The sequence below is a fragment of the Macrobrachium rosenbergii genome, chromosome 16 (genome assembly GCF_040412425.1).
Source record: "Macrobrachium rosenbergii isolate ZJJX-2024 chromosome 16, ASM4041242v1, whole genome shotgun sequence".
NCBI lineage: Eukaryota > Metazoa > Arthropoda > Malacostraca > Decapoda > Palaemonidae > Macrobrachium > Macrobrachium rosenbergii.
Window position 1 is genome coordinate 16,288,005 of NC_089756.1, and position 114,073 is coordinate 16,402,077.

Below are 114,073 nucleotides of genomic sequence, written 5' to 3' on the forward strand. Positions count from 1 at the left end.
AGGAAAGAAGTGAAGATTTTGATGTATTTTCCGATCCCAACAGCCTCTCAGGTAAAACTGTAGTGGCCTCATGTGCAGTCTCACCAGTCTTACAAACTGCTCCAATAAGGCCAGTGTGCCTAAAAGACTCATCCACTAAGTTGCTGTGCATGAATTAAGGGCGAGAAATAGGTCGACCTTCCTTAAAGAGTCCTCCACTCTCTTGGGGGATGGCGAAAACTCCGAGTGTCTATCAGAATCCCCAAATAGAGAATTCTCTGGGTGGGAATTAGTTGATACTCCTGGAGATTCAATAAAAGTCCTAAATCTTGAGTCATGCAAATCGTTTTCTGTAAGTCCTCCACGCATCGTTCCTTTGTGGTACAGCGAAGTAGCCAGTCGTCTAAATGAAGCAAGATCTTTACCCCTGCTAGATGAAGCCAACCCGCCAGGGGAGTGAGTACCCTCATAAAAACTTGTGGGGCAGTCAAGAGGCCGAAACAAAGTGCTCTGAACTGATAAACTTGGACCATGAAGACAAACCTGAGGTATTTCATTGAATCCTCGTGAATAGGGATATGAAAATATGCGTCCTGCATGTCTAGGGAGATCATCCAATCCCCCTGACAGATGGAAGCAAGATCCGACTATGTTGTCTCCATACTGAATTTTGTCTTCTCTATGATGGCATTCAAGGCACTCACGTCTAGCACCGGTCTCCACCCCCCAAAAGACTTGGGCACTCTGAAGAGTCGATTGTAAAACCCCTTCGACTCAGGGTTCCTGACTCGTTTTATGGCCACCTTGCTCATGAGAGAGGAAACCTCCTCTGAGAGGGCCGAAAACCTCTACGGTCCTTCAGAGTAAGCTGTCAAGGCGACGGGAGTGTTGGTCAAGGGAGGCCTCTCCCTGAAGGGGATAGAACAACCCTCAAGTACTTTGACTACCCACTGGTCTGCCCCTATCGAACTCAATCTCTCCCAAAAGAGAAAGAGCCTCGCAACCCCCTGGGGCATGGAGGACTGGGGTCTCACTTGCGGGCTGAAGGTTTAGTTGACGACTTCTTGATGGTTCGGGCACGAACCTGACAGATCCTCTGGACCTAGATTGAGATCTCTGCCTGCCCCCCCGAAAGGGTCTTGACTGCAGAGGAGTAGTCCTGGTGGGTACTGTGGTCAAATCTCTCTGTCGCTTTGTCGACTGTGTCAGAAGATCCTGGGTAGACTTCTTATGCAGGCTGGAAACAATATCACTAACGGTTGTCTGTGGGGAAAGATGATGCTTGTCCAGCAGAGAAAATAAAAGCGTTCATTTTTTAGACAATGTCACACCTTTAAAAGTAATGGAAACCCAAAGTTCCCTCTTCTTGAGTATGCCCATTGCGCATAGCAAAGCAATCTCCTGCGAACTGTCTCTGACTGCTTTGTCAGCACAAGAGAGAAAACCCAGAAGTTCCGAAGCGCAATCAGGAGGGAGCAATGGCTCTTGAACTTTCTTGGCAAGCGTGTCTAAACACCAGTCCATAAATCTTAAAACTTTAAAAGTCTTAAAAAGACTCATCAGGTGGTGGTACGTCTCTTGCGCTGAAAAGAATACCTTTGCTGATGCAAGAGCGGATCAAGCGGATCTAGGGCCTGCGTCAATGAGACCAGAGAAGTCCGTCCGGGAGGAGAAAGCCACTCCCAAGGAAGGAGCTTCTCCAGTAGCATAAGATAAGTAGCGAGACCTAGAAAGACGAGAAGGAAGGACAGCAAGCTTTCTGCTACTCCCTCTTCCCGGAAAGCCAGTTCTCCACTTCACTACGGGCCTTCTTGGATGAGGACAAGAGAACCAACTTGGGGAGTCCGGCAGTGTCTGAAGGCTGACTACTCATCATAAAAGACAAAGCCGGGGAAGAAGGAGTCGCAGGAGAGAAGAACTCTGAGAAATTATGAAATAAAAACTTCAGAAGGGATGCGTAAGGAGTCACTGGAGAATCTTGATCAAAATCCTCCTCTTCCGACGAAACAGGAGACAAGGGAGCATCCAAAGGAGGTGCCTCAGCAGTGGGTGGTCCGTGAAGAAGCTGTAGAATGCTATCCAACCTGCGTTGAAGAGGAGCCAAAGCTGGATCCAAACTTGAGGCTGACTGACAATTCGTCGCTGAACTGGACGAAGCTGGCGCTTGAAGCTTAGAAGCCAACGTCAAAATACTGGTTGGTTCCCCCGAGGCACTGGCAGCAGGCGGAGGAGTAGACACATGTTGACGTGTCAGAGCTCTAGATCAGGCAGATGTCAGGGAACTCAGACGGTACAGGGTGCTCGGTAGCTTCAGGAAGCTTGGCTATGTCAGGAAGTTTAGCAGAAGGCAGGCATTCAGATAATATACGGCGCTTGGCCGCTACTGAGCGCTCATCATACAAAAAACACTCATCAAGAACAGGGCACTCGGCCAAATTCGGGCCCTTAGACGAAGAACTTCGTTGCACACTAGAAGCAGGGCACTTGGAGTCAGAAAGAAGACACTTCTTAGACGAAGTGGAGTGACTAAATACTTGTTTCTGGCATCCAGGAGAGGAGATGCGTTCAGGGCTGTCCCACTTACTGCAAGAGGGCTGAGGATTGAGAGGAGGCTCCCTCAACCTTTTCCTTGGTAGTCGAGGTCGAGGAGCTAGATACTTGGAAGAAGAACATCTCTTCAAGGGGCATGACTCGTCAGGAAAACACCACTGGCACTTTCTGTACGGCGAAGAATCTCCCGAACTAGACGAGAGCTGATGCACGTCCGAGACGCCTCTCCAGCGGCTGTCTCTTGACACAACCTGGGGTGCAACAGGCCGGTCTGAGGGGGCGACTGCTCGTGGGCAGACCCCACTGACCTCCCTTGGGCTAACGGTATGCCTACTCCATGGTTCAGGGGAGTATGGCAGTGACCAATGCCTAAGAGAATCAGCGGGACGAACAGCCACCTGCTCCACTATTACTTCACTTTCACTTTTCATATCGAACTTATCCATGAGGACATGCATCAATGCCCCTAATTGGGCCACTATACCTACCACCATATTGATTCTCTGATCAAATTTATTTTCCATGCTGGCGAAGCAATCGGGCTCGGAAGTGTGAAGTCAGGAGCAGGAGTGGGTGGTCTAAGAGTATGTACTGATACAGGGGAAACAGGAACAATGGGAGGAGATACAGTAGGAATATCTACATCATTAGACTAGCTAATTTCTCGCCAGCTTTAGCAGCTGCTTCCCTCTTGCAATCTCTCTCTAATTCATTTAAATGAGAAGTCAAGGTCTTCCATTTATGTTCATCTCAATCCCTGCATTCCTTGCATGTCAAATCAGTGGTAGAAGCTTGCTCTCTGCAATTTGTACACAGGGTATGAGATTCATAAGTTATTTTCGTTGACCGGGTATTGCAGCCTTTGCTGCAATACCGGAAACTAGAAGAGCTAGTGTCTGACACACTAACTAGCTAAAAGTCAGAATCAGTAACAAAGTCAAATCAGGAAAAAACAATGCTGAAAGGCTACCATACAAAGAATACTTTACCTGATGGGAAGAAACAATTGTCAAAACCAAGCTGCTTAGTCAACATGGTGTGCGGACGATACAAGCGGCAGAAACAAATTGATCTATTGGTTTAGTTGTTCCTCTATCTTAAGCTGCCATTCAAGTAGAAACTCTTAGCTAAGTAATTACTGGGTAAGTTACTTATATAAAACCAGAGTTCACATTCCTGTTGATTTTCCTAAGATAACAAGTCATGGTTGGCTCAAAATTGCTCAAAATCATGAACCACAAGCCCATAAACTTTTATATCACAAGTCAAAACCAATTTATTAGCAGTTATGGGTCCACATTCAAGTACATGATGGTCACATTCACATCACAAGTTTTTGACAAACCAGGAAAACCTCAGGTGTCTGTACAATCAAGTGCACAAGGCTCGCCATGATACTCATGGGTATCATGATGCAGTGACCTTGCATGCATGTATCCTTGGTTGCATGCACACCATCTGGAGATCATGAACTACGTGTAAACTAGGAGTTCTAGGAAATCAAGGCACCACCCAAGTGTTCACATGATCACATGCATACAGACTGCCATGATACTCAGTGGTATCATACACCTGCAGTCATGTGAACCTTCTGTCTGCACATGCACGATCCTGGGATCATACAAACAGTGTGTGAGAAGGTAGTGTCACTTTGCATACCTCTGCAAAGTACAAACAGGAAAGGATGAGCATATTAAGGAAACCCATTATCAACCCTACCTAAGCAAGACCTCAAACCCCTAGGTGAGCAAATGCCATTATCATTCTCAAGAAGGACGGTGCTCACTTGAAGCCAAGAAACTTTTCATAGGAGGGCCAAGACCACTTTCTTTTTCTTCTTTCCCCTGGAAGGAAGAAGAGGCAGAAGACAAAGAGGAAGGGGAGAATGAGCTTGAGCTGACAGGGAGGAAGAAGACATTACAGTATTCCATCCACAAGTCTTACTCTCCTTAGCTACAGCAGATGATGAGTCAAAGCAGGAAGCAGCACTGGAGAAGTACTGCCTGTACTCAATACTGCAGAAATATACCAACAGGCAAGACACTAAATTAACAACAAACCTCAGCACGAACAGTATCAAACAACAGGTCAATCACAATGCCAAGCCAAAATGCCTGTCAGTACTTAAGCGAAGCAGCTAACAAATCCTTGGTAGAAGGTGGTGAACCATAAAAACACTCCTCTTTCTCACCTTGGGAAAGCTCGGGCTGGTTGCCTACACTCACAAACATAACCCCCTTGTGAACTAGAGAAGGACAAGCATCAAGTAGGGAAACAAGAGAGTCCAGGGTAAAAAAGCCAAAAAGATTTGGTGGTACGGAAGGAGTAATTCCCTTAAAAGAAAACGGAAAACGTCTTTTAGCCCTCCTCCATAGGTATCAAACCTCTCCAATTTAAAGGAGACAAGCCAACACACTCCTAGAGCCAATGCAGAACAATACTGGTTACACTAACACCAAAGATATACAGTAAGCGCCCCCTTATTCACGGTCTCAATATTCGCAGACTCACGTATTCGCAGATTTCTCTGTGAAACGTATCTACCCATTATTCGCAGAAAATTCGCCCATTCGCAGTATTTTTCACTGCAAAATATTCACTAATTACTGCATTTTCATATCATTTTCATGACTAAATGCACTTTTTGTGATAAAACTATTAAAATACTCAAGTATAAGCATTGTTAGAGGGTTTTTTTTGTGTTTAAACTATCAAAATAGGCAGTTGTAAGTGTTTTTAGAGGGGTTTTAAGTATTCGCAGGTTTTTGCTATTCGCAGGAGGGAGGTTCCAGCGCACATCCCCTGCGAATACGGGAGGTTTACTGTACAGTAAAGCAGACAGACCACAGCTTATGTTCTTCAAGCCTCTTGTTCACTTTTCTAGTTCAAATCCAAGTTGAACAAAAAAAACATACATACAATAAGAACGATGAAAGAAGTTTGTGGTCTGTCAGAGCACAACAAGACATCTTGACTCATGCAGCTAAAGAAAAAATGCTTGATGACAGCATGTGATTTGGCAGAACCCTCAACTCGCCCATCACCAATTAACTACTTCCTTGCCTAGATTCACTGACTGAATCCAGCTCCCACAGAACCAAGCACTGTAAATATAGACAATTTTGTGAAATTTTAGTCTATTACTACACCACTGCTGTTATCACCACTTTTTGTGGTTATCACCAAGAAGCCTTATTTCCTAACCTACACCAAGTTTAATAACAAAAACTGAGGAATGATGGCCATTTTGGCACCTTCTTCATAAAGATTTTAAGAGACCGGAGAACAATAAGTTGTGCATTTCCTGTTAAAAGTGTAAAGATTTGCATCATTTTCTAAATGCAGTGGTACTCTTTGAAGGTGTTCTTTTCCAAGCTGTTGGACATTAAGTGGCGACAGGCACCTGTAGTGCATGCGCTACTCACTAACGGTTATAGGGCCATTTTTTTTTAATAATAGTTAAATGCCTTTTTCAACTAATTAAAACTTCATTCATCCTTATACTAAAATACCCATATGCCATGCATGTTGTTGAATATCTCAGGTGATATATTTTTTATCACAGGCACAAACCCTCTGTTCACATGAAAGTGAGGTAATCCCTTCCATTGATAAATGCCTCCACACTGGAGATCTTGGCTGAAAGAGTCAATTCCCACGAGTTGCTGCCCAAGTAAGGTCCCTGCACCCTTGGTTAGGTTAAGGAGAGTTAAGTTAGGCTACATTCCTGTAACTGCCAATGCTATATCTTCATGCTTTGAAAATTTTTTATTTTTAGTTACTCCTGATACATAGGCTATGAAATATTGTTTATGCTATTATGCTATACTTTACACATTTTCTATCTTACAGACTGGTGCACTTCACTCATTTACACTTTCCACCTACCCAAAATCCATGGTTTCCCAATGGCAATGGCTAGGAAAATACGAAAACGAGTAATTTATATCACAAGCCAGGAGCTAAAATTTGTGAAAATTACCATTTTCTTCCTCTCCCCTTATTAAGGAAAATATAGGGCAAATACCAGACCATTACCAGATTCCATCATGTGCGAGAGTCAAAATTATGTTTCTCGTGTGAAATTACATTGCAATACTACTGAACTGGGCAATTCTATGAAAGAGCTCCACACTAGAGATATTGTTTAATAAAATTTTTTGACTGAACTCTAAAGAAAACGGCATATATAATGCAGTACAAACGAGATAATTTGAGAAATTTACCGCCTTTCGTTTGTCTTTATTTATCCCTGAAAGGCTTTCCCGTAGAACTGCCCCTAAAACCACTGATGACCTGGCAAAAAAGTAACCTGCATTAGTCTACCACAAACATAATACTATTCCCATACATAACCAGGGCCCAAAATATACTACATAGGGTACTTGTGGATTACCTAATTTTGCCATGCTCCGAAATATCGTAGGCTTGGTGGCTAGGTTATCTTAGGCCTAACCTAATCTAAACCTGGGCTAGTGAAGTTCATGCGAACATAAAAGAAAATGTGCTTAAATATCATTGATGCTTTGCATAATTCATTTCGGATAGGCTACATCACAGGAACATGGCAAATGAAAATGACCAAATCATATTTGGTTTAAGCCTAGCCTATGTCTATGTCAAAGTTTCGCTATGCAAATAACTTCCTAGCCTAACCCATTCATCTTGTTTGGACAAAGAATCCATACCTATCTCTCAGGAGCCAAGATGTGAAGACAATCTCGGATTAAAGATGGCAAATTTCAAGTGCGAACTCGATTTCACTTGGAAATAGAAAACACGTATAGGATAGGTTATTCTTGTAAAAGCATTCGCTAATAAGACAGTGGCACTTATTTCGAAGTTTAATGCGCATGCGCTATGTTTGGTCTAATTGCCATAGTCATTTCTTAAATTCCACGAAGCAATTTACTTTGAAATTATCACAAACGAAAAGAGACGATTTCATGTTTAATTTGAAATAAATTTTTTCATCGTTGAACCTTTGAAAAGAAATGGGTGTGATCTGCTAGTTGCTTATTAAAACTAAGGAAACTGTAAAACGAGAGAAGCAGACAAAATAGCAATATCGAAGATAAAAAAAAAATGCAAAGGATTTTCAGTAACTGCAAGTGAGGTATAATCTTTAAATTGAACTGATATAGGCAACAGTAGAAAAATGGGAAAGTACCGGAATAAAATTAGGAGCTATTTAAATATGCTTATCCATTAAAACCAGCAGCGGACCACACAAACGCGCATATATATATATATATATATATATATATATATATATATATATATATATATATATATATATATATATATATATATATATATATATATATATATATATATATATATATATATATATATATATATATATATATATATATATAATATTTCTGGGGCACAGTTTCTCTCTAGTACAGATATTACTGGATAGCATTGAATACCTGATGTATCCTCAGTTGCATTGTAGCAAAGACTTCCTAGTATATAGAATAATCCCTAGAAGAGTGATTATATAGGAAAATATAAGGTCATCACGATAAAGGGACAAGGAACACAGATTGACTGACAGCATCCTATCTCTTAAAGAAAGATGGTATGTCAGTATGCTAATATGCATTTATACAAGCGCGTACAAAAAAAAATAATAATACAACATACCTACCGCGATATTTGTACAGCATGCTTGACATTCAACAACTGTCACACAGAGGCATAAGCCATCCATAACGTTACTAAGACTAGATGAAACGTTTTCGGCTGTATGTTGTAATTTGTTCTGCCTTCTAGAAAAAACTGGGTTTCCTACAACCCGCTGACGTCAGCAAGCAGGTAGCGGTGAGTGTGTCTAATCGGTAGATTTCACGCACGTGACTTAGGAATCAGTTATTATTACCAATACATTATCAAAAATATTTATTTTTATGTTATAACAGTTTTACTTTAAGGTAAGTAGAGAGAGAAGGAGAGGTGGTTACGTGTTGGGGTAGGGGGCGTTTCTCTCTAAGGAAATGTTAATAATTTCACATATATAAATAAATAGTGATCCTTTATGAAGTCTGATTGGGCATGCTTTTATTGCTGCAACGCTACTACGTATTTCCTCTTTTTAATTATCAATGAAACTGCTGTTCGTACTGTGATGGGTACCTTTTTTCCGGTGAATTTGCATGCATCATTCATTGTCAGATATATATGTATATATACATTATGTATACATGTGTGTATTCACACACATATATATATATGTATTATATATATATATATATATATATATATATATATATATATATATATATATAAACGTGTGTTGTGTGTTGTTTTTGTGAATCAAACTGGTTGCTCAGGAGCAAGAGCCTGTGTAGCACAAGCCTGGCCTTATCTAGGACGTGTCGACAGACAAACCGACAGACAGGACAGACATCAGTATAGGAATTCTGTTTTATTATTTATTTTTCATTTATTTATTATTGCGTGGGGAGCGAGAGGAAGGGAGTCCGCTGTCGGTATCCAAATTGCGTTATAAATCATTTTATTTTTAGGCGACTGCGCTATTAGTTCCGGAATTATTTCATGGAAACTTTCTTTTATGAGTCAGCTACCAAGTTATAAATACTATAACATATATCATTTTCTTCCGAGAATTATTTGAAATAGAATAAAGTTGTCTAAGGAAACATAGACGAAAAATACTCATTAAACCTTTATTTTCGGTTGTAAAAGATACCAATTAAATAAAATGCTATCAACTTTTATATGCAGTGCTTTGTAAATGGACGAAAATTTTCGTTGTAATGTTCAGTCTTGTATTAAATGTAATAATAAGAAAATGTGTACAATATAATCACTCGACTGATGAACATTTAGTTCCTATACTCAAAAGCATCTTAAAAAAAAAGGTGAAAATAATCACTTACACGATTATCATACCACTTCTGTGTGAAACATAAAAATATGAATAAATTTGAAACAAAATCATTGAAAAGCACGGCTGAAAGAATACGAATTTTTTAAGTGCTGGTTTTCATTAAGATAAAATTAATTTAGTTTTGTTAATTCATTTATTTTCCTTACTTTAAATTTCCAAATGAAAATCGTAAAGAGGACGATGGTCTTCATTCTATATAAATCATCGAATTTGTGTTATGTTTATGAAATATAAAAAAAGTTATTAGTCGTAACACAGAGGCGTTACCATACCATGCAAACAAGATGCAAAAAAAAAAAAAATTGTAAGCCAGGTATACCTTTCAAATCACCTTCAGAGAGAGAGAGAGAGAATATGAGGTTGTTACGCCGCACGCGATATTCGTGTTCGTAAGCAAAGTCCGTAAGTACATGCAGATCTCGGATAAGGTACGTAATATGCACGGGCACGAAAGACTGCGATACATTCGTGTTAAAATAGAAACCTCTTGACGTCATGAAGTTCATTCAGCTATGCATGGGAATATTTATGAACATGAGGATTCATTTGCATACCTCTTTTTTTTTATTTCTACAAAGATAAATTACGTGCCAGGCTTTACCTTGATTTTGTAAATCATCGGATAATCAACTCTCTCTCTCTCTCTCTCTCTCTCTCTCTCTCTCTCTCTCTCTCTCTCTCTCTCTCTCTCTCTCTCTCTCTCTCTCAACTTCGTCTTTTTTCAAACTGATAGGTAAAAAGAAACAAGGAACTTTTCGATGCAAATCAAGGATGTAACTTTTTCATAAGCCTACAATTATTTATTTTGTTATTTATTTAATTTTTAATTTCTTGTCATTTCCCGCCAGTTCCGCCTTTTAATCTTTAGCACCGTGACGCTTCCCTTCGCCTGTCAGATGCATGATAATTTGCGTCTGTTAGTTTCGCAATAGCTGTTATTACAAACGAATGATTTCCGTTTTATACACCACAGAACATCCTTTGAGTCACTGTGTGGTCTTGCGTGACCAATGAGCTACGGAATTTGGCTTCAGAATTTTACTTTATATTTTGTTGATGGAAAAGAGGCATATTGAAATTGAAACTCCAATGGTTCCATCGAGCACTCCTGCAAACGGTGTGCGTACAATGTGGGACGCCTCACACTCATCCCCCTTCTCCTCTTCATCATACCTCCACCTCTGGTCACCAACGCCGCAACCTTCTTTAACCTTCCGTCACCAGCGACTTCGGGCCTGGGCAGCTGCATCTTAATCACATACGTTACTTGATCTTGACAGAGAGGCACGTCGAATTATTTAGGGAATACAGATAAAAAAAAAATCCACATCATGGGAGTAAGGGGAACGAAGCTGTTTGACTCGCAGCTGCATGACTTGTCACGTGATATACTGTAATTAGCACAGATTTGCGAAGCAGTCTGTTCAGTGTCACTGTTCCAATAAAAAGAAGCAAAATGAAACTGACTATCCTTTGTCATAGAAACAGCATGAGCATTTGATCAAACCAATTTCTGGCTTTTGTTCTCTAAGAGAAAGAGAGATTTCAGGTGAAGGGTTGCTCTTGCTGAGAAATTAAGCTGGCCTCCCGCCAGCCCCGCCTTTTTCCTGCAGTCATGTGCCGCCTAAAGGGAACTTGCCAAATGTATATTCATAAGGAACCAACAATAAAACTCTAATCTGTATATAATAACAACATTCACGACTTAACAACATCAGAATTAATTAAAATATTGATAAAATACATGCATAAAAAATTGAGAAAAATATGACATATATAAGAATACGTTTATTTGTACTGTTTACATCGGCCTTTTGTAATTTTATTTCTTCCCACCCAAATGAAAAGAAAGTTAGAGAGAGAGAGAGAGAGATTTTAAAATGTCTCATCATTAGAAGCCAGCAAAAGATACATTTTCTTATACAACTACTGAACCAAGGAACGTTTTGTAGTACAGAGAGAGAGAGAGAGAGAGAGAGAGAGAGAGAGAGAGATTTTAAAATGTCTCATCATTAGAAGCCAGCAAAAGATACATTTTCTTACACATACAACTACTGAACCAAGGAACGTTATGTAGTACAGAGAAAGAGAGAGAGAGAGAGAGAGAGAGAGAGAGAGAGAGAGAGAGAGAGAGAGAGAGAGAGAGAGAGAGAGAGATTTTAAAATGTGTCATCATTAGAAGCCCGCAAAAGATACATTTTCTTATACAACTACTGAACCAAGGAACGTTTTGTAGTACAGAGAGAGAGAGAGAGAGAGAGAGAGAGAGAGAGAGAGAGAGAGAGAGAGAGAGAGAGAGAGAGATTTTAAAATGTCTCATCATTAGAAGCCAGCAAAAGATATAATTTCTTACACATACAACTACTGAACCAAGGAACGTTATGTAGTACAGAGAGAGAGAGAGAGAGAGAGAGAGAGAGAGAGAGAGAGAGAGAGAGAGAGAGAGAGAGAGAGAGAGAGAGAGAGAGAGATTTTAAAATGTCTCATCATTAGAAGCCAGCAAAAGATACATTTTCTTATACAACTACTGAACCAAGGAACGTTTTGTAGTACAGAGAGAGAGAGAGAGAGAGAGAGAGAGAGAGAGAGAGAGAGAGAGAGAGAGCGAGAGAGAGAGAGAGAGAGAGAGAGAGAGAGAGAGAGAGAGAGAGAGAGAGAGAGAGAGAGAGAGAGAGATTTTAAAATGTCTCATCATTAGAAGCCAGCAAAAGATACATTTTCTTACACATACAACTACTGAACCAAGGAACGTTATGTAGTACAGAAAGAGAGAGAGAGAGAGAGAGAGAGAGAGAGAGAGAGAGAGAGAGAGAGAGAGAGAGAGAGAGAGAGAGAGATTTTAAAATGTGTCATCATTAGAAGCCCGCAAAGATACATTTTCTTATACAACTACTGAACCAAGGAACGTTTTGTAGTACAGAGAGAGAGAGAGAGAGAGAGAGAGAGAGAGAGAGAGAGAGAGAGAGAGAGAGAGAGAGAGAGATTTTAAAATGTCTCATCATTAGAAGCCAGCAAAGATACATTTTCTTATACAACTACTGAACCAAGGAACGTTTTGTAGTACAGAGAGAGAGAGAGAGAGAGAGAGAGAGAGAGAGAGAGAGCGAGAGAGCTAGAGAGAGAGAGAGAGAGAGAGAGAGAGAGAGAGAGAGAGAGAGAGAGAGAGAGAGAGAGAGAGAGATTTTAAAATGTCTCATCATTAGAAGCCAGCAAAAGATACATTTTCTTACACATTCAACTACTGAACCAAGGAACGTTATGTAGTACAGAGAGAGAGAGAGAGAGAGAGAGAGAGAGAGAGAGAGAGAGAGAGAGAGAGAGAGAGAGAGAGAGAGAGATTTTAAAATGTCTCATCATTAGAAGCCAGCAAAAGATACATTTTCTTATACAACTACTGAACCAAGGAACGTTATGTAGTACAGAGAGAGAGAGAGAGAGAGAGAGAGAGAGAGAGAGAGAGAGAGAGAGAGAGAGAGAGAAACACTTCCGAATGTTGAGCTTCCGGTCTGTAAAACCCGTGACTATAACAGAGGCGAGTACAATAGGTTCGATAAATATATATCATCGGCTAAACGGCCAATTATCCGGTGTGGTGCAAGCGGGACTACTGAAGGATATCGGTAAGGATGTGAATCCAGTTTGCGTGAGCTCAAGGTATATAAAGTCCTCCATACCCTATTTCGGAGGCATTCCCGCGTCGATCTGCAATTGCGTCGTCGTCTTAGCTGTCTTTTTTTTTTTTTTTTTACTTTCTTTCGAGTTTCTTGTGTTTTTTTTTTTTCTGCAATCGAAGGTGAGTCACAATATGCAGTTTAATTGTTTTATGCCTTGTATGATACATACTTTTTCTCTCCCTAATCAAACACATACACACGCATATATATATATATATATATATATATATATATATATATATATATATATATATATATATATATATATATATATATATGTATTTGTGTAAGTATACATAGATATATCTGTGCATATTTATTTATACTGTATATATATATATATATATATATATATATATATATATATATATATATATATATATATATATTATATATATATATATATATATATATATATATATATATATATATATAAGTTTCTGTGTGTGTGTCTTTAAGCACTAGTCATTATAATAAAGTAATACAATAATTATGAAATACATACTTTTACGCACCAAATTCAATATAAGTCAGTAAAGTGTGCAAACAATTTTTCTTTCTTTTCCCGCGGGTACTAAAATTTTAAAAAATACGAACCGTGTCATATCATTATTTAATATGATGTCTTTTTTTTCTTTTTAGGGAGTTTGTGAGTATACAGATGTTAATGAAATACGAACACAAAAGTATTTATAAATTTTTAAATCTCTTTCTTGTGCTGATGCTGTATCACATCATGCTAATGCAGTTTTACTCTTATCTGCACCATTCTGTATGCCGCTTTTCAACCTTTATTTAGATTTATTGTTTTTAGTACTATTAACAGGAATCACAAACAACAGCAGTTATCGGTATCATAAAAGCATTAATATATTAATTCCTCTTTCCTGACCTAGATGTGGACAACCAAGATACCTCTTGTTTTAGTGGTCTTTTACTTCGGCTGGTGCCTTCAGGAGGGAGCAGCCTTTCTACAGTTGCTGCAGCTGGGCACAGGCACCGCTGCTACTTACGTCGCGAGTATTACCAATCCGGGCGCGGCCCTTGCGGCTGGGCTGGGCGGGGCTTTCGCCCTCGGAACCTTATCAGGGGCTTTGTAAGTTACTGTTATTTTCTGTAATCTGCGTCGAGGTTTTGTAATGAAAGCAATGTAATATTCTTATTTTATTATCCAAAGACTGACTGGACAGGCTATAGGCCTAGTGTCCCAACACGGTCTAGACTTCTACATCCGCTTCTTGAAAGACCACGGGGTGGAGGACTATGTGATGGGGGGTGGGGGTGGAAGAGGGAGGATTTGTCACCGTAAAATGTAGTGTGCATTCACTCAACTTCTTGCAGTTTGTTTTAGGCACAAAATTGGAACGGGAATATATAATTTAGGTCAAAGGCCAAGCGATGGGGCCTATAAGGTTATTCAGCGCTGAAAATGATGCTTAAACAATTGTTAGGAGAGGGTTAAAAGCAAGATCGAAGAAAAAGAATACGAACAAAGGTACGGTAAGAGGATTGAGAGGGGTTGCAGCTAGGGACCGAATGGACGCTGCAAAGAACCATAAGTAATGCAACAGCGCACCGCATGAGGTACACTGGCAGCTTCAATCCCCACAGTGTTTGGGCATCGACACGGTCTAGGTATGCTGTATACCTAGACCGTGGGCACAATATGGCCGTCTTTCTCACTTCGTTATTCGCAGGGGCTCGACAAGAGGTTCCTGGAGATGGCCGAGGTACGGTCGCAGCGTTGGTGCTGAGTCTCCTGCAGGCGCTGAAGTACACAAGGACTTCGCCATCGATTTGGTGGAATCCCTGGACAGAAGTGGCTGTGCTAAGAAGCTTCTGTGCGAGCAGGCCTTCCTAGAGGCTCAAGAAGAACAAGAAGGCAAGAATACCTTCGTAGGGGCTCTAGGGCAAGAGGAACAACAAGGCGGCGGAGCTCCTGGAGGCGGGGGTATTAGTGATAGCGAGAATGCAGGGGAAAAAGGTACTCTTTCGGCTGACGAAGTTGGGGAAATGATGCTTCTGTTCGTGAGGTAAGTTTATAGCAGTCCGTATTTGTATTCGAAATGCCATGTCATGTCTAATTTACGCTCAAATTCTTAATACACAGACACACACATATATATAAACACTATATATAATATATATATAATATATATATATATATATATATATATATATATATATATATATATATATATATATATATATATATATATATATATATATATATATATATGAATGATACCACCGTTCATTGCAACGATAATTCTCGTCCTCTTTTTCGATCGCAAGTAATCTACTTTCAGGAAATCATGACATCGTTTTCTGTGTTCGATTTCATGTTTCAGAAACAAGTCTAAATTATTCTTGTCTTTGCGAACGAATTAATTATCTTCTTTGATGTTAGTATACAGTGTTAAATCAACTAACCTTTCATATTGAACAAAGACTTTCCTAGAATAATCTAGATAATTCAACCGTTCCATTTTCGTCTTTCCAGAGAAGTCCCTTCGACAGACGTCTCAGCTGGGGGCTCAAGGGAGATGCTGCTTAAGGCAGCCGCCCTTGGGGAAGGAGGAGGCAACTGCTCAGAAGCGTTTCAAGGATGCCCTTACACTAGGACCGAAATGCTGAGCCTCATAATGAAGGGGGAGATCCTTTAGGCCTACTGATTAGGATTAGGGATTGCCATCCTTAAATCTACGAGATTTTCTCTCTTATTTTTTTCATTATTTTATCCCGGTAATGGCTGAAACATAATCTTACTCAGAGTGGTTATTGTTGGTGATTATCGTTCTTACATTAGTGATCATTTCATTTTATTTTTGCCTTTTATTTGTTGGAAGACTGAAAAATGACCACTTAGGCCTAAGTGCCTTTGATGGCTGACTGCAAACTTTTATATATACACATATTTTTTATTTTCATTTTTATTTAATTTTAATTTACTTCAAGAAAATTGAACTAGACCACTAACAATTTGCAAGATAATATATTTAGTTTTTTATTCTGTCAGAGAAAATACTAGGTAATAGATCAGCATTATGATAGAAATATTTTGTTTTAATTCTCATTTATATTTTTGTAGATCCAGGAGTGTCTAGTCGTTTACTTAATGCGTTATTAGTGTTCAGTTGAAAACAATACTGTTACCTTTATAGTGTTTTCAAATTAAAGATCTAGCAAATTTTATCAATTTGATAAAAGGTATTTTGTCTCTTTTTAACATAATTTTATTTATTTATTTATCCTATTTATTTTTATTATTTTTTTAAATTAAGAGAGTAGGCAGGCAGACTACTGTGATATTGCGTTACTAAAGAAGAGGATATTATCAACTATAATGCAAATATTATACTAATAGATGTTATATAAATACAAGAATAAGGTTTACTAATTATGGGAAGAATTGGTTTTCATTATTTTAGCCTGAATAAAAGAATATCTAAATCACTTGTTTTACTTCCCTGATTCAAATGAATTATATATATATATATATATACAGTATATATATATATATATATATATATATATATATATATATATATATATATATATATATATATATATATATATATATATATATACGTGATACCTTTAGTTCTGGTTTTAAACTGCTTAACTGTTGATGAGTTTAATATTTATAATTCTTCTAAATTTGTCAAGGAATTATTTTCTTTCGATTTTAACCGGAATTATTTTGCTAGAAACCTCCTAACCCATACTCGCATTTTACAAAATTCTGAAAAAATTCTTCATGAGAAGTTTTGTCCCAGACCCGTAGACCGGTGTACATTAATGCTAGTTAAAATGTAAAGTGCATTAACCTACCTTACATCGGTCGTAGTAGCTAAATGGTCCGAAAAGTTACAAGAAATACTTAAACGCAGTTTGCCTCAAATCAGGTATCAATTTAGTTTTACTAACCAATTTACCGTAAGATCACTATTGAGGGAGACAGGTGCTCTTCCTGTAGACCTAAAGTCATGTGTCGCTACTTGTTTACTCGTCCGCAAGGTGGTCTGCGTTACGCGGGACAGATCTCTTGCTAGCTCAGACACAGAATATTGGAACAGAGGTCTTTCTGTTAGAGCAAAGTTTCCTCTTTCAAAACCTCCCTTTTCGGTCATGTGAGAGCACAATTCAGCACGAGACCATCCGCTCACTGACCTGGATTTTAAAGTACTGTCTTTTAGTTCAAACAGACTGGACCTCCTAATTTCAGAGTCGTTGTTTATAGGGAAGATGAAACCTGTACTAAACAACATGGCCGGTATATGCGGCCGGTATACTATTAGCCATATGATTTTTTAAAAGGTACACAACAGGTTAACAGCCATTTTACTTTGTGTTTGCTAGTTTTAGTTTCCAGTTTCTCTTCTTTTTATGTCTGCCGTTTTTCATATTTGTATTTTTAGTCTGTACTTTCTGTTCTATTTGTTTTATCAACTTTTTTAACTTTGGGTTCTTTTTGCATTCTAAGTTCTGTATCTTTTTATTTGTTTTATCCCCTAAGGTTCTAGTCTAGTAAGACAATTTATTTTATTGTAATTTCAACCATTTTTTAAGTTTTGTCAATATTTTTCAGCCCGATGTTGAGTTGTATGCCTCGAAAGCTCGCAAAATAAAATATTCTACCTGGACTTGGTAGCCACACACACACACACACACACACATATATATATATATATATATATATATATATATATATATATATATATATATATATATATATATATATATATATATATATATATATATATATATATATATATATATATATATATATATATATATATATATATATATATATATTGTATATACATATATATATATGTGTGTAAATATATATATATGTAATATATATATATATATATATATATATATATATATATATATATATATATATATATATAATATATATATATATATATATATATATATATATATATATATATATCTTGCAGCAACGCTTAGCGGTCAGTTGCCAGCGGAACCTGGTCATAGTGGGGTCCCTTGAGCAGGCAAGGAACGATTGAACGGTAATCCCATAAAAATACATTTTTAACACGTAAATCACTTCCTCTACTGGATATTACTAGGATAATTAAACACCGGAGACAAACGAACTACTTTATTGAGAAAATACACCTAAAATTCATAAAGCTTACGAAGAAAATATTATTTAATTGCATTTTTTAATCTATTCCACACCTGTAAGTTTATATGGCAGTATTTACATGGCACACTAATGAATTTGACGGTGCGGTCCTCCTGTCGACCGCAAAAGGTTATAAAAAAATATTAAATAGATCCAGAAGACAAATGCTTTAATGAAGATATTTTTTTTAGTAAATAAAAATGAAACTTAATTCCTATGCTGGATCGCTCGATGTTCGTGGCTTCCCTTACGACACTCATCTCTCTCTCTCTCTCTCTCTTTACGGGCTGCTCTAGAAGCAAGAGCCTGTGCCGGCATGTTGCGAGCTTAATCTAAAACAACAACAACTCTCTCTCTCTCTCTCTCTCTCTACATATATACACATATATGTGTATGTACACACACACACATATATATATATATATATATATATATATATATATATATATATATATATATATAATATATAATACATATATATACATATATATATATATATATATATATATATATATATATATATATATATATATATATATATATATATATATCAATTGAGATGTATAGTACCACGACAGGTTAACTATATGCTTTAGTGGTCGTTTTTCAAGGGACTTGACCAACATTTGTGAAACTTTTTCCATAAAAAAGTGATATGCTGAAGCTATGATAACCTAAAAAAAATAGGAAAAAGTGAATGAGAAAATACAAAAAAAGTCAATAACAGGAAATAATAATGATATAAAACTCCCTTTCAGACGGGTTTACTAAATGGCACCAAAAGACTAAAAAAATAAACGTGTTAGAGACTTGCTGGCATTACTTTACTCTGCGTTTGTTTAGAGGTTAAAGAAAAGAATGCGAAAAAAAGTTTCTTTTAAAAGCAAGAAGCGCCGCTTTGAATGTAAAATAAAAGAACATAAATAAAAGCCTCTTTTGTACGATGCAATTGCAAATAAAGGTATAAGTATTGATTTGAAGGTTAGACATTTTTAAAAAGTGAAGATTATTTCGTTGTTTAGAACGTTATGAATAAAAATTAAGAAAGATATGTTCTATATGACAAAACACCAAAAACAAGAAAGAAGTGTTTATTTGAAAGTTAGAAAATGACAGATAAAACAAATGGTTCCTTGTATGGCAAAATCAGGACCCACTTACAAGTCCTGGGCAAAAAGAAAAAAAAATAGACCTCTTGATTTGAAAGTTACAAAAAAGAACATTAATAAAAGCCTCTTCTATATGGCACTATTTTTAGGAAGAAGAAGAAGACACTTCCGGTCCTAAATAGCCGGATCCCCGTCCACCATGATGTCCCCCTGCAGTGCTGACTCGTCCAGCATGTTGCTGGGGACAGCTGCCAAGTGCTGATCCGTCAGGTCGTCGTCGAAGTCGTCCTCCTCGCTCACGACCGGGCACTCGATGCATCTGGTGGAATGAGGGCGGGAGTTGAGTTGAATTGAGAGACAGACAGATAGAGAGAATCTTTTATTATTTTAAATTTTATTATGGTTATGGTTTAAGTCATTTCTGTGGCTTCATTAAATCTTGGAAAGGAGAAACATTTCCTGCTTTAGTCTTGGAAGAGAGAACTTTACCTGCTTTCGTCTTAGAAGGAAAACATTGTCATCCCTTAATCTCGAAAGGGAAAAACATTACCTGCCCTATTTTGGAAGGGGAAAATATTACCAACCTCTATCTCATAAGGAAGAAACATTACTTGCCTTGATCTCGGAAGGGAGAAACATTGCCTGTCCTATCTTGGAAGGGTAAAATATTTCCATCCTTAATTTCACAAGGAAGAAACATTACCTGCCTTAATCTTAGATGGGAGAAACATCACCTGCCCTATCTTGGAAGGGAAAAATATTACCAGTCTTAATCTCATAAGGAAGAAATATTACCTGCCTTAACTCTGGAAGAAAAAAACATCACCAGCCTTAATCTCTACAGGGAGAAACATTACCTGCCCTATCTCGTAAAGGAGAAATATTACCATTCTTAATCTCTTAAGGGAGAAACACCTACAGTAAGAATCTTGGAAGGGGGAGAGAAGAGACATGTCCTGCATTAATCTCGTAACTGAGAAACATTACCTGCATTAACCTCAGAAACTGAGAAACATTACCTGCTTTCGTTGACTCCGTAATTGATGCAGGAACCGCCCACGCATTCGCAGCATCCGTCGAAGAACCAGCGGTAGGCGGTCGCGCCCGTGGATGCGCAGTTGGCTTTGCACTTGCTACTGCTCATGCACTGAGACATGTACAGCACTGTGCAGTTCACGGTGATCTGCTCAACAGCCGGGGCTGCGTCCTGCGGATGCGCCACTGGGAGAGAGGAAAGAAACTGTGCGTCAAAAGGAAATCGATGAACAAGATCATTCGTTCTCTCGAGAGAGGCTTTCGATTTGTGAAATTGTATTTCATTGATCTGTTTTTATCTGCAGTCAAGATATTTGTGTTTTCTGTTATCAAGTCTAATGTCTTACTTTTTATTTTAAAATTATTATTATTATTATTATTATTATTATTATTATTATTATTATTATTATTATTATTATTATTATTATTATTATTATTATTATCCATTCCGAAAACTGGTTAGAAATAATCAACTACATGTATATATATATATATATATATATATATATATATATATATATATATATATATATATATATATATATATATATGCAGAATCTACTGGTCACTTTTACCAGACACATATGTAATTCTAATAGCCACAATTCATTGAAGATATGAGGGCATTGTGGCTATTAGAATTACATATATATATATATATATATATATATATATATATATATATATATATATATATATATATATATATATATATATATATATATATATATATAAATATATATATATATATATATATATATATATATATATTTATATATATATATATATATATATATATATATATATATTATACATATATTATATATATACATATATATGTATATAATCAAGAAAGCTTGAATGAAAGAAACTTAGAAATTATACATCTATGTCTTATAATGGACTATTTTTTACCTTTATTACTGCTATATTCATGGGCACAGCTTAGGATGGAAGGAGCCAAAAAAGCCCATTAATTTTCTCATAGATCTTTCAAATGACATCATCTTAACTTCAAAATGAAAGAACAGTACAAGGCTAACGATAGAGAGTCGCTAAGCATTGTGAAGTGCGTTTAATTCAAGGTTAATAGTAACTGTAGTACCGTGCGGAGAGCCAGGGTATAAAAGCATTGTGAACATAACAACAACAATCTCAACAATAATATTAAAGTAGCACCTCAACTTAACAAACACTTTGCGTTTCTGGCCTCTCTGATAAGTAACAAAGTTCATTAAGTAACAACGATCTTATACTATAGCCTGAGCTTGAATATTTTCTAGATAATTTATATTTAAAAGCTATTCCACATAGTTCCTATTACCTGTACTTTACACTTAACAAATCAATATAAGAGATATATTTACAAATTTATCACATCCAAAATGGTGGCATAGGGAGAAATAATCAAAATGTGGTAGCTGATAAGTACAGAAGTCCGCTAAGTTGTGGTGTTACTGTAATAGTTAAGAGCAGATGGTCATTAGCAGCCCTCGTTTACTGAACTGGTTGGAAAAAGTCGTGACTTCTGAAGGGATATTAGACCAACCTTTCTTGTATTTGACCTCGTCATGTCTAAAATGGTGGCATAATCAAAATATGGCAGCCGATACATACAGAAGTCCTCTAAGTTGAGGTCCGCTAAGTTGTGGTGTTACTGCAATTATTAAGAGCAGTAGCAACCTTCATTTACTGTTGAAAAATATCACGACTTCTGACGGGATGTTGAAACAACCTGTCTTGTACTTGATCCTGTAACATCTAAAATGGTGGAAGAGGAGGAAATAATCAAAATATGGTAGCCGAAAAGTACAGAAGTCCGCAAAGATGAGGTCCGTTAAGTTGAGGTGTTACTGTAACTGCTAGATTATATTTATTGGCCTTCATTTACTGTTGAAAAAAGCTAAGTATACCTTAGTTTAACCAGACCACTGAGCTGATTAACAGCTCTCCTAGGGAGGGCTGGCCCGAGGGATTAGATTTATTTTACGTGGCTAAGAACCAATTGGTTACCTAGCAACGGGACCTACAGCTTATTGTGGAATCCGAACCACATTATACCGAGAAATGAATTTCTATCACCAGAAATAAATTCCTCTAATTCTTCATTGGCCGGCCGGAGACTCGAACTCTGGCCTAGCAGGGTGCTAGCCGACAACTCTACCGACTCGTCCAACGAGGAACTCATTTACTGTTGAAAATCTTGTCACATCTAAAATGGTGGCACAGGAAGAAATAATCAAAACATGGTAGCCGATAAGTACAGAAGTCCGCTAAGTTGAGGTCCGTTAAGTTGAGGTGTCACCGTAATTATTAAGAGCAGATTACTATCAGCAGCCTTCACTGACTGAAATGACTGAAAAAATCGCAACTTCTGACGGGATGTTTAACCAACCTGTCTTGTACTTGATCTTGTCGAGGCTGCTGCCCTCCAGATCGGACAGGTTGACGTCGATGGGGAACGTCATGGACGTCCATCGAAGCTGGGGCTCCTTCTCGCTCGTCAGCGCCGTGAAGAGTTGGGGGAAAGGCTCCGGGAGGTCGCCGACTTGAGAGTCCCTCTTGCCGAAGTCGTGGGTCTTGGGCTCACACATACCTGGAATTATTATTATTATTATTATTATTATTATTATTATTATTATTATTATTATTATTATTATTCAGATGTTGAACCCTATTCATATGAAACAAGCTCACCAAAGGGGCCATTAACCTGAAATTCAAACTTCCAAAGAATATATTATTATTATTATTATTATTATTATTATTATTATTATTATTATTATTATTATTATTCAGATGATGAACCCCACTCCTATGGAAAAAGTCCACCAAAGGGGCCATTGACTTAAAATTCAAACTTCCAAAGAATATAATATTATTATTATTATTATTATTATTATTATTATTATTATTATTATTATTATTATTATTATTATTCAGATGTTGAACCCTATTCATATGAAACAAGCTCACCAAAGGGACCATTGACTTGAAATTCAAACTTGCAAAGAATATATTATTATTATTATTATTATTATTATTATTATTATTATTATTATTATTATTATTATTAAGATGCTGAACCCCATTCGTATGGAAGAAGCCCACCAAAGGGGCCATTGACTTGAAATCCAAAATTCCAAAGAATATATTATTATTATTATTATTATTATTATTATAATTATTATTATTATTATTATTATATTTATTATTATTATTATTATTATTCAGAAGATGAACCCTATTCATATGGAACAAGCCCACCAAAGGGGCCATTAACCTGAAATTCAACCTTCCAAAGAATATATTATCGGAAGATGAAGATGAACCCTATTCACACGGGACAAGCGCACCAAAGGGGGCCAATGACTTGAAATTCAAGCTTTTAAAGAATATATTATTATTATTATTATTATTATTATTATTATTATTATTATTATTATTATTATTATTATTATTAGAAGAAGAAGAAGAAGAAGAAGAAGAAGAAGAAGAAGAAGAAGAAGAAGAAGAAGAAGAAGAAGAAGAAGAAGAAGAAACTTCGAATGAAAGCCATAACATTATGGAGAAAGTAATGCTTGTGAATCTATTAGATATTGTTTCTCTCTCTCTCTCTCTCTGTCTTGACCATATCTATCCCGCACCCCCGAAGCGGATTCTGGAATTCCTTACTTGTAATTTTATTCCTATAAGTGCCCTTCACAGAGAGAGAGAGAGAGAGAGAGAGAGAGAGAGAGAGAGAGAGAGAGAGAGAGAGAGAGAGAGAGAGAGAGAGAGAATATTTTTGCTAAGTAATTAAGTTCTTTACAATAATTATGTTTGTGTACATAAATACCGTAAAAACAAAATTGCTTAATGTGCCACCTAAAAAGTATGCAACTATCACAAATACCCTTCCTGTAATAAAAAAGAAAAGGAAACATCAAACTTTAATATAATTCTCTAGATAAGAAATCGAGCAACGTATTATGTTGGCACAGGTGAATCTTTTGCTCTCGGTAATACAGGTACACAAGCGGATACACAAAAATTTCATGGGGGGGGGGCACAAATTTTCATGTTATACATACATACACACATATATATAAACATATATATATATATATATATATTATTTCTATAATAGATTTTTTCTTTTTTTCCGATTTTTATATTTCTCATTTATGTTATTTTATTATCTAAATCTTCAATATTATTATTTTGTCACCATTTTTCATGGGGGGGCCACGTGCCCAGGAGGCCCCCCGCCCTGGATCCGCTAGTATACAGGTATATAGATGGACAGACATAAAAAAAATTTTAATCAAATTCGTTTACCATTATAAAAAATATGCAACCAACAGAGGAAAATGTATTATTATTATTATTATTATTATTATTATTATTATTATTATTATTATTATTATTATTATTATTATTATTATCCACGCACATTAAAAAGAGTGCTAGCAAAAAAGAATGTCAATATGTGATAGAAAAATGGCAGAAGAAGATAGTACAGTAGAACATGAACAAAAATAACGAGAGAAATTACATAAAATGTGGATAAATAAACAAGTGTTTTGTGTTTATGCGGGGCATCATTATACTGTGACCGAAAATAATCAGTGAAAATCCAGTTATATATATCAGTAAAAGCTGCATTTTGGAACAATACAGTTCAAAAGATTTTTTTTTAATCTAGTGACTTGTATTGTTTCAAAATACAGTTCTACTAATAAACGCAATTTTGGCTTTTCACTATATATATATATATATATATATATATATATATATATATATATATATATATATATATATATATATATATATATATATATATATATATATATATATATATTTTTTTTTTTTTTTTTTTTTTTTTTTTTTTTTTTTTTTTTTTTACTTACCTAAGCACGAACAGCACTCCGTGTAGAGGTAACCTAAACACTTGGCGCAGTCGAGGCAGCAGACGCAGTCGTTTAGAGGCGAATTCTTTAAGTCGCACTTACAAGCCTGCGTCAGCATGCATTTGCTGACCATACTCGCGCAGACGACTTCGTTGCAGCCGTCAGCACGGAGAACCAGGCCGCTGAGGAAGATCGTCAGCAGGTAGATCAGTGCTAACATCTGCGGGAAAGATGGAAGAGATGAAATGGTAAATAGCTGGTGAATAATTTCCATATATTTATGTTTCTCAAAAGATTAAAGGAGCTTTCCGAATACGGTAGTTTCTCTCTCTCTCTCTCTCTCTCTAGATAAATAGGTGAGATAGTTCCTAATTGGTAAATAAATTCAGAACTAAACCGGAGAAAATATCAGAGATTTACTGATACATTATTTGTGTACACACGATTATGTCTACATGTACACAGACATGTGTAAATGCAGTACAGGTATTCAAAAAAACTAACTAATTTTGCATTTCGTTTTAAAAGATCATTGATGAGAAAGTTATTTCGCTTGATATAATTTGGTAATGACTTTAGTCTAATGAATTTTTCATATAAAGAGAAGGAAAGAGAAAAAAAGGGTAGCATTGACGCCTTAAGGAAGTTTTGACCAAAAGATGTTAATTTACAGTACTACACTCGGTAAGAACACGATGAGAAATAAATTATTGAAATAACAAGGATTTTGTTATATAATAATTCATTTGTTAGAAAAAAATATACGTATCTTTGAGTAGTGTTAATGAAAGTATACCAGGGTGAAAATTTGGCAAGTAAAATGGATTCTGAAATTGACGACTGGATTCAGTCAATACAAGTAAAGGTAACAGGTATTTTGATAAGTCGTGCCCAAAGGATTTCCTAGATTATTAACAAGGCTAAATAATCTATGTGCTGAAGCCGAGTCATTATTAAAAGACAAATAATCGGGTGTGTGTTCGCTGACACAATTTACTTTCATTTGCAATGCTCGAAATTATTTCTTTATTATTATTAAAACAGTTTTACCAGACCACTGCTTATCAGCTCCCACAGGGCTGGCTCGGAGGGTTTGTTTGCATTTATATATATATATATATATATATATATATATATATATATATATATATATATATATATATATATATATATATATATATATATATATATATATATATATATATTTTTATTTTTTTTTCTAACTTGGTGGAAAAAGAAGCCATGTTGCTTTCTGTCCAGCAGTAGAATCTTTCCTTTGAATGAGCATTTGAACGTGTCATGAATCTTCACCAAATTTTCTCATGGACTTTCTTGGTTACTTGGGCCTCATTGTGATCCATCATCGCTAATACCAGGCTCCTGAGGTCTGTTGCAAGTTTCACTAAACGCTACGAGAAATTTTTTTAACCATTGTGAACGGAGAATTTTATATTATTTTATTTTCATGTGGACGCAGACATCTATCCAGTCCCTGAGATCAGTACCAAATTTTGGCGAAGGTAATATAAGAGTGATTTGACAAAGAAGAAATTGATGATAATAATAATAATAATAATAATAATAATAATAATAATAATAATAATAATAATAATAATAATAATAATAATAATAATATTATTATTATTATTATTATTATTATTATTATTATTATTATTATTCAGAAAAGGAACTCTATTCATATGGAATAAGCCCACAGTGGCCACTGACTTGAAATTCAAGCTTCCAAAGAATATTAAGGTGTTCATTGGAAAGAAGTATAAGATGAGTTAAAGGGAAATACAGAAAGAAGTGATCACACTTATCAACAAAAGAAAAAATAAGTTAACAAATTAACAATAACCTTCACTTGATTTCATTTTAATAAAGTTGTCCGATTATTTATAGAACCTCCACAGCTAGCATCTGTGATTTCCAAAAGAAATTGCTAACAAGAACTATAATTGTGGCAGTCACTCATGTTGCCATAATTTCATTACCAAAACTATCAAAGTGTCCATTACACTACACTCATTATAACTTCATTAATATCGCCATTTCCATAATCCCATCTTTAATACCATAACAGCAATGACTCAAACTGCCAGATTATATTTAGTTTGTATCTACCACCGTAAACTTCACTTCTTAATCGGCTGATTTCTAAAAACAATGTAAATAAAGTCACGTGACATCCGGGAAATTCACGAAGGATGGGCAAGTCAGCTTCCTGTAATGGGTTTGTTGGATACAAAGGAGATTAAGAGCTTGATGAAGTATTGGAGTTTTCGTCTTCTTTGCATGCAAATCCGTATATTCCGAATAATGACAAACACGGACAAAATGCATGTACACACTCACGTGCGTAAGTATATAAATGAATAAATACCCGCACACATATATACATATATGTATATGTATATATATATATATATATATATATATATATATATATATATATATATATATATACATATATATATATATATATATATATATATATATATATATATATATTAATAAGCCTTTTCCCTTACATGATAGCATCAAGCGGTGCAACTCTTCCGGTTATCAGGAAGCACTCTCAGATGTTGTTGCGACGACCCACAACAGTCGATTGACCATCAGCTATACACACACACACACACACACACACACACACACACATATATATATATATATATATATATATATATATATATATATATATATATATATATATATATATATATATATATATTTTCTCTACCCATAAACTTTGACTGGCTTATTTTCACAGCCTTAAAATAGTGGGATAGATTTTTTTACTTTTTCTTTGTCTTCCCCTGCATTCACTTACCTTCAATATTATAAGTACTCTAATCTGAAATTCTTTTTATGCCACTTCTGTTGAATTAAATTTGACAGCAGCTTAACACACTAGTTCATTAAAATGGTCATTTTTTTTTATTCTTTGAAATTATGGTATCTCTCTCTCTCTCTCGTCAGGTGACAGGTTACCCGTTTTGCAACACGTGTTAAAAACACTGATGGTCTAATGATAAGGACTTTTAAGACGTCCTTTCATATCCGTTCAAAGGAGAGTCTGTGAGTCGGATGTTATTGGATTAAACAGGCCTTATGCCAGCAAGGGCTTGTGGTCTTATGAGCACCTGTAGCTTAAGAATCGGTGTCATTGCCCCCAGAACAATAAAATAATTCAATAGGCCTAGCCTACTGGATAAGCCTAAATGGAGGCCGCTGTTAGTGTCTGTTATTTCCAGACATGAGCTGGGAAATCAGATGTTAAATTTGCTCATTAGGTTTTAAAGCGAATTCTTTTACCATCAGGAAAGAAGTCTGGCTACACTTATACTTAAATGAAGTAGTTTTCTCTCGTCTTTAAGAAAATTATCAAAAAATAATCATTGAATAAATATTCCAACCCATTTTTCCATAGAAAATAACAACACACCTTCAAGGGACATTAACCTTGGCCTAAAATAGTACTCTTTTTGTAACAATTCTGATTAAATTAGGTTTTCTTTATTGAAACAAGTACCATAATACACTATCCGGTAGTTCAAGGAAAATGCGTTGTCTTCATTTGCAAAATCGGAGACTTTCACACGAAGTTCATATGACATCATATCCTTATCCTGGATTTCCAGAGCCCGATATTAGCCTCCAGAATCTTGTGATTATGTGTAACATAATAGTAACTAGTACATTCAGCCCTTTTAGAGAAAGATAATTAGTACTTTCACAACGCAATCAATTCCCGATTATCGTGACGGTCGCGTAACTTCTTACCTCTGTCGTAAGGCTAAACTAGTACCAAGCTCAGCACTGGAGCTGCGTCACATACCTTGTTTGTTGAAGAGTTGTGGTTTTCCAGCGATGGACCACTTCCTTAGACTGGAATCTGGAAACACCTGCCTCGCCAAATGGACGAGATTCAGATCTCCCAGGACGATTGTGCAAGATACGGCGAGTGCACGATTTCTGCCACTTTCCAAGTAACTCCACGGCGAGAGGGACACTAAGGAGTAAGGAGTGAGGAGTGAGGAAGCTGCCCACTGCCTTGCTTCTCTAGACCACAGGTGAGACTAGTAGAGGCCCCGAGGGGTACTGGAGAGGTTCCAAGTTTCGCTATTCGGGGAAAAATGGCGACACTTTTTATTCTGTTTTCTCGGGTTGCATTTCACTTACGAAACTTGTTGTTTTCTTGCCCTCAAGCGAGCGAATATGGAGATGAAATAACCTAAAAGACTGGGTAAAATATCACTGGAATTTCAAAAATCGCCTCTGCCTGGCATCTTCGCACGGCGAGCGAAGACGGGCAGGTGGAGAGCTTCTGTGACGTCAGAGCCCGCAAATGAATGAGAGGCATGAGTAAACAGACCCATCCGGGTACTTTGGGCACGGTGTTCGTCTGAGGTTGTACACATCGAACTGCACAAGAATTGATGAACGCCAAGTTAGCCCATCCTCACTGATTTCTTGGTAACTGTAACTGACTATGCCTACTGGGAAATAATGTTCTCATTACTGCGCTGATTTCCATTCATTTTATATCTGTGTGCGTGTGTATATCCGTACATGTTTCTCTGTCTGTCTAAGAGAGAGAGAGAGAGAGAGAGAGAGAGGTAAACACGCACAAATGCGTATGTAGACATATGTATATACATGAACACACAAGCATACTATCTTTTCACACAAAATCAGTGTACATAGAGTGTGACGTTTGTGAGCCTAAATATAATTAAAAAAAAAAAAAAATCCAAAACGGTTTTCAGTGTTCACAAACAATTTCCTTAAAAGTCGAAAAATTACGGAACGCCTGAGACGCAAGACTGACATCTGTCATATTAATGACCCCATTAAGATCTTCCTTAAATTTACAATTGGACGATGAATACGAAGCGGAGAATTAAACGCGGACATTTCAAGGCAGATGGATTGCCTCACAAGACTGAATTAATCCACAGGATTCAATGAATCCCTCTAAAAGGATTGTTGGACACGAGACTGAACAGAGGTAGAATCTTTCGTAGTCTACCGGTTATAAAAATTTCATAGGCACAGATTTTCTTTTACACTCACCTGCATATATATATATATATATATATATATATATATATATATAGAGAGAGAGAGAGAGAGAGAGAGAGAGAGAGAGAGAGAGAGAGAGAGAGAGAGAGCTGTGAGCATGTGTGTGCGCTTTAGCGGTGCCTTTACAACGCATTTAAGATTTCATACGTACACTTTTTATCCTCGTCTTTCTCTAATACGCAGTATCTTTTAAACTTCATGTCCTTTCTCTCCTTTTTGGGCGTATTTAGCTAAAAATACCTCCGATGACTTATACGTAAAAAGACCTTTAATTTTTGAAGAATATTCTACAGCAGATGACAATGTAGAGTTGGAATGTCAAGTAAAACATCGTTGGCCTAACTCGAAGAGAAGAATGGGGGTTATTATTTACGAAAAAAAATTAATTTACATATTCTCATTACATTAACAACAAGAGCAGTTTATTTAAAATTAGTTACATTAGAGAAATTGCATCACATTTGCATCACACAGTGTTGCATAAGCAATGAAGAATATTATTATTGTATATTATTCAGATGATAAACCCCTTTTCATATGGAACAACCCCATAGGAACCATTGGCTTTAATTCAAACTTTCAAAGAATATGGTGTTCATTCGAAGGAAGTAAGAGAAGGTAAAGAGAAATACAGAAAAAGGAGATCAGTTATTAGAAAAACAGGTAAATTAACAAATAAATAAGTAAATAAATAAATAAAAATGTAAGTAAATCATTAAAATACAAGGAGAATAGTATTAGGGTAATAATGCAATGCATCTTCGCTTGAACTTCTGAAGTTCCAGTTGCACGACATCGTCAGGGAGGCTGAATATTCATATACCGATACCGGGATAGCACTTGGGAAGGAGCGATGAAACTGTACTATAAAACATTTGTCACAGCGAGGATCATTATGCATATCAAATGAGCGAATCGCGGTGACGGTGGAGTTGTAATGAAAATAACGGCTCTAGTACCATTGCAAAGACGTCAGTGGATTACTATATGCACTTGCACTTGTTAGGATTAGGCATATAATAAGGTAAATAGAATTCGTGCGTTGGCGGGAAACTTTGTTTACATTCAAGATTGCTTCTATTATTTCATAAGTCAGGGCAGGGAGAAGAGTTACCGGTGTGTTCTTTTACGGTCATTTTCGTCAGGGAGCAAAAAGAAAGGCGGAAGAGCAGATCGAATCTGTTCCTTTGTGGCTCTAGCGCATCGAATTTCGAAATTAGCGAAGTCGAACTAATTTCAGAACTTGCGTCAATAGTTAAAGAATAAAAAACATATTCTTAGTTTTATTCCTGGTTTTCTCTTTGTCCAGTGTGAGAGATAAATGTGATTGTTCATTTTCAGTGTTCATTCAAACAAATGGCCTAGAAAACTCATTTTTTTTAATACATCAAACACCCTGTTGGGCTCAGCTATACTTGAATGATAATATAAGAGCAGTGACTCTGACACAGATACGAGGTTTCACATGCTGACAGTAGACGTAAACATCGTAGGATTACATCTGTCAAATTACAGTTTAACGTATTTAAATCTCAAAGTCTTCAACCGTATTAGCCTTTTTAAGTGAAAACATCTTGTTGGTTAATTGGCCTCCAAGTTGAGCAGGGGCTCATTTTCTGAACAAGAAATTAGGAAAATGTTTTACCAATTTCTAAAACGAGGCCAGAATCCTATTCTTATTTTTCTTTCACTTAAATGAAGACACTAGAATTTCAGAGGCAAATCTGACAACCTCACACTTCACATATCTTAAAGACATTTACTCGTATAAACTCGACTAAGATATCTACCAAGGTTTTAAAAAGATTTTTAACTTCATTTCATATCACACAACAACAAAAACAATAATAATAAAATAGAAACTACTTTTCCTGAGAAACGGTTTCTTACATAAAGTACAGACTTGCAGAGTTCGGACCTAGATTGAATTTCATGCCTCTTTAACTTGAACTTAATCTGAGAGCCTAGCCACTTGCACCAGATTCTTCCAAGCCAGGTGTTCATTCTATAAATCTTTTCACTAGATTAGCCTTTACTTCATAAGGTCAAGGGGTTGCTTTTTACTGGAAATAAAACTGTTGGCCTGAGCGTTGCTCCTCCAGTCACTAAGATTCCCGAGACCTAGATCTACGCCTTTGCTAGAATTCTCTAGCGCTAAAAGGCCAATAGGACTATGGGCTCTGCAAGCTGGCTTAGCTCTCTTTCCCTCACGTTATGGTATATCCATATTCACGCATTGGAAGGAGTGGCAGGAAATTTATCTTACCGGAGCAGCAGTGCTTCTGCCCCGTTGAAGTCTTTTTTGGGTGCTAATACCCTCCGTTCTGAGGCCGACGGTAACAGATATGGTTGATTATCCTTCCAATATTAATATAGCATTATAGTCATAGCCTACAAGATTGATTCGGCAGTTATAAATGCTGTATAAGAACCCATTAAACTCGTATCGATTATAACGTTCATCCAGTTTAAAAGCAAAATTCCTTTCCCTCCCTCTCTCTCTCTCCCTTCGACAAGAACCTAGATGCGGACAGATATATGACTAGGGTTTTGTCTAAGCTCTATCCCTGATCGTATTCACAATAATAATCACTTATTGATGACCATAACAATAATAATCCTTACCATTATTATTATCACCATGATACTTAAACCCTCACAGTCCGGGCTAAAGTATATATTAAGCCCGAGAGAGAGAGAGAGAGAGAGAGAGAGAGAGAGAGAGAGAGAGAGAATGTATGTGAAAACCATCGGAGCTTTGAAAATCAAAAATAAGTTTGAACTCAAACTTTCTGATGTGATTAAATTTTTCACCTTTTCCAAACCATGGCTTGAATCACCAACAACGGTTCCTAATTTATATATCACTTATCTTCGCTAACCCAACAGGTAAAGAGGAAATTTCCCAGAAATTTTTTAATTCCATGGGGGAAATAGCCTATAAATTACGAGAGCCATCAATTTTCTTCCAGAAATTCGACTTTCCAATGTCCTCGAAGCAGCCAGTGAACTGTTACTAAGTCAGAGAGATCTCCGTTACTGCCTTGTCATTGTGGCAGAGCCTAGCGACCAGGTGTCTTCGAGCGAGAAGGATCGGCTTTGGCTCCGGCGTAGTTTCAATAAAAGAAGTATTCCAGTTGTTGCGTCTGGTCCCGGCAGTGAGTCCACTAATGGGACAGGTAAGTTCGTCTTATCGAATGCAAATACTTTTACTTTCAGATCTAAAGCCAACGACTATCAGCATTTTCCACTTCTTTAGAATGAATTGTGGAAACGTACAGAATGGCGACTTTTAGCTGATATGGCCCAGCTAATTCACTTATAAGGAAAAAATGCATTGATATGTAAATTGCGAATATGCTTCGTTATGAAATTCATCTGTACGAACATGCCATTCAGCCTTGAATTATGATGCTAGGTATTGCATGTGGTTTTAAAGATGCTGTTCCGTTATGATCTTGCTCTGAATTCAAACCAGCGGTCGACATTCAGGCTGGCAACAATGTGGATTTTTGGCAGTTTATCGTGTCTTAAAAATATTTTCTCTATATCATTAAGAATAACGCCTGACAATATACATATACTAAGTTAACAGTGATAAGTTTTCAATAATGCAATTAGGATTTAGAGAATCAGAGTAATGAATAACAGTACATAATTCTGATAACCAGATAAATGAATAGTCGTCAAAAAATAAATGTAATGAGTCAGTATAGATGAAATAAAGAAAAAAATGTAAAAAAATGTGTCCCATGTAAAAAGTAGAGAGATTAGTTTTGTCTGGAAAAATTGGGTTTTGATGGGCATTCGTAGCAATTTAGTTTAGTAGTTGAAAATTTAGAACTTTCACTCCATTTCTAACTGGAAAATCGCTGTCAATATACTGCCTTGCTGTCGAACTTCTGAGTTTCAGAGGTCCTTTATTCCTCACAGCGTTGGACTATGAAACCGTCTCCCTGAAGAGGTTGTGCAATTGAAATACCCAACGTTCAAGCATAGATGCAACGCATTACAACCCTAAAACAGTTCTCCTTGTCTTTTAAAAATTTACTTACATTTTTACATATTTATTCATTTATTTGTTAATTTATCTTTTATTTTTTTTTAATAACTGATCTCTTCTTTCTGTTTCCTGTTACTTCTTTCAAATGAACACCATGTCCTTTGGAAGCTTGAATTTCAATTAACGGCCCCTGTGGGCTTGTTCCATATGAATAGGATTCATTTGCTGAATAACGATAAAAATAATAATGACATGTGAGTCTGAAGTCAATTTTACCATTTTCCTGTCTAGTGCCGACGAATTACCGCCAATTTACTCACTACTGTGACTGTTATAATACTGAGTCCGTTTAAATAGTCAAGTTTTGTTCAGTTTCCCGTCTATATATACATCAAATATTCATAGTCCGCTGACTAAATATTCTCATACAAGCAAGTGACTTTTACTCATTTTTCTGTCTGTACACGGAATAATAAACAACAATTTACATTCTTGTTATTAGCATCAACACAAGGAAAGATCTCAGTTGGGTGCGCCGTGAGGGTCATGTTTGCAAGCGATAATTGGCAATCTGGCACCTCGATCATCCCTGGCCAACTCCTCGGAAATTCTCGCCTCCATGTCCTGTTTTTGGATGTTCCACCAAAACAGTCAGGTAAGCCTTCGTTTCCCGTGGGTATCTAGGTATGTACGTGTGTGTGATTCTATTAGAGGAATTTAGAAGTAATTATTGCCAAAACTAACGTAAAGATATTTTGGTTTTAATACACTGTGTTTGCAAATAAAAGCTGCACATCAAGACTACTGTAGTACTAATAAACTATTATAGTTTTTCTTACTGGTTTAAGTACTTACAAAAGTTTTTAGTATTTTGTTCTGAAAGTATTTTTCGTTTAGGCCTAAGTATTTGCAACTCTTATCGTCAGTCCATAGATATATACATCTACAAATTTTTCATTTGGGCGGGGAGCGGAAGGCGCTATTCTACGGGACACGTTGGCCGCTGTATTGTCGATTCCCGTCCTTTACATAGCCCATGACTACCTTTAACAGCTCAAAAATGCTTTTCTTTGCCTTTATGATATACTGACTTGAACACTTTCTCCAGTTGTCAATAGGGACTAACCAACTGAATCGACTTTAAATTTTGTACTCTGCCCGTGAGAGGCGTGTATGTTGGACAACGTCCCTCGTTAAGGGAATATCATTAGCATAAAACGACCAATGCCTGAAATAGATGCGTTCTTTTTTGTAGGCCGAGGCAGAATTCATGAACTGCTGACGTCTCAAAAACTGAAAAAAGCTCATCAAGTTCTCTTACTAACAACGACAGTTAAGGCCTCAGGTACGTATTATATTGATCACTTTATTGTCTGAAAAGGTTATATGTGAGTTAAGGAAGAAATAATCTTGCAAAGTACTGCCTTCTAAAGAATTGTTACAGATTGCAAATAGCAATAGGAACGATGTTTGATTCTGGAACGTTATTTAACATTGACTGATAGATAATTTCATTTTCAAGAGTTGTTTTATTTATGACTTATAGCTAAACAAGCGAAAACAAATTATTTATTGGGTTTCTTTCATTCCACGTCAGATATAGGTTATAAATAAATTTACTATTATTATTATTATTATTATTATTATTATTATTATTATTATTATTATTATTATTATTATATATCTTACAAAAACTGGATGAATATAGAAACAGTAAAATGCAAATAGCTTCTATGTACTCTGATTTCTAATCACTTTCATTAAGATATTTTACATAGACAACAAAACCACATTTCCGCATAATACTGTCGATGTCAGGTGAGGTTGCCATGTACGGCAGGTGTCTCCACTGTGCAGCGAGGAAGGTAGGAATACTGTACCTAGATTCCTGGACTCCCGAGAAAGGATTCCTGAGACGGGTGGACATTCTACGCGAACTGTTCAGGTAGCATTTTTTTTTTTTTATCAAATAAATCAAAACATAAAACTTAAAACATGTTTGACACGGAAAACAATAGCACTAGAATGGCGTTGTATGATTTTCTTTGGTTTCTTTCAAAATAACATAATTATGAATCCAATTTAAATGAGAACATGACTAAATGTAATCTCGAACTCCACTTTAAACAAGAAACATGACTAATTCCTGTCATGAACTGTGTGCTTGTGTGCCTATTAGCACGATATATCGAGTACTAATGAAAAAAACTGGATAAAAGTGAGTTGAAAAATGACAGGACACTGATGGAGAAATGACAACGTATTGCCATTATAATCTCTCATTTTTAAGTGTTCCAGTTATTTTTAAAAGAATAAATCCTGAAAACCCGAAGCGTAGATTCAGAAATAAAGTTCAATTTTTATATATTTCGACAGTGAGTCTAATGATGCTCATGTGCTTTCGTATAATGTAAGGTTTCTTATCGTTTCCACCAACTAACCGCAATGGCATATAGGTGCGCTGCCTACAGAATGTTATTATTATTATTATTATTATTATTATTATTATTATTATTATTATTATTATTATTATTATTATTATTATTATACTGGAAATGCTTTCAGTAATTTCCACGGCCATGTCTTCGAGACGGTTACAATGGACTTTGCCCCTTTCATCGACTACACGCGAACTATCGATGAACCTGGCGGAGTAACAATCCCAAAGGACTCCATGGACGTTCGCATCCTAAAGGAGGCGGCGAGGCTGTTCAACTTCTCTTTCATCATGCGTGAGCCTAAGGATAATCAGTGGGGGTTAGTACGAACGGATGACTCTTTTGTTTTTTTTTTTTTTTTCTATTATTACTTAGCGGAAGCCATGGGTGTCGATAGCGATCACGTAAATGTTGCCGCTCAGTTCCAGCTTTTTTCCTCAGCTCACGGCCTAGATCGTGGCTTAGCTTAGCTTTGGTTAGCTCAGCTTCGTTTGGCTTTACTTAACTTAGTTCGCATTCTTTTACTCTCCTCGAATATCTTCGTTTAGCTCGGCTTATTTTTGCTAAGCAACCCCATACTTTCCTTTCAAGGTACCTCCTCGAAAACGGTTCCTGGACCGGCACCGTGGGTACCATTCAGCGCTCCGAGGCCGATTTCTCCATGATGCTGTCCGTGACTTGGGAACGAACTTACGCCGTCACTTTCACGAGGGCCTATTACGTGGAACCAATGACATTCGTCATGAGAAAGCCGGGACCTCTACCCCAATGGCAAGCCCCTATCAAGCCCTTTACCTGTGAGTTTTAAGTGCACAATAGTGCTGGTGAAGTGACTGATACCAATTCTTCCTGATTCATTCAACTCTGACTAACATTTTGTGTCAACTTCTCTTAAGTATGGTCGTGGCTTTTTCCAGAGGTATAAAAAGTCTTCTTCTTCTTCTTCTTCTTCTTCTTCTTCTTCTTCTTCTTCTTCTTCTTCTTCTTCTTCTTCTTCTTCTTCCTTCATTCATAACATCACTGACACCAGATTTAGGGAAATGTATTTGCTGCTGGTGTCAAATAATTTCTGATAGAAAAAGCTCCATTTATTTGTAAAGTGAACACGTGAAGTGAAAATCACTAAGTAAAAGATACTGAAAATTTACTAATTTCATATATTTCGCCAAAAAAAAAATCTTTTCAAAGAGATTTTGCAGAGACTAGTTACTGGCAGAAAAGGTATTCATCATACGGAATACTTTGTTATAATATCCCAAACTAGCAAAAAATTTTATTAAGAAGCTCAAAGCTAATTAAAATGGTAGTATTTAATTTAGTAGAACTTCCAAATTACACTGTTATAGTTGTGATAAAGTTATGAATTAATGAAAAAAGGGGACGTATAATTTACCGGTCGCTTTTTCCAGATATATACGTATTTGTAATAACCATAACCACCTCTTAACTTCTCGATGTCTTCGCACTTTTTGCATACGCTTGTCACTACAAAGCCCTCATCATCATTTCGAATTCAAGGCTTTGTGGTGACGAGCGTATCATAAAAATGTGACGATGATGATGTTAAAAGAGATGTTAAAACAAAATTATATTAAGAGAGCAATTCTTTTCAATCGCTTTAACCAGGGGATACGTGGATCTACCTGCTCGTAGTGACTGTTTTCTCCGGACCACTGTTGTGGGTCATCTTCAAACTAACGCCGGCAAGACACTTCCTGGAGGAGGAGGCAAAAAAGCCAAAAAGTAAGGCTTTAAATTCTGGGATCGCCATAGAAGAGCAGGATTTGAGTTTTGGCGAAGTCTGTTTGTATATGATAGCTCCATTGCTGGGTCAGCCTTCTCCGTTTTTACTGAGGTAGGTAACCGTATTCATTTAATTCGTGAAGAATATATATAGTGCAAAATAACAAGAGCGTAAATTTGCATGTCTGGTTTTCCCCTCTACCTTATTCAAATAGAAAAGTTACTCAACTAGCCAGTTTGATTTTATAAAGTTATATATAATTTTTCTATAGACCATTACCATTATATATATGGTTTGCTTAAACCCTCTTGTGAGCTTCCCTAGCTATAACCTCTCTTCCCATGCCCCACCAAGAAGTGCTAAAAATTAGATTACTGCACCTACAGTACACACCACTCGACTTCTCAGAAGTTCGCCCAATTGTCTGTTAAGCATTGTGCTCCAGTGAAAAGAAGACAAGAACACAGAGAAAATATTGCAAAGTTTTTCACTATCGTAGAAAGAAAACACAAGTGACTGTATTTGTCAAAAACAGGTCCTCCAGCGGCAAAACCTTCTGCTGCCTGTGGTGGTTCTTCTGCTTTCTGGCGACGACCCTGTACAGAGGGAGTCTCATCGCCTGTCTCACCGTCCCAGAAGTCAGCCCAACTTTGGATACGCTTGAGGAACTGGCTGACAGCAATATTAAGTGGGGGATGCTTAACACTTACGGATCAGATTACCAGCTCTTCAGAGCATCAACTGTTAGTCTCATAGATTTGTCTTTTACGTTGATTTTTTTTTTTTTAAGTTAAGTATATCTTAGTTTAACCAGACAACTGAGCTGGATTAGATTTATTTTTACGTGGCTAAGAACCGACTGGTTGCCTAGCAACGGGACCTACTTTTGTTGTAGGGATGTGTACTTGGAAAACAGATTGGAACACTTATAGGCCATAAGCTGTCAAGTTTTATGTCTATGTTTCTCAGAAATTTCCCCTTAGTGGTCTCAACGAACTGGAATTTATCCCAGATGTTTAATCGATTTGGGCTGATTTTACCACCTCCGATTCCGTGTGTATGAGTGTATGTTTGTGTGTGTGAGTGTATTATTGTCTCAGATCAGCTAAAGAAGAATGAGGCACAGACATCAATGTCTGGAAAGTATTATGCGTTATAAGAAAGGAAATAATCGGCAAAAGATGTTAAAAGAACCACCTTCCAACAGGTTCCGGTGTACATGAAGCTATTTAAGAAGATGCACTTCCACGGCGAGCGCGATTCCATGGAACTAGTCCTGCGTGGCGGATACGCGTTCATTTCCTGGAAGACCTACTTCAGAAACATTATAGTGAGGGATTACTCCGACAAGAATAGACAGACGAAGGTCAGTTTAGTTAACTGGTTCATAGGAATGTGGCGCCACACAAAAGAGAAAGGCAGAAAAAAGAAAAGAAAGGTCGGCTGGTCCTTCCTGGAACAATATCAAGGAAATGACTGGCAGTTAGATTATGTATATAACCTCTTCAGCATCTTTATCGTATTTTGTCTATTTCTTTGAAATATCTTGTATTCAAGTTTTATTTATTTATTAGTCCTTAGTTTTTCTAGGTAGCGTTGCCTTTAATCACATTTAAAGTTATTTTCCAGATTTTGCTTGACAAGATATTTGGTCAGAGGTTGCAATCAGACAGCGAGTAAAATAGGTAAATCTGTCTTATAGATCTGTTTCTTCTACAGCCGTCATTAGCTTCCGAAATGGCAGTTTTCTATGTCCCTTGCTGATACTCTTGTCCCTTACGTCTGTCCAATTCTCTCCCAGATTCGAATCGCTCGCGAAGAATTCTTTCCCGGAGGTTTCGGGTGGTCCTTTCCAAAGGGATCCCCCTACACGGAGAGTTTCGACCGCCTCTTCCAGCGCATCATAGAGGCCGGTCTGATCAAACAGTGGATGAAGGACCTGATTAGCCTCTCGGCCTCGGGATCTACTGCGTCTACATCGTCGTCGTCCTCCTCCTCCAGCGCCGCCGAGGGAGAAGAGAATAGCCTTCAGGCTTTCACAGTGTACCATCTGCAGGGCACCTTCTACTTGCTAGTGGGAGGCTATTCCCTTGCTGGGCTCGTTTTGATTGCAGAGATATTCTTCGGAAACAACAAATGAAAGGCTGGGAATCTTCCCCTTTGTGACAATGAAAGCGATGGAGAAAACAATAATTATGTGTAAATAATATATATATATATATATATATATATATATATATATATATATATATATATATATATATATATATATAAAATTATATGTATATACTAAGAAATGAAATCAAGAACATGCTTTCCACAACAGACAAGCATGGCTAATGGGTAACTATCATAAACTGCAATGAATACTGAATGTGTCTAATACTTCATTTCATCCCTGTTCTAAAACTTTATACTACTGTATATACGCATTTCCCAAAAGCCTATAAGATTCCAAAGGCTAATGACCTCTCGAACAACAACCTTTAATAGCCAACAAAATAGGAGCTTTTAGTGGACATCTAAACCAAGTAACCTTGCCATTCTCTTGTGGCAAAGGAATGGCCCTTCCAGCTCTTTTACCTCTATTCAAAGTCACCTCCTCTGTTTCCCTTCCCTACTTTGATACGCTGGCTCCTCCCTCTCAATTAATGGTGTAAGTGCCCCGTTCTGTCCTACTGGCAGAAACAATTTAACATTAATATTGCACAATAAAATTATAAAAACGCCTTCTGTTGCATTATGCTTGGAGCTCACCAAAGCAGCTTCTGAACTCAAACTAAGTTTGATTACCGTAAGCTTATATATCCAACTTTCAATTGATAACCGTAGGCCTATATACAGTACATCCAAGCTTCAATAGATTGCGGTAGGCCTATTATATCCAAGCGTCCATGAAAATTATAGCAACGATGATGAAGATAATTATGATGATTACCAAGGCCTTGATTAAGTCTAGTTACAATCGGTTGGTTTGTTGGTTGGTGTTATGGGGGATAAGAAATAAGAGGACTTATGTAGACCTCTGGACTCTAATTAAACAACAGAAACCAAATAGCAGTCTCCTTGCTGACGTATTAAAGGCTGGAAAGAAGAAATGAATGTATCTAAAAGGTATTCTTGTGGAAACGAATGTATGAAGATAGTTTTATGGAGACAAATGTATTTAAAATATTTTATAGACAAATGTCTATAAATAAGCATGATTCTGTAGAGAAGATTATATTAAAAAAAAACATATTTTTAGAAATTAGAGTATCTAAAACAGTGATTCTTAAACTGGGGGGCGCGCCCCCTAGGGGGGCGCCAGAAGCTTCCAAGGGGGGCGCAAGCAGAGTTGCCAGATGGTGCCTATTATTTTTTAATTTGTGATGTTAATTACAACATTGCCAAAAACGTTATCACTGCTTCCATATATTTTCTAATTATTATCTCAAAACATGCCAAAAATTCAAAATATAAATCAATTTTAATTTCAAATCTTGTTTATGAATTGCCTTTTATTGTTATAAGTATAATAGCATACAAATAGACAACATATTGTTTATAGATTATAGCTGGCAGAAATTTCAGGGGCAGGGGGGCGTGGGATTTATACATAATGGAGAGGGGGGGCGCAAGACAAAAAAGTTTAAGAACCACTGATCTGAAAGATAGGTTTATGGAAACGAACGTTTTATGTTATTTCTACGAAAGTTAGGATACAACATATTATTTCTATGGGAATGTATCCAAAATGATTTCTAGAGAAGAGACAAATACGTACAGTACATGACACCCCAATTCACACTCGATCGTCGAAATTTTACCTGGTGTAATAATTCTCCATGAAAGATAGGTAAAAATGAAAGAAATTTCAGACGAGCACACGAAATTGAGGCACTGACGTCTTTATGACTATTTGAGACAATATACCTATTCTTTTCTTTTTACCAAGAATCATTGCTGGAAGTCTGAATAATTAAGTGCTCCCATGAACAAAAAAATAGTGATGAAATATATGTATGTTGAGAGAGAGATAGAGAGAGATTAAACAAATACAGTATGTATAAGATAACATGTGATAACACACGTGACCAACTTACCATCATGATAAGACTGACAAACCACGCCACACTGATCGTTACGCTCTTTGAGGGAGAGCTTATGAGCACAAATTAAACAAAAGATTGAGGAAAATGGAAGAAACAAATATTAAAATGTATGAAAATTAATATTTTTATAAACCATCTTGAGTCAGATAACGCAATAAGGGTAATTTCTGGTAAGAACAGGGTTGAATACAGACTGCTGGAAGATGATAAAATATGTCAGATTTTTCGTGTCAGGTAGAAATCAATAGAAATCAACTTAATGTGCTTAAAATTAACGGTCCGTTCAATCACTGATATTTTTTAAAAAGCTGCAGTGGAAAGGTATAATATATAATGCATACGAGGTGCCTATGCAGTGTCCCAGCATTTTACGTAGCTATGAGTCTTTAATAGTTTGAATAATGTGAATGTTTCATTGAAATGAGTTGGATTAATATTAAAACATTATTTTGAGTCTGAAGTTATGGAGCAAATTTACGATCTGACGTATTAAGTAATTTAACCACGCATGGGGAATTAATGGGATTATAGAAAGAACTAGATACGTGCTTGCTAAGGATTTGACATATTAGGACACATACCTTTGGTAAAATCTTATTTTTAGCTTTTGATGCTATGTAGAGTGTTATACTGATTTTCCAATCGTACAAAAATATTTTACCTGAGTTTTGAATTAAATTTCCCCAATTGTTTATTTTTCGTCATCCACAGAGTGGCCTCAGTATACTATAAAGATCTAGACAGAAGAAAAGTGTAAACATTCAAAATGGCCGAGTATTTGGCATCGATTTTTGGCACTGAGAAAGATAAGTATGTATATTATAGCTTTTCTCTGTTTAAAAATTGTTTCCGAGTGTATTAAATCAGTCATGAATATATGCATGGTGTCCTTGTCCAGGTATTTTAAACAGAATTGATCGCAGTGCTACAAAATTTTGTTAAATGAAAAGGCTCCCCGTAGGGTTTTCTTCATCCTACCGGTAGCTTAGGATGATCTTGACATTTCATCTCCTTTTTTAATTGTAGCATCCACTCTCGACAACTATGTCGTAACTGGCTATAAGCTTTATGGTTTTGCTTTTGGTTACTATTTTAGAGTAGTGGAGATAAGCTAGTGTAAGTTGCTTATTAATTAATACCAACTTCGCCAACATGTCGAGTTAATCCCTTGTTTATGGCTTTGCCTGACTTGAGACCTGTCATGTACTCTAGCAATTTTAATCCGTCGTTTATGGTTTTGTCTGAGGCCTTGCATTTACTCTAGTAATTTTAATCCCTCGTTTATGGCTTTGCTTGAGATATGCCATTTAGTAATTTTAATCTATCGTTTATAGTTTTGCCTGAGACCTGTCATTACCCTTTTAACTTGAATCCGTCGTCTGTTTTGCCTGAGACCTATCTTTTACTCTAGTAATTTCAATCCCTCGTTTATGGCTTTGCCGGGGACCTGTCATTTAGTCATTTTAATCCCTCATTTATGGTTTTGTCTGAGACCTGTCATTTACTGTAGTTTCTGCTCTGGCTTTCCCTACTTTCCTGTCACACTGACAGCTTGAGCGCAACAATAGTTCTTTAAATAGATGGTTTGTTTAACATTAAGCCAGTTGAGTGACCTAAATGCCCTGTGCTGCCCACTTGTCACAGAACCTGAGGTTAGGTAGCGAAGGTTAAAAATTTTGCTGGTAATTCTAAGTATCAGCTCCACGCCTGTTTTTACCTTGGAAACTGGTTTTTTCTACACTTTTAGGGCTTCTGATACTGGCGGTGCATTTGTTTGTTGTCGGCCAAATGGAATGTCCCTTCGCCGTATTTAGAACTGGCGGGGGCGCGGTACCCCTACATTAACAAGTTATTGCACTTGCCGGACGGGATATGAACCGTCCCAAACAGACGTAACCGCGCTCCTCTGTCTGGTGAAGATCACGTATGAAAACCCCTTGTTGGGTGGGCTTCTGGGGTTAATTACAGGTTAATTACATTCCACACCCCAAAAATAACATTAAATTGTAAATAAGCAACCACAATACTATAAGAAACTGCCATTTCTCGCTAAATACCTGCCGTGTATCTATTACTTAGATCTACCATTTTGCCACATTTCTGTTTTTTTATGAAAAAAATTAGGTTTACAATAAAAATATCTCAAGTCAGATCTGTTTTTACTGTCAGTTTGAAGCTCATGACAATTATTTGGGAAACTTTCACTTGAGTAGACCCTTACTTTTATTGGCTAGGGTAATATGAAGTTTTCTTGCCTGCGTGAAACTTGGTATAAAAAAAATAGTTGCTTGACAATCATTTTCCACAGAGGTGTAGGCTGTGAGGGGTCAAGGAAATGATTGGTCAGAGGCTTATTTATCAATAAAAATAGGAAGATTGCATTGTTTTTTTAGGTCTCTTTTTATTGTCTTGAAAGTGTTCTGTACATTATGAACATTTTTTGAGAGGTATGAGGTGTTTGTAGCACAGGCGAAAGGCTAGGCCTAGGCTAGGCTACACAAATGCTTATGCAATCTTTTTCTTTCCGTTACATAGTAGTTGGCCTAGGTACTGGTAACTTTTTAGTCAATAAAACTTCACAACTTTACCCAATGTATTGAACAAGTGTTTCTAAATTCTGTCAGCTTTCACCAGTTATCACACAATGCATTGTTTAACACTGGCTACCTTGTATGTAAGGCACAAAAGGCAGTGATGGCCATTAAAAGATGATGGTGTTTACATGCGAAATGAAGAGTAAAATGACTCTATCCATCTTGAAATAATCCTATCTGCTGGTAAAGGCATCACTACAGAAAACAAATTTGCTGTCAGTTAGTTACTCAGATTTAGACAAGATTAACGAATGTGCACCTTCTGGCTACATTAAGTGCTTAGGTTGGGATGTGGGATGCTCCCGTGCTAGTTAGGCTATAATCCAGTGTGCAAGTTTAGGTTGGGATAAACTTATTTTATGCTTATGATTCATGATTCTCTAGGGCAAATTAGGTGGGGCTGTTCAAGAGGGACCATAGGTAGGATTGCCAAACATCTCTTTATCTGAAACATGTCCCTTATTTGATGATGATATCCTGTCTCCCAAACTGTTCCATGGTGTGGAAGAAATTATTGGTAAGGAAACAATGCTTAGGAGACCTGCAGGCCTGCCTAATCTAGCTTAGGCAGTACAGAGAGACTTGGGGTAGACCAGTCTATCATAGTTATGCTTTTCAGGCTGAACTGTGTAAATTGCCATCAGTGTATTCAGTAGAATATTCCAGCTTCTTGGTAGGCCTTTTTGTTTAAGCCTAAGTATGGCCTAACACAAAAAATTTTTCTCCCCATCTTAGAGTTGAAAAACAAAGTTTCTTCTCTGTTGTTGGTAGAGTCAATAAGATTATTTTCCTCCTCTCTTTCTGGGTTAAGGAAGAGATTTTTTCTCTCTGTTGTAGGTGAGTACAAAGATGATTTTCTGCCTCTTGTAAGGTTGAACTACAAATTTTCTCTTCTCTGGTATAGTAGAGAGCATGGATTCTAACTAAATGTCCTTTTGAAGTGTCCTTTGGATTACAGCTCTGTTGTTGAAAAATTGTTTAACAGACAGCACCCATGGCAATATACTTTGACATCAAGGAGAGGCTTACAAACACATGGTGACTACCATCTGATTTTCCTTGGGTAATCATAGGGTGGCAGGATCTAGCTATAAGTTTATTGTTAACTGAATGTTACTTACAGCTCTTAATATAAGAAATTTTGTAATTATGGTATACACTTATGTGCTGTGATAGTGAAACATTTAACTTTTGATCACTGTAGAAGCAGTTTTATTAGTAATACACTGTGCTTGGTCATCTTAATTGAATAATTTCATGCAGCCAGTTCAACTCATTTAGGAAGACTGTTTTCATCTAAGAGGTTTACAATTATGGTACAGAAAAACTGAATTGTGGATGTCGAAGGAAACTATAGTTATTTCAACATTTTTCTTGTTTATCACCAGACTGTATTCTAGCGCTGATTTTGTTTTTTTCCTGTTTTTATAGGGTTAACTGCAGCTTTTACTTCAAAATTGGAGCTTGTCGACATGGAGACCGCTGCTCCAGAATCCACAATAAACCTACATTTAGTCAGGTAGGTCTGTTATGTCACCTTTTTAGAAGTTTTTTAATGGCAGCTTGGAATTGACTCTTTTGTCTTTGTATAATGAGCTCAATTTACAAGTGTCTACTGATACTTCATGGACTTCTATCTCATAACTCCAAGTTAGGTGTTTGCGTATATATTGGCTATTTTGGAGTTTGTAGCCTGTATCATTGTATCCTTATTACCTCTTCATAGAGAAGATAATTCCCTGTTTGTTCTCAGATACTTGTTAAGCACTTTTGTTGATTATCTTAATGTGTTGATTGACACTTGTGATTTTTTTAGATTTTTAAAAGTTATCATTGTCAATTTAGCCTTGTTTTTTTAATAGTTATATGAATTTGTGGTGATGCAGATCATTTCTGAATTTTAATAATCAAATGTTTGTATAGCATACATTCTTAACTGTTAAAGCACTTACTGTATGAAGTGTGGCTTCACAAGCTGTAGATGGCTTTGGTCACACACATCATTGATATTATCTACTTTGCAGTAGTGATTGTTTGGTCATGTGAAAATATCTTTTGATTTGCTTTCACCTGAAAGATACTGTCTTTTTAAAGTATACGAAGTTGAGGTAGTGTTTGGCCGATGGTACCGTAAATTAGTCCTCCTGTCTGGAGGTGGGTTGATTGGTTGGTGTGGTGGGTATTGGGGAACAAGTGGCCTCTTGTGTGTGTGACCCACTCAGTTGTATCTTTGTCTTTTTATCTAGCCAAGTATGATCACTCTGAGCCCAGGTTATCATACCAAACCAGCAAAGAACTACAATTACGCACATTCACTGGGTAGAACGTGAGATGGGTTAGTATGACTTTGTTATTACCATTCATCCTACATCCTGGATATTCATCATATTGTTCATCTTATAGTTTTTTTTCTGTTTATTTGTTATATACAGCTTAAATATACCAAAGTGTGCTGCTGTATCATAGATCAGTACATGAAGTAGTTTTCTGTCAAGAAATAAAATTCAATGCCCCTGTAAACCTATTTAGCATCTGAGATCTGGAATGGGCACAAAGGGGTGTTCCCTTGAATATAGTTATCTCTAATTTGTTAAGTTTCATTTGAATGTGAACATTATGGTTTCTCATTATACTATCCCTCATGCTTTGTTTTTTCTTCTTACTCCAGGCAAACCTATGGTTCTGTCATGTTTTCTGATAAATAGATATATGATTACTTGCTAAGATAAAAAGAATACGTTATTGCTGTATGCAAATTTTACATAACATGTTTGTTTACAGTGTGTTCCGGGTATTATATTCAACCCCTCTTCCAGCTAATAGGCAAAAGGTAAAAAAAAAGGTAGTTTTCCATCACATTTCCTCAAGTTTGTGTTGCTTCTTTGGATGGAGATGGAAGCCAGAGTACATGTCTTCACTTCTGCCATGTTAATTAGGTTCAAGGCATGATGTAATGCATCACACACATTAATAGCAACTTGTGACAGTTTAATGGTTATGAAAGTACAAATGTACTTGCCTGTAAGAGGAACTACATTGCTGTACTATTGTGCAGTAGTAGAGTATCAGCTTGGTTACTAAATTGTTTCAGGAAATTTGGTCTCTTAAGGTATCTTGTCCTTCTCACTGTGAGATGTCTTCTGAGAGTAAGTTTTTGTTTGTACCTTTTCGACAAAAGAATAAGTTATAACTCGGTGTTTGAAGATTTATTAGCCCAAAGAAGGTAGGTTGTGTTCTGTAGAAGGTAAGTGATGTCAGTTTATTCTTTTAACACTTTAAACACTTGTGAAATTTTTTTAATATAGCACCACTTATAGGTGATGGTGATGTAATACTGGTTGTTTTGTCTTTTGATGCATTTTTAGGAAAGATGTATGTTACTGTAGTTCCAGAAGTAACATTTTATAAGATGAGGCTATGCAAAAACAACTTGATTTATGCTGTATCAGTTTTCTTGGCTTCCCATGAGACAGTTTCTACAGGTAATTCCAAAAAGAATATCAAAATACCATCATTGTCTAAAGAGTTGGTAAGCTATAATTTTTATTTATTTATCAGAACCTAAAATAGCCATACAATGCAAAGTCAGTTTTCCTGGCATCCCATGAAACAGTTTCTACAGGTAATTCTGAAAATGAATATCAAAATACCATATTGTCTAAAGAGGTGATAAGCTATAATTTTTATTTTTTATCTGAACCTAAAATAGCCATACAATGCAAAACCATGTCCATTTATTTTACAAACAAATTATTTTGCTGATACTATACTGCTCTGTTTGGTGCAATGTTTGATGAGAATAGTGTCCTCAATATGCAATAGAAATCTTGTGGTTTAATAGAAAAAGTTGTGGTGCTAGTTTATGAAAGTTGAGGGTGCTATCATTGTTTGAATTCTGTAACTTCATCCATTGGGCATGTTATACAATTACAGAGAACAGCAAGTTTTCTTTTGCACCTTGCAATTAATGACACACCATATAATGAATCTTTTAGTTTTTGTGTACATGGAATGAAATACAAGTTCTTTTGTTTATTGAAATTGTTGGGCAGTTTGTCACCCTGATTTTTTTTCTTTTTCACAACTTTATTTTCATTTGGCTATGATTGTTACTGTATTTTCTTAATATACGGTTTGGTTTTTTGTGTGCTTTATGCTCGTTGTTTTACAAAGGGAAGGTGTTGCAAATTATCCCTGTTAGTGCCTCCATATTTCTTATAACAGGTGATTGGTAAATATTCTACCTTCTAAGCTGGCCGTCCTCTATTACAAGGGAATGTAAGTCCTTTTGGATAGAGTGAGGTCACAATAAGCTACACTTACGTGTAGGACCCCTGTCATCCTGGACATTGTGCATGCTGAGATGAACAGGAAGTTACAGGGGTTAAACTTCCTCTGATTGCTAACATGACAGGGAAGGAGACATGTATGGGCATGAGATCAACATCAGTTGTGATATCTAGATAATTCCTCCCACCTAAAGGCTAAATTTTCTTATAAAAGGAGGAAAAAAGGCAGAATTTCGAGATTATTTGCATTTTTCCTAGATACACAAACCTGGAAGTTGCCAAAGTTAATTATAATAAATAATAATATAATAAGAATAACACTATCAAGCATGCCCACCCAAGGTCCTTTAATAGATATAGGTAGCTATGAAAGGAACTTAACAATTTTGTCCTAGAATGGAGAATCTCCCCAAATGGCATAGTATTCGATGTGAACAAACATAGTTGCAGTGAGCATGAGCAGTACTTTTTACTCATAAAATTATGTCTGTACAGTATATAATTTTTGTGAATTTCTGATAACCATCCCCCATCAACACAGCTGACACCGTGTTACGTTTGCTTGATCCTTAAAATGCCAACAAAAAGTAAGTTCCAGTGCTATGAGAACCTGTAGGCTTGTTTCTTCTGAACCGTCTAGACATCAGTGTTTGACATGGTATGATCCTTCAGTTACATCACCACTTATTTAACTGTCCATCACAACAGGAGCTGCCCCCAAGTGTTGATGATTCCTTTGACAGACAGTGTATTGCATTCTTCATTCCTTATCACAGAGTCTTTGTGGACTTCAGTCATTTTTAGACAGCAAACTATACCAGGGATGCAAGGCCTTTTTGTTGACACTCAAGGTTATAATGCAATTTTATCATGGATCACAAAAACAAAAGTATTAATCTGACAGTTGATTGAATTTTAGGACCAGATCATAGTCTTCCAGCTTCAGTCTTGAACTTTTGATTCTTCCAGCAGTGGCTGCAACATCCTTGCCCTGGTAGCTGAAATTAATCTTTTCAAATATTTGTTATCGGTCTTTGCCCTACTCATGTTGGTCTTGAAAGCAAGAAGCCATTTACTGTTTAGTCTCTCAAGGAAGTGGGACCCATTGCCATTTCAACCTTACCTGGTTTCAGTTTTGAGGGCTGCGCATCACTTTGCTTTACTTTAGACTGACCTTGAGAATACACTGCCTGTTGACCAGGTGATCAAGCTTTCTTCATATCAATAAGTATGTCATAAAAAGAATTGCTAGACGCTTCAGTTCTTGGTGGGTAGAAATTGTTTCAGTCACTGATAACTGGAATTCATTTGACAAAGGTCAGGACATTATCTTGAGTTTCTGTTAGCCTCTTCTGTGATTTGGTGTAGAGTGCCATTCTCCTGTATTATATCTCATTGCTGTTATCAGTACTTCATTATCATTATTTATTTTTGGAGTTAGGACTAGATGAGAGAACAATTTTTAACAGTTTCCATATCACCCTGTCACTTTCTTCCTTCCATTTTACCTGGTATCAGTGATGATAAAGTGCAAAAATATTGCCTCCTATCAAAATTGCAAGTCAGCATGGGTGAAATGCATATGGAGCATTTTACCTTGTATTGATACACAATATGTAAAATAATAGTTAAGTTTTATAGATACAATCTTGTTAGTTTGTTGGTAGTTCTCTCTTGTCAGCTCCTTTGTTGGAGACCAGTGTTTTGATTAATGAGTAAAAGGCCACACTAATGTAAATGAGAGACTGTACGAAGAGGACCGTTGTGCAAACAGTCGAAAGCTCCCCTGTTTTATCCTTTTTGTATTTTGGAAAAGTACAGTCTCTCATTTACATTAGTGTGGCCTTTTACTCATTATTTCCGATCACAATATAGTGATGCACCACAGATAATGTTTTGATTGTCTAATTGTGACTTGATGATTTAGTGAAAATACTTCATGATGATGATAATAAAGCATTGTTACTGTTTTCCCACATCTGCATCAGCTTAGAGCTTGCAGTGTTGTTGTGAGTAGCCTTCCTTTAATGAGGTTACCCTTCAGAGAGGAAGACTAGAGATGACTTTTGCCTGTTGATTATAAATCTGTACTGAACAGTTCAGTAAAGTATTAGTAAAGTAAGAGTTTTGTGTTTACGTAAGTTTCAGATTATTTAGAATTTCGCATTCTATTTTATATATCTTAAGGTTACTGAAATATATGATAATGGCAAAATTGTAAACCAGGTTCAGAGTAACTAGAAATGGTCAGTACATTGCCCATGTTGCTATGGTTTCAATAGGAAATTAATCTCTCTCTCTGCTAAAATAATTTTATTAAGTAAAAATTGAGAATACTGTGCCTTTTTCTTGAGCTGTTCTCTTATATAAGTGAATAGTTTCATTTTGTTATTAATTGCATGAAAAAATAAGTGAGAAAACCACTTAATAAGGAATTTTGGTGTTCTTATCCAGTGAACCTATTTGTAGTACCTGTCTCCTCGTTCCAGTGCAAGCAGACCAGTCTCACAATGCCTTTGCTTAGCCTCTCATGATGATGAATATGGATTCAGTGGTTTCATCTTAGTTGATGTAATGAACACATCTAATACATTACCATGTTGAGAGTGAATAATGAACCTCTCTAATGCATTATCATGTTTAGAGAGAATGGATGGTGATTTGGGTGCTTTTTTTAAATCTTTATATGTCAAGAATTTCATGGTCCTTTCAGTAAAGAAAATTATAACACATATATAGCACAGGAGTTTTGAAAGAGCAGCTGTCATTGTGCAGTTGCAGGTGTTGATAGAACTGTAACTTATTGTTTGGTTATTGTTGATTAGAAATGGAAGTAATTTAAGCAGTTTGGCATGCATTTTCCTTTCATAGGATATATTGTGTCTTGTACTTCATAGATGATGGTGTTTAGGTCATAGACCCATCATGTGTTTCTTGCTTTTATAAATTGACTTTCCATTTGTTTTCTTAAATGACATCTTTTTCCCTTTTTTTTTTACAATGAATTACTTGTGTTAACTATCCATTATATGTGTTGCAGTGCAACTTAGAATTTATATCCAGTATGTTTCTTATAGGTAATTAATAATCAGTACAGACTTCAAATCCTCTCATGCCAGCTATTGAATCTTTTATTTAATTAATGGTGAAATAGATTGTCTGGCTGAGGTTCAAATTATATATGTACAGTATAACCCTTTCACATTTAGCTTAGACTGCTTGTTATAGGTGTAACCTTTACAAAAATAGCTTTGCATTTTTGTGATTGATACAACCTTTATCAGGTAGATCCTTCTCTGAAAGTTGGTCCCTTTTTTTTGTGACTCTGTGAATCTATACTGTGCCTTCTTGGAATGCAACTTCTGCTTACCTGGCTGTCCACTTTCCTTTTAGTTTTTTACCACTAAGAACAAATCCATCAGGTCAACCTATAAGAGTTTGGACAATCTGACTTGATGATGTGGTTAAACTGTTGTTTAATAACAGTAGCAGTAATAATTTCCATGTTTTTATAACTTATTGGGAAACACTGAGTTGGCATTTCATTTTTCAGAATTCTGTTTGCTTAGTGTGAACATCTGCAGGGCTACTCAGCAAGTTCTCAGAAATTTTAGTTTTACCTTACACAGATTTGAAACTAACAAGAATTAGCTGTCTACAGTGGTCTCCCTTTTCTTTGGTTTTTTAGTCATTTTGCTTACTCATTACTTTATTCTAATGCATTACTCTTTCTTTGTAATATATGTTATATGTCATTCTTTGTCATTGTTCACTATTTTCTTCTGATGGAAATTAATTACATTTTCCATTCTCAAGCCTTAACTCTTCAACATGCTATTAAGGTGATGGCTGGGATTGAGGCTTCAATTCTTCCTAACATGACTTTTCCCTATTAGTTAAAGTACAACTGTTTTTTTCATTAACACAAACTTTAGATTAGGTTTAATGTCTTTTGCAACATTATGTTTGCTAATGCAAAGTATTCTTATGTATTCACGTATACATTATTGTAGAGCATATATCTTTTTTTACTACTGCTTTAAAGCTATCACACTTGACTGTTTTACAGCTTACTTCAAACTTGTCAACCTCCTATACTCTTAAACTTTAGTCATTTCAAAGGTATTGTTGTAGTTATAAATGTGTCCTTTTTTTTTTACCTAAACAAATAATTTCTTAATCCTATTAAGCATACAATTTAATTATGAAACATTTTTTCCTGCAAACCCATCACCCGTCTCAACATGTTTGTGGTCTTTGAATCTCCCAGACAATGCTTTTTTTTTTTTCCTGACAAAAAGAAGAGTGGTTCAGCACTTGCACCCTCTTTATCCACAAGTGCACAGCAGGCGACACTCTTACCTTTCATGTCGTCTTCTGGTTAAACTACTTAATAATGATAATAGTAATGTGATCTTGAAAAAATCAGAGGGGCTGGGAGGAGGATATTTTTTATTTAAGTTATGGGTAAGTTTGAGAAAATTACCTTTTTATCTAGGAAGATAAAGTTGTTTGTTGTACCACAAACCCATCAATTATATAGCAATAAAGAATGGGAGGTTCGATGTGGTGAATACCCCAGAATTAACAGATTGTGACCTGTTGGAGCATGGAATTCAGAACTCTCAGAGAAGCACGGAGTTGTATAAAACAAGGTGTGCATGAATCTGGAAAGCATGAAGCACTATTTTTCGCAAGATGAGGTCCTAGTGGCAAATAACCTAGACAGTCTACATCTCTGTGGATGCTTTAGTTTTTACTTATCAACTGGATGAAATAAGGTGAAAGTGATGATGAAAAGAAGTTAAATGGTATAATTCATTGGTTTAATTATGTGTTATTTTTTTTTAGATAGCTTTGTTGGATATCCAAGTTTATGGAATTTTGAGAAGCTGTTGATACTACTGCAGACACATGAAAAGTGAGGCATTTGACTGCTTTGGACCTGTGGATCTAGGGGGTCACATATGCTGGACTATTTGCACTCTTTCTGTGTTAAACAAAAGACTGCAATGTGTGTGTGTGTGTGTGTATGTGTGTGTGTGTGTATGGGACATTCAAAGATCATAAATGTGGCAATATGTGAGTGATGAGCTTGTTGCAAAACAACAACAGTATCTGTGAAGTGCCTTGCATAATAAGTCTATATACTATATTCATGTAGTTAATACCCTGTAAATATTCATACTTACAGTTCACTCACAGCTTGCATATTTTTTCTTGTACAGAGTTGTATGTACACAGTTTGGTGTGAGGTATCAATATTTTAAAGTATTATATTATTTCTCATAGCATTCGCTTATTATGTGCTTACAGTTTTTGTTATTTGGTAATTTTTCTCAGAAAAAATGTTTAATAAAAAAAAAATACCCTATTCAAGTAACTTACCAAGTAATTACATAGCTATTGGTTCCCTAACCTATGGCAGCTTAAAAATTAAAAATTTGTGCTGGGCCACTACTATCATCAGTGTGTAGGTGACAAGGTCCCGCCCACTATCCGGGACTTGAGACAACCCAGCGGAGGGCTCAATTCGTTTCCTGCCGGCTTCCGGTCAACATCGGAAGTTTTCATGCAGCTGCTTCTTCGCTTTTTGGCTTTTTCTATGCACGAATTTGGTGAAGTATTCAGAATTTATTGCTTTGTGGCTTACTATCATTGTTGAATTGTTGTTCAAGACTTTACTTAACGATGTCGGATTCCACTTCATCCATTATTCACTTTTGTTCTGAGGGTTGTAGAACTAGGCTAACTAAGCTTTCGTACTATTCTAATACAAAATGCATTAAATTTAGGGAGCAAGAATGTAGTAAGGATAATACTAGCATAGGGTGTCAGGGTTGGGAGGATAAGAAATGGAAAACCTTGAAATCTCAGCTAGAGAAATTAGAAAGAGATAGGAAGAGGAAAGCAGCCATTAGAGCTGAAAATGGGGCCAATGCAGATTCCATTCCTTTGGGTAATGTAGGGGATGATAGAAATACCACTCCTCCAACTCCTCCTCCTTCTCCTATCCTAGTCCTCGTACTTTACCATCCACTCCTGTTCCAGGTTCCCATGATTCCACTTTTAGTGCCATTGCCAGCCTCGAATGAAGGTTCGATCAGAAATTTAGTATACTATCTAATACATCTAATATGGAAATGGGATCAGCTATTAAGTCTCTAATGGGAAAAAAATGTGAATTTTGACAATGCAGTGAGAAGTGAGAGTGGTATGAATGTTGAGGAGGTGGCTGTCTCTCCCACCAATGCTCCTAGACGAAGGTCACTGTCCCTCTCCCCCGCACCGGGGAGAAGACATACTGGAGGTCCAAGGGAGGCTGGTGGGGTTTGCCCACGGGCAGTGGCCTCTCCTCTGTTGAGCCTGTCGTTTGCTCCCAGGCTTCAACTAAACGCCATTGGAAAGGAATTCCTTTGCATCTACTTTCTTCAGATTCGGAATCTTCCAGTCCGCGCAAGAAGCTCCCATATTGCTACTCTACTTCTTCATGCCGGCTCAAGAGATATACGGATCTTGGCGACACTTCTCCCCTGGCTGTCAAGAGGTACAGGGAGACTAGCTCACAGCCTTCCTGCAGTTTTCAAGTCCAGCCTGATTCTCCGGCTCATCGTCGTCATTTGTTCAGAGACAGTCCTGAGCGCTATAAGCATTCTAAGCGCCTGACTTCTTCTGAGCGCCTAGCCCCCACCGACTCGCGCCAGACTTCTGCTGATGAGCGCCTGGCACCCACCATCTTGTGCCAGACTTCCGCTGATGAGTGCCTGGTGCCCGCCGTCTCGTGCAGACTTCGGCTCTAGAGCACCCAGCGCCAACTCCCGAACTTCCAACGCCAACAGCTGAACTCCCAGCTTCTGCTTCTGGAGCCCACGCTCCTTCTTCTGTTAATCCTTCTTCCTCATCAGTTCAGGAAGATTCTTTAGCCCCACTCAAGTGCCAATTGACTGAGCTTATGGGTTTTTTGAAGAAATCCTCTTCTGCTCAAAATTCCAAGGATAAATCATTGCCTCCTATCTCTTCAGAGGAGGAAGAGATTGTTCAGGATACAGTTCCCTCTTCTGCTTACTCATCTCTTCTGCATTTCCTCCTGGATAATTTCCCTGATTTCTTCGTGCCTGCTTTGCCTACTTCTCCAGCTTCTACCTTCCTCATGAAAAAGCATTTGTCAGAAGGTACCAGATTACCCAAGCTAGTTCTTTCCTCCTCCTCGAAGAAGGCTCTCAAAGAAGTTCATGTCTGGCCGGCCGCTAAGAGAGAACAGGGCAAAGCAACATTCGCTTTTCCGCCCAGCAAATTTTTTAAGATAAGGTACTCTTACTATGCCACCAGGGAAGCTTGCTCCTTGGGAGTTTCTGCCTCCTCCCAAGGGAACTTCTCTGTTCTGGTGGATTCGACTCGTAGAATGGCCTTTTCGTTGGCCAAGGTAATGTTTTCCTCAGCTGAACTAGATCACCTTATCAAGAATATTTTTTAGGTGTTTGAGATATTTAGTTTCCTTGATTGGGCCAGCGGGGTGCTAGCGAGGAAGATTGAAGACTGTCCTGAGCTAGCTGAAGATTTTGCCTCCAATTGGCTAGGAGCCCTTTCATGCTCAGACAGAGCAATTAGAGATGGCTCTTTAGAACTCGCCTCCCTATTTTCTATAGGTGTCCTTAAGAAGAGGGAGCTCTGGTGTTCGTTCACCTCGAAAGGAGTCTCGCCAACTCAGAAGTCAGTTCTACTATTCGCTCCTTTAGACAGGTCTCGCCTCTTTCCTCAAAACACAGTGAAGGAGATTCTTTCGGACTTGCAGAGTAAGTCTACCACTGACTTGTTGGCACAGTCCACTAGACATCTGAAGGAGCCTGTGCCTTCCACATCAAGATCACTCTCCCCTCTACAGTCTCAGCCCTTTCTTGGAGGGAAAGCTAAGACCCAGCCACGACCTAGATCAAACTTGTGACCTCTTACGAAGTCCATTAAGAGGTCTTCCTTCAAATCCAACCCCAAGAAGTGAGAAGTTAGTCCTCCACACCCAGGTAAGAGCCAGACTTCTACTTTATTGGAAAGAATGGGAGAGCAGAGGAGCAGATCCCTGGGTGATCAAGGTTCTCCAGGAGGGCTACTCCATTCCTTTCGTAAAAACTACTCCTTTAGTTACATCTCCAATCGTCTTAACAGCACATTCAAAAGGTTCCATGAAGTTTTTGGCCCTATCTCAGGAAGTTGAATCCCTGCTTTCCAAAGGAGCAGTGGAAGAAGTGCTAGATCCCCTCTCAGAATGTTTGTACAATCGCCTTTTCGTGATTCTGAAGGCCTCGGGGGGGCTGGAGGCCAGTTCTGGATGTCAGCGCCTTGAATGTGTTCGTACTGAAGACGAAGTTCTATATGGAGACCGTTCGCTCAGTCATTTCCTCAGTACAACAGGGGGACTGGATGGTCACCCTGGATATGCAGGATGCATATTTATTTTCATGTCCCAGTTCATCCAGACTCACGAAAATTTCTATGCTTCGTTTTTCAGGACAGGATACTACAGTTCCGGGCCCTATACTTCGGCTTATTGAAGGCTCCTCAAGTTTCACACGAATCCTTGTCTCTCCGGGGAATTGGCTTCACCTTCTGGGAATCAACATCAGCTTATATCTAGACGATTGGCTTTTCCACTCGTTGTCGGAGGAAAAGTGCGCGGAGGACTTGAGAGGAACTCTTTGCCTGACACAGGAGTTAGGCATTCTCATAAACAAAAAGAAATCCCTTCTGACGCCAACACGGTAGATTCCCTGTTTAGGGATGATACTGAACTCTCGGACTTTTCGGGCTTTTCTGTCACCCTGAAGAGTCGAGAACTGCCTTCAGACTGTCAGTCAGTTCTTTGCTCTTCCTTCCTGCTCAGCAGTGCATTAGATGAGTCCTCTGGGGACCCTCGCTTCAGTAGAGCAGTTTGTAAAGTTAGGCAGACTGCACATGAGACCCCTTCAGTTTTTCCTCAAAGCGAACTGGTGCGGAAAGACCCAACCAGATTCTTTCATCTTCCCAATTACGTCGAAAATCAAAGAGGATCTTCAGGAAGGGAAATCCCTTCTCCCAGTGCACCCAGACCTTCTATTTTATTCAGATGCCTCCGACCTAGGCTGGGGTGCCTTTCTGGACGGCCAGGAAGTCTCCGGGACATGGACTATGGTACAAAAGAATTATCACATCAACGTAAGGGAACTGAGAGGTATTTGCATGGGCCTTCAGTCCTTCTCGGATCTGGTCCGCAGCAAGAAGATTGTAGTACACACGGACAACACCACGGCACTTGCTTACCTTGGCAAACGGGGCCACTCATTCCTTCTCTCTGTACAAGACGGCAAGGGATCTCCTTCTGTGGGCGGAGGAGAACCAAGTCACTCTTGTCACCCGGTTCATTCAAGGGAGAGTGAACGTGATTGCGGACGAATTAAGCCGCCTCAAACAGGTCCTTCCAACAGAATGGACCTTAGATCTGATAGTCTGCAACAACTTGTGGAAATTGTGGGGCAAGCCCACAGTGGATCTTTTCGCAATGTCGAGAAACCACCGTCTTCCCCTCTTTGCTCTCCAGTCCCGGATCCTCAAGCATGGAGCACGGACGCCATGCTTTTGGACTGGACAGACTTAGATGTGTACGCCTTCCCTCCCTTAGGAATGATCAGGGAAGTAATCAACAAGCTGTCGACGCATCAGAACACCTCCAGGACCATAGTAGCCCCATTTTGGCCAAACGAGGAATGGTTTCCAGACTTGATTCGACTCCTGGTAGATTACCCAAGACTCCTTCCACAAAAACGGTCTCTGCTCAGACAACCCCACTTTCTCAGATTCCACCAAGGGTTATGCGCTCTGGCCCTGACAGGCTTCAGACTATCAAGCGCCTCGTCAGAGCAAAAGGTTTTTTAAGACAGGCTGCAGAGGCATTTGTGAGATGCAGATGAGCTTCTTCTATAAAGCTCTACCAATCAAAATGGGCAGTCTTCAGAAGGTGGTGCAGCTGCCATAATGTCTCTTCTTCTGAGACATCTATAAGTCAAATAGCCGACTTTTTGATATTCCTAAAGTCCGTCAGGAAGCGATCGACCTCTACCATCAAAGGATATAGGTCGATGCTCAGCTCAGTCTTTAAGCACAGAGGAATGGATCTGTCTTGTAATCAAGATATCAGCGACTTGATCAAATCATTCGATACGTCCAAGAAAGAAAGTGCTTTCCAGCGTCTCTTGGAACTTAGACGTTGTACTGAAGTGGCTTTCAGGTTCTCAGTTCGAACCTTTTTATTCTGTTTCTCTCAGGAATCTCACAAAAAAGACTCTCTTTTTAGTGGCTCTCGCTACTACCAAACATATTAGCGAGTTACAGTCAATAGACAAGAGAATAGATTTTCCACAAGAGGACGCAGTCTGCTCTCTTTCTCTTGGCTTCCTCACAAAGAACAAGGACCCTTCTAAACCCTAGCCTAGATCCTTCGTCATCGAGAACCTTATGGATATCTTAGGACATGAGGAAGAAGAAAGACTCCTCTGTCCAGTGAGATGTCTCAGGTACTATCTTCAGAGGACAGAAAAGATTAGAGGACCTTCAAGCAACCTCTGGTGCTCTGTAAGAAACCCCAGTTTGCCCACTTTCCAAAAATGCCATATCCTTTTCTCTGAGAGAGTTAATATTAGAAGCCCACTCTCAGATCCAGGAAGAAGCCTTTCCATTACTTAAGGTTAAGGCTCACGAAATTAGGGCGGTCACAACTTCCCTTGCTTTTAAACACAACTTGTCTCTTTCCACGATCCTACAGTCGACATTCTGGAGATGCAGGTCCATTTTCACCTCACACTACCTCAAGGACGTAGAAACCGTGTATGAAAATTGTAACACTTTAGGACCTTTATCCGTGGCTGGCATGGTGCTGGGAGAGGAAGCATAGGGAAACTCTCCGTTCCTTTGCTATCACTCGCCTTGACTTAAGGTTTTGAGTCAAGGGAAGCCCCGGGGGTACACTGTACCTGGAGTACCCACCAGTTTCGTTTGTTTTATTGGTAATGGTTGGGTTATGGTTTCATTCTGTGGTGTAGGTGATAGTGTTGTCATTTTGTATTCTGGTCTTCACCCAGGGCAAGGGCACCTTTTAAAACTATGTCAGCATATAGTGTACTTCCTCTGCTGCAAAGTTCCCACTAATGTAGAGGCGACCCTTGGCTACACTGCCACGTCCAATATAAGTTGAGAGAAGCGCCAACCAGAGTCAGTACCTACCTGCAGCAGCTCTCTCAACAGGTAAGGAAACAACAAACATTTATTCAATGTTAGCAACCTTTCTATTTCAAATTCCTTACTTACTTAATGCTTTGGAGTAGAATATGTCCATGCTCTTTCCCACCTCCTAATAATGTGGAATCAGCTATGTAATTACTTGGTAAGTTACTTATATAAAAATGACATTTTTATGATAAAATAAAATTTTATATATGCTTACTAAGCAATTACATGATCAGAGCCCGCCCTCCTCCCCTTGCATGGACATTAGAGCATGAAACAAATTGAGCTCTCCGCTGGGTTGTTTCCTCGAGTCCTGGATGGTGGGCGGGACCTTGTCACCTACACACTAATGATAGTAGCGCCACAGCGCGAATTTTGAATTTTTAAGCTGCCATAGGTTAGGGAACCAATAGCTATGTAATTACTTGGTAAGTATATATATACAGTATATAGCTTTACAGTATTTTATCATAAAAATGTCATTTTTAGTAAAAGGCTTCATAATAAAAAGTGAACATATAACAAAATGTTTAATGCATTAACAAGGCCTAAAATGGTTACAGATAATACACAGTACATTGCTTATGAATTTTACAGTATTCCTTACACTAAAATTTACTTCTTAAAGTAAATTTCATTTGCATTTTTGTCCATACATATTTTTAATAGTATGTGTTGCCTAAGAATCACAACCACGTCAGCATTGTAAGTTTTATGCTTATATATACAGTATTTGCCTGTGAGTGCCAAAACATTCTTTATTAATATGAAAAGTGGCAGCCTGTCAGAGTATTTTGCCCCACACAGATGAGTTTTTGTGGCAGTTCTCAAGCTTTACCCAAATGTGCATTGTTGGAAAAAACACAGCTATCTTATAACTCATATAGGATCTTTATTTCCTGTATTTTTTATGTGGGTATCTGCTAATTTGTTTTAGTGGTTAATCAGGCAGTAGGGATGATTACTAATAGTTTTTATTAGTCTGTTGTACCTTGTACAGTATTAGCCAAGGACTGAAACACTGGTGTTTAATAAATATAAGTCTATAGCACTAGTTAGTGAAAAAATGCAAAAGAAATTTTACAGCTAGTAGACTTTGTGAAACTCCTTCTTTATTATTATTATTAGCATGGTGAGTTGTGAAAGTATTCAGTTAAAAGGTTATTTTCTGTTCAGAGGGATTAAAGTATACTGTAGTGTTTGCGTGTGACATTAGATCTTTAATGATAGCCCAGTTTGAATAGCTGTAAGGTGAGGCAGAGTTAAATTGGATAATACTTTTTTAGTTGTAGGGTTATTTATTGAATGTAAGTACAATAATTAGTAAAACTATTGATATTTATTTTTATGCAAACTGTGACTCTTCTTTGCAGTTTGAAGATTGTTGCTGATTTTTTTTTCACAAAACAGAACAATATCATGTAGTATTAGGTGTGTTCATGCAATGGCAAATCCCCTTATTTTACTTACACATTTTATTTTGCACCATAACTAGTAACTTAGAACTGTAGAGCCCTTCTTGAAGGGAGGATAGCTTCCAACATTCCTCCAGGTGAGTATTCTCAGAGTTAGGCTAGCCCACATTTAACTACATCATCATCTTTGATGAAGCAGATATGAATTTGAACTACTGGATCCATGCTTGTGTAGTATTTAAAAGGAACTGAAGCAGCAGATAAAGTAGCCCAGTCTGCAACTGCAGTGAGTAGGAAAAATAAAAGCCGCATAAATAGTATGACATTGCTGAAGCCAAAATGAAGAATAAATGGCAGGATATGTGGAAGAATTAAATGAAAACAACATTAAAGTAGATTAAACCCACAGTAGAGTAATAACAACCATCAATACAAAAAGGGACATATAGAAGTGATATCCTCTCTAAGAATTGGGCACACCTGATAAACTTATCATTGCTTTCTCAACCCCTGAAATATGCAGGTTTTCTGTAGGAAGGTCTGAAAGAGGGACCATCAGTCAAACCTAGTTCTCTGGTTCCCAGCAAAGCCCAGGAAGAGATACTTTCAGTGGTCTCCTGGCTCCCCTGGGAGGTACTTAAAAGAACCCATTGCCAGACCAAGAACCAATGCTTCCTCTGGATTCCCCATAGGATTGCCCTCAAATAGCAATATTAATTTACTTTAATACTGAAAAAAAGGAACATGACCCAGCTGTTTTCAGTGATTCTTGAATGGCCTTGGATTCATAGGACAATGTGTTTTGAGGCCATTTTGGATCGATTTGGCTCCTTGGATGTGAAATTAATTCCAATGCCAGCCTCAAATAGAACAACTGGCATAATGGATCCAGTGTTTTCAAGGAATCTTAAGAAACAGGAACCAAGTTGTGGGTTTTTTAAATTTTTATCCAAATTAAAATCATTATTATAAACACTAAACAGTATTCTCTCTCAACACCGTTGAACTCTCCTTTAGGGTATTCTGTAAGGAATCCAGTGTCCTTGGTTTGGCAGAGAGGCCCCTGTCATATTACCCTGGGGAGCTTGGGAGCCGTTACTCTATAGATTGGGCTTCTTCCCAGGCTTTTTTGAGGAATCCAAGGACCTTGGTTTGACTGAGGGCCCCTCCTCTGAAGCTTCCAGTAGAAGCCAGGACATATCTGAGGTCTGGGAAAGGATGATGTTTCGAGTCTGAAAGGGCTGATGTCTACCCCACATAATCCATTTTCTGTCATGAACACATTACAATAATTAACATCAAAACATGTTTTGTATGAATGCTAAAATTTCAGCAAATAACAAGTCTTGGACAAAATTCCCCCAAAGAAATTATGTCTGAAATTTCAACGTACAGTATTCAGATTATCCTATTATAAAGCTTTTAGCAAAGCTATCATCAGTGATGCAAGACAGATTTTATTCTCTGAGAAGAAACCCTCTGGGCCAGCTCTGTTAGGGTTTAAGAATTTTAGTTTGATTGTTTAGACCATCATCTGCAACTAACTTTAAACTCCTTTTTTTATTCTTTGAACACTTGGTGGCTGAGTCCAAAACAATACAGGTATTTTTTGTTCATGGTGAGTATTTGTGAAGTATACCGTGACTCCCAAAAGTCTGATATTGCTACCGTAGCTGAGTATACAATATCCTAGATGGTTAGTTTACAAGGTGTAGCTCTTAAAATATTTAAAGTTCTTGCAACCAGTTTTTTGGGTTTCCAATCAGTCAGAAACATTTAAAGCTGTTACATTGTAAGTAGGTTAGAAAAATAAAAGACTTACCCATTGAAAGAACGCAGTAAATTTATAGTTTTAATATTATGAATACAAACCTTTTATTGAATGGGAGTGTCATCCTAGCCCATCAGATTTGGCCATGTGTAGCTTCATCACTCGAGGCTGGGAATGATGTAAAAAGACATTTAAAGTAGATAGACAGTGCCCCTTGTTGATGGGATAGGCACTCAGGAGAATGAGGGGTGTGGTTATCTGCTCAGTCACCATGTGTACATTTCTCAGTCAGGCAAGCCACATGGACTTATAACTCTCCTTGTAAGGCTTCCTGAGAAAAATTAAAATGTGGACGAGATGTAACTTTTGAATTGCCATTGTCACATGCTTGGGTAATGGTTTTTTTACATAATACATTATATTTTCTGAATTATTTGCGTGTGTTTGGAGCCTACCTCACCACTGTTTATGGCACTACTTATCCACTGTATTTCCTCTTCCTTAAAAGCCTGATTTCCCACTGTCCATGCAAATAGCCCTGGGTGAAAAGTCTGCACATTGACCATGTTGATACCCTCAGCCAAGATTTCTTGATCTAAGCTAACTAATTTTGCTATAAGTGATTATGTTTTAAGTGAAGTAAGAGGTTTGTATTGGTAAAACATACAGATTATTTTAAATATAGTATTCATAATTGTCCTTTCTCTTCCCTTCATTGTGAATCCCACTTAAAAAGTCACTCATAACATGCTTTAGCTAAGTGTTAACATGTTAATTCTGACTGCTCAGGGATCATGGAGCTTACAGTAATAGTTCTGTATGTATGCAAAAAAATATTCTCTGGTAAATCATAATGTGTAGGGATTTCTCTGTGCATTATAGACTTTATAGGTAATAGAACTTATAGTGGGTTATTTTAATTTTTTCATATAATGTAATTTAATATAGGTTTTATTTTACCTTTCTCATATTGCTCGCTATAATATGTAACTTCAAACTTGCTGATTTACCTTAGGTATGACTTCTCGGGGTAAGTTTTCTTACTACAGTAATATGATCAATGTAAAGGAATGATAAGCACATGATGGCAAAATAGTGTACTCATTGGAAATCATTTCATTTGATATATAGTACTGTACCACGCTTTATTATTTATACTTGTGATTTCATATTTTACCACGCTTTATTATTTATACTTGTGATTTCATATTTTACTTCTTTACAATTTATCAGACTTTTGGGTAAACTTGTGGAATTTAGTGTCAGAACAAGAAAGCAGAAATTATTACCATGCTTGGTGGCACCATGTGCATTGTTTTTTCAGGTTTTCATCAGCATGAAATTCTTGTATTGGAAATGTTCTCAGACTATCTGATAATGGGTTGTTCAGGGTTGTTTTCTTCCAAATAAACCTTGAGAATTCATGTTCCTTTCAAGCTGTGCTTGTAGGAAGAGAGGAAGAAAAAATATCATTTCCAGATATGAAAATGTTATTAGTGGAATTGCAGTTTCTATGGTTTTTTGTGCATTTCTGATAATTACTATTTAATTGCAAATTTTCCCTTGAGGACTTGGAATGGTTATTGATTGGGAAGTCTGCAATTGCTTGCTGTGGTCCAGCCATCCCTGTGGGAAAGGAGTTTGAGGGATATTTAGGAATTGTGTGTGGCTAAGGAATATCTTCGGCTTACTTTAGTCTGTGCAACAGCTGTAGTTGTAAGGTTTGGAAATGTAGGCCTTGGTAAACATTGTGTAGGGCATCCCTAATTGTATCCTAACTTTGCAGACTGTGCTGATACTGAACCTGTACTGTAATCCCCAGAATTCAGCAAAATCTGCAGATGGGTCTCACTGTAAGTATTGTATTGTATGCAACCAGTTAATAGACATTTGTGAGTAGTGTGGCTTAAAAATGTTTCTTAAAAATGCACTTTGTGACAAATATTGCCTACCTTTATATGTCTTAGTGTTTATTTTATACCATATATTTCTCTTCCTGACTATTTAAGGTTTATATTGATATCAAATGAGCATTTAACTGTTGATTTAATGAAGAATAAATCGTTTACATATAGGCTTACATTGTATGTTTTGTTATTGATAAGAGAATAAGAACTGCGTAAACAGAGAATAAAGTTAACAAGCATTTTAGTTCTTTAATTTGAACATGCAAATGAACTTATTGTTCATCAAGTTCGTTCGTTCTCTCTCTCTCTCTCTCTCTCTCTCTCTCTCTCTCTCTCTCTCTCTCTCTCTCTCTCTCTCTCTCTCTCTCTCTCTCATGGAGTGAAGTAACATTGCTTTATTGTTTACCGTAAATATATGGGATGTTTATTGACAATATGTTAGCAAAACATACCATTCATTGTCAGATGCAACAATTTGGAGTATCATTTGGAATCTAAAATAGATAAAGTAAAACTGGTAAGTGCATTATGAGTTTTCCTTTGTCCAGAATCCTAATGTGTTTGATCATAGTTGTGGTGCATGTAAGTAGTCCTTGCTTTTAAAAGAATGAAGAATGGTCTCCAAAAGTTATACTTAGTCATGAAAGCCGGAATTAAGAAGAATGGTAAAAATAAACCAAAACCTCTGCCAAGGCAATTGATGTATGAATGAGCAGAAAAGCTTAATAGTTTTATGTTATTTTAGTTTGATAGTTGACATGACACTGTCCTTACAGCTACTGTGAGTGATGAAGAAATGCAAGAGCATTATGACAACTTCTTTGAAGAAGTGTTCGTAGAATGCGAAGATCGCTATGGGGAGATAGAAGAGATGAATGTGTGTGACAACCTCGGTGATCACCTTGTAGGAAATGTTTATATAAAGGTTAGATTATTTTGTAGATGTACACACATTACAGTAGTTGAAAATAAGCTGTTTTAGATGGGCAGTAGTTGAGAGTAAGTTGATATTGTATAAAATTGAACGAAACAGGTTGTTTAATTCTTGTATCAGGTTTATCATTTTCAGTGTACTGTATCCATTTTATAAGATTTAATTATGTCAAGTTCATCATCATCATCATCATTATAAAGAATTATAAGTTATTAGATAAGATTTAAATTTTATTATTGAAGGCAAACCCATATGGCCACCCTACAAGAGTCAAGTACTTTAGCTCAGTGGTTTAGTTACACTACCTAATAACAATAGGTAAGGTTCACTTTTTGTTAGCTATCTTAGGTGTTGTGATCTTAATAGTTATAGTATGCAGTTACTTAGTTGATTAGTTAGTTATAAAAATAGTTTAACCAGGCCACTTAGCTAAAAATCTTTGCTCTCCATGGGCTGGCTTGTGAGCTTCATAGTTAGTTGATATTTTTTATTCTTTTAGTTCAAGTATGAAGAGGATGCAGAAAAAGCAGTTGTGGATTTAAATAACCGGTGGTTTGGTGGCCGTGCCATCCATGCTGAACTTAGCCCTGTGACTGATTTTCGTGAAGCTTGTTGTCGACAGTATGAAATGGGGTAAGTTTTTTAATTTTTGCAGTTGTCAGTATTTTTGTTTTGAAAAGCACTAAAGCTGATAGATGTTCAGATATCATTTAAAGTTATTACAGTATAGGAATGCAGTACTATTGCTCAAGTATGCTTAAGAGATGAGCCATTGCCTTGCTAACCTTAAACTTTGGCACAAATTTGGAAACCATATGCATATTATGAATAGTCATCTTGCTTAGGTGGATACGAACACATGCCTATTACTTTCCCACAGAGAAGTTCACTCTAGTAGTACTTGATGGATGGATTTGCTCCTCCTTGTAATAATTTTCTTTTTTTAATTTTGATGTTCTCTTTTCATGTAAAACTGTCACTATATATATATATATATATATATATATATATATATATATATATATATATATATATATATATATATATATATATATATATATATATATATATATATATATATATATATATATATATATATATATATATATATATATATATATATATATATATATATATATATATTATATATGAGAATGTATATACACACATTATTAAATGGAAAATTCAGCCCATTCATGGTATTTTTCACTGAGAAATATTCAGTAATTACTGTATTTTCATATCATTTTCATGACTAAATGCACCTTTTGTGATAAAACTATTAAAATACTCAGGTATAAGCATTTTTAGAGGGTTTTTTGTGTTTAAACTCTGAAAATAGGCAGTTGTAAGTGTTTTTAAGAGGGGTTTTAAGTATTCACGGATTTTAGCTATTCGCGGGGGGTGCAGTACACATCCCCCAAGAATATGGGGGGTTTACTGTAATATATATGTTACACGGAACAGATCAACACTTGTTTTGGAAGTGTACGTAGCGTGATCTTAGCGATCTAACTTCAGGAAAAAGACGTAAAAAGGTTCGACCCTGATCTCACTAGCACTTTTTCCCCCTCTCTCTCTCTCTCCCTGACCTCACTCATTCTCACAAGTAATTAAATGGACTATTTAAAGAAACACAATCTTTCCTACAAAAATAGGTTTATTATTCAAATAACCCAACAAGAAATGAATAAAACAAAGCAAAGATTAAAATGCATAATAAATGAATTATCGAGTCAGATAACTAAACTCTAAATTGCAAAAGCACTTCTGACTAAAGAAGTCTCATTATGGCTAATAGCCTGAAATACACAAAATCTCACATACTCCCAAATCAACAACTAAACGTCATGTCAAAAAAAAGGTCTACCACATAGAGACTGACATTGCAAATGACTTGCATATGTCCTCTTTATCAAACCACCCAGCTATTTCCACAAGTCCACAGACATCTGTCGAAAGAATTAAATATGATAGAAAACTCCCAAAAATATATGAAATACAAAACACAATACAGTAATGGAAAATGTAAAATGCATAACCAAGATATGGCAAACGTAACATAACAAAATAATAATATAAAAGAGGTATGAATATTCATATTAAATTTCCCACACCAGTTCATAAGTTCATAATGATTAGAAAGTCATGGTAAAAATCACAAGTTCAATTTTCTCCCATAAAAACAGAGATTTGAGACTCTACCTTATCTGCCGATTTTCAAAGCCTGGAACCACTTCAAAGTTATGACTGGATAACTGCAGTTCTATCACGTTAATGAACGATCAAACTCACTTTTAGGGCAGATTTTGGCATAATCTAGATCAAAGTAACGCACGTACTCACGAACATACATAGCGCTTCGGAGATCACCTGATCTCCAATATTGCTGAGCTTCTCGCGCAAAGAACTGAGGAATCAAACTATGCACTGTTTCAGCAATCTTGCATCAAATCTCTCGACCTAGTTCGCTCTCACTCCTAACCTTCCACGATAACATCTTAAAGCATTGAAGCTATGAAATGCATATATGTGTCCTTTAAATAGAGCTCGGCCACCCCATAAGAGCGTCTCGCTCTCTTAATGGCGAACTAAAAATAAAAAAACATATGTATAAACCATAACAAAATAGAGCTATGCTCAATTAGCAATGTCTACTGCACTGCAGCTTTAAGGACTGCTCTCATGACGCACTTCCAAAGTCACTGGGGTTGTGTTCTTAGAGCAATCTTACAAACACGAATAAGCTTTACTACCCCCACAACAAGAATTATCAGTAAAATAGCTATTAAGACGATTAAAATTGTCGGCATAATATATTCCTGATACTCGAACATCACGGGATCGTCGATGTCTTCCAACGGTGGAACAGTCATTGGCACCTTGGTTGTAGATACCGCCACTACCAAATGCTCGTTATGCGTATGACGCATAATTATCTTCTCGGAACTGTTGAATACAGCACGGCTGATAACCAAGAAGTTCGTTGACATCACACGGCATGCAGCATCAAACAGCTTGGACCCTTGAAGAACGAATGATGTCGACTTGTTCCCCTGGCACATCATTGTAACTGCACACTCCTTGCAAAACACGGCAGTAAGGGTGCTTGTGGACACAATGTGGTAATCTCGCAGGAACTGTCTAAAGTCACATTCTGTCGGAGTCTGTCCATGAACTAATGATAATTCACAACCACCCACAGATACAACTTGCAACTGGAAAATACTACTGTCACACACATACTTCTCTCTAACTAAAGTACAACTTGTCTTATAATCAACTCCCGAACCCTGATACTGATCTCCCAAAATGAACATGGTCTCCAATCCATCCCATGTCACTACTGAGTCTCCAAAAACACTTGAAAAAGGTCTAATAACAAAAAGGTTTCATGTTACTGAACCAAATAAAACTACTAATGCAAAAGTCAAACACTCTTAATGTGAACTAATTCCAAGTGTGTATCCGGAATATCCACAGTCAACTCACTATTAAGCACAATAACCCTACGGAACTCACTCATAAAAAAAATTCTATCCAACAGAAAAGAAATACTCGAGAATCCTATCCAAACACTAAAAGGTATCATATCTCGTAAAAGATATGAAAGTTCTACTCCGGTTAGCAAATATTTCGCAACACCTGACTAATTCTCAACAAAATAGCAATTGACGTAATGGCAATCGCTCCCATGATCTTAACAACTACAACTACTCACAATACAGCTCCCTTCATTTTAAAAAAAGAAACTGAAAAAAAAATCCAAATAGTCAAATTCGATATCCCAACCAGAAAAAAATAAGATCAGACTTGTTCGGTCCGATATACTAAGTACCTCCCCCCCCAAAAAAATAAAATAAAATCCTAAACAACAAAGATATTGCGTCAGATGACAAAATACATCATAACACAATCACACAATAACACACGGGTCAAATCTCGTATGAAATTAGCCCATGTCTCAATTCCTAAAATCATTCGAAAACAAATGATTAAGAACTTCAACATCTAGAATGAACAAGAGACAAAAAAAAAATAAATATCATATATATACAAATATTAACCCATTTATCCCTCTAACTATATACAAATATCCCCTTACATAACTATATACAAATATTCCATTACATCCCAACTTTCTTCAACTTCGAAATAAGAGTTAATTTCGTCACACCGGTAATTACATCTTTAACTACAAATCTATTCCCTCTTTTGATCTCTACAATCTCAAAAGGTCCGTGGAACTTCGGACTTAATTTATAATTCAAATCATTCCGAACATTCACTTTAACAAACACTCTATCACCCATCGAAAAAGCTACTCCCCTCGATTTCGCGTTACTTTTCTCTACCATTGTGCGCGAACTAAGTTCAAGGTCTTTACTGATATGTGCAAATCTTTCTCTCGCTGTATTTATCAACGAAGTGACCGTAACATCACCCTTAACTTGCTCTGGCAACAAATCAAAAGGTCCTTTCAACTTGTACCCATACAAAGCTTCTGCTGGAAACAACTTAATTGTGTCATTCGCCATAGTGTTGATACTATGTCTTACCTCATCTAACGATCTGTCCCAATGTGTATCGGAACCGCCCACTGTCATGCGCAACGCTTCGATTACTTTCCGATTCGCCCTCTCACATAACCCATTCGCTTCTGGTCTATACGGGATTATAGACACTTTCTTTATTCCCAGTAAATTAGCAAGACCGTCTGAAGTCTTATTAACAAATTCCCTACCATTGTCTGTGAGCAGACATTCAGGAACACCATATCTACAAATTATCCCCTTAAAGAACGCTATAGCAACTTCCTCAGCTGATTTGTACTTCAGTGGGAAAATCTCGACAAAGCGAGTCAACTCATCAACGACCACTAATAAATGTCTATACCCATAAGCAGACTCTGAGAAATTACCCAGAATATCCATATGCACTCTCTGAAACGGCCTATGTGGTATGGGATATGAACCCAAACGACACGACACTGTCGTCGCTGGCTTATTTGCATTGCAAATAGCGCACTTCTTCACAAAGGCTTCTACTGCGGAAAACATATTTTTCCAAAAAAACTTTGACCTGACGTTTTCATACGTCTTGTCCACACCTAAATGAGGAGAACCAAATTTACAATGTACAATGTCTAGAACTTGTGGTACTAGACTCTCTGGCACGATGATTTGTGTAATCTCACCCATGCTTCGAGTACTTCATAAGTTATACTTAACTTTCCTCACCAATAAATTATTCTCTAACTCTAGACCAGAAAAGGCAACTTATACCCTTTCTTGGTGAAACTCCCCTAAGAAATGCCTTAGCATCTGACAACAATTTATCTTCATCTTGCTTTTGTTCGAGCAAGCCTATGTCCCAAGTGACATTTTCACCCGTAATATAGCACACGGCGTTACTCTCACTATCACGAACAACAGTCTCTCCCAAGACTGCCGACTCACTATTTCTCCCCGAAGTATGCACTGTAGAAACGTGTATGTCCTCTACATGCGATATCTCAGAACTACTAGTATCAGAGACATTAGACACCAAATATTTACTCTCGTCTTCCACACAGGATTTGGTGTGTATTTCCTCATCCTCAACTGGAAAATATCTGCTCAATGCATCTGCAACTACATTATGCTTACCTTCAATGTATTTGAGGTTTGCATCAAAATCTCTCAATGTCAGGAACCAACGTGCTCTCTTGGGCGGCAAATTTGGCTTATTAAAAAGCTCTGACAACGGTTGATGATCTGTAAAAATCTCAACTTTATTTCCCAACAACAACATCTTAAAATGAACAAGGCTAGAGACGACTGCGAAAGCCTCCTTGTCCACAACTGACATCAGCCTTTCGTTACTACCACGCGTTTTGAACTTTCTGCTATAGAAAGCGATTGGATGAAACTTTCCTTCAAATTTCTGCATCAAACATGCACCTATACCTTCCTGACTCGCGTCAGTCACCAAGGTGAACGGTTGACTAAAATCTGGAAACTTCAAAACAGGTGGGTTCACCAAAGCGTTCTTAAGCTTCTCAAAAGGTAATTGCTGACTATCACCCCAAACAAACTTAACGTCTTCTTGTAACAAATCTGTCAATGGAGACGCTATTGTAGAAAAATTCCGCACAAAACGGCGAAAGAAACCCGACATACCTAGGAACGAACGAATCTGTTTCCTGGTTTTGGGAACTGGAAAATTCACAATGGCTTTAACTTTCTCATCATTCACTCTGACTCCCTCTTTAGAGATAACATGTCCTAAATAGACAATTTTTCTCTTCAGAAACTCACATTTAGCTAATTGGACTTTTAATCCAGCAAACTGTAATCGCTTGAGGATTTCTTTTAACACCTTTAGATGTTCTTCAATTGTATCTGTGCATATGAGAATGTCATCCATGTACACAAACACCGACTTTCCTAACAAGCCATGAAGTACTGTGTTAACCAGTCTAGTAAATGTTATTGGGGACCCTTGTAATCCAAAAGGCATCCTATTAAACTCGTAATGTCCCTTTGGTACCGAAAATGCTGTATATTTACGGCTACTCTCACAAAGCGGAACCTGTAAGAACCCTTGCATAAGATCTATAGATGAATATATATTCTTGCCACCGATCTCAACAAACAAATCAGGCAAACAAGCTACAGGATATCTATCTGGGCATGTTTTTTCATTCAATTTACGAAAATCTACACAAACTCTGATACTACCGTCTTTCTTCGGAACCGCAAGCAAAGGAAAATTAAACGGAGAATTGGACGGCCTAATAATGCCTTCCGACTCCCACCTCTGAACTTCTTTTTCTACTTCTTCTCTAATCTTAAAGGGAATTCGATATGCTGGAATATATATGGGATTGGTACCCTTTTCTAAGCAGATTGAATGTTCTAAAACATCTGTAACTCCTAATTTATCTCCCTTCAAAGCAATTATATCTAGATATTCTTTCAACACTTTCTCTACTTTATCTGAATATTCAGGATAATCAACTTTAGCCAAGTGTTCATGCAGAACCTGACTTCGGAACTGTTGCTCCTTCCTGGGAAACGTGTTACTGTCTCCACAAAAACTCACTATCTTATGTTCTTCATTAAACTCTTCAAAATCAATTTCATAAGTACCCTTGTGATATTTTTTCACTGAGTCTTGATAGCTAACTAATTCTACTGTAGTCACGCCTGCGACTGAAACTTCATTTACTGACACCGTACTCACAACGTCTTTGAATTTCTCGGTTCCCTCAACAACGCATACTTGAGAAGGAAACTTTTTCTCTTTCATCGACACTTTAATTAATGTAGGAACTCGCGGGTGCAATTCAATATCTTCAACAAAAATCCTTTGAAAGATTTTTGAATATCTTCACTCTCTAATGACTGTGTTACACATGTCTCAGACTGCGTCTTAGGTTTCTCACAAGTTTTTTCCTGTGTATATATGGAACAAAACAACCTGGCTCACCTATTGTAATCCCCTGAATTCCCGTAAGAATGTTGATGTTATGTCGCATGCAAGAAGGGTGTCCTAGCAAAACCATTTCACCTAAGGCTAATCCTTCTATGACCAAAAATGATTCTACTATTGTCTTTCCGCCGATACAAAGCGTAAGAAATGACGAACCTAAAATATTCAGTTTCCACGCTTGTACGTCACACACTGTCTCACTAGTAGGGACTAATTTGCACTCTGGAAACTTCGAGTGAAAAAGGTCAGCATTTACTAAGTTAACTGAGCTACCAGAATCAATGAAAATAGAAATTTCACTGCCATTAGAAAATCCACGTACAATCGGCCTAGGTTCTAGTGATTCTAAGACCTGATTGCTCATTATCCTGTGTCCGTCTTCGAACTTATCTTGTGAAAATTCTGCTGTTCCTTTGTGTATCTAGAACTTGCATCATGTGGAATTCTCCTGTCATATCTAGAAAAACCTCCCTGTGACTTCCCTGAATAATCTCTATTCTTTGTGGCTGGGCAAAATTTCCACCCATGATCTGAAGATTTGCAAGCTGAACAATATCTCACTCTGCAATTTGATTTACTATGTCCTAGTTTATCACAATTAAAACAACGTATCGTTGTGACTGATCTCTCTGGAATTTTCTTCGATTCTACTCGTGCACATGTCTTCGCTGTTGCATCATTTCCCGAATGCGAGGACTAGCCTTATTCTGTGGTTTCAAACCGCAGCAGACATCTTTGCACCTCCCTGTACAAAACTACTGTCCAGTGTCGGGCATTTTGATAGATTTTTATTAATCTGTGCAAACAAAAAGGATTTGTCTGTATCCAGATCAATTCTTTTGTCAAAACTATCTACAATTACATCTGGGACCGACATTAAAAGGCAAGCAAAGTGTAACAATCTTTCAAAATTATCTAAGGAGATATTATTTCCAGTTACCTATGGAGAGCCTGTTATAGATTTCTTTAACTCACCTACTGCATCAAATAAATTCGCACTGTATGTGACCAATGAATCGTTGCCCTTCTTTATTTTGAGAAACGCTCGCAAATTCCGAACTGCATACTCATGTTGAACTCCGCCATAAGTAGCTCGTAGAAATTTCTGCAGTTCATTCCAAGTTTTACACCTTCTGAACCCGAAACTGCGTGCCCGTTTCCCAATATCTCCTTTATCCAGATCTAGAAACGCTTTAGCCTCTGTTAAAGCTTCAGCGCCATTCGTAATTTTCTTGGAATCCAGGTAATTGTTCACTGACTCAATGAAAGTTTCTATATTTTGGGTTGGCTTCCCGTCAACTAACCCTTTAAAATTAGTAATTCCCGCGCTAACGCTCGTCACCTTATGCACCACAACTGATTGGGATGTGCTTGCTGCATCGTTCTGCATTTTGTAAGTGATTACACGCCCTGAGCGTAACAACATAAAACACTAGGGAAAAGCAAAAGTTACCCCCTCTAAAAGAAGAACAGAAAACTGAGCGCCTATCACTCGTGAAACAGAAAAGAAAACGAGTTCTGCGCAAATTTATGAGAATGGGGTACTCACCAATTTGAAACAGAAAACGGAGCTCTGTGCAACTTGTGACGTCCGCCAACTCGAAAGAAAATGGAACGTGTTGACTTCCCACTATTGCTTGGTTAAGCATAAATATCGTGATTTTTTGATCACCATTTAACTTAATTAACGCCCAATCACCACTATTCACACATATTTGGGTATTTTGTTAACCCCACATTGCTCTAGAGATCACCCAGATCTATTTCACAACTCCCCACTCCCAATACTCGAACATAGACAGAAAAAAAAAGATTCCCCGTATTAAACAGTAATCACGACCCACCTATGAAACTCGCTCTCTTAAGACTGGTGATCACTCATCACGCTCACGGCCCAGTCGCCTTAGGTCGCCTATGCCTTGGGCATCAACGTTACCAATTAGTCTATTAGTAATCTCCCTCTTTCGCTACCCTAATTGAGACTATTTAACTTTTTACCGCTGCCACCATTACCATTCGCACACCGCTGCCACCATTAACATCTGTTACACGGAACAGATCAACACTTGTTTTGGAAGTGTATGTAGCGTGATCTTAGCGATCTAACTTCAGGAAAAAGACGTAAAAAGGTTCGACCCTGATCTCACTAGCACTTTTTCCCCCCCTCTCTCTCTCTCTCTCCCTGACCTCACTCATTCTCACAAGTAATTAAATGGACTATTTAAAGAAACACAATCTTTCCTACAAAAATAGGTTTATTATTCAAATAACCCAACAAGAAATGAATAAAACAAAGCAAAGATTAAAATGCATAATAAATGAATTATCAAGTCAGATAACTAAACTCTAAATTGCGAAGCACTTCTGACTAAAGAAGTCTCATTATGGCTAATAGCCTGGAAATACACAAAATCTCACATACTCCCAAATCAACAACTAAATGTCATGTCAAAAAAAAGGTCTACCACATAGAGACTGACATTGCAAATGACTTGCATATGTCCTCTTTATCAAACCACCCAGCTATTTCCACAAGTCCACAGACATCTGTCGAAAGAATTAAATATGATAGAAAACTCCCAAAAATATATGAAATACAAAACACAATAATGGAAAATGTAAAATGCATAACCAAAATATGGCAAACGTAACATAAAATAATAATATAAAAGAGGTATGAATATTCATATTAAATTTCCCACACCAGTTCATAAGTTCATAATGATTAGAAAGTCATGGTAAAAATCACAAGTTCAATTTTCTCCCATAAAAACAGAGATTTGAGACTCTACCTTATCTGCCGATTTTCAAAGCCTGGAACCACTTCAAAGTTATGACTGGATAACTGCAGTTCTATCACGTTAATGAACGATCAAACTCACTTTTAGGGCAGATTTTGGCATAATCTAGATCAAAGTAACGCACGTACTCACGAACATACATAGCGCTTCGGAGATCACCTGATCTCCAATATTGCTGAGCTTCTCGCGCAAAGAGCTGAGGAATCAAACTATGCACTGTTTCAGCAATCTTGCATCAAATCTCTCGACCTAGTTCGCTCTCACTCCTAACCTTCCGCGATAACATCTTAAAGCATTGAAGCTATGAAATGCTTATATGTGTCCTTTAAATATATATATATATATGTATCGAGTGAATAGAGAAAAATGTATTTTTTCGAAGTAGAAATATCCTATTTCCATTTGGGTCAGTACGAAGGACCATAACGCAATAAATCTCCCAGTCTGTCAAAACAAGTCGCCAACCATATCTTCAAGAACACACCAGCACTAACGAGGTGCTAAGAGAAATTGCATCTGGCCGTGCCTTCGAAATCCACGAGGGTCCTGCGAAGGTTAGCAGAGTGTGGGAAAATACACCCAACCCCCCTTGACTTCGAGGATAGCCCAAGGAAATAAGCCACGCCCACAGGTCAAGCCTAGATGTTTTGGCCAATCAAATGCCATCAGTGCCAGAGACCTAGAGACATCCTACAAGGAGCAAATACCCAATAATCAACAGGAATTCCTTAAAACACACCTCCAAAAGTTGGAATGAAGCAAGTGGAGGAGGTGCCTCAGAAAGCAGTACCTGCCCAGAATATGACGTCATGGTTGACACAAGGGAAAATGGGAGATATAAGGACAGGCATACAGGAAAGGAGACAGAAAAAGGTGGGAGAGAAAAGAGAGAAAAAGTCATGGAGAGAAAAGAGAGAGACAGAAGAAAAGTCGAGAGTGGGAAGATAGAGAGAGAGAACTATTCAAGTGTGGGAAGCAGAAAAGACAGAAAGAGAAGAAGTGTGTTAGTGAAGAAAGACTCTCTCAAACAATAGTCCCCGTAATCTAATTCGTTAAGTCTCTCGAAACCATTATTTCAAAGTCTCGAAACCATTATCTTAAAAGTCTCGAACCATTAAGAAACAGTTAAGAACTATAGGTGGAACTGTAAGACAAAAATCACAAATAAAGAAGAAACGGGAACAATTAATCATTTTCCCTTTAACCTCGGTAATTTACAATTTAATAACTGTTTTAAAGAGTCACTTGTTCCTACTTACAATAATTACCACACGCCCTACGCCGGACACGTTACCTTAGTGTTGGGCCCTTTGAAGGAAAGAAACAGGGTCCGACAACAGCTGGTAGCGAGCGGTGGGATAACGAAAGCAGTGGGATAACAAGAGCTAAGTGGGATAACAAAAGCTGCAGCCGATGGCGATCGGTGAGATATCAACAGCTAAGTGAGATAACCGCGGGTGTACAGGTAGTTATCACGAACAGTCGGCGAAACAGTGAAGTGAGATAAACAATTGAAAATAGAATAAACAAGTGATCAAAGAAAAACACCAAAGACAAAACATAACATACGCCACTCTGCAAAGAAGAAATAAAATACGCCCCACGCAAACACACACAACGCTACGACCAAGCAGAAGACTACGCCCCAGAGAGAGAGAGAGATGATTCCCGTGACCGAGTGAGAGCAAGATCCCCAGCTAAGGCGCAGTGACGGAAGGACGTTGAAGAAGAAGACGAACGAACAACCTAACCCTTGGATGAAAGCCTACGAATAACGAAATCAAGCTGCCGAGAGAATACGCGCAGAAAGACGAGAGAAAAAAACGACTCACAGTAAGAATGTCCTTACGGTCACACACACACACGTAGAAAAATTTTTTTTCTTTGAGTTAGAAACACACAAAATTAAGTCGACTAAGAACACTTGTATTGATATTCATTTGAACTCAAAACTCATACGTAAATTAAATAGACTTGGCAACAAGAGTATTTTTTCTTTTTCTCTTTCTTTAAACTAAGCACTATCGATCTTTTTACTAAATTTTATACAACATTTGGTATTACTAAACTTTATTTAACGTTTGGCATGACTAACCCATAATTTCTGTATTTTATTTGTGTCATTCTACGGTTATTTTAAGCATTTAATTTCTTATGTAACATTCATTAGCTGAAATTTATATATTTTTCGATCGAGAAATCTCAACTTGTTTTTTGTTCGCTTAAAGGTGTTCAGAATCATAAGTTTTTCGAAGATTATTTTTCTTTAATTTTTTTGAAGCAAGTGATAATTTCTTTATTTGTTTTACCAGCACTGTCAAGGATAATTGGAAGTTAAGGGATTTTTTTTTTTTTTTTAACACCGCCAATCAGTAATTTAGAAGTTCGGGGAAATTTTAGCAATTGATTAATTTTACTTTAAGTAAGGTAGAAGTGTTTATGATCTTTTGTGAATTTTTTTTGTGATTTTAAGAACTGGTTGACTTTATTTGCTTTATTATTACTGCCATTATACTCATTGGTTAAGAAAGTGTTGGTCATTAGTGAATAAATGCCCAGGAGGAGATCGGCACAAACTAATAGTGTAAGAACTCCTGTTTACACAAGAAGTCAAACCAATAATTTAACTATGGATAGGGGAACACAGTCAACTAGCCCAGTCTCTGCAGCTGTAGGTACACATAAAAGACATGCAATTAACCATATAGCCAAATTTTGCGGAAGGAAAGAAGGTCAGGGTGCCTGTAACTTAGAAAACTGGATAGAGCAGGTAGGCATACATCTTAATAACATAATAGGCACAGATAGCGAAAAACTCAGTGAAGCGAAGAGTTATCTGGATCTGGAAGCAGGGAGAGACTTATGCTCGTATCCAGAAATCATACGACGGTTCGTTGTATGCGATCGCGATGGTGTTGCCGTATCCAGAAACCATGCGAACATACGCAAGCATTCGCATTTGACAATGTAATGTTGGAACCATAGTGAAGGAGGCGTCGCATGGGTACCCCCTTGCGATGGCAGAATTGAAAGAATGTAAATTTCAACTCTGCTTCAAAATACGTGCGCCAAAGTGATTTATCTACAATGTCTATTGAAAATATGAAACAATTTGTGGTGAAAAGACCTGAATAACAACGCAACAAAGGTCTTGAAAAGAATACTCTTAAGAAGTCTTTGCCTGTCCTTGCCTGCCGACGACGGATGAATTCGAGCTCATCGTAACAAAAACAATGGCAGTCGGCCACCTCTGTTGGAATTCTTTTCCTTCAAAATAGGCTTCGTTGACGTGTTTAGAGTTTCGTTTTCAATACAAAATTACGTATTTAATTGGTATACATCTAGAAATCTTAATATGTTAGTGTTATATTGCCCAAGAAAGTTGAAATGAGTACAGCCACTGAAGCTCACAGGGAGACTGCTAGGTGATGCAAGCTTGAAATTCCATGTAGGAGCTGTTTATAATAAGGAAATTAGAAAGTATATGGTGCGGTGTAAATGACTAGGCTAGGTTGCATGTGATGCGAAAGTGAGATTGCCCAAGCCTTTTAAGAAAAAGTATGAAGCTAATTGCCTAAGGTAGTGGCTACCTATATGGATTGCCGATGGCTTTCACAGGCAGTGAATTGCCAAATTACTGATGCATGACAGGCTATATATATATATAAAGTTCTAGTTTAGTTACGGAGAGAAGCATCTCTTGTCGCTCTCTGCGCTGATATATTTATTAAGGAATTTTCAGTATTTCCTTTAGGCTAATAGCCAGATACCTAACCCAACTTAGAATCCTGTTCCTTTCCTAGATCCTAACGGGGCTTCACCCCCTGGACCCCCTCCTGACTTAAATATGCATCCATAAGTAAACTAGAATTTTACCAATTGCCATTCCCTAGCCTAGTGAATATAAAAAATATGTTATGTGGAGGATGGCATGATTCATTTTTGCAGAGAGCTATGTTGGGTGATGTAATTTTAGTGATAGGCAAAATTGGAGAAATACTGTACAAACAACCCATACATGGAGAATGTTAATATATATATATATATTTTTTTTCATAAAGCTAATTTGGAGGATGTGGAAATGCATTTTCTTGACACGCTAATTTAGAATTCTTTATTGTTTTTTGGGAGGCCACAGGTAGATCTCATGGGCTTAGGGTTCATTACTCATGACTCCAAAATATTTTCTACCTCAAGACTAGCACAGAGCCTAGAATCGGGCATGCATAGAGGCTTTTGTTGGGAGACAGTGGTTATCCATGCCATTCTTATATAATGATACCATTTCGTGTTAATACACACAAAGAAAGACGTTATAATGCTGCGCACATCAAAACTCGCAATCTTATAGAACGTGCCATAGGACTACTTTATAAAAAAAAAAAGGTTGCAGTTATCAATACCAGTTAGAACAAAGTTTAATAACACTAAGAACATAATAATTGCTTGTGCAGTCCTTCATATTTGTGCCATAACAAACAAAATACCTTTATAGGATGAAGAAAATCTTGAATTGGATGATGCTGATGAACCTGATGTGGGTATCATTGAAAGGGCTGACAATATCCAAGAAGCTCAACGTAGGGCCCACATTGTTGACAGTTTTTTTTGTAGGTTGAGAGATTATGTATTTGTTTTGTGTTAATTAGGTTTAAAGTATATTTTTCCAAATTTTGTACATCCCAAAAATGCACCTAGGATGATATTGCAGCTGTTTTGCTTACAGTGCAAGGAACCCTCAGTTCTGGTGACTTGCACTTTAATAACAATAAATCTATAATCTTATCACTTGCATCATTTAAGAACCCTTTAAATATTGAAGAACCCTTTAAATATTGAACTGGATAGTGACAACACATTAAACCAAGAATGCTTTTGTCAGAAAGCTAGCAGCTGTATGTGCATGGTAAATTGTACCCGATACCAAGAAAATGAAAATACACTTCTTATTGACTTAATGAAATATGAAAATATAACTTGTATGTTTGCCTTTAAAAAGGAACACTAATGGATTTATTTATTTTTTGGTTCATCCTGAAAAAAATATTCAATGGCAAAAGCAATCTAGGGTTAAAAAGAGGTAATTCATTCTAGATTACTAGAATTGACTGAAAGGATAAAGGATAAATATTTTTTACATAAGATTTATTCAGGAACTCTTACCATAGTTGTCAATCTGACACCTTGAGAAAGACATGACTGTTGTACTTGCAAGATAAAAATGGTGATAAAATATTTGAATACAACTGTGCTTCAGGTCAAATCAGAACACCATTATTTAGAACTTCACTTATGATGTCTAATACAAATTATTCAGAAACACTAGTTTAAGAATTATATCATAACAGGCTGCCAACGCAAGAGCCAGTGTCCTGCAGAAGGCGAGGCAATCTTTAAGTTGATCTTGATTGTATTGTAGAGGTAGCATCATTAGAAGAAACACCACTTTCTAATTGTGCTGAGGTTAAAGGCAGTGGCTCCGTAATACCTGAAAATAATAAGTAAATAAATAAATAATTGATCTACTGCACCTTAGATGTAAATCTCTTCTGCAGCACACACACACATATATATATATATATATATATATATATATATACATACATACATACATATATGTATACATATATGTATACATTACATACATATATATTAATATACAATTATATACATATATATAATGAAAAATTGCTAAAATTACTTGTGTTGCATTAGATACTTCATTAATTACACCATCTTCTAGCACAGTATTGCTTCTAGGCTTAAATATGTGCAAAACAGTGAAAGATGCTAGGCTATAAAATCTTTTGGGCACTAAATAGTAAGCTATTTAAGAGGCCTACCCGTGATTTTAAAAAGCTTTACTGAAATCTGGCAAATCAACATATTCACATGACCTTCCAACTAAGCGTTCACACTTCTGAACTGAGTATACAAGTGCTGGAACCTTTAGGGGCACACAGCATTAAAATGTTATCTTAAACCCAGCCATCAATAATAAAAACATAACCATTTTGTTTTCCCCAAAGGCATTACAAACTTTCCTGACAGGAAGAGTGTAATGGCCATCAAAAAGTTGAAGGTTCACTAGTTTATATATTTCATTCTTGAAAACATCAGAGCACTTACTTATTGTAACATCACGTATGGGCTCTTCTGTTTCATCAACTTGATGAAATGTTTCAATCACATCTTGTCCATGGTTAATTCTTCTGTCATCAGTGATTCAGCTATGACAAACTCTTCAGAAGACTTTCGAAGAAATGGTGGAGGACCACCACCAGTTCTGCATAAATTCTTCTTGATGGCAGCATCTACCTGCTTCACTCTAGTAAAAAAAAAAAAATATATTAGAATAAAAATATGTTTCCCCATTGGTTTTCTAATTTATTCTAACGACTGTGACTTTAAAAAGGGATTGCAATGATTATTTCAAAATATAACAAAAAACCTACCGTCCTGTGTACTTCTCTTCCACCTCCAGAATAATAAGTTAAAACATCTATCGCATGTTTGAATTCATAAGAAATGTCATTTAAGCATTTACACAAATATTAATGAGCACTTAAGAAAATAAGGTGAGCTTTGTGTGGCTGGAAAAGTGAGCTGCACATTATAAAGCATAATAATACCACCTAAGCTAATATAGTCTAGCCTAAGCAGTTCACATACCTGCCACAATGTATCGTAGCCTTGCATACTGGTAGGCATTATGCAGGCTTCAGACATGCTAGCTTACGTGTGAACTCAACTTAAAAAAAAGGGCTAGCCTATTTCAGGTGTCATCCTGTGATGACCACCTGCAGACAACAGCCAAGATCTCAAATGTCAGCCTAAACTTTTATTAAAAACAATCATTTAGCCTAGTTTGCAAGCAGGTACCTAACGTTAAAACAGTTTTATAATTTGGAAAACCTCGTATACCCATAAGAAAAATAGCCAAAGTTTTACCATCACTTTTTAAAATACGAATAAACTGGCTGTAAGCTAATGAATGCTTAGTTTACTTGCAAATCTACCCAATAACAATATGATAATACTACTGTGTGCTCCAGCCCTTCTATCCACCATGAAAATAAATTGTAAGACCCTCCACATAGCTATTCTGAGCCTAAATTAGAATATTACCCAAATTTCCTAATAAAAGACATTAATAGTTACAAATTCACGTCAAATTATACAAACCTAATGCCTGATACACCAACTGCTTTTGTAATAAGCTAGACATTACTGACCTAACCTCTCCTTGAGCACCCATGCTTATTTAGCTGGGGGCTATGCCCCCTCAGACCCCCTATGATTTGGTTAGCCTAACCTTACTTAACCTATTCTAATATGTTCCATTCTATTTATTTGAAGATTAATATATTTATATAATATAAAAATAGCTTTAGATGATAAACTGGTGTTCCCTTGGATAAGCTAGGCTAGGCTAGCCTGATGTGATTATTATTAACAATTTAACAGGCAGCACAAGCCTAGGCCTTTCATAGCCTAAATTTCTTTTAACCTAACTGGTAGTTTACACACCATTTTACTCACAGCAGCCTAAAGTTGCCCTGACTACAATTACAAAACAAAAATGGTTTCTTACCTGCGGTTTACATGGTCGAAACAGCGCTTGACTGCATTCATGAACGAGGAGGTTGGTCAGGATACATGGCGTTAAACTAGTGTTACATCTTCCCACGACCCCTCACGGTTTTTTCCAAAGTTCTGCTTCCTGTAGATCGGTCGGTGATCACATTCTCATGCTCCTTTATTAAATTAAGAAGCATTAAACGCTGAGAATCAGCTATTGTGGGTGCACGCTCCATATTCCTGATTAGTTGCTTGCGTATTTCCCGACTCTTTGTTTACATTTTCGCGCGGAACCAGGACAGCAAATATCAAGTAAAAAAAATATACTACAGATATGCAGTATCTTTTCCTAATAAACAGTAAAGACATAAAGACATTTTAATTCAATGTCACTGTAATAAAAGAAATTGTCTATGATACTGATACAGTATTGTAATCGTCGATTCCAGGCATTTCATTCCCAGTAACCGCATATGTTGGTAAGCCTGCTTAACCAGCGATGCGATGCGATGAAGTCGAGGGCGTCGTATGATTTCTGGATACCACGATAGTTCTTCGTTTGGGACCATACAACCGCGATCGCCTTCGTATTGACAAATGCGATCGCATGGTTTCTGGATACCAGCCTTAGAACGATATGTCCATTCCGAGACATATCAGAGACTTAAGAATTGGGAAGAAATGAAACAGTTCTTTAGGAAGGTATATTCCACAGTAGGCGAAACAGATCCCGTTATCAGCCTTGCAAGGATAGCTCACTGTTATAAGGCAGACAAAAGAAGCTACCAAGGGATGAGTTCCCAGCTATACAACAATATGAATGAATGGGGTCACTTAGTTACATCCACTAAATGGGCAGAGACAGATAAAATGTCAGTAGCTGACGTCAAAACCATTATTAGGTTAGCATTCATGATTGGAAGTTTGCCAGCCGAAGCTATTGGAAGGATGACCCGAAAATGGGAGACTTCAGATGACATAGCTGAGATCGAAGAGGAAGTAGCAAGAATCTTAGATAGAAATCACGAAGGGAACCCCATATACAGACCTTTAGTCACCATAGGACAAGAAGAAAGAGGACAAAATAGTTCTAGGAATTCAGATAGAACCAGAATTAGGACGTTAGGTAATACAACTCAAGGGGGATTTTCAACAGTCACGTGTTATAACTGTCAGAAGAAGGGACATTATGCCAGTGACTGTCGAGGGATAGCTTACTGCCCTTTCCATAAGAGAGCCGGGCATAGCGCTCGAGACTGCAGAAATAGACCTGCTTCAACACCTAGATATAGATCTCAGCCAAGAGGCAGAGGTAGAGACCGTAGTCAGTCTCCACAAGCTAGAAGGAATAGGAGTTCAAACCCAAATAGGTATCAAGATACTAACCAAACTGCGAGTATATCAGATGACACAATGGTAAATTTTCACTCCAGTGGTATAATGGGTCTTCCTTCATAATAGAGGGAAGGACCGGATTGCAAAACCTAAGCCAAACTAGACAGGTTAGCAAAGTTAATATAGGGAATGAATATAATTATAGACCAGTATTTCCCGCACATGTTGGTTTAGAGAAACCTATCGCCACATTCTTTGATACAGGGAGTCCTAAGAATATAATGTCAGAAAAGGTGTATCAGATGTATTTTTCTCACTTAAGTTTGAACCCAGCAGTAGACTGCAGAATCACAGACGTTCAGGGTAATAATATCAGAATAGTAGGACAAATAGATTTTCCTTTTAAGCTAGGAAGAATTTCACTAAAGGAGAAGGTTCTAGTAGTAAGAGATATACAGTTAGGGTTTGCACATTTGCTAAGTGGTTATCCAACTATGGCTAGAGAAGGTATCAGCATTAATGCACCTAGAGAGCAATTAGTGATTAGAAGGGGTCATAAAATTTCTAGAGTACCTCTACGTAAATTAACAGGAAGAATCCCGACTCGAGAGCACTCTTCATTGAGAAGTACTCTAAAGAAAGACACGACAGAGGGAAGATATTCAGTATACAGCACAAGCTCTCAACAGATAAATACTCACTTAGAATCCAACCAAGAAACTTACTTGAAATTAGACAGGAGTTAAGACTTAAACCTGGAGAGAGCGCATGGATAGAATGTACAGTAAATCCAATTTTTGAAGGGAAGGAAATTCTCACGCTTACTGAAGAAGCACAAGTAAAGGGGGTACATTACTCTTCTAGTCTACATGAAGTCAGGCAGGGTAAAATAGCTTTGCAGGTTATGAATAACAGAGGAGGAAAGGTTAGGCTAACACAGGGAACAGAATTAGGTTTAGCAGAGGTATACACCATTCCCATTCAAGTTGTAGAGAAGGAAACGGTAGCACCAATCAATAAAGAAACTGAAAATTTAGCCCAGGACATAAAACTGAGAAGAGCTAAGATAGGGTCTCACTTGAAAGATATTAAAGAAGATTGTGCTAGAGAGAAACTCATAGATTTGCTAAGTGAATACCAAGACATAGTCGCTATGGAGGGCGATACACTAGGTAACACAGGTGAAATAACGCATAGAATAGACATTCCACAGAACACAAAGCCAATCTACATACCAGCCTATAGAGTAGCCCATTCCCAGAAGGAGATCATTGAAAGAGAAGTACAAAAAATGGATAGGCAAGGAATAATAGAACCATCAAAATCTCCATGGTCTTTCCCACTTTTGCTAGTTCCAAAAAAGGATAAAACCTACAGAGTAGTGGTAGATTTTAGAAGGTTAAACAAGATAACCGAAAATGATCCTTATCCAATGCCGTCTATGAGAGATCTTATCACAACGATCGGATCCAAGAAATACTTTACCACAATAGATTTGTTGCAAGGATTTTTACAAATTCCTTTGGACGAGGAAAGTAAACCATTAACTGCCTTTAGTACAAGCAACGGTAGATATCAATATGTGAGAATGCCTTTTGGTCTGAAGTCAAGCCCAGTAACCTTTGTGAGATTAATGGATAAGATTTTAGGTGATTTATTAGGCAAGGATGTACATTGCTATATAGACGATTTGATAATAGCAACAGATACAATTGAAGAACACATAAAACTGGTAAGAGAAGTACTAAAGAGACTAAGGAAGGCGAATCTTAAATTGAAGTTAAAGAAGTGCAATTTCCTCAGAAGGAAAATAGACTACTTGGGACACACACTAAGTGAAAAGGGTGTGGAAGTAAACGACTTAAAGATTAAGTCAATCAAAGAGTATCCTACACCTCAATGTACGAAGGATGTGAAGTCATTTTTGGGATTAGCAGGTTTTACCGCAAGTACATAAAGAATTTTGCAACAATATCCGCTCCGCTGACGGAGTTATTAAAGGAACACGTGTCATTCATATGGAAAACAAGGCAACAAGAAGCATTTGATGAACTAAAGGAAAGGTTAACTCATTCTCCCGTACTTAGTTTCCCAGATTTCAGTAAAGAATTCTTTTTAGCTACAGATGCATGTCGCACTGGTATAGGAGCATGCTTAATGCAAAGACATGATAACAAATATAATGCTATAGCATATTACAGTAGAAAGCTAAAGCCCACAGAAGTAAACTACTCAGTAACAGACCTAGAGTCTTTAGCCATAATAGATGCTTTAAAACACTTCAGGTATATCATATTCGGGTACAAGATAACCGTATTCACTGATCATTCCGCCGCAGTAGAAATGCTTAAGAATCCGAATTTTTCCGGACGTAGAGCTCGTTGGTTTATGACAGCCCAAGACTATGACATAGAGTTGAAATATGTTCCAGGGAAGGCCAATAAAGTATAAAGTAGCAGACGCCTTATCAAGGCATAGTAACCAAAAGGATAGTATAAACATGATAGGTCACGAAGCAGAACAGGCCGAATTCATAAGCAATGTATTTACCATGCATTACACAGAAGAACTTTCCAGACAAAATTTCATAAGTGAACAAAAAGTGATGAAGACTTGAAGGAGATCTTCGATTTTGTAGAAAATAAAAGAGAATTTAGTCAAAAGGAACGAGCAGAACTAAGTAACAGAATTGGATGCCCCATAGACGCGTAAACGTCATAGACGACGTACTAGTTTGGATGTGTCACGAGTGTGACCCGTTTGATCAATTACTAGGAGTACTCCATAAAAGAATAGTACCAAGGAGCCTAAGAAATAAAGTCATTGAGTTAATGCTGACGATGACATGAGAGCTCACCCAGGAAGGGATGAGACAGTTAGACTAGTTAAAAGATCTTTTCATTGGAAAGGAATTTACAAGGATGTTAGTAATTACGTGAAGAGCTGCAATACTTGCAACAGTTACAAGGGAAGAACAGATAAGGAAGTACCTCTGGGGAAATATCCCATTCCGCAGACTCCATTTGAAAGAGTAGCCATAGATCTGATCACTAATCTTCACACCACGAGTAAGGGGAATAGAAATATATTAGTGTGTATTGACGCACTCACTAGATATACAGAGTTAATACCATTAACTAGTAAAGTAGCTAAAGAGTGTGCAATCGCTCTGTTTGATAAGATATTTTGTAGGTATTCTGCCCCACAGCTCATTATATCTGATAATGGCACTAAGTTCAATAACTCATTAGTTCAAGAAATTTGTGATGCATTCAAGGTAGAAAAGGTAACGATACAACCGTATCATCCAGCTAGTAATGGATTAGCAGAAAGAAATAACAGAAAGGTTCTAGATGCATTAAGGCATACAGTAGGACAGGATCCTGATTGGGACGTCAATTTACCTTTAGTCCAATTATCACTAAATGCTAAGTATCATACAAGTACTCAAGCAACACCCATAAAAGCTTTAATGGGATATGAACCAAGATTACCATATGCGTGGCTAAATCAGCCACTACAGCCTAATTACTCTGAAGACATTATGAAAATAAGAAATGGGAATTTCAGGGTAATTCATAAGCAATTACACAAGAATTTAGAGGAAGCTCAGAAGAATATGATAGACAGGCATCAAGAAGGATTAAGGCCAGTAGATTACAAGATAGGCGATGAAGTTTACCTCAAGAAGGAAGTAAGAAGTGGAATTAATTACAAGTTAGCCACTAAATTCGCAGGGCCATACAAGGTCATAGATGTGCAAGAGACTAAGGTGAAAGTGAAAAAGGTGAATGAAGTAATACCTTCCACATATGCTGAATCATTAGAAGAAGAAGGATTTTGGATAAATAAAGATAAAGTCAAGAGAACAAAAGAAGTTGAAGAGGCAGAACTGACTGAAGAATTAGAAGAAGCTACTTCAGAAGAAAAAACTAGATATAACCTAAGAAATAGAAGAGTCACATTTCAGTAATAATGATAAGAACAAACCCATCAATTCATCCTATTATTCCCAGTATTTGATTTCTTTGTTGCTGAGTTTGCCTTTATTGGTTGACCTATTAATGAAACTATTTTTTTTATAATGTTGCAATGCTTACTTTAATTAGTCGGTCTTGTAACAAAAGAATTTGGGGTTAAGGCGCCGTAACTTCGAATTTACTTTTTCTTTAACTGAGGGGAATTACTTAGGAAGCAAGAAGGTAAAGTAAAATTTCTGAAATGTAACGTATTAAAGTTAGAAGGGTTAACAGTCATCTTTAGGGATTTGCAACCCACTATCACTAATAGAAGAATAAGGTAGAAGTTTAAGACAGGTTTTTAAATGATTTCAACGAGAATCTCGTTTTCAAATCACGAATATTTGTATCAGTGTACTAATCATAGAAGTAAAGGGTAAAGAAATGAGAAATACAGTTTGTAAGATTTGTGAGTATGTTAAGCATACCTCATCAAGGCGAAGTCTTGGCATAACCCATAACATGTCAACATTGAAAGGAGTGCATGAATTATACTAACACTAGAAGTAGAAATAGTAATTACTTATTTTCCCGTAGAACTAACACGTTTACGATCTTCGTTTCTTAGAGATACTTTAATTAGCGAAAGCTCACCGATTTGTTTTGCCAGTCACAAAATATTCATAAGTACTACTTTGTTTTCCCGACCCAAGTTGCCAGTCATTCTTTTGAGTTAGTCATTAAAATGTAGAAGTTTCCTATGCAAAGAGAAGTCTATACTTGCATTGATAAAGTCAAGCAACACATACACAAGTAAGTTACACATGTTAGTTACACAATGTTTGAATACACCCAAGATACAAGTAAGGACATTATCATTCGTTTGTAGCAGCGAGCCCAACAAGAAATCCATGAAGAACGGCCAAGAAATGAAGATTGCCGCCTTATAATTGTACAGATTGATTACTTTTAAGAATTTAAAATCCACCTGTTAGGCAGCTAGGTATGAGGGCTGAGTAAATCCAAATGTAACTTGGATAGATAATTGCTAATGTTTCTTTGCTCTTTTATATCATTTACGATTGTTTAATACTTAAAGCCAGATACATAGAAGGAATTTGTCATAAAAAACGTGCATATTGTTAGAAGCCCTCATAGTCCATACTGTTTTGTTTATTTAGAAAACTGTCAGGAGCCAGTTAGGTAGCATGGTCCAGACTGTATCGAGTGAATAGAGAAAAATGTATTTTTTCGAAGTAGAAATATCCTATTTCCATTTGGGTCAGTACGAAGGACCATAACGCAATAAATCTCCCAGTCTGTCAAAACAAGTCGCCAACCATATCTTCAAGAACACACCAGCACTAACGAGGTGCTAAGAGAAATTGCATCTGGCCGTGCCTTCGAAATCCACGAGGGTCCTGCGAAGGTTAGCAGAGTGTGGGAAAATACACCCAACCCCCCTTGACTTCGAGGATAGCCCAAGGAAATAAGCCACGCCCACAGGTCAAGCCTAGATGTTTTGGCCAATCAAATGCCATCAGTGCCAGAGACCTAGAGACATCCTACAAGGAGCAAATACCCAATAATCAACAGGAATTCCTTAAAACACACCTCCAAAAGTTGGAATGAAGCAAGTGGAGGTGGTGCCTCAGAAAAGCAGTACCTGCCCAGAATATGACGTCATGGTTGACACAAGGGAAAATGGGAGATATAAGGACAGGCATACAGGAAAGGAGACAGAAAAAAGGTGGGAGAGAAAAGAGAGAAAAAGTCGCGGAGAGAAAAGAGAGAGACAGAAGAAAAGTCGCAGAGTGGGAAGATAGAGAGAGAGAACTATTCCGAAGTGTGGGAAGCAGAAAAGACAGAAAGAGAAGAAGTGTGTTAGTGAAGAAAGACTCTCTCAAACAATAGTCCCCGTAATCTAATTCGTTAAGTCTCTCGAAACCATTATTTCAAAGTCTCGAAACCATTATCTTAAAGTCTCGAACCATTAAGAAACAGTTAAGAACTATAGGTGGAACTGTAAGACAAAAATCACAAATAAAGAAGAAACGGGAACAATTAATCATTTTCCCTTTAACCTCGGTAATTTACAATTTAATAACTGTTTTAAAGAGCCACTTGTTCCTACTTACAATAATTACCACACGCTCTACGCCGGACGCGTTACCTTAGTGTTGGGCCCTTTGAAGGAAAGAAACAGGGTCCAACAACATATATATATATATATATATATATATATATATATATATATATATATATATATATATATATATATATATATATACAGTGGTACCTCGGTTTCCGACGCTAATCCGTTCTAGAAGGAATGTCGAGATTCGATTTTGTCGAATTCCGAATCAATTTCGACCATAAGAAATAACTGAAAATGGATTAATCCGTTCCTGACCACCAGTCACTACTCCAACCTTGTCTTTTTATACAAAACACTACACACATTACAATTAAATAAGTTCAGAGTTAAATAACTTACCTTATTAAAAGTCTTCTTACAGTTTTAAATGCATACTGTATCAAAAAAATTGGCCTACCAGTGGTAGACCGAGCGCTGCAGGCTAGGCTAGGCAGCCCATATGCACTCCAGAATGTACAGTACTGTACTGTAACGGGTACGCACAAAAACTGTTGTTAATGATAAATACAATGAAAAACAAGCCTGGTCATTACATTAAATTAATAATATAATATTAAAAATAAGCCGAATGTACTGTAGAGTCTGTTATAAAAATTAAGAAAAAGTCTTAAGTTACGTCGGCATCGGCAGCTTGTGGCAAGCGCGAATGTAAACAAACCAGGGCGCCGTCCTGGTGGCGTATCGCGGTACTACTGTAATTACATAAACATTGTGTACGTTCAGGATTGTATTAATTTATGGTAAATTCCATTCAGAGTCTACTGTAATGTATAAAATCACTGCAAAACATCTTTCAATAAATGTTATGATACCCTAACAAGTATTTTTCAATAAAATATCCTTGTAAGCAGAATCCCCGAGTTAACCTTAGGCTAACCCCTTCTTTACCGAGAATCTTACGGCATTCACTAACGGACAGCACACGTAAACTTTGCATTCGCTACAGAAGTGCGCAAGTGCGCCTCTGTCTAAAAAAAAATCGAGCATGAGACTATTCCTTGCAAGCAGAATCTCCGAGTTAACCTCAGGCTAAGCTCTCCTTTACCGAGAACCTTACGGCATTCACTAACGAACAGCACACGTAAACATTGCATTCGCTACAGAAATGCACAAGTGTGCCTCTGTCTAAAAAAAAAAAAAAATCGAGCATGAGAATGTTCCTTGTATGTAAGCAGAATCTCTGAGTTAACCTCAGGCTAAGCTCTTCTTTACCGAGAACCTTACGGCATTCACTAACGAACAGCACACGTAAACATTGCATTCGCTACAGAAATGCACAAGGGTGCCTCTGTCTAAAAAAAAAAAAAAAAAAAGCATGAGACTGTTCCTTGTATGTAAGCAGAATCTCTGAGTTAACCTCAGGCTAAGCTCTTCTTTACCGAGAACCTTAAGGCATTCACTAACGAACAGCACATGTAAACATTGCATTCGCTACAGAAATGCAAACGTGCGCCTGTCTAAAAAAAAAAAAAAATAAAACCAACATGAGACTGTAGCCTATGTACGCTGCAGTTACACTTGTTTCCAAATTAGTGTATGTACGTAATACCATACTGTATGTACTAAATTTTCGTCATCAATTATTGTTACATATGTACAGTATGTGTATCCAAATGTCTGAATGTACAGCACTGTATGTACAGCCAGCAATGTTTTGCTTCATCATACACCTGGCAGCAGTGGACAACCTCCGATGCTTTGTTTTTCTCTATGTACCGTAGTAGAAATCTTAAAGAGGCCTACCACCTCCGTGTACCCGACACGTATTATGCAATATTAAACGGGTAAAAAAATGGAGTTTTGAGGGAGAGAGGAAGTTACTGTACAGTAACCCAACATAGACAACACAAAATCTTAAGAGGCCTACCACCTCCGTGTACCCGTTACTATGCAATATTAAACTGGTAAAAATATGGAGTTTTGAGGGAGAGAGGAAGTAAACCTTAAGAGGCCTACCGCCGTCGTGTACCCGTTACTATGCAATGTTAAAGGGATAAACAAGAAAACCAGAAATTAACTCATTTTTCATTTTATTATTGCACTGTATGTACTTAATGATTACTAAAACTAGTCTACAAAAGGAATCCTTAATACTAGCACAAACATAAGACTTAATACTACTGTATACTTAACACTACTTAATACTGTACGTACGTTGCTACTGACTATGGACTGTACACCTTACACCTAAATTGAAATGTACTGTACACGTTCTAATGCTACACCTAAATTGAAATTACTGTACACTATTTACTGTACACGTTCTACTGCTACTCTTAAATTTACTGTACTGTACACTCTGTTACTGTACACAGCTGCTCCTCTCCAGGACTTGCACGCAACGAAGGGTAAACCTGTGGAATAAACACAAAATCAAATGTAGAAATGGTTTGAGCTGTAGGCTAATTTACAAAAAAACCCTTAATCTTACTGTATGCACAAGCATTTCCAGGTCACTTATAATCACAAAAACTTTTTCACAACCAGTAGGCTACAGCTTTATCCATACTGTACCTTGACGTTGATGAATATGTACAGTTGCCCCTCACACAAGCACTGAACTCCTCCAGGACTTTCATTCAACGAAGAGTAAACCTGTGGAATAAACACAAAATCAAATGTAAAAATGGTTTGAGCTGTAGGCTAATCTACAAAAGAATCCTTAATCTTACTGTACAAGCATTTCCAGGTCACTTATAATCAAATTAAAAACTTTTTCACAACCAGTAGGCTACAGCTTTATCCATACCTTGACGTTGATGAATATGAACAGTTGCCCCCACACAAGAACTGAACTCCTCCAGGAACTTCACTCAATTACTGCACAGTAATCTGTGGATTAAACACAAAATAACATGTAGAAACATCATTTCCTGTTATGAGCTGTAATAATACACAAAAGCCTTAATCTTACAAGCATCTTTAGGTCATTTATAAACATTAAAAAGGTTTTAACAACTAATACGGCATGGCCCATACCTTGACACTCATGAACAGCTCAGATGAACAGCCCAGACTCAACGGCTTTGGGAGATTCATTCAATGGAGTGCAGTACTGTACAGTAACCTGTGGATTAAACACAAATTGAAATGTACTGTTAGTAACTCAATGTGTACTGTATTTATGGCACCTTTCATTGCTTTAACTTGCATGAATAAATATTCACTGTACTGTATCTCTAGGTCATTTATAAACACTAATAAAAGTTTTTAACCACGACAGTAGGGCCCATACCTTGGCATTGATGAGGATCTGGATCTGTGGAGAGGAGGTATGGAGAGAGCATCACTGGTTGGAAGGGGAATCTCCTTCCATACAGTCTGATTGCTGCTCTTCAGGAGATTCCTCTTTTCTCTGTTTTTTGGCACTGGGACCGGGCTGGTTTTCTTCTTTAGAAAAAACCTGTACAGGGTCGTCTGCTGTTGACGTTTTTTCAGGTGTTTCCTGTACACATTGACTAAGTTGTCGTCAACATAGTCAATAGCCCGGTTCACTACAGCCTTGTCATGGTGATGCTTCTCGAAGAATTCCTGGAATTTCTCCCAGTGCATCAGCATCTCCTTGATTTCTTTAGTGCCTGTAGTAGGCACCTCCTTGCTCTCCTCCTCTTCAGACACCTCCTCAGCCAAAACCTTCTGCTGCTCCTTGTGAAGTTCCTGGAGTTCCTCTGTTGTCAGTTCCGTGTTGTGTTCTGCCACCAGCTCCTCTACATCATCAGAACTCACCTCCAAGCCCATGGACTTGGCCACAGAAACAATTTCCTCAACATCAGCGTCAGGCAGAGGAAGGGGTTCAGCTTCAGGGTCATCTCCAAGCTGACTTGGGGAATCAAAACCCTCGAAGTCCCTAAGAGGAGCCCCATCAGGCCAAAGGTTTCTCCAGCCTGCTGTAAGGGTCCTCTTAGAAACTTCGGCCCATGCTTTATTTATCAGCCTAACACAACTGAGGATGTGGAAATGTTCCTTCCAAAATTCAGTAAGTGTTAGGCTGGTTTCATTGGTGACTTCAAAACACCTTTGGAAGAGTGCCTTGGTGTACAGCTTTTTGAAGTTTGCAATGATCTGCTGGTCCATGGGCTGGAGTAGTGAGGTAGTTCTGGGTGGCAAAAACTTGACCTTAAGCCAGCTGAACTCGTCAGCCAGCTCATATTCCATGTCGGGGGTGGGCAGGGGCATTGTCCATGACGAGGAGTGCTTTCAGTGGCAAACCTTTCTCTTCGAGGTATTCCTTGATAGTGGGGGCACACACTTCAGAAACCCACTCTCGAAAGATTTGCCTAGTTACCCAGGCCTTAGCATTTGATTTCCACATTACATTCAGCTTATTTTTAAGAACTTTATGTTTCTTAAAAACTCTGGGGTTTCGGAGTGATACACTAGCAGAGGCTTGATCTTAAGGTCCCCACTAGCGTTTGCACACAACAGTAGAGTTAACCTATCCTTCATGGGTTTATGGCCAGGCAATTTCTTCTCCTCTTTTGTAATATAGGTCCTCTTTGGCATTTTCTTCCAAAAGAGGCCTGTCTCATCACAATTGAACACTTGGTTTGATACTGAAACCATTCTCATCCACGTACTGCTGGAATTCAGTCACGTGCTTTTCTGCAGCTTTCTTATCAGCACTCGCTGCCTCCCCATGCCTAACAACACTGTGGATGCCACTTCTTTTCTTAAACCTATCAAACCATCCACGACTGGCCATAAACTCATGATCGGTACTCGAACCTGGTGTACTTTTTATCAAGTCAGTGTGCAAACTTTTAGCCTTCGCACAAATCATGGCCTCGGATACGCTATCCCCATAAGCTGTTTTTCATTGACCCAAACTAATAATAGTTTCTCAATTTCCTCTATTACGGGGGGCCTCTGCTTCGTCAAACTCGTAACCCCCTTAGCAACACTAGCACTCTTAATGGCTTCTTTGTTCTTTAAAAATGTGCTGATGGTGGACCTGGGTAACCTATACTCCAACGCTAAATCAGTCACACGAATGCCCCTTTCATACTTTTCAATTACCTCCTTCTTCAGTTCAATAGTAGTCCTCACAGTCTTCCTCTTCTGCTTATCAGCTGTGGCTGGCTTGGGACCCATGATTCCGAGAGAATGTAGAATTTTGCAGGAGACAAAAAATTCACCTGTACAAGCCTGCACTTCTTGTTTCAAACAGCAGCGGCAGCGTGAGTGGGCTTTAAGTGCTTTTAAATGTGCGTGGGAAGAACGCCACCACCAACAACGCCAACTAGCGGCGGCGTTACCAAAACACTTTTGTTTACAAACATCATATGTTTCGCCGACGGGTCGGATCGCGGATCGCGTCGGGGTCGGATTCCGGTTTTTGTTCGGGAACCGGCGCAAACTTTTCTCGGCATTTCGTGTCGGAATCCGATTTTGTCGAGTTTCGGTACGGTCGAAGACCGAGGTACCACTGTATATATATATATATAGTAGAACTTCGGTCCTCGACGCTAATTCGTTCCAGAAGAAGTGTCGAGATTCGATTTTGTCGAATTCTGAGTTAATTTCTCCCATAAGAAATAACTGAAAATGGATTAATCCATTCCTGACCACCAGTCATTACCCCAACCTTGCCTTTTTATACAAAACTTTACACAAATTACAATTAAATAAGTTCAGAGTTGAATAACTTACCGTATCAGAAGCACTTTTTACATTTTTAAATGCTTACTGTATCAAAAAACCGAGTGCCATAGGCTAGGCTAGGTAGCCTATAGGCACTACCAGAATGTACTGTAACAGGTACACATGAAAACTGTTGTTAATAATGATAACATTGAAAAACAAGCCTATTATCACATGAAATTAATAATACAGTATTTATAAACCGAATTACTGTATGTCTGTTATCATAAAATTAAGAAAAATTTCCGAAATTACGTCGGAACTCGGCAGCCTGTGGCAGATATAAACAAACCATAGCGCCACCCTGGTGGTGTATTGCGGTACTAATTACATAAACATTTTGTTTATATCTGCCACAGGCTACCGAGTTCCGACGTAATTTAGGAAATTTTTCTTAATTTTATGATAACAGACATACAGTAATTCGGTTTATAAATACTGTATTATTAATTTCATGTGATAATATGGCTTGTTTTTCAACAGCAGCAGCATGTGTGGGCTTTAAATGCTTTTAAATAAGCATGGGAAGAACGCCACCAACAACGCCAACTAGCAGCAGCCGCCCAAACTCTTTTTCTACAAACATCATATGATTCATCGGGTCGGATTCCGGTTTGTTGTTTGAACTCCGACGAAAATTTACTCAACATTTCGTGTTGAAATCCGATTATTTCGAGTTCTAGTACAGTCGAGGACCGGGTTCTACTGTGTATGTATATATATATATATATATATATATATATATATATATATATGTATGTATGTATGTATGTATATATATGTGTGTGTACTGTATATGTATATATACAGTGTATATATATATATATATATATATATATATATATATATATATATATATATATATATATATATATATATATAAACATTCCCGGTTTACAACAGGTCTGTCTTACGACGTTCCGAGGTTACAATGCTTTTCAAATATATTCATCAGAAATTATTTCCCCATTTGTGACGCATGTTCCGGGGTTACAACGTCGATCTGACTGAAGAAATATTCTCCAAAATGGCAGAATAATCAAAATTTGGAGGTTTTTTATGAAAAACTCAATAAAAATGCAGTTTACATCATTTTCAGTGCACCAAAAGCATTAAAAGTAAGGTTTTCTTTGGATTTTTTTTATGATTTTTCGGTTTATGACGCGGCGTAAGAACGGAACCCCCATGGTAAACCGGGGACTGACGATATATATATACTGCACATACAGTATAGTTACATACTACAGTATATAAATATAAATACCACACTTACACATGTGGAATTTCCAAGAAATTGTGTAAAAAGTAAAATAAAATCTAGAATGAAGCATAGGAGGTTAGGCATGGTAAGAAAAGATGGAAAACAGTCAAGGAAGTAAATTTTTGTTTGATTTATTCCTAAGGTTGGGGAACATAACAGTACAGTCACTACCCAACTTATGAACAAGTTACATTCTGGACTGCCATTAGTATCTTGAATTGTTCGTAAGTTGGTTTTTAATATATGGTGTATAATTTTCATTGATGGTTACATTCCCAAGTTGAATTGAAATTATGGATTATACCATTTTCACCATATTTTTAAATCATGCAGAGCTATAGAGAATTACTTTGGATGTTAGAATGGTAAAAAGAAGAAAATAGAATTTAGGTTCATGAAACATTCAAAATGTAGTATTTTTCCCATGAACTGGGAGAGAACTTTGCAAGAGCAGTGTCTGACATTGGAAGTTCATAAAGTAAACAGTGCACACTGCCATCTGTTGACAAAAATACATATTAAATATTTCCTATGGGGAGAGGAAATGTAGAAAATGGGAATTCATCAAAGAACATGTTAAATTGGGAAGATAGAAATAAGTAGGAAAATTTACGAGTATGAACGCGTGTTCTCGTAATCGTAAGAAGAATACATGGTGGTTAATCATGAGAATACTTGGGATAATCAGGGAAGGGGTTAAAGGACCGGGTTCTTCTTCGTCTTCTTCTTCCTCTTGTTCATTTGTTTGCAAAAATTCCTAGTAGGCAGTATAGGCGCACTGAGCAAAATTTAAACTTATGGGTAGCAGAGGGGAGCACTCCGAATACAGTTTTAACTTGTGACCCTGCCTGTTCGTATCTCTGAATGTTTATAATATGAATGTTCATAAGTAAAGTGGTGATTGTACATGAAATTTTTTGTAAACATATAGTGAAGGCTGGTAATGTAAAGAGGCAGGTTACAATTAAGACTAGAAACTTTCATGAGTGTGTAATTTTAAAGTGTGCATCTGCAAGGGATGGTAGTAGAAGTAAGTGCCCCCTGAACCTGGCACTTTTGCACTTTTGTCAAAGTTTTTAAATGCTATACTTCTGCCTTCCAGTAAGGACTATAATTTTTTTTTTTTTTGTCACTTATGCACTGGTTAGAGGAGCAGTCTTCTTGGAATGGAAATAATTAATGTTGATGTCAGACATGGTTTTTATACCAAATTTTATGTGCAAGAAAATTGGAGATAGCAGCTTTACAATAAAGATTATAGATATTTTGTATGTCATTGTTCCAGTGCCAGGAGGACATGTAGGGAGAAAGAAAAGATGTGGCGATGCAGTAATAAAAGAATTTGGTAACTGAAAGAGTCAACTTTTACTATCTGAGGCTCATCCTATTTAGTTCTCGGTAGCTGGCTTTCAAGACAGATAAAACTAAAATTTCAGAACACTCAACAAAAATGTGAGACAAAAATAGAAGGCAGTTGACTTTTTAGCCAAAAGATTCTGACCAACAGCAATGTTGCTAATTGAGAGACCTCTAGCTAAAGTGTTGGTTAAATTTTATCTTTCACATGAGCTCCTGGCCTTTACAGATATCCATGTTTCACTTTCATCAGTTACAGGAGTTGACAGGTAAAAGAATATTCCTTTACCGTATAGTATAAGGTCATCCTAGTAAGTTGCATTTTAGTTGTCTGTTTCAAGTATATCACAGGAAACCGTTCTCTTTATTACAGAGAATGTACGCGCAGCGGGTTTTGTAATTTTATGCACCTGAAACCAATATCCAGAGAGTTGAGACGAGAGTTATATGGACGTAGACGAAGGAGGTGAGTATTGTATAACTTGAAAATTAACTTCTTTGGAAGCACTAGTAGAAGGGATTGTTAAAATACTTTTCCTGAGGTTTGCAGCAAATTATGGAAAGGAATTTGAATTAATATAAGCAAAACATTATGAAAAATCTGTACTGTATACTACAGTATATGGCTTAATGTTACTGAGTCGTCTCAACAAGATGCCCAAGAGTAATGGAAGTTAAAAGGAAGGCTTATTAAGGAAATTCATGTTAACACTTATAATCACTTCTTTATTGTTATTTCGGACGGAAGTTTTTTGTAACTTCACTTAGACCCTTGGTTCTTTTGAAATCAGTTTAAACCGCTGATGAGATAGGTAAAGTGGAGCCAACTTGTGTGGAGGGTATTAAAATTGGATTGGTAAATTGACTAAGCACTGATTGGTAAATTGACTAAGCACTAATAACAGTAGCATGCTGCTTACATTTATGTGTAATAGGTCTCAAGTCAGTCTATGATAAAGTTTTTAAATCAGATTTTTTTTTTCTATTATGCAGCAATCTGTCATTGAATATACTATTCTATAATTTATTTGACAGTTTGGAACATTCTTGCATTTCATAAGTAAGACACCCCTGAAAAACAGCGTTTAATCCCCCATTTTACTCATAATTTCTCTCTGCTAACAACTTCTGAGTTCGTTTCCCATATGTCAAGATGTGTTTGAATTTGTTGCTATGAGATAGTGATTTGTCTAATCTTAATACAGGTATTTCCCCAGTTACCATGGGGTTACGTTACAAAAACCCCCCTTGTTTCTCAAAAAAAAACGCAACTTGAAATTAGCCTAGCCTATACAGTACTAGGATATGCAGCACCATACAATCTATACATACACGGTAATCTACCCTACACTATACCCACAGCATACCATGGTTTTGTGACCATTAATGTATTATTATACAGCAACTTCCTTATCAGTTGTTACCTATTATATTACCTTACACAAGATAAAAATGTGTTGGCTGTGTGTGAACTATAAACCTAAGCTAGCCCAGGTCTTACACTTACAGTATCCATTTGCAAAAGTCAAATATGCTATTACAGCTGTATTTAAGATAAAGGTAATGGTAATGAAACTGTTATTTTACTTATAGAATCCATTAATACTGTATTATTATATTGATATTTTATCATTGTAATGTGTAAAAAAAAAAAATTGCCCGCCTGTGGCAAAAAAGTGATTCTCAGAATCAGCTGATTGAGCCTACTACCAAAAGATTTATGAAAATAATTTTTTTAGTTGCTAACGGAAACGAAAGTATTAATGGAATTATTATTTTTTAACAAATGTAAAATGAGTATACAAAGGTAAAGTACATACTTTGTTAAATAAAATCCCTCAAAATCATAAAACAGCTGTTTCCCACCAATTCGTTTGTTTACCAATGTAAACGACCGCAGTTCTCTCTCTCTCTCTCTCTCTCTCTCTCTCTCTCTCTCTCTCTCTCTCTCTCAGTACTGTACATATCCTTTAATGAAATATGAATTACTGTATCATAAACATTAAATACTAAAACTCCAAGAAGTTCATGACATACTCGAATGAGTGCATGCATACGTTTTACAGTTTTTTTTTACTTTGCTTGATTTACTGTATTATTTTTATTACGAGTTTAGGTTATTCTAAGTATGATTAGCGCACATAACAGTAAACAAGAGAATATTTCATCTCTAATCACCATAAAAATCTTTAAAATGCTTATTTCATATGTAAACAGGACAAAACTCAACAGGCTGTACCCTATGGACTTGAATGCATTTATACTTAATTTGGTCAATAAAACTAACAAAAGATGAGAAAATGCAATAAAAATATAAACGAGATTACTGTAGCATAAAATATCAACAAAATAGTGTAAGGGTGTGTGTGTTACTGTATTAGGCTTTCAAGTAAACATACCTCAGTTATCTCTCTCTCTCTCTCTCTCTCTCTCTCTCTCTCTCTCTCTCTCTCTCTCTCTCTCAGTACTGTACTGTACTGTACATACATATCCTTTAATGAAATATGAATTACTGTGTCATAAACATAAAAATACGAAACTAAAACTCCAGGAAGTTCACAACACCATCGTACACTGCTGCCTGTGCCTGTCACGTGCAAAATTTTAAATATTTTCAATATTGTCATATCGGTATCGTGTCGTAATTTCGAAACCATCAGAACTGCTAACCTCATCACAAACTCGAATTATCGTAAGATGAAACATCATAACTGGGAGTCTACCTGTAATGTAAAATTTAGCTGATCATGGTAATGAAATATCTAGTACTGTATCCTTGAGTAGAGTAAGGATGGTCATCATATTTTAAATATGAATGGTAACGATCAATCTGCAGTTAACAAGGGACTGAAAAGTAATGAATTACAGTATTAACAAATTAATGGTTGTTTTATGCATTACTTGAACCTGATTATGCATGAAAGTAATTGAGTTTGAATTTAGCAGGAAAATGCTAACTTTTAATACATGGAAATCATCACCATCCACAACAGGAAAGAATGTTTCACCTTATTAAAAAATCTTATTGAAGACCAGGTATAGTTATTCTGCATCATATGTGACCAAGAATTACATTGGGATTCCTTCTAAAATCCAACCAAATTCAGATACAGATTTTATTTAGGAAAATGTAAATTTAATTTTGTCTTGATGCCTGTGATAGGTCACCTTCATCGCGAAGCCGTCGAAGAAGGTCAAGATCGCGAACCCGTAGATCCCGATCAAGAACTCGCAGGTCTAGATCACGATCAAGGTCTCAAGAGAGGAGAAGAGAACAGAGGGACACCTCTACATCTGCTGATAGAGTTAGCGTCCTTCCCCAAGAAAAAGAGCAAAGGGAAGGTCGTTACGGTCGGTATTAATGTTCCAGTAGGTACTTGCGGTCAAATAAGACAATAAATTCTTGTTGTTTCATAAAGCTATCAGTCCTAATTAGCCTTAATTTGCATTTCAAAATCCTAAGACACATAGCTTTTGAAGTCTTGAAGATGAAAGGAGAAGAATAAGTAAAAAATAAGCCACTTAACGAGAGCATGCACTTGTGGATCTTTGACCAGTCGTTAAGTAAAGATAGCTGACCTCATTCTTTCCCCAGTCATTATAGCGTACAACAGCCACGAGTTCCCTAGCTTAGTTAAGTTTGGAAATACACATCATTTCATTTCTGTATTCTCTTTTTCCTTGTGATATTTTACAAATTTCACCTCCATTGCTGTCTGTATTTTGGATGTTCTTTTTCTGTAATTATTCTTAATTGTATTTATTGCTCAACTTCCTAGCCAGGATTAATCATCTTTCACATTGTTTTGGGTAATTACCTTTCTGTACTCTCTGAATACTGCTAGGTAAGAAGTAGTTCATTTTTGTTGTGGATTATTTCATTCACCTTTTCTCAGTTCCTAAAAGTGACCAACAAACAACTTTAAAACTAAATACTGTACAGTATATTTTTTGTGTGTTTCTTGTGTCCAATTGATAACATTTACATCATAGCATTAGTATTTTTTTCTACTTTGTTATATCTCAGTATTAACATTTGTGTTATTGTGAAAGTTGATGATTATACTGCTGCTAAGTATCATAAGGCATTCTGTTGCTTGCCGCTGGTATATATTGTTGCGGCTCCTGTAATTTTAGTATACAGTATATATTTTCATTATGTACATGATTTTAGGACGTAATTCTGTTAGAATGCCTAATAGACTTTCTCAGGGACTGCCAAGTAAAGTTTGCTCTGTTTTATGTCCTTCATAGACACAGATCATCACATTTTTAAATTTATGAAAGATGGTAATTTTTTATAATGTAAAATATATAACTAAGAAGTTGAAGTTTTTGGTTTCCTAAGGTGAGAATTGTAAATGGTTTTTGAATAATGACATGAAAATTTGAAACAAGTCCCTTCAGCCATAAGGTCAGAGAGCCAGCATACATTATAACATTGCCTTATGGCATTAGTCCAGACCTTCAAGGAGCTTCTGTAGCTCTTTCCAAAAGGAAGTGAGCTTCCTTTCTGCTTTTTGCCTTAGTGCCAGGAGGTCAATAGATTCTAGGGCTTCCTATCACAATGCTCTCTGAAAGTTTTAGCCCTTTGTATACCCCAAAAGAAGCATGATTTGATCCTGCCAAGGTTCTTATTCTTTTAGTAAAATATTCAGACAAAGATGATGAAGAAGCCACTCAATCCATGTAAGAGCAGGAAGCCAGATTCTACCGCAAGAATGATCTCTTAGTCCAGAAATATACAGAGCACTTTGAAGTTTAGAGACATCCCAAAATTTGTCTGCCAAAGCACACTGGCAGATTATAGACATCTATGTTTGTGCTTGCTGTGAATTTATTTATTTAATTTATTTTTTGTGTAATCATGAAGCTGAATGGCTGTTTGTTATTGTAGTATGTTCAAAAATGGAAAATGGAAATACTGTATTGTATCAAGTTCAAAAATGGAAACAGAAAGAAGTCAGAATGACTTGAGTTTGCCGAAAATCTTCGGGTATGATGTCACTTGACATCATCATATTCTCAAGAGTTTTGGAGTAGGATGATAACATTTGACACCTTTGGAATCTCAGAAAGTTAGTAAATCTCCTTGCTATGACCCTGAAACCCAGACTTGTGCTGCTCTGGTCAACTAAACCCATCTGCATGAAAATTAGATGCCATGCTTCATGGCTGGGACAAGCTGGAAGTTTGTTCTTTCCCTTTTTATGGTCTGCTCCACCAGGTTCTGAAGAGGCTGAGGTCTTCTAATCAATAATCTCACTTTCACAAGTGCTACAACACTCCAGCAATACTCTTAATACTTGGAGACTGCAGGAGTTGTTTGGTCTTGTAAACCCTTGACCTCTCAGTTTGTTGGTTGGTGTACTCTGAAAGGCATCAGGCCTCTCAGTGCATCTATACCCTTAGTTACAGATTTCTTTCTTCACTTTCATGTACAGAAGTTGCTTGTTCTGAGAAGTGAGTTCCATATAAGTGTTCAACAATAGTGGCATCATTTCATGTCTTCATTCCACTACTAAGGCTTGTTTTCAAAAGCTGGATAATACCTCCTCACAACTTCAACTTCTTGATATGGAGACAGCCTTTTTACTGGCCTTTGATTCTTAAAGATGTGAAAGCAAGTTGTATGTTCTCTCAAGCAGTGCCACCCATGCCAGAATTATTCATCTATTGGTTTTTCCTTTTCCCCTGATTTCATTGTCAAGACTCATTTCAGGATGATCTTACTAACCTTTTTGCTTTTGCTTTACATTTGGTCACTGATCCTTTCACACTGTGCCCCGACTCATTTGGCAGACTCTCAGGATGATCTTACTAACCTTTTTGCTTTTGTTTTGTATTTGGTCACTGTCCTTTCACTTTCTATCCCCTGATTCCAAGGTAATGTTATAGCCGTTTGTACTATTGAGAAAGACTGAAAATCTTCCAATTGAAAGATTCCAGCAGAGGTAATTCATGTCAGAGAATATGATCTCTTATCTGGCTTTGGCAGGATGATCCTCAAACCTATTCTGGGGTGTCTGAGGGTGAAGCATTTTCAAGTGAGAGTGACAGTTTGTGAAACCAGGGCCCTTTCAACTTTTGCCGCCTTAAAAAGGAATGCCAGAATTTCAACCTTCTCTGGAGCAGGAGCATGGAAATGTCAATCTACTTTTGCTAAGTTCTATTTAAGAAATGGGTTGTGTAAGGGTTTATGTATTTACCAGGGTCATTAGTCATGGCAGGTCACCTGTTACCTCCAGCAGATGTTGTACATTAGCCTTCCTCAACTTCATTTATGTTAGTTAATTCATCCATCATTTACCTCGGAGATGTAGACTTTTAGGGTTACAAGCAGTCATGGGTCACTGGAATAGTTTGTACCTTCCTTGTGCATTTGTTGAAGTATTGAAGTTAGTCAGTTGCTTCTTTTTCAGGGTATTTTCAGACACTGTTCCTGACTTATTTTGTCCCTAAGTGATACAGGACCCATCAGAATCTCACTGTAACGGGAGATAATTTTCTCTTGTCCTCCCACCAGAACAGCAGTTTAGGCTAATTATGATCGATGGGTTTGTTATGAAGCATTTGTAGCTTTTATAAAATAAAAATTTTCATACATACTACATAATGAAGTGCTAGGCTCTTAGTCCGCCATGATCTAGCTGTTAAACAAGTTGTATGCAAAAGAATTAGGTCATCCACCTCATCTACTGATGGGTCAAAGGTGCACTTGTGCTTAATGTCATCAGTGGTTGCTTTTCCAATTAATCACCTTCACCAGTTTTCAAGACTTTACAAGCTACGTGTCCAGAGAATTCAATACCACAAATTAAAGCTATTTATGATTGATAGGTTTGTATAAAAAATTTTGTTTTATAAAAGCTGCAATTTTAGTTCCTGCAGAAGCACAGGTATTACATTTTCAGAATAATGTAAGAGTATTTTATTTAATTTATGTATTATTTGGTGTACAATATGTGTATACATAAATATATACAAACCTATTTGCAGGACTGTAAAATACATACAAGCTATTTATGATTGATAGGTTTGTATAAAAAATTTTGTTTTATAAAAGTTGCAATTTTAGTTCCTGCAGAAGCACAGGTATTACATTTTCAGAATAATGTAAGAGTATTTTATTTAATTTATGTATTATTTGGTGTAGAATATGTGTATACATAAATATATACAAACCTATTTGCAGGACTCTGTAAAATACATACAGTACTGTATATTGATTAGTAACAGGACTATAAAATACACTGTTCTGTATATTGATAAGTAACCATTGTTCTAGATGTTGCTTTACAGAGCTATGGTCACTGTTTTAAGTGGCTTTTCAGCTTTCATTTTTATAATTTCTTGGAAGGTCATTGCTGCTAACTTTTATGTAAAAGTTTGTTTGTATTTAACTTCCTGTACTTGCTCACCTTTATGATATAGATGGATTTATTTTATTAGTATGATAATATTGTCAAGTAGCAATACTATGTTGTAAAATGTGCATCGATTTTGTTTTCATAAGTAATTTTTTGTGTCCAACTGAACTGCTTATTTTTGTATTTTTGTTTATATCAGGTTTTATGAATGTTGTCTGTAGATTTAAACCTGACTGTTGTGTGAATCAGTTTTGTCAGCTCACTGTCATCAGCAGAGAATATGTCATTTGATTTGTTATTTTATGTCAAAGTTGAAATATGGGGCCTACATACTTAAAAGTACATTTGTGGGATTTTCTATTTCTTATTGTTGAAATTTTTAATTTGATATGTTGGTGGAACTCTTTGCATTAAACATGTTGAAAATTTGAGTCTAGTACTGCATATCCTTTTACTCTTCAGATCTGGAGTACCTTCTGACAATGTAGTCTTTCCCCAAGGCATTTGTGGAGCCAGTTGTACATAGGTACCAAATTTCACATGAATCCAAGTATTAAATTATTATTGGGTAAATTTAACCAGACCACAGAATTATATATTTGACCAAGATTCCAGAAAAGCCAGCTCCCTTTTAGGCTGCTTGCTTGCTGCAGGGGTAAGGTTGATTGCTGGATACCTTACCACTAAATATTCTGGTTTTCAAGCAATGAAAGTGATTATCAGTATATGCAAAACCAATAAGGGGAAACTAACTGCATTCTGCTTAACTGGAAGTTGTTCATCCAAGGTGAATAACAGATAAGGGAATCGAGTGTAAGTTTGTATACTGTATGGTTGTTAATTGTTTGACAAAGTCTTGTTTTAGCCCCAAATGTATCCACAAAAATATAAGTTTACTTCACAAAGAAGCTCATTACACGAAAGTACTATTTTAACTTGAGGTTCTGTTATATTGTAATGAGGTTTACTGGTACAGTTTATAAACTTCAGCCAATAATAAATGGTAAAAAAAAAAATGCAAAAATAAAATTAAAAGTTTTTAAAAGCTTTAATAATAATCTTATCACAAGTATTCAAGCCTTTGACATAAATTATTGGTCTACAAAATTACCATGTACCTTATAACATAATGAATTCTAAGATTTAAAATTCTCAGCAGAATACAGTACATCTACAGTGCAATATTTTAACATGAAAAAGTACCCCCATACAACAATGCATTCTTTTCTTTTAACAGACTGTTGTATTTCATGCTACTGTGGGCATTTAAATAAAAATGTAATATCCAAAGACTTTACAAACAACCATCAATACCCAGCCTTATAATTGTTTCTAACAATTATATATTCCTAGGGGCAAGGCTACCTAAAATCAATTACTTTACTTATGAATTTAACAGTGACTTATAATTGGATACCTAAAAAAATGTATGCTGGTAAGTGTGTGTGCGATAAAAATGAGCTGCACCTGAATACTGAAGTTTTATTGGCGATGAACTGTATACAGCATGACTATTACTTTACAACTAAATACAAATCTACAAAATCATGCAAAGCTTACCGAGACTTATTATATTAATAAATCTCATGTAATCTAATTATTTATGGACTAAAAACTGTTAAAGCTCTTAATTAAAAATCATGTTGTACAACACAGAATTTAGGATTCAACCAATATCAACATAATTCTATTTTTAATAAGGGTCCAGAAGACCAATCCAGTGGCATGCCACTGCATGAAGCCTAGGTTTTGAACAGCATGTTTTCACAGATATGCTGTTGTTGAGTTGCATAAACAGACCAAACTGCCAGCCAGCCAATGCAAAAATGAGTTTCCATCCACTGGTCTGTCTGGACCCAGTGACAGGCCTCAAATGTTTAAAATACATCAATACACAAACCTCGGAAAGTAAAGTATGTTGTTACTCAAAAGTTTTCAAGTCAACAAATTCTAGGCCAAAAATTGAAGCGCCAACAGTCATCTTCTTACACCTAGCATTACATTCTAATATTCCTAATCATAGATATCCAGCAGCTAATATTCATTAAGCGTAAGTTCAATTTTATCAGATATTGGACCAATTCTTTAGTATATTTTGTGCATTTTACTAACTTTTTTAAAAATCTTATATAAGAAGACATTTAGATCTTTATCAATATTAGAATGAAGAAAATCCTGAACAATGTTACTACAAATTACCACCATAATCCACCCCCACAAAAAATATCATACGGCAAAAAAAAAAAAAAAATTTCAGCAACTCTATGTTCATCAGTTATATACTGCTGAACCGAAGGTTTCACCTTGATTTTTAATAAATACTGAATTGTGTAAAACAAAACCTTGGTCCTAATGCATCCTTTGCAGAGCTATCACCTTCCAACCACAAATAAGTCAACTATGCAGTGCATGAACTTCACATCCTCGTCTCAATGCTGGCTAGGCACCAGTACATAGTTGTGCAAATTACAAATCTAAAGATGTACTAAATTATAACTAATTTCATGTAATGTCAATGAACATTAAGTGTGAATATGTAAAACTATGTGCTTAGGCATTACTTGGAAGAAGACAGTTGAACACTTCCATGCAGAGTACAACAAAATCCTTCATTCCCCAAGTATTTGGACTTTGGCCCTTCACACCATACATCCAGCTTTCCTTAGAGTTGAATTTTATAGTCCAACCCATGTCCCTACAGACCTCATGCTAGTATGTCAAGCTCACCCTTAATAACTGATCATTTTTAAAGCAAACACCTACTGACCAACACATTTGGGGATCATGGGAAATTTCTTTGATTTTCACACTATCAAATATCTCGTCATTCATGTTCTTTAAATGATACACATGCTTAATGCTACTAAGTGCCTGAATAGCACCTCTACCCTTTGCAGAATTTAACTAACAGTCCTAGCCTTCAAGAGAAAAAAATAGAAACACAATTCAGTACATAATTTAGAGTTTACAAAAGATATCTGGTTACTCCGACAAATCTTCCACCACCTATGGACAGATAACAATATCATTTGACATGTGCCACACGAAGCTATTGATGCTTTTTACACCCTACCCTTGAACAGAAGAAAATATTTCCAAAAATTCACTTGCATGAGAGATAAACTTACATTCGTCACTAATTATTACGTTTTAAAATATGAATTTACATTTCTTCAACATTTTATCTAAAAAAAAAATCCAGTTTATTAGAGCTCTATATAAAAATGTGTTATTTATTCCTGGTATAACCACAGAGAAAATGTTCATGGAACATTGTTACAAAAATTCCATAATACAAGAGAATGTTGATTATTTACATGTAAATCAACTTCTGCGGTAAGCACATCAGGTCACATTCATTTGTATGACTTGATATATGTAGGGTTTAGCATACCTATCGCATAAAGATTTATTTGATGCACAGTTTATCACAGCCATCTTTTAAAAGTAATGTCTCTTAAAATAGTAAAACGAAAAATAATCAGCAACACTCCAAAATTTCACATGGGTTTTCAATTTAAAATTGCACTTCACTGTCTGCCGATACATACAAAAATTTTCCACAACTATGATTAAATTTAATCTTGCACTTAAATCGTTACAACCACAAGGCATTTCTAAACAATTAGAATGCTTCACACCAAGTAACTCTTAAATGTAGTTGGCTGCAAAACCTTTTGCACACAGCTATATGCTTGGTAAAGGAAAATCAGTCGCCTTCCTCCAGTTGTCTTTGATCAATAATGCACTGCCAAAAAACACTGACAAGATTCTCACTTTTACAAAATCTTTATCTGGAATGTCCCACACATTACAAAGACTTATTTACAAGTTGCCATGAAAAGAATTAAGGCACACACAAAGAAACACGAAGGCACAATACTCTTGTGACTGGAAACAAAATTATGTTGGATGGAAAATTTTTACTATTTTAGACCCACTACAAAAGCATGTGTTACAGCAAGCTTTTACAGTAAGTTTCAGAATTCTAAAATAGGAATATTTGCCTTCAGTAGCTTACCACGCAAATCTCAAACTTTTTGTACACCCAAAATAATATATGGTACTAGTATCTGAATTATAACCTAAAATCCCTCATCAACTTTTATGATGCTTGGTTAAAATTGAAAAAATAAAACAATATAAACATATTTTCAAGTGAACATCACAAGTATAACATATAACAAATGCCAAAAAATAAATAAAAATCTGAATCAATTTCACCCACAAAGCACTCTCATTACACTCTTTTATTTCAAAAGAAGCCTTCCTTCAACCTATGAAACCAGAGTAATTCATTCATTGCATCAGCAGCATAACTATATACAGTACGTCCTCTGTACTTATAAGAAAAACACAGTAATGAGCTTGAATATCACGTATGAGTATACCGCTTCCAGTTGTACAATTGAGTGAAGATCTTTAAAATTTGTAAAAAAAAAAAAAAAAGAATTAAGATTGGAAATTGCATACTATGCTCTTTGGCAACATGGCTGTTAAACTGGTGTCTGGTAAACCTGGCCATTTCTTGTTACAAGTAAAATTTGAAAAATTCCATTTCTACACAAGTGTTTTGACTACTTTTATCTATATATACATGCACTGTATACAAAATCATTTACTTCGCTTTCCTACATCATTCATTTATTTTATAATCTTTACTTAGGAGTGTTATTTGTGAAATTATACAATTAACATTTATAATATGTAAACCCTAAACATGAAGAAGACTATTCACAGATTCTCTACTTCAAAAACAAATAATCTCCAATATATGAGTCTGTAGAATGGAAAATTAAGAAAGCAATTCAGTTAACAAAAATACTTGAAACAAGTAAAAACACTCCATTAATTAAAAGCCACATTCTCACATACAATTTCAGACCTTTGAAGCAATTTGTTAAGAAAACACTTACCATTCTCCGGCACTAGAATCAGAGGAATTAGCTGACAATATGCAAATATTGTAGTTTTGGATGATGAGGCATAAAAAAGAAAATGCTCACTTTCATACGCCATAACTGGTTTACCAACTCCCTAAGTTGAAAACCTTCTCATATAATAACCATGCTATTAAATTTGCAATATATCATTCCAAAAGACACCAACAAGGGGCTGGAAAAGCAAAGACAATTGAATGCAAAACAAAAAGGTATGGTACATCCAAAAATAGTTAATACATCCTGCAATACTCTGTACAATACATGACAATACTGAAGTTAATGGAACAATCACTCCATCCCAGTAAAAATATTTCAAAAAATACCAAACAAACCTATAAATACTGCACCTGTGAACCAACAACTGAAAGCAAAACAATTTCAAATGCTAACAATCAAATAGAAAACCAATGATCACCATACCATTGAAGGAAGTTAAAATATTTTACTAAAGGATAACAGTGATAAAACATCATCCTTTGCAAATTAAAAGGATTCCATATGAGTGACAAAATACACTTTTGATTCCATATGAGTGACAAAATACAAAGTATGAAAAAGCTGTCATGATCATAAGAACTAGAACCATGTTATACATCATATGGACATAGTAATGTTACAGAGCATTCGAAATGTATGCAATATTGATTAGTACTACAGCTGGAATACCTCAGCATCTGATTAACATTTAAGTTTGCTGGGAACAATATTTTGTCATGACAATAGCTGTTCAGAAAGAAACTTTGCAACAGTAAAAATTTTCAAGCTCAACAGTTGTATAGATATTCTCAATAAACTAAAGCTTACCTTTAAAATGTGCATTGATGCACCATCATGATTCACTAAAATAGCCTCACTATCTAACTGGTCCAATATCCTTCAAATAATGTAATAGGCTTTTCTTTTTCCAATATTTGTATATGTGGGAGAGTGATTACATGAAACAGGCAGAAAGAATGAGTTTTAACTTAAAACACCAATCAACAAATAAACTGTTTCACCCTGACAGTGGGGACTACTTTACTGTTCTGTATACAAGGTAGCACCTTATGCACGTCTTCGACTTGTAGTATAATTGCAGTACACTCAATTGTCATGGCCCCAACTATCACGCTTTCAATTATCAGGGCGCTTTGAACCTTCTTATCAAGAAACATTAACAATAAAACAAAACAGTTGAAATAAAACTTGTCACAGATTACTTCATACAAAAATACAAACTTTATAAGAATCATTAGGTTAAAATTAAACTGAAAACAAATTAAAGCAAGTTTTCAGACATGGCTCTCGCCTGAGTAACTTTTTGCAAAATATATAAAATAAACATTTTAATTAGGAAAAGTT

General features: G+C 36.8%; 5 protein-coding genes across 8 annotated transcripts; 3 read left to right on the top strand and 2 right to left on the bottom strand.

Moving 5' to 3' along the window:
• Positions 1-13,693: 13,693 nt before the first annotated feature.
• On the top strand, positions 13,694-16,557 carry LOC136846993 (uncharacterized). Its single transcript, XM_067118243.1, has 3 exons — positions 13,694-14,218; positions 14,820-15,155; positions 15,626-16,557. The coding sequence occupies exons 1-3, from the start codon at positions 14,019-14,021 to the stop codon at positions 15,786-15,788; spliced, it is 699 nt and encodes a 232-aa protein (XP_066974344.1). The 5' UTR covers positions 13,694-14,018; the 3' UTR covers positions 15,789-16,557.
• Positions 16,558-19,361: 2,804 nt separating this feature from the next.
• LOC136847109 (twisted gastrulation protein homolog 1-A-like) lies at positions 19,362-29,409 on the bottom strand. Its single transcript, XM_067118436.1, has 5 exons — positions 29,167-29,409; positions 25,323-25,542; positions 22,826-23,026; positions 20,415-20,616; positions 19,362-19,714 (listed from the first exon to the last, which is right to left on the bottom strand). The coding sequence occupies exons 2-5, from the start codon at positions 25,540-25,542 to the stop codon at positions 19,570-19,572; spliced, it is 768 nt and encodes a 255-aa protein (XP_066974537.1). The 5' UTR covers positions 29,167-29,409; the 3' UTR covers positions 19,362-19,569.
• Positions 29,410-36,227: 6,818 nt separating this feature from the next.
• On the top strand, positions 36,228-40,788 carry LOC136846885 (ionotropic receptor 21a-like). Its single transcript, XM_067118137.1, has 7 exons — positions 36,228-36,361; positions 36,982-37,173; positions 37,446-37,651; positions 38,481-38,709; positions 39,134-39,341; positions 39,806-39,964; positions 40,400-40,788. Exons 1-7 carry the CDS (start codon positions 36,228-36,230, stop codon positions 40,736-40,738), a joined length of 1,467 nt encoding a protein of 488 aa, XP_066974238.1. The 3' UTR covers positions 40,739-40,788.
• Positions 40,789-43,427: 2,639 nt separating this feature from the next.
• On the top strand, positions 43,428-108,220 carry LOC136847112 (splicing factor U2AF 26 kDa subunit-like). The gene is made up of 7 exons (XM_067118446.1): positions 43,428-43,502; positions 46,718-46,805; positions 65,798-65,864; positions 66,695-66,843; positions 67,352-67,485; positions 100,793-100,885; positions 103,583-108,220. Exons 1-7 carry the CDS (start codon positions 43,459-43,461, stop codon positions 103,779-103,781), a joined length of 774 nt encoding a protein of 257 aa, XP_066974547.1. The 5' UTR covers positions 43,428-43,458; the 3' UTR covers positions 103,782-108,220.
• LOC136847110 (tigger transposable element-derived protein 1-like) lies at positions 94,176-96,517 on the bottom strand. Of its 4 annotated transcripts, XM_067118441.1 has the most exons (5): positions 95,398-96,517; positions 95,142-95,229; positions 94,912-94,994; positions 94,677-94,757; positions 94,176-94,516 (listed from the first exon to the last, which is right to left on the bottom strand). In XM_067118441.1, the coding sequence occupies exons 1-2, from the start codon at positions 96,336-96,338 to the stop codon at positions 95,202-95,204; spliced, it is 969 nt and encodes a 322-aa protein (XP_066974542.1). In that variant the 5' UTR covers positions 96,339-96,517; the 3' UTR covers positions 94,176-94,516; positions 94,677-94,757; positions 94,912-94,994; positions 95,142-95,201. The 4 variants fall into 4 exon arrangements, with proteins under 4 accessions (XP_066974542.1, XP_066974539.1, XP_066974540.1 ...); XM_067118438.1 differs by having other exon boundaries at positions 94,677-94,994; XM_067118439.1 differs by having other exon boundaries at positions 94,912-95,229.
• Positions 108,221-114,073: the final 5,853 nt, after the last annotated feature.

What these genes read in the sequence shown, in the direction of transcription:
- LOC136846993 (XM_067118243.1), top strand. Translation starts at nt 14,019, where the DNA reads ATGTGGACAACCAAGATACCTCTTGTTTTAGTGGTCTTTTACTTCGGC. An exon ending in GGAACCTTATCAGGGGCTTT is followed by an intron (nt 14,219 to 14,819) that starts GTAAGTTACTGT and finishes CGTTATTCGCAG; the next exon opens with GGGCTCGACAAGAGGTTCCT. An exon ending in ATGATGCTTCTGTTCGTGAG is followed by an intron (nt 15,156 to 15,625) that starts GTAAGTTTATAG and finishes TCGTCTTTCCAG; the next exon opens with AGAAGTCCCTTCGACAGACG.
- LOC136847109 (XM_067118436.1), bottom strand. Translation starts at nt 25,542, where the DNA reads ATGTTAGCACTGATCTACCTGCTGACGATCTTCCTCAGCGGCCTGGTT. An exon ending in GGAGTGCTGTTCGTGCTTAG is followed by an intron (nt 23,027 to 25,322) that starts GTAAGTAAAAAA and finishes TAATAATTCCAG; the next exon opens with GTATGTGTGAGCCCAAGACC. An exon ending in TACGGAGTCAACGAAAGCAG is followed by an intron (nt 19,715 to 20,414) that starts GTAATGTTTCTC and finishes TCATTCCACCAG; the next exon opens with ATGCATCGAGTGCCCGGTCG.
- LOC136846885 (XM_067118137.1), top strand. Translation starts at nt 36,228, where the DNA reads ATGTCAGGTGAGGTTGCCATGTACGGCAGGTGTCTCCACTGTGCAGCG. An exon ending in CCTAAGGATAATCAGTGGGG is followed by an intron (nt 37,174 to 37,445) that starts GTTAGTACGAAC and finishes TTTCCTTTCAAG; the next exon opens with GTACCTCCTCGAAAACGGTT. An exon ending in AGCTCTTCAGAGCATCAACT is followed by an intron (nt 39,342 to 39,805) that starts GTTAGTCTCATA and finishes ACCTTCCAACAG; the next exon opens with GTTCCGGTGTACATGAAGCT.
- LOC136847112 (XM_067118446.1), top strand. Translation starts at nt 43,459, where the DNA reads ATGGCCGAGTATTTGGCATCGATTTTTGGCACTGAGAAAGATAA. An exon ending in TAGGAAATGTTTATATAAAG is followed by an intron (nt 66,844 to 67,351) that starts GTTAGATTATTT and finishes TTATTCTTTTAG; the next exon opens with TTCAAGTATGAAGAGGATGC. An exon ending in TGTCGACAGTATGAAATGGG is followed by an intron (nt 67,486 to 100,792) that starts GTAAGTTTTTTA and finishes TCTTTATTACAG; the next exon opens with AGAATGTACGCGCAGCGGGT.
- LOC136847110 (XM_067118441.1), bottom strand. Translation starts at nt 96,338, where the DNA reads ATGCCCCTGCCCACCCCCGACATGGAATATGAGCTGGCTGACGAGTTC. An exon ending in AGATCCTCATCAATGCCAAG is followed by an intron (nt 95,230 to 95,397) that starts GTATGGGCCCTA and finishes TTTAATCCACAG; the next exon opens with GTTACTGTACAGTACTGCAC.